Consider the following 144,179-nt stretch of genomic DNA (forward strand, 5'->3'; position numbering starts at 1 on the left):
TTACAGTTGGACTGTATTTTACATTATGAGATAACTGAGACCTTGGGAACAAGAAAGGAAGGTTATGTCTTAAAAAGTGATGTGCTTGTGGGTCAAGTTGACAGGGGTGGAGTTGTGGTGGCTGGTTTTAACTGTCAACTTGACATAATCTAAAATCACGCAGGAAGAGAGCGCCAACAAGGGACTACCTAGATCAGGCTAGCCTGTAGGCATGTCTATGGAGACCTGTCTTAACGTGGGAAGATCCAGGCCACCAGGGGTGGCAGCGTTCTCTAATTTTAAGTCCTGATTTTTGTCAAGAGTAGAAAAAGCCAGCTGAGCATTAGGAATGCATGCACCAATTCATTCCTCTCTGCTCTGGGCTGAGGATGTGCTGTGGTTATCTACTTCAAGTTCCTTCCTTAATTTTCCTGCAATGATGGTTTATAACCTGGAAGTGTGACCCAAATGTGCCATTTCTCCCTTAAAGCTGCTTTCATCTGAGAATTTAATCACAGTGATGGAAATGAAGCTAAGACACCCAGGGTGTCCTTGAACTTGCTATCTAGCTAAGGAGGCTCTTGAACTTCTGATCCTCCTACCTCTCAATTGCTGGGATTACAGAAGTCTACCTTCATGCCCTACTTTACCCTCTCTTTTTAAATGCCCTGTGACCGAGGCAACAAAGGCAAACTATGATACGAGCCAGGAGAACTGTTAAATTGATCAAGGAGACCCAGGCCATTGTTGCATATGGAACTATTGTCCCTCGCCAGCCATGTTTCCGTAGGGAGGGCTCCGATAGCACTCATACAGGCTGTCTCTCACACCTGTTCCCTACTCCCTCCTACAGGAGGTGAGGCCTACGTTGAAATGCCTATTCTGCTCCCTGTCTTCGGGGAGCCACTTTCTGCCCTGTGTCTGACCAAACACATCAATGAGAATCACGTTCTTCTATTAGTGCAGTGTTTACTTATCTGTGTGACTCCGGTGCTGACCGTGAATAGGGATCGCTGTAGGGATACTTGAACCTTCCCGGTGGGAGCTGGCCTTCCATCTCTGACAGCACAAAGCAGACAGTCACCAGCCTCTGAGAGCAGGAGCATCTTCTCACTGTCACAGGTCACAGGCCCAGCAGCTAGCACTGTTGGAGCCCCCTGCTCTCAACACGTGTGCTCTGCAGCAGAGGCCTCAAGTGTGGCCAGCACCAGCTGCCATCCACTCTCCAGTACTAAGACTGAAGGGTGGGATGGGGAAATGGGAGGATTGTGTTTTATTTCCTGTTGATAACTACCGCCAGGCAGGCTTCTGACCAGAATTCCAAGATATGGGAGGGCACTTAGCCTGACAGTCTGGGAAGACCATCCAACTGATGGTTTATAGACAGAATTCTGAACCCAGAAGGTGCTTGTGTGAGGGAGACGGATTAACCTGGGGCTTCAAGTTCACAGACAAAAGATAAAAGATGATAACATTTCAGTGTTACTGTGCAAGCTAAATTAAAAGGCTCACGTAGGTATATTTTCACCATTTCTCAGTTATTAACACAAAAAATAGTCGCAATTGGTATTAATGTGCAGAGGAGGAAAATGATATTCATCAGGAAGTTCCTTTCTGGGCCTGGAACCTTCACTCACATATTCTTTAGACTGGAGATCAGCCTTCCCATGGCACCAGCAGCCTGCTCTCCATGTTGATAAGGCAGCTTCAAAACCCTGACCTGATATTATGGCCTTAAGCCTCACCTGCAACCATGGCCTACAACCTTGGCCTGAGAACCATGGCCTGCAACCATGCACTACAGCCTTGGCCTGGAACTATGGCTTAGAGCTCTGTTCTAAGAACCATGGCCTAGAACCATAGCTTGTTCTCATGTCCTAGAATCGCAGCCTGGAACTATGGTCTACAACCGTGACATGGAACCATGGCCTAACTACCAGAGCCCGGAACCACAGAAAAGGAGTGGACACTTGACTTCTTCCTTTCCCTTTATCCCTAATGGGAAAAAACTTAGAAGTTACCACTCACCCACCTCCAACTTCTTCCACTGTATCCCTGCCAAGAAAGAAAGAAACTAACTAAAACTTACGTAAAATTTGTTTATATCAGGACTCGGAAGATGACTCAATGGCTAAAATGCCTGCTATGCAGGCATAAGACCTGAGTTCATACTCCCAGCAGCCACGAAAAAGTGATGGCCGTGGCAGAGAGTATCTGCAATTCACAGGGTGGGGTAGCAGAGACAGAGAAGATCATGGGGCATGCTGGCGAGCCAATCTAGCCCCAAAAGGCAAGCTCTAGGTTCAATGAGTAAACTGTCTAAAAAAATTAAGGTAGGGAAGAGACTGAGACAGCCATCTTGACGTCAATATCTGACTTCCACATGTACCTGGACAAGTATACACACACACACACACACACACACACACACACACACACACACACACATACACACATATACACACACACCCACACGCACACACACACTCACACGGGCACACCGTTGTCAACCTCTGACAGCTTGCTAGTCAAGACACTTTACAAGATGACTCCACAACCTCTGACTCACACCCCCTCCCTATCTTATTCTCTACCTCCGGAGCCCACGTGGAGAGGCAGCCTTGGCTCACAGCCAGCCTCCTCTGCCAACTCTGAGGTGGAAATGCTTAGTCTGGAGATGGGTTGAGGGTCCCTGAAGCAGGCTGACACTCTTTGCTGAGCCGTGTCTAATGCTGAGCAGGCTGTGACCAACAGCCCCCCACGGCACGTGCTGTTTGCCTGGGTGCTGCAGGAGGCAGGCTTCCCACTAAGTAGGAAAGGGCTCAGAAGTAAACTAGCTGCTTCTGTCTTTGCCTGGGCCCCGCAGCTCTGAACAGGCAGGGGTGTTCCTCACGTCTTCATCTGTAGACGAACTGGGCTCAGGTCAGTGTGCACACAGAATCTCAGGGGCACGCACCTGGGAACGTTCCAGAGCCTCTAATAGCTAAACCTCCTGGTTCAGCTGTGCATGTAGCTTACTACCGTCACGAGATGTGCCAAGGCTGGGTGAGTAGTTGACAGATGTGGTCTTACTCACACGATGACCCTTGCATTGGCTCTTAGGTCAGCGTGAAGCTGATCAGTGTGGAAGTTGGGGCGCAACATGCATTCGTTTTGCCTCTGACCCTGGGAGATCCAGGTAAATGGCTTAAGCAGTTTTAAATGGTTGCCTCGTAGAAGACCATCACAGAAATCTACAACTAGTCAAAACTGCAGAGGAAAGCTGACAGAGACACACACACACACTGGATAACGTCTGTAGCACAACCCATGCACCTAAGGCGCAGGGAATGCGGAGGAAGAGAGAAAGATGTCCAGAATGTCTGCTGTGAGATACTGTCTTCTGCATACTACCGGGATGCTCACCTATGACGTCTCAACAACATGGCTGCCGAACAGTGACCATACCAGTGGGCATGCCAGCATGGACGGGGAAAATCTTACAAGACTCCACCGGCAGGTGAACAGCTGCGGGGGATTAGTGGCTGAGAGAGGGAGAATCAGTCTTCTCCAGCACCTGGCCCCAGTAGGTTATCTAATCCCAAGCAGCCAGCCTTAAACACAGGGGCATAAGAACAACACTAAATGGATATAGCAGGGTGTGTGTGTGTGCGTGTGTGTGTGTGCATGTGTGTGTGCGTGTGTGTGTGCAACTAAAGAATACAAGGTCAGGAAGAGGGGATGGGGCAAAGACATGAGAAGAGTAAGGAGAGTGGATATAGTGGAAATGAAGTAAATACTGTACTCATGAAATTCTAAAAAAAACCAACAAATTAAATACAATAAATGTAAAAGCCAGTCTCATAGGAACAGTTGGAAGAGGCAAGAAGACAACACAATGTTTAGTATCCCTTCCTTTGCTCTGGTAAAATGCTCTAACCAAATGCAGCTTATGGCGTAAAGGTCTTGTCTTACCCTTTCAGGACACAGTCCACAGCTCAGGCCAGGAACTCAAGGCAGGAACCTGAAGCTGGGGTCCTTGTTACTTAACGCATTGTTAGCTCCAACCAGGGAATGCATTCATAACCAGTTAGTGCAGCAGAAACCTTGGAAGAGGCTGCCTCCTGGCTTACTTCCTGCCAGGCTGAGCTAGCTTTCTTACACAGCCTAGGACCTCCTGCCCAGGGAGTGGTGCCGCCCACAGTGGGCTGGGCCCTCCTTCATCAATTAACTGCTGTGGAATGTTCTGTATGGCAAATGTGTTGCTAATTAGTTAATAAATAAAACACTGATTGGCCATTGGCTAGGCAGGAAGTGTAGGCGGGACAAGGAGGAGAATAAAGCTGGGAAGTGGAAGGCTGAGTCAGAGAGACACTGCCAGCCGCCACGATGAGAAACAGCATGTGAAGATGCCGGTAAGCCACGAGCCATGTGGCAAGGTATAGATTTATAAAAATGGATTAATTTAAGCTGAAAGAACAGTTAGCAAGAAGCCTGCCATGGCCATACAGTTTGAAACCAATACAAGTCTCTGTGTTTACTTGGTCGGGTCTGACGGCTGTGGGACTGGCAGGTGAGAGAGATTTGCCCTGACTGTGGGCCAGGCAGGAAAACTCTAGCTACAATTAACCATCAAGACAATCTCTCTTGGACATGCCCACAGGCTAATCTGAACTGGGCAATCCTTCAATGTAGACTCTCTCCTCAAGTGACTCTAGATGTGTCAAGCTGACAGTGTAACTGGAATAGGAGTTGGAGAGATGCCTTAGGGGTTAAGAGCACTCCCTGCTCTTACAGAGGGCTGGGGTTCAGCTCCTAGCACTCACATGGCAGCTAACACCTGTCTCTTGTTTCAGGGAATTGAAAACCCTCTTCTAGCCTCCACAGGCGTGGCACACATGCAATGCACACACATATGTGCAAACATTCATATGCATCAAATAAAAATAAATACATTTTAAAGAACTAACTAGGACACATGGGTTGTGCCTGGTCCACGGGTGGCTCCTTCCGTGCTAACTCTAATTCCTGTCAGCGTCACTGCTGCCGTAGCCTTGACCCGGATCCACATGCTGCTTTTCCGTCCCATGTCTAGGTGTCTGTGACATGGGTGGCATCGTAGCACACTTTTAATGTAGCCTAGAGCCTCGTGCATGCTAGGCCAGTGTCCTCTCACCAGGATGCACGTCCAGTTGACAGAAACAACTCAAGGGAGGATTGACTGGGCCTCATGGCTTCAGTCCCAGGGGGGAGGAAGGAGTGGCCAGGAAAGTGGCTCCATTACAACGACAGCCTGCAATGGATCTCCTTCCATGGCAGCCAGAAGAAGCAGAGAATGGAATCAAAACCCTCAATGCCCGTGACCCACGTCTGCCAGCCAGCCACCCCTTATATTCTATAGTAGTTATCTAACCTGGTATTTACAAAATGTATGGGACACCCGCGTTTCCCTGGTATGCATCATTTCCCCAGCTGGCAGGCCTCTGCCTCCTCGGATACAGCGCCTGCCCTCTGAGGGCAGCTGTTTGAGATCTAGCTCTCAAGGGCTGGTGAGCCAGCTGTCACCTATTCAGAGGGAAACAAGACAGCAAAGCATGCCATCCGGGACCTTCCAATATGCAAGGGTCTCTGACTAGAGATGGTGGTGTGGTGTGGTGTGGCAGGGCGTGATAGAGTCAGGGTCAAGTCTTGACTGAGATCTGGGGACTGCACCCAGTACAAAGTCCCAAAGATCATTGATGACACGCATTGCCAGCAGGAGGGGTTCATGCAAGGGACACATCGAGGGAGAGACGGACACAATGAGGGGAGAAGGGGCAGGTCAGAGCCCTGGAGAAGCCTTGGAGTCCACGTAGCACAGACCCAGACCTTGACCTTTACCACTCGCTCAAGATGATTGAGCCTTATGTGTGCTAGAGAACCAGCACTACCATGTTATCTCAAAATGACCCAGCTGCTCAGGCTAGTCCTTGGGCTCACAAAAACCCAAGTGGGCAGAGGATGGGATTGGGGGCTGTGAGGGATCTAACTAAAAACATCTGTTAGGGTTGAATCTAATGGCCATGGCTTGTTTTTATTATTTCGCTCACAATGCAGTCTTGAAAGGAGGAATTGAGTGATTATCCAAATGAATTTGTACATTATACAAAGAATGTAGGTGTGCCCCAGTTCTGCGCTGCAAAATCAAATCACTCATCTTCCCCTCAAGAACCATGTGGTCGCCCCCCAGCAGCCAGGGCCGATGCTCTGCTGTCTTTAGTCCTAAGGAGATGCAGGCCATCTGTGGCCTTTCCCAAGCTGCTGCAGGATGATTGATGTCTGGACTCCTCTCAATCCCAGTAATGAGGGGCCTCTGAAGCTTCGGTAATCATATCCTACTGAGTTCACAGACTGTTGCCAAAATATCCCCAGCGCAGGGGTTTGGCAGGCGCACTGAATCATGGCGAAGGGATTACAAAGTGCAAACCGAGTCCTGAAACTGCTAAGACGTGAAACAGCTTAGACGATGGGGCCAATTTTAAAACTGACTCAGGCTCAGAAGGGGCCTGGGCCCGCTGCTCCCAGCAGGTGGCTTGAGTGACAGCCCTATACCCCTCACCTTGGTCCAGGCGGGCAGCATCTGTGAAGACAATGAATGATGTCCAGGGAAACTGGTGCTTGATCACAGAAAATAGAGTGTGTGGGAAGGAGAGCTGGGAAGGTCACCCCAAGAATGAGGATTCCCAAAGTGAAGTTTTCAGAGGATTCCAGAGTGTTTAAGTCAGAACCCAAGTCTAGACGGGGAGTCTTCAGAATGAAGAGCCAAGTGGTAAGCTCAGAAGCTGGGCCTTGGGGCTTTGTGTGTGTGTGTGTGTGTGTGTGTGTATTTGTGGGGGGGTGCACACGCGTCTATGTGTGTGCACAAAGAGGTCAGAGTTAGAAGTAGCCTCAGGCGTCAGTCCTCAAGTACCTTCCACAGCTTTTTTGAGACAAGGTCTCTTGTTGGCCTAGAACCTCACAAAGCAGGCTAGGCTAGCTGGCCAGAGCTCCAGGGTCCTGCATATCTCTGGCTGTCATCTTGCCATAGATGGGATTGTAGGAGTGGGCCACCACACCTGACATTTTACATAGCTTCTAGTGATCAATCTCGGGTCCTCATGCTTACAAGGCAAGTGCTTTAGCATGACCATCTGCTTGGCCCTCCCTTGATACTTTGGAACAGGATCCTGCAGCTGCCCATGACTGATTTACCAAGGATGAGAAAATCTGGCTTAACAAGGGCTTGTTCATCACTCAACAAACATTTTATGAACATGACAATAATCTGGGGGACCAGTGGCCAGTGCAGAACTGGAATTACTCAGTGATAATCTCATCCGAAGAGGCTGAAGGGACAGTCATGGAGGCTCCAGGGTGAAACCTTTGCTCTTTCTGCTGTAGAATTGGATGAAGATGAGAAAGAGTGGGCTCTTGGGAGACAAGAGGTCCATGCTGCTTGTGTGTGTAACACTCTATCTGTATTACTCCCATCTGCTTAAGTTCTGGGACAATGACTATAACACAAATCCATAAGCTTCAGCTCAGATTTCTGCTGGCAACCGTTCATCAGTAAAGAAGTGCAACCCGAGACCCCTGCCATTCTGGATCGCCATGAGAGGCCAAGCTCATTTTATTACATACATTCTGCATCTAAGAACTAGTAACTTCATATTGTAAACATTAAGCATTACAGAGTTAAAATTCAAGGCCACATCATATCGTTGATTGTCTCCTTTTTTGTGTGTGGTGTGTCTTTGGCTGGCCGAGGTCAACTCGTAGTGTATAAATGCATAAGTTATATAATTATTATATAAAAAGAAAAAACCCATTGACTTGTAGACTTCGTTCTGACGAACGCACAGCGTTCGCGACTCATTAAGGAAAACTGGAGCCCACCTACCCACAATGCCTGCTTGGTCTCTCTGACTGTAGCGGCCACACAGGTCGCTTCTCGACTGCTCCCATGAAGGACAAAGCCTCCACCAAATGCAGAGGTCCTGAACTTTTTTTGAATATTAGACAATTCCAGTTACGACTTTCTTTTCACAGAGATGTATTTTTGGTTTTGAATACTACTGCTCCCAGTCCTCCATAAAACTGTGAACTTTCTTTCAACACCGACAGCATCAAACATCACGATTCATGCTCTTTGGTCCCAAGATGTCCTACATTCAGCTTTGATGGCTTGAATGATTGCCTTCTATTCCTCTCCTCCTCTTTATCCTCCTCTTCTCCCTCCTCTTCTCTTTCTCCTCCACTCCTTCCCACAACCCCTCCTCCTCTACTTCCACCTCTCTCACTTTTTTCTATAATCACATACTCACACACCAGACACGTGCCCTGCCCACCACGTGGCTCACAGTTCCCATAATACTGAAAAGGAGATGAGACTTTGGGTCATCTTCACAGTTTGACAGACCTGGTATCTCTCTATCAAATGGAAAGAATCTGACTTCATCCCAAACAGCAAATGCCAGCCAAGAAAATCCACAGTGTGGTTTGTGGAGGGGCTGCCATCTCTCTTGTCTTACCTCATTTTGATATGTTTCTGTTTCTAAACACAGGTAGTTTCCCTTCAAATGACATTCTAAATGGTATGTTAGGCCAAGACTGTGTGACTGTTATCTCTAGTGCTTTCACTGAATCCTGGTTGGTACAAGCAAGGTCCCATACTCTACACTTTGTACACTACTTAAGGCCACTTTCTTTGGCAGTGTGTCCTTACCATGTCATGCTTTTCTACATACAATGTCTTTGACAAGGGGGGACCACAGGTTATACGTCCATGTACATTATATTTTGAGCTTCCTCTATTTCTGTAGTAATACTTGGGTGACGCCCACCCTCCCCTGTGAGTCTTTGGTTTCCGGCTTCCTTCCCCAGCTCTGGTCAACCTTTTCCATTCCTCATGAGGCACTTCCGATGTGTGTTCTCTGAGTTTGTGGTGACTGCTAGGTGATTGTACACTGTTGGGAAAGGCCTCCCTCTGGTCTCTAGTAGTAAGTACCCAGGTGAGACGGCATATGGCTGGCCGGGAGCCTAGTGTTCGGGTAAATGCCCCCAGTCGGTGAATTCCAGTATGGGTTTGGGGCCGCGAAGAAACTAGACGATGTGACTGGGAGGGCTGGAGGGTGCGGAGCCACAAAGTTCATCTTCTGGGGGTGGGCGTGATAGGAGCCCATGTACGGGAGGTCAGAGGGGTATTTGTACAGGGATGACTCGGGAGGGTGGGGCTGCAGGGCCTGCGCGATCCCGTGGAAGTCAAACTTGTAGGCATAGCGCTTCCCGTGCACTTTGGTCATGATGTTCTTGTCGTAGTAGTAGCGGAGGGCGCGGCTGAGTTTATCATAGTTCATATTGGGCTTGCTCTTCCGCTCCCCCCAGCGCCGCGCCACCTCATCAGGGTCTGTCATCTTGAATTCCCCGTTGGTCCCTTCCCAGGTGATGCAGTTGGAGTTCGAGCTGTCAGACAGGAGTTCTAGCAGGAACTGCCACAGCTGGATCTGGCCACTACCTAATGACAGGAGGGACACAAAGCCGGTGAGAGCCAAGCACAGCAGTCACTCCTCAGTGCAGACTTCCTGGACCAGTCCCCAAACCCCACCCCAGATCTCTGCTCCTGGGCTGATGGTGCTTTTGTCTCTTGGCTGCTCGCCTCTCCAGAGAGCAAACCTTGGCTAGACAGGAGCTGGTCCACACCCACATATTCCAGGTCACATTGATGAGGGGGAACTACAGGACATCCTAATTCTGCTTGCTGCTTGTGACCCTTGGCTCCTTAGGGACCACACGGCACATGAAGGCTCAAGGAGGCTGGAAGCTGCTTCAGCTTTTCTACTGCCCAACGCTGCTTCCTCCCGAGAATGAACCGTGAAGGAACTATTCCTGGAGTGTCCTCATTTCTGTCTCCACTTCTAAGAAACTTGTCCTTGAATGACAGTCCCTGATCACTCTCAGGATGGCCTCATAGACCCAAGTTCTCCACACAAAAAGGAGAACACACACAGGGCAAAGTTCAGGGAGGTTCCTTTCACTTCAGACATCTTTCAAAGAGCAACCAGGTCACACCGGTTTTGGAGGAATGAATGTGCTACTTTTTCCCCCCGTTTTTGTGAGGCAGAAAAGGCTACCGATGGCAATAATAGCCCAACACCATTTATATTGGCTGGGTCAAGTGAAATAACAAAAGCCAGGTTTAGGAAATGAACATCTACAAGTTCATGGAAAATCAAACAGAGAACGGAAGTAAGCCCTGTTATTTCTAACGTAACATCTGGCTGGTGCTCAGACCAATTCTGCCAGAACTTTCCCCAGCACAGAATTAACCCACCCAAAATGAGGAAGTTTTGAGAAAGAGCCGGCTCTGTTTCAAACCAGATCACCCATTTCCAGTCCCGGGGCAGAGAGGCTGGCTCAAAGAACTCAGAGTGTGTGTGTGTGTGTGTGTGTGTGTGCGCGCGCTTATACGTATGGGTGTTTGTGGGTGTGGATATGTGTGCATATATAAATATATATATATATATGTAGAGGTAAGAAAAAGACATTTGGTGATGTTGTCTCAGTGTTTTAAGACAGGCTTTCTTGTTAGCTCGGAGTTTACCCCTTAGCCTTGGCTGCCTGGCCAATGAGTCCCAAAGATCCACTTACCCACACCACTAGGATTATCAATGTTCACAACCACACTGAGGTTTTTGGTTTTTTGGTTTTCTTTCTTTCCTTCTGTCTATCTTTCTTCCTTTTTTTCTTTCACACAGGTTCTGGAGATCAAACTCAGTTCCTCATGTCTCCAGTGCAGGCACTTGGCTGACTGAACCCTCCCTGGCCCTCAGCACTTTCAGAGAACAACCTAAGCAAATCACTCTAGCCACCATGTTACACTGCGCCAGGGGATCTCTGGATGTGTAAAGGGACCCAGTATGTCCTGAACAAGGTTTGCCCTCCCACTTCCCTCCATGGTTGGGCCATTCTGCTTTATCCCTTGGCTATCCACTTCTCCAGAGGGCAACCCTTGCTGGATAAGAGCATAGCTATGCCCAGACAGTCCAGGCCAGACTGACAGTCCTGGTCTGTCTCCTGTTCATGCTCCATAGCTGCTTAGTGAAAGTTATGTCGAGTACTAAGAGAAACAAAGTTAACTAGCACAGATTTGAGTTTTAAAAGTGAGTGGGAGGCAGATATTTCTTCCCAGACTCCAGGGCAGCACACTGCCTTGGGCTCATTACCAGAAATATTATCTTTTATGATACGATAAGTAATGTGAATAGATGTGATCAATGATTATAGTAACTTGGACAATCATCCGTTCAGGGAATTGATGGGATGTAAAATTCAATGATGAATTCGCTTTCTCTGAACCCTTCCCACTAGCCCCCCTCTACACACTGTCTAATCCTTGTCTCTATGTAGGCTCCATGGAAATGGGGGGTCTGTGGATCCACCCAGCGATGCAACAGTATCGTGAGAAAGGTCAGCCTCCTTTCACTATATTCTGGAAAGGGTTGTTTTCAGTCAAGCGACACATTTGAAATGTATTAACAGCTTGTAGCTTGTCGGAATGGAAGCCTGTGCTGTTTTTGGAGCTACACATACAAACTGTTCTCAATCAAGGGCTGTTGCCTCCAACATCTCATTAATATGCATTGAAAAATATAAAAGATGGAACGAGAGAACCATATGGTTTTAGTATATATATTGTAACCAAAGGATTAAAACTTGAAAAAAAGAATTCCATGGATGACCTGGGAATAGGAGAAGCTGTGAGTTTTGGGTTTAACAGTCTAACATATGCCTCACTCTAAACATGGACAGTTGCTGGAAAATAAATATTTAGTGTCAGCTTCCTCCCATAGGGAGAGAGCCACTCTACAGATTTCATACAAATACACAGACCAAATAACACTTGGTATCTGTTCAAACACTGGCATCATCTTTGGGAATGTGTCCCTCACCCACTTCCCTTATGAGCATGTGTAGGAGGGAAGCAGTAGGGGAAAATCGTCTGTCTCCCTCGCTTCTGAAGAACCAGAAAACATGCAAGCTCCACATGCATGGCTGGAAGCTCAAAGCTCAGAGGACAAATGAGCTCACATCGCCCTAGGCTGTTCACTTCACTTATTAGATAGAAAGACAAAGGGCTCAGGACTGACCGAGCCTGCCAAGCCTTCCCACTGGCCTCCAAACCTGAAGAAGAAACTAGCTGTAAAAAACCAACAAACGCTTAAGTAAACACTATTAACAGAAGCAGTCCATCAATCCCTAAATCACTTAGGCCACACATGTTCTCACTGAGCAAGAGTTCTCAAGGATACGATGGGGGTCGGGGTACTGAGAAATCATCACTGGGTAAATTAAGTGACCTACTGTCAGCCAAAAATTCTAAAGTAATTTATTAAATTGCTATTATTGCTCTTACTGTGATGGTCATCATGTGATGAGGTGCAGTAGAATATAGAGTAGGACTCTGACAAGAAGTGTAATGAGGGTTCAGGGAGTCTAAATGTGGCTTGGGTCACTCACCGGCCAAACCAATGAGGAAAAACAAGATTGTTGCTGGGGAGAGAGCTCAGCACTTGCCACACAAATGTGAGGACTGCAATTCAGATGCCCAGAGCCCATGTAAATACCAGGTAGGGACAGTCTCCCGTCTGTAATTCCAGCATCCTTCTCACTGTCGGGCTGGAGGCAGCCAAAAGCAGTTGACGACTCAGGACCACCACCCAGGCCAAGCTTGGAATGGGGCCATTCTCAGAGTTTGACTTCATCCTGAAGTTCACTGGGAGCTAGGCACTACTGTAAATGCTCATGTGTGACGGTGTGTTTAATCCCGGCAACATCATGTTTAGCCTACAGGAAAGCTAAGACAACACAGGTGCACACAGACGGACTGACCTTCATGCCCAGCGTCAGCAGAGGTCCAACTTCTTGGTCCTACATAGATCAGAACTCTCTAGCCCAGTATCCACACACACCTCCACAGCCTCCTGGTCCTTCCTAGGCTGTCTTCCCTTGGGCCTACAAATGGTTGGGCACTCGCCTGAAAGTAACAGATGCCTACTTCTAACAACTGACAAAACTTTTCTGAGATGGCTCTGACCCTTTACAAGGCGTTGAGTGTATCTTCATACCCACTACTTCAGAATGCCAGGACGGACCTCAAGAAAAGTTCCTCCACGGAAAAGAACTTGGACTCCATCATAGGTACTCAGTGCTCAGCAGTTCTGATGGAATGTAAAGGGGCTGGTGGCTCATCACTGATTCATGAGGTGGGGATGCCAGGACACACCTTTCTCAGCAGGAGAAATAGTATTCTAAGCACACATCAAATGCATATTTGGAATGGAGATATTGGAACGTCCACACACTGACATCACCTTGTGCATTCATATGCATGACAAGGCTTTGAGAGGGGACTCAGCCGTTGAAAGAATGGGCTGCTCCTCTAGCATCCTGAGGTATCTTTACTAGATAAGTGTGTTTCTTGGAGAGAGAAAATAGTTGGTTCTTGTTTCTTAATTCAGTCCATTAATCAGCATCCTTTAGATGCACTGAGATCATCTACATTTAAGAAAAACATATTAAGGGGTTTGTTATTTCCTATAAATGTGTTAGCTGGTGTTTTATTTCTGCTGAATTATTGCATTTCTTTTCCTGACACCATATTGGTTTTGAAGGTTTAATGAGAAGTGTGAAATTCAAAAAATTATCTCTGTACATAGGCATTGTTTTTAATTTTTAAAATCAAATTTGGGTGGAGAAGGAGTGTTGAGGATTGAACCCGAGGCTTCCCAGATAATAGGTAAGTGTTCTACATTTGAGCTACACATCCAGACACATATCCTCAGCCTTCTTTTAACATTTTATTTTGAGACAGTATCTCACTAAATTGTTCAGGCTGGCCTTGAACTTGTGACTCTCCTGACTCAGCTTTCCTAGTAGCTAAAAGTCACCGACTTCTGAGGATTAATTTATCAGAGAATAGAGATACTCAAACAAGAAGCATTTTACTAAACAAAAGATGGGGACATTCTGGGGTCAAGGGCCACATGAATCAACTGGCTCAGAGCCTGGGGGTGTATGACAGGAAGTCTCCTTCCTTGAAAACTAATTGAGTCTCTTGACTACCAATCAAAGGCTGGATTCTGTCATCGCCCAGGTCCTACAGGAATGGTCTCAGCATAGGAAATGTGGTCCTTGACACTGGACACCAGGACCATGGACCTGTGATGCCTCAGGATGTTGCTCCTAGGCCCAGGGTGTGCTTCCATCTCCTGGCTCTGACTTGGCATCCTTGCCTACAGCATCCCAGGATGCAGCTCACAGGAGGAGAAGGGGGCACCCTGAAAGCAGGCACTTAGCTTAGGAACAAATGACTCCCTTTGGCTCCATTTTCTAAACAAGCTGAGCAGTCCCTTTGCACGGGGACAAGGACATGATGGGCATGAGCAGGAGGATGGAATGGTCTTGCCTAATGCAGCTTGCCACTGTCCTCCTCCTCCTTCCTCTTCTTGCTCTAATGCCTTGTCTGCCTCCCCTTTCTTCCTCCCCCCCCCTCTGCTTTCTCTCCCTCATCCTCATTCTCCAAACCTTGACAGCTGTACACCTAAATCAAAGTGTTTCCTTTCTTACCCACAGCTCACGTTTTCAAAGCTTCCCTCCTCCCCTCAAGCTCATCTTCCAGAAGTGTTGGGGGAAAGAAAACAAAAATCAGCCTTTAGAGACACTCGGTTCCAGACTGAGCCTCCTTCCTGTTTGGTTGTGACCCAGGGGAAGCTCTTTGACCTCAAAGGGCCTCTGGCTCCTCTTCTACAGGATGGAGATAACAATGCTGTGGGCCATAGAAAGCCTGGAGGGGAACCACAGGTATAAACACGCCCTGTGAGGCAGCCACCATGTGGAGTGGGAGCTTAGTTATCACCACCTCCAAACACAGCCATGCAAAACCTTCATGTGTGTATACATGTGCATTCATGTGAATGAGTGCAGGTGCACACAGCCAGATGTACGTGTGGAAGTGGGAGAATAACCCTGGGTGTCTGTCTTGCCTTCCACCTTGTTTGAGGCATCTGTGGTTCACAGCTGTGTATGCCAAGCTGTCCCCGTGAGCTCCTGGGGATTCTCTGGTTTCAGCCTCCCCTCTTGCAACAGGGGGACTAGAAACACAGGATTCATACACATCTGACTTTTTATGTGGTGCTGGGGATTCCCCACTGCACAGGAAGCACCTTGCCCACTGGATGGTCTCCCCAGCCGCACAGCTACTATGGTCGTTAGAATAGCTATGAGACAGTTCCAAGGCTGAAGGGGACAAGGAGGGACTGCTTGGAAGCCCTGGCCACTCCGTGGTTGGCCACAGAATAGACAACGGCTGTGACTCCATGGGCTAGAGATCACTGGGTCTACCTGTGCCCACCTCTCCACTGGGTGACAGATCCCTGGAGCCAACTGTATCTTGTCATCTCAGGGATGAACCAGTAAGCACATAAGGTGCTGGGCACCATGCTGTTTAGCCCTGGGCTAAAACAAAGAAGAAAACAGCCCCTTCTGTTTGCAGAGATGCTTCGAACATATGTACGGAATTAATCAGCATTAATCAAAATTTCATGGCAGACTCCGTCGTTCAATCATGATGGTATTTCAGGTTCTCCGAGAATGGACTCTCTTGTGGGGATGTGTGCAAGGATGGCATCTGAATTTTTGTGTTTTCCAACCCCTGTTTGGCTTAAGGTTCATGAAACAGAAATCCCAGCCTGCATTTGCAGTGTGGCTGTGACATCTTGACACCGAATTTACAGCTGAGAATATGAAGCAGATGCCATGGAACCCTGGAGTTCGTGGCAGCACAGCTGGTTCTGATCTGAATACAAACAAACAGAACAAGCTCGTTGGCACCAAAATGTGAGGACAGGTGATGGGTCTCCGCCAGGTATCATGAGGAGTCCGTTTTCCTCCTGCGTCTGAGTTCAGAAATACATCCTCACAGTTGACCATAATTGGAGTCTGATGGTTGTAAGATTATCTTTTTAAAAATACTGGTTATTGGATCTGGTTTGTGACAGGTTGAATTATGTCCCCTAAAATTCATATATTGAAATCCGAGTTTCAGTAGCTCTGAAAGTGACCTGTTTTTTAGAGACAAGGGTTTTACAGAGGTTATCAAACAGACTAAGGACACTGAAGAGGCCCATACTCCAGCATGCTGGGGTCCTTATTCCAGAATGACTGGTATCTTTTAAAAAAAGAAATGTCCCAGACTGAGGAGATGTCTCTGAGTCTGATCTTCAGAACCTAGATTTTTAAAAGCCAAGCTACAGCACATGATGAGACAGAGACAGATCGATTCTTGGGGCTCACTGAACAGCTGGTCTAGCCTACCTACAGAATCCCAGGCCAGTGAGAGCGCCCGTCTTAAAAAACAGATAGATGGTGTGATATTGTCTGAATTGTTACCCTAACCCTCAAGGTTATCCTCTAGCTTCCATATACATGTACAATCACACCCACATGGGCACACAGACACAGACACACACAGTCACATACATACTCACAGACACACACACACACACACACACACACACACACACACACACACACACACACACATGGGGTGGGGTATGGACAGAGAAGCATAGAGAGGAAAGACAATTAAATGAAACACAGGAAGATGATGCCATCCAAGCTAGGGTGAAAGGCCCAGAGCGAATTCTTTCCTCATAACTCAGAAGCTCCCAGCCACCAGCCTCAGATTTCCAGCCTTCAGAGTTATGTCAATGCACTGATGTTATTGAGCCAACACAGACTGTGTTACTTTGTTGCCACAACCCTAGAGAAACATTATAAGTTCAATTAGGTTATAAATTTCCTTGCTGAAGCTAAAACCTTAATTTATAACTGATCCATTTTTTTTTTCAATAAAGGCAAATAAAATAGTTCAGTGAGATGAGACGTGAAAACCAAGTTTCTCAGTTGGAGAAGTTTCTCACCAGTACAAGTTCTCCTTCGGAAATTGTCCCAATTCTAAAGTAACTGTAGAGCAGATCACAAGTGGCAACTCACCTGGATTAGCAAGGCGGCTGCTGGTGGGTCCCAAAATCTGGTAAGGATCTATGAGAGAAGAAAACAAGTCAGATCTGGGAAAGGGGCAGGGGTCTGGTACGATGCAACTTCCGGCTGACAGAACTGTGTGGAGAGGTGAGGATGCTCCCTGCCCCCCATTTTCCTGCTTCTACCTCCTACATGAGGTGAGGTCTCACACCAGACCTCAGGGGAGCACCACAGTTGTAGGAAAGCTTGGGGTCCCAGATCCCCACCACCAACCCATAGCCCTCACTATGCCAGGATCTAAGTGGGGCAGTGCTGAGCCTGGGGCCACACGGGCCAGGTTGTTCAAGGTCAGCATTCCACTGCATTTCCACCTCGACAGACACAGATGCCGTGATACAACCATGGGATGTCAAAGCAACGGAACCCACAGGTCCCAAGGGCACAGCCTCCAGCAACGAGAACAGTTTGCTCACGTTCACCTCACAGGCCTTAGAGATGGTTTAGTAAAATCCTTCCAACTGAGACCTCATCTTACATATGTGACAGTTATGAAGTTCATTTTAAAGAGGACACACTTTAAAGACCCCCAGCTAAGCCTGTAACCTTTTTTTAGGGCTCCCAAGATGGCTTCTGAAACACACCTAACTGAGGACGCTGATCTTCAGTTTTGGGCACTGTGGAAGGAGATGGCTGAGCAGCTGAAAAAACAAACAAACAAACAAACAAAAAAAAAAAACAAGGACAAAAAAAGACAATTAGCCACAGCTCAGATTGGGCTGCATGTCTTTGATGTTTTTCACTTTATAATCAATTAATTGTCAGCATGGTAATCTTATTCTACAACAAGAAGCATTTGTGGTAAGAAACTGCCCCCTCTAATGACATTAAATATAAACATTCTAAAATGTTTCTCATGATTTAAACGATCTACTGTAGCCATTACTTCTAAACATAATGAAGAGAAACTTGAGCTGGCTTACAAAAGAGAATGAAATTAACTATGGTGTAAAATAAAGTGCCAGAGAAGAAGTGGAGCCGCGCGGAGTCCCGTGAGAGGAAGCAGCAGTTAGCTCGCCAGCGTGTAAACAAACCCCATTTGTCCCCAGTGAGAGTCACTGTTCCATTCACTTCTCAAACAAAAAGAGCTGCGCTTAAAGAGTTTTGTCGCCAACGGAAGGACCCCTCTGCATGTTGCAAAGATCACAGATCAACCACTGAAATGATAACTGACCCTGGCCATAGTCACCCCTGCCCTGTGACACAGCTCAAGGCAGTGGGGGCTGAGCCTGTACCTTTGGACTGGGGGGCAGGGTGGCCATGGCCGGTCCAGGCTGTTCTCCTGGGAGGCTCATAAGGTAAATCTGCAAAAAAGAGATAAATGGACTAAAGAAAAACACAGCCTTTTTTTTTTTAAATAACAGATTTGTTTCTTAGAATAAATACTGACATAATATAAAAAAAATCAATGTAGGTTTTACCTATACATTGCACTTTGCATATTTTATATAGTTGTATGTATATTTTATTGATCTAAATAAAACTCTCATTTTCATTTAGCTGAAAACTATCATTGGTAGATTCTTCTAGACTTTGCTTGTGTGTGTGTTATATATGTATTATATATGGGCAGGTGCACATGCATGTGGAGGCTAGAGAGGCCAACCTTGGATATTGTCCTCCAGTGCCATTCACATCGCTTTTTTGTTTGTTTTTCAGCTTTTGTCATTGGGGCATTGGGGCTCACTGATTTAGCTGCAAAGGCACATGTCACCAGGTGCAGATCTCTACATGGAAACTGGGATCAAACTCAGGCCCCCCAAAGCAAGCACCTGACAGCTGAGTCAGCTCCCAGGCCCCTCCTGCTCACTCTCCTAAAGCCTCTTCCTATGATCAGAAATCGAGATCATAGGACCTCTTTCACAGGCAGACTTACCACAAGACTGGTCAGAATTTATACTTTCATCATCTTCAGAACTCAGAGCCCACACCTGATAGGAATCCATCAGTTCTTGCCTGGGATCACCCCAAATCTACCCAGCAACATTCACGCTCCTGCTGTCTGCCCTCTACTTGGGAATGAGAGCTGCTTTCTTAACCTCCTGTGAGCCGCTCCCTAGGCTCCCTCCACTTCCCCTTGACAATCTTACCCACTGGTATTGTCAGTCTTAATCGGCTTAGTTGTTTTTCAAAAGGACCCTCTTTCTTGCTTCCTACGAGAATTTAGTATCTCTCTAAAATGAATTGCATGAAACAAATTCAGGACTGAAAGGATTGTCCTACAACACATCGATCAATGATGACATAAATACGCACCAATTATTTTTATTTATACATAATGTTACTTGTGCCACGGACGGCCATTACCCACTGCATTTGCAAATTTAGTAACTACATTTCTGCGTTCTCAGCGGAGGTTCTGTCACTGAGGCTCTTGTCACACCAAGCTTTTAGGTCATTTCAGTTTTCTTTCAGAAATATATCCCACAATCATTATTTTCCTCCCTCTTATTAACCATGTATACAGGGAAGCTACTTCTACATGTAATTAGATTACACAACTGTCTCAAAACTGCAATCTAGGTGTGGTGGTTCAGGCCTGTGAGTCCAGCACCTGGGAAGTAGAGGCAAGAAAATCAGCTCAGAGTCCTCATCAGTTGCACAGACTATTTGAGGCCAGCCTCGGTTACATGCCCTGCTACCTCAAAACAAACTAGATCTATGTGTGAAGGCTTGTGTCTGTAATCCTGGCACTTGAAAGGCTGAGGCAGGAGGATTGCTGTAAGTTCAAGACCAGTCTGGGCTCCAGGGTAAGATGCTCTCTTGGAACAAAAGCAAAACTTTAAATGAATTTTAAAACAAAACTCCCTTGGTTGGTGGGTCTTGGTTCAATGTCAAGTGCCACTCTAGAGCACCTGAAAGCCATGGCCACGTACTCCGGCAGGCTTGCTGCTGCCACACAACAGGGGATGGCCACGGAGAATTCTCACTTGGAGGAAGGAGTGGCGCAATTATTTTGGGTCTCTCTTTAAGTAAATCATTTACGCTTACTCAAAACTGGCAATCTGGTGGATCAGCTTTCAAAGACCCCCACCACGCTGCCGGGTGTGTGCCCCTTCCTATGTTCACATCCCGAAGAGAACGACGTGAAACCCAACACAGAAAGGCCTTAATTCAATCAGTCTGTTTGGCTGCCCCCATCGCAACTGGTGTGGTCTGTGAAATTCTACCCTCCTGGGCTTCGGAGAGTCAGACGGTTTTCCGTTTTAAAACCCCACTATTGCTCATTCTCTCGGGGCACTTTTGCATTCTGGGACCTTCAGTTTTTCTAGAGTCGGGATGGCATGTGGGAATGAAATCTGTAACTGCAATCAATTTACAACTAAATTCCGTCTTACATCTCTGGAAACATTTTGAAAATATAGTCACAACCTGTTTAGGTTTTCTTTCTAAAATGAAAAAAATAAAGGCAGGATGTGGGGGCAAAATTCAGTGAGATGGCCGAGTAGGCAAAGGGGCTTCCTTCTAAGCCTTGTTACCTGGCATGGACCCCCAGAATCTGCAGGGTAGAAGGAGAGAGTCAACTCAGCTAAGCTGTCCCCTGGTTTCCACGTGGCATGTGTACACCCCCACCCACACCTCAAAATAAATAAAACGTAGTAATATTTATTTTTTAAAAGCTGGTTAACCAGAGTTTTATGACAGAAATCATTCTAGGAAGAAAGTCAGTAAGTGGGATATCCCACCTACTTCAGAGGCAGACAGATCCACCAACAAAGGCCGATTTACCAAATAAAAATGGTGGTATCACAGAAGTGTGTTCCATGGGTCATCAACCAAAGACACACTTGAGGCTTAGGAACGCAGACTCTAACCCTGGACTTACAGAGTAAAGCCAGAAGCCCGCTCAGGTCCCAGACCACTCACACGCGTGCTGAAGTGTGCAAAAGCCAGCTCCAGAGAATTTCCGCTCTAAGAGTTCCTCTAAAATTCTCCATTCTCAAAGATAATGACTTCAGGAATGCTAGCCAGACTATGCAGATCTAACCACAACTGTTGAACAGTCTGGTATGGAAGGTTCTAAAGGGGCCCATGGGAGCTGAGCTAGAAGAAGGCAGGTGAAGTACCCGAGAGCCCCAAGTTTCTCAACTACACCCAGAAAAGCACTGGTTGTGAAGTGTGGCTGGAAAAAGAACACTAACCACCACACTAGAACTAATATTTGGAAGCTCTTTATTCATAAAATCCTTTGAAAGATGAATAGCCATGTCCCACCCTCCCCTGGAAATAACAACCACCAGGCTGAGTTTAATTTTCAGCCAAGTATTTGAGATGTTTGCATGGACAAGTGATTAACATGTTCGCAAACACACTGCCCTGGTAGATACGCGGGTCTTGTTTTCTTTCATGAGAGTCTCTGCCAATATTTCCTTATCAGCCACTGGTCACACGCTGTGACTCTAAGCCCCCTCCTGTGGCAGATGACCTCGGGAAATGCTGACCTTGGAAATTTCTGGGGATGAGGAACGATCAGGATGGCGGCAGAGCCAGCATCACATATGTCTACCCCTGACTGCTTAGAAGACCACTACCCATGAGCCTTTGCTGCCCAGCCTGATAGAAGAGCATAGGCTTCTAAATATACATAAATAATATACATAAATAATAATATATGTATATTATTTTACATTTAAATTTGGTGAGCAGCCTAATGCCCATTCCCCCCCCCCCCCCCAAGTTGTCTTTTCAAAGTAATTAGCTCACACATTTGTGCACAGGAAGTCACTTTCTGGCATTCACTCTGCTCTTATAGCTGTTGAAAATGATTGGCAAGCCTGAACCTTATTAAAGCAATCTCATGGGCAGCTTTGGATGGCTATTAAAACATGGTATATGCCATGATCCATATGAAAACAACAACATTGGAGATACAAAGTGGGGGAGGCTTGTCTGGCTGTGCAGACCCCCACGCAGAGCAGCTTGTGTGTTTTGGGGGAGCTGAGATCAGTTCCTAATTCTGAATGAGGTCCTTTCTACCACATTCTTCCTAAGACATCAGAGGATCATTCCAGCATCCTGCCTCCCTCCCCAGTGAGGGGTAAGTTCTACTAAGCTGCATTCTCCATTGGCTCAGATCACTGGAGGGGGCTTGTCAGCTCCTGTGACCTCCACAGAGTCACTTTGCATTTTAAAGGACCAGGACTTGGCTCTCCAGAACATTCTCCCTCATTCTGCAGAATCTACACCAGGGCCTGTAAGAAGTTTCTGGTGATCCCCTGGAGGAAGGAAGGAGATGGGAAGGAATGGATGGGTCTCCTCTCACGCATTTGAAGCTAATGAGGAAAACATGGCAGTAAGTCGGAGAGAGTTACTGCCTAGAACCAATCTGCAAAGCTCTGGAAAACAGGAATTTTTAGATTCAGCCTTCGGGTAATTAACCTGCACTATCTTCTTCATCCAGATCTTCCTAAATTCTTCTTCACCCCTGTATCAACACCTAGAGACCATGTTTGTGGATGATACTCATGTGCTTTTAACTATGCTTACAAGTCTCTGTGGCTGTATAAGAACTTGGGACAAGCAAAGAATGCAATGAGCCAACTGCTAAGGGCCAAGGTTTACAGAGCACCCAACTGAGGGGTACAGCTGTGGGCTCACCTAGCTCAGTCATGCTCAGCAGCAACTCATTTCAGAGCTTCATGGAGGAATCCCCCCAGAGGTACCAGCTTCAAAGTCACACTCCACACAAAGCTGTGTGTGGCAGTTACACACTCCAATTACTTTTGGTGACACCCTGGGTGTGTATCATACTATTGAGCTATCATGGTGATGGAGGAGGAAAGGAACAGCCTGCCTGATGTCTTCCATGTAATAGGCCAGATTTCCCATGACCAGCTCATGAAAGGACAGGCTAGGTAGCATGTCATAAGGTCACACGGCCCAATGAGATTCTGTGGCTGGCGCCTGTCTCTGACTTTGACATTTTAAACTGAGACCTCAAGGGTCTGTGGCTTCAAAAGAAACAGACTCGGGGGAGGAAAATGGTTTGTACAGAGGAGCTGGGGAGAAGGGTTTTGGGTGATTGTAACAAAAGAATGGTCACCAAATCACAGAACACACAAGATGTGCCAGCATCCTGGTAGGGGACCAATCCAGGTGCTCATTCAACAAAGATGAGGGGAAGAAGCTGTGGTCTTAATGTAGAAGTGTGGAGAGCAAAGCCACAAGCATGGAAGAGATGGCTACAGCACAGAGGCGGGAGGTGAACGGAGCCCACGGGTCGTGCACGGCCTGTGGGTGCACAGCTCTCAGATGAATAAACCTTTGCAGAAGTGTGGTCATAAAAAAAGATGGAAGGGAGGGAGGAGGGAAGGAGGGAGGGAGGAAGGAGGGAGGGAGGAAGGAGGGAGCAGGGAGGAAGGAGGGAGCAGGGAGGAAGGAGGGAGGGAGGGAGGAAGGAAGGAGGGAGGGAAGGGGGAAGGAGGGAGGGAAGGAAGGAAAGAAGGCAGGAAGGCAGGGAGGGAGGGAGGAAGGAGGGAGGGAGGGAGGGAGGAAGGAGGGAGGGAGCAGGGAGGAAGGAGGGAGCAGGGAGGAAGGAAGGAGGGAGGGAAGGGGGAAGGAGGGAGGGAAGGGAGAAGGAGGGAGGGAGGGAGGGAGGGAAGGAGGGAGGGAGGGTGGGTAGGTAGACTGGGGGTGGTAACTCAGAAGTAGGTGACTGGAGGCAGAGGGAAAGGCGATCAAGTGGGGAGGAAGCATTTGGCAGCAGGATTCAGAGGACAGGGTGTGGATGGAGGCATCCTGCAAAAAGGATGAGAATGCCATCTCATCTGATCTCGTGAAACACAGAAGTCCTGTGGTTTTTCTGGCTTTGGTGATCTGTTTTGATTTTTTCTTGCAGGGACCCTGGTGAAACGGCTCTAGTGTAGAGAAGGTGGAAGAGAGTCTAAATGGACAGGTGAAGTGGAAGAGAGTCTAAATGGACTAGTTACCGAAGCCTGGCTTGCTCTGAGGTGCCTACCAGCATCTGTCCCTCACACTGAATTAGAGAAATGAAGTGGGTATGGACACACAAAGGACAGGAACGTGGGTCTTTGCCACCAGACTCTCAAGAAGCCCCCGCCCCACCCTGGAGAGGTCCTCCCTGCTTGCTGGGTGTGTGCTTTTCTTCACAGGCCACTTCCGTCTGCTCTGTTTGAAACCCCCCTGCTGCCACCTATTGCACCCCTTTGGATTTTTTAATTGGTTCAGAAAATGAACCCAGACAGTCACCCCACCACCCTACAAGCGAAGTTGCGACAGGGCCCCTTGTCCTGTCTCGCCTACCAGCTTACCACAGCGGCTCACAAACCCTGGCCTTGAAATCCAGCCAGCAGCATTCCTGAGGTGACTTTAAACAAACATAGTTTTTAAATTGGCTAATTAATCTTAAAGGCCAAATGTTCTGTGGGGAGCTTTTACTTATTTTTAGCTATGGGTAGAAGCATTTTTGAAAGAGCCCCGGAATCATTCACGTCCATTCACACCCTCCCTTGTGTGTCCGTCCCACAAGATGCACTTGTAGGTAGCAAGGTCAGAAAGTCCCGGAGCCAGGGAAAGGGCACGCCTCTGCCCTTCATTCTCAAAGCTCTTGGTGGTACTCTTCGGGGCCATCTGAGTTAACTGCAGACACTGGGTCTGTTCCATTACTTTACTGACCTCCAACATGACAGGGGACTTTAGCTGGGCATTTTCACGTAGTTTCTAGGAACAAAGAAGTAAGCTTTCTCTCTCAAGCCAGAGAAGCTACAGGATGTGGTCAAGGGTATGAAAGCGCTCCAGGAAGTGTCCCTGTCACCACCATTCAGCCAGTCCCCAGCCCTAGTTTGTCTTCCTCCCTCAAAAGAAAGAGCTTCCGAGCCTGGGGACCAGGTCAGCTAGACTCATGCAGGCTGGACGTGCAAAGAGTCATGGAGAGGCAGCCTGGGCGGAGGAAGACATGTATGCTGGACCAAGGCAGGAGTATGGGAAATCCACTGTGCTTTCTGGAACTAGGATCCCCTCAGTGTTCACGACAGCATGAGGAATTCTAACACACAGGGTAGTCATGGCCCCCACGAGGGGGTGGTGTTTAAGAGTGACAGATCCCTAGTTCACATTGTCCTCTCCTCCCTGCCCAGTTCCCTGAAGGCCTCCTGGTTGTGTTCACACGGGTCTGACTCCTTCCACTCCCAGGCCTCCAGACTCCAGCACCTCTGTTGCCTGCTCTAGTGCTTAATCTGATAAAGTCTTGGCTCTCTCTGGCTCCAGGTAACACCACTGAATTATCTTCTAGAACTTTGTGCTAAACCTTCCTACCAGCTTACTGCAACTCCCCATTGCCAGACCCGGACAAGGCTCTCAACCACCCACAAACCTAGTGGAATGTGCAAGCGAGCATTCTGAAGAGAGACAGTGCTTAGAGTCTGGTTCAGCTTTCCTTTCCCAGAGGCTAACTCTGTGACTGGCATTAGATAAATGTTTATTTTTACATGAATGATATGTAAATTAATTACCTAATTAAATCATCAGAAAAGACATAAAGTATGACTCTGATGTAAATATTAGATGCTGGATGCTTCCCCTCTGAGAAATGGGGGGTAAGAATCAGTCGCTACTGATTTTGGAGTTGCTCTCCCCTCAGAAGGGACAGACAGATCGTACATCAATCCTTCCCTTAACTTGATGGTACAAGGGGCTCCTATCTTAGGCGCTGGCCCAAATATTCAAAGCTACTACGTAAGGCCCTTATCTGTTTCTGACTCCACGGCTTGCTCCCCTCTACTGCGGTCTCTGAATGCAGCAATCCAACTGCATTTTGGTTGCACATCAACAGGGACAGGGAAAAGATTGACTGCAAGGCACTGCATTTCAGGTCCAAGTCATGCTCCTGGGTCATGGGCTGCGGTCCTGGGTCTAAACTGGACATCTGGGAGTCTCTCAATGAAGGAATCCCGCGGGGGTGTGTTAGCGTACCTGGCCTAGTTGTAATTCTTTGCGTAGCTTCGGGATATACTGAAGTATTTGGGAATATAAAAGCTGCACCCCCTGCAGACAAAAGGAAAGACACAGTGTGAAGGTCCTTTGTGGTGACTGTTCACCTGAACATCTGTGCTAACCGACCTCACCTGGAATGTTAGGAGAGGCCTTGCAATGTCAGTAGAGTTCTGGGTAAAGAGAAGCCCTGGGTCAGACTCTTGGATCCTGAATGTGAACACGAGTCTCCCCTGTGCTTTGTTTATTATTGTTTTTGTAAGCTTCTTGATGGATCCCCGCTGTGTCCCACCAGCGATCTTATTTTATTAAGATCTATTCATGGCATGGCTATTTACTTACTACTAATCGTATATGAGTCACAAAATATCTTAACAGATCTTGGAAAGCAGATCTCGGAAACATTTATACATATTTTTCCTAACACTCTATGGCTTGTATTCAGAATTAATCCATATCTCTATTCAAATACATGGTTCTCCTTATTTTCCTCAATCACTGGTCATCTCCCCAGATGAGGAAATTTCCCCTTCGGCATTAGGTCCTTTGGAAACTTCATGATCCTTGTCTTTGCATCGCCTCTCTGTGTAGCGACAGTAAAACTACGAACTCTGAACTTTTGTGGAACATTTAGTCACTGTTTAGAATTTAGAATTTCTAAATGAACATGATGTGAGAATCCCCATGTAGCTCAGAGAAGGGGATGGCTCTTTGCTAATTTTGGCCACAAGGTCATTAGCAGGTTGATATGTGTGATGCATGCAGACTGAGAAGGAACAGGTTAAAGAGCTTCACGTGACGTCAAAAGCATCCTGTTGGGACGCCGAAGACTAAGGCAAACCAGTTGTTTATTATAAATAAAGAACTGAGGCTCAGTTCATATGAGATTGGACACTTTAAAACAAAAGGAGAGTATTTTGTAAGCTGCTGTCTTGCTCAGCTGGGGAGACCCGTGGTCGGGCTGGCCGGCTTTCTTACGAGGAGTCAGAGCTTTCCCGGCACTTGCTGCTGTCCGCCCTAGCTGGGCCCTGGAGGACATGGTAGGGAGTGGTCCTAGGCTAACCCAGTAGGTGAGCAGCAAGTGGCCATGTATCCACCAGCGACACCACCAGGAGGGGAAGATCTGTCTATGGAACACGAGTAACACATTTATCCACAGAGAACCCCAAGCAAACTGAGAGCAGGAGGGGAGGTTAGGCACAATCAAGGGCCTTGGTTAAGCCCTGCTAGACTCAGGCATGCCACAGACACACACGAAGAACCTGGAGTCAGAGACAGGAAGGAAGGTGCTGGATTTTAGGGGTCGGTTTTGTATTCTCTGAAGTGGTGGCAGAGTTTCCCTGGGAATAAAGGTTTGAAAAGAGCAGGAAATATTCCTTCCATGGCCCTGTGCAAACATACAAATCTGTGCAGAAGATTAAGTCAAGGCAAGTCCAATAGCCCAAAACTGTCTGAGAAACACCAAGGAGTCTTAGGAAACACTGCTTTAGGAATGGCAATGGAGAACAACAGACCCGTGGGGTTGGGGGGAACTGTATACCAGGGAGCTTTTCATCTCCACAGGCGACAGGACTGGTGGATGGACTGGGACTAACAGTGGGACATGTTGGGGGATTTGTACAATTGGTCCAAAAACACAACAAAACAAAACACAACAAAAACAAAAACCCTCTCATGGCTACGGAGGTTGTGGTGGAAATGACAGGAAGTGATACCCAACAGCCTCACCGTCCTTCACCTCTGCATCTGCCTTCTAACCTCCAACCTCTAACCTCTAACCTGTGCATTTCATTTGAAAGCATGCATCTAGAGACCTATGCTTGTCCTGGGGAGGGAAAGGCTAGCATTACCTGTGTTTCTAGCATGCATTAACCGTGGAGAGTTTTGTAAAGCCTTATCCACGTCATCGGAAGTCAAATGTGGAAGGGGAGCTACAAAACAAAACAGAGTCAACGTTGAGACGGAAAGACAGAGAATGACCTTTCTCAAAAACAAACGGAGTCCAAAGGAAAAGAAAGGACAACATACCTCCCTACCCTCACCTAGGGGTGCTGGAACTATCTAAACCCCTGACACTGGTGAACGAGGTAAATATGAAAAGGGATGACTTCATACAGGAGAGAAGGGCCCCTAGGGAGTCACCCCACCCGCCTGTATTTGGGATCCTTTTGGACCATGCTCAGAGCTGCCATCACTCCAGCATGCAGCAATCTTCTGACTTATGCCTATCCTGACCAATAAGCCACCTACTCTATCAACAGTGTGTTCAGGTTGGATGGGGGAGGGGCTTCACACGGCTCTCACGAAGATAACTCCCCACACTCCCGTCCAGGAGGAGTCTTTCCTGCCTTCTAGTCTGGAACGTCATAGAAAATACTGAGTGTGCGACCACTTCTCTACAACATTCCATTTTCCTGGCCTTGGGAACACAGGAGGAGGGAGAACGCTGCTACCTTGCCCACAGCAGAGACTGTGGTGTTCGTCTACATCACGAAGCTCTAAGCTCTATTATGGGGTCCTCTCAGGTCGGACATGGGCATTGAGTGAGAGCAAGGGGATGCTGGGGACCACCCCGTCCGAACCTACTAAAGTTGGGTCTGTAACCATGGCAACAAGTATGGCTACTGAGGGCGGGCAGCTTACTCTCTCTGAGGTAGTGGAGATGTGAGAGAAGGATGTCTGCATTGTAGCTTGGAGTGAGCCTCTGGAAGTCATCTTTTGTCATCTTGCACAGCTCCTTCCCGTCAATATTCTGAAATAATAAGACGTCCACGTCCAGAAGGCCGTATTCTTTCACCGCCCATTCCAACCACTGTCGGACATGGTCTGTGCTCCATAGAGTAGGATCTAAAAGGGAATAAAGACAGACTCAGTCATTCCTGAAGGCAAAGCTCCAAGCAGAGGGCACCCCAGTGGAATCGCACATCCGCCACAGCCTTAGAGCAGCCTCCCTCCCTCACAGCTCCAGAAGCACAGGCCTGTGGCCAAGCTCAGTAGGTCACAGCAAGAGAAACAGTATCTTGGGGAGTGACAAAAGAGAGCCCCATCCACAGATCTCCATTCTCAAAGTGAAGCATCCTCCAAGTTGATGAGAACTTGATCTGCCGCTGCTGTGGCTCAGACAGTTTCCTGTAGATATCTGAGTTCATTTTAAGTTATTTTCACTTTATTTATTCATTTAAAAATATACAAGACTAAAAGGCATCCCTTGAAAAACTACTGGTGTGTTTATATAAAAGATAGAGTTATGAAACATCATCAAGAGAGTGCTTATTACAGGTTACAAAAAATATAAATAGGACTGGGGAGATGGCTCAGTCTAGAAAGTGTCTGCTGTGCAAGTATGAAGAACTGAGTTCAATTCCCAGAACCTACTTAAGAAAAAAGGTGGGTGTGGTGGCATTCACTTGAAAGCCCAGAGTAGGGGAAGCAAAGACAGTGAGCCCTGGGGCTCACTGGTGAGTCAGCCTAACATATTTGATGAGTTCCAGAAGTCCTCTGGCCTCCACATACATCCCCACATATACACACACATAGACACTCAAGAATAAAATAATAACACTATTTGTGCAAACTACTAACCAGGGATTTGAAATAAAGTATAGGTGACTCAAAACCCTCTTGGAGGTAATGTGGCTCCAATGTCCGTGGGTTTTCTCAGGGAGTGGAAATGGGGACTAGAGATGAAGAGGAAGAATGAAAGTGAGGCATGGGATGGGGGATAGAAATGGAGGAGGCAGATGAAGAACGGAGATGGAAGGTGTAGATGGAGGATGGAGATGAGGGATGAAGATGAGGATGGAGATGAGGGATGGAGATGGGAGGTGTAGATGGAGGATGGAGATGAGGGATGAAGATGAGGATGGAGATGAGGGATGGAGATGGGAGGTGTAGATGGAGGATGGAGATGGAGGATGGAGATGAGGGATGAAGATGAGGGATGGAGATGGGAGGTGTAGATGGAGGATGGAGATGGAGGATGGAGATGAGGGATGAAGATGAGGGATGGAGATGGGAGGTGTAGATGAGGATGGAGATGAGGGATGGAGATGGGAGGTGTAGATGAGGATGGAGATGAGGGATGGAAATGGAAGTTGGGGTCAGATGGAGGAGAACCATGAGCACCTTGGTAAGGTCACGCTTTACAATGTGGAATTTCAGAGTCATAAGGAATTTCTGAGGCGTGGAAAGGTATCTTTAGTTACAGCAAGCACAGAGAACTCAGTGATGGAAACGGAAGACTCTCTTGGGAGTCAGAGCATGCGTGTTTGGGCTCTGGCTTCCCCTCTTAGCGGGTGTAAACACTGCCTTCTCTGGAATTAGTCTTATTTTCCTATGGCTAATTAAATGAACTGTTGGGGGGGCGGTTTGAAAAGTCGGTGAGATAATGTGTGTGAAAACACTCGGCCAACAGTAACAAACTCGAGCAAGGAAAGCGCCCACACAGAGGGTTTGCATAGTCAACGCTGCTAAAATGAAATAATCAATTTAATTTCCAGGGCTGCCTCTTCCTGTGTACACAAAAGCTTGATTTATCTCTTATTTTAAGAGCCTCTTGGAGGTGCTGCTGTTGAATGAATCATAAGCCAACGAAGATAAGAAACTGTGTGTTCATCCTCCTCCTGGGAAGCTAGACTGTTTTGGAAACAGCCATGTCGTGTCATTATGGTTCCAAGGACAGCAAAAGAGCAAGGACCCACGTCACTGGGAAGGGCCAGAGCTCCCCGGCCTTTCCTGTATCTTGAATCACATGATCAACAGTCTATAGGTTTATGAACTCTATTTCAACCAACTGGATCTTAAAACGTATAAGCACACCATCATATAGAGTTGCTGATTATGTTATTTTTAAGTCCTATGTGTGGAAGAGACACATGTGAGCAAGGCGGGGAAAAGTCATAAAGACTTTCTGTGTCTGGTGTGATGACACTGGCTGCCAAGACTGACAACCTGAGTTTGATCCCCAGGACCCACGTGGTGATGGGAGAGAAGTGACTCATCCAAGTTCTCCTCTGACACTCCCACACTAGCTGTGGAGCACCCCATCTGCCTACACAATAAATGAATTCACATGCAAAAAGGAAAAGAAAAAGAAAATCTTTCTTCTAGTTCCATGAAACAAGATTCTGATCCAGTTAAGTTCATCAGCTGCCAGGAAAATATTAATAGATATTGACTGAAATTAGGAAAAAGACTACTGTGTTGTCAATGGCAGACTGTGCCATCGTGAAACACAACCCCTGGCATGGGCAAACACTTCCAGTTCAAAAGCCCTTCTGGAGAATAAGATTAAACATGATCAGAATTGATGAAGACTTATCAAGGAGAAATACTGTGCCTTCGCAACAGAAAAGTCACTCTTGCTTATGAAAAATGTGGAATATACAATAAAATAAAAAGTGCTCCCAAGCCATAACAAAGGCCCAGCGTAAGGTCTTTGTTAACAAAAACAGACCTGGGGCAAGTGAGCCTATCTGTACCTAAGAGGAGCCTAGGAAAACAGGACTAAACATTCGGCCTCCTGGTGAGGGCAGAGTCCATTTATAAAGCAGGCCCAGGTGAGAGCGGGAATTTCAGAAGTGCTCAATACCACAAACTGAAATTTGACCCCAAGAGAAGGACTTCCTCAAAGCTGTTTTTGAAACTTTCAAATTTATAATTGATGGCGTGTGGTTTATTTTAATCTATCCTCCTGGCACTACACGTTTTTAATTTTATTGCAGTTTGGCAAGAGAGTAAGTTCTATTACAACACTGACTTTTAACACTCTGGTTTGTTAGCCTTTGAGACGGCAGAGACCAAGGTAACATTGGTAAATGTCCCTTTGCGTACCTAAAAGCACATGTTACCTGTTACATGCAGAGCTCTGGAACGAACACACACACACACACACACACACACATACACACAATTTTGTCATTGACTTACAAATTACTGAGAAAGGTAAATCAAACTCATGCACTGAAATGGATTTGTCGGTTTCCCTCATCGCCATTTATTTATTTTGAGGCTATTTTACTAGGTACATATGTTTATCATCATTATGCCTTTCCTGTGAATTCAATATCATATAATAAACCTCCGTCATCCCCAATAAGGCTCTCTGTCTAAAATCTTATTTGTTTTATTTTAATTTTTCCCAGATTCTTATTAGTTTTTGATTAATATGTCTCATTCCAGCCGATTACTATCAATCATTTCAGTGTGTGTGTAAATGTATTTATAAATACACACAATTGCTTTGGGTGAGTTATTTCATTACTCCCTCTAGATTTTACACTTCCTGTTGCTTTGCTAGCTTTTTTCACCTCCGTCCCAGGCTCTAATTTTACTCCTTATTATTTTATGTGTATAGGTGTCCCTCTCTACATATTATGCACTACATGTGTGCAGTGCCAGTGGACGCCAGAAGAGGGCATCAGGCTCCCTGGAATTAAGAGCTACAGCAGCTGTGAGTCGCCATCTGGTGCTGGGAACGGAACTTAGGTCTTCTGCAAGAACAGCCAGTGCTCTTGGCCACTGCGAGCCATTGTTTAAACCTAAAACTGATCTATTTATGTTCATTCCCTCTCCTACTGCTTTGGCCATTTCCACGCTATTTCTCTTATTTAAAATAAATGTAAAGTTTTATTATCAAGGTTCTCTTTTTTTCTCAAGTAACAAAAGGAACATAGAAAGCTTCTTCTCCAATCCCTTCTCCTACATGATAACATTGCCATTCCACCTGTTCCTATGCCCCATCTAGGAGACTATGATGGTTATTGACACAGCCTAGAATGACCTGGGAAGAGATTCCCAATGAAGGATTGTCTATGTTGGGGTGGCCCATGAGTGTATCAATGAGAAATTGTATTAATTAAGTTGATTGATTTGGGAAGTCCCAGCCCGCTTCGGGCAGTACCATTCCCAAGGCAGGGATTCCTGAACAGCATACAAGTAGAGAAACGGTGTTGAGCATAAGCAAGCAAATAAGCATGCTACATGTGTGTATTTCTCTCTGCTCCCGACTGTGGATGTGATATGATAGCCATCTCGAGCTCCTGCCACTGTGACCCAGGGGGACCACGGAGGACCGTGATAAGAAATAAACCCTCACTGGGCGGTGGTGGCACACGCCTTTAATCCCAGCACTTGGGAGGCAGAGGCAGACGGATCTCTGTAAGTTCGAGCCCAGCCTGGTCTATAGAGCGAGTTCCAGGAAAGGCGCAAAGCTACACAGAGAAACCCTGTCTCGAAAAACCAAAAAAAAAAGAAAAGAAATAAACCCTCTCTCTCTTAAGTTACTTTTGCTGCCAGCAGCATAAGTGAAACCAAGAAGAGACTACATTTGTTACTTTGTACCCATCTTTCTTTAGAGTTATACTTAACCAACTTCTGCTTAAGGTCCATTTTTAAAACTTATTTTCCTGAAGAGAGGAACAGTTAGCAATAGACTCTCACTTTTGCTTGGAAATCTAATTCCACCCTCAATTAATATAGTAAATTTGACTAATTCTGTAGCTTCCTGTATATTCTCACAATGATTCTCTTCTTCACTTAGAATCCCTTGGAAAAGGTCATTGCAGAATCTCATCAATTCAGCAGACTCCACTGTGTCATCACCCAGCTCTTCTTGGGTGTTTTTAATTTGGGTCATACGGGATTAAGAGCTGTGTGGGAGTCACACAACCCTGGGCTAGAATTCTGACTTTTCCACAGCACTGGCCCGAGCATCCAGGGCAACTAACTCCCCTGGCATCATGATTTTGCTTCCTCAGGGGAGTGAGAACAGTGACCACTCCCTGCATCCTATCTTGGCAGGGCCTCACCATTTCCAGAAACGCTGTGTCCGAGTGCTTGACAATCATGTGTACACAGTAGGTGTCAGCTGTCATCATCTTATTTTGTAAAATTTCAGGCTTACATATAACCCCATGCAATTTCCTCAACCACCATCCAGCTACTAATTTCACAGATAAAGTGAACAGTGACTTCAGGGTTTCAGTTCTCATTTGTGTGGTGGTTTAGTCGGTGGGGTTGGCATAGCAGGAGTCCACACAGAAACATGACATAATGGACAAGGCCGCCAGGAGAGCGTGGTGGGGGGGACAAAGAAAGATGAGGACTGAGTATAGGATTTGTTTTTTAACCAATGGGTTCTTTGCAGACCTGGGCTTTGGCTCTGGCCCCACTCAGCTGTACAGGTGACTCTGGGACAGTGCCTTCATCTCTCTGAGTATTTGCTTTCTCATGTTTAAAGGGAGACATTGAACTGTGACTTCCAATCCCCATGCAACTCTCATGATCCTCTGATTCCCGCTTAATGAGTAACAATTACCGTCAGCCCGACAACTCGCCTTTACTGTCCCTACCTGCAGCTCTGGTGATTAGGGCGCCTTGGGCACCTTGTACAACTTACAATCCAGTCACACATAAATAACAAATGTCGGTGTGATGAAAATGTGTTGTGCTGTCAGAACCGCCCCCCCCTCGGGGGTGGGGGGATATGGGCAGGGTGAGATTCCAGTCCTAGTCACCCTTCTGGTCCCTGGTCCAGCTCAGCAACATCATTTTCAGGGATGGTCATGTCAGTCCCTTATCACTCTGAGAACTCCAAACCCTGTCACATGAAGCCACCGAAGAGTCCCCAGTAATCTGCTGCTGCCTCCCCCAGGCCGACTCCAGTGTTACTCACTCAGCCTTTCACAACGCCAGGCTGCCAAAAGCCTGGGTCATAACTGTGCAGCGTCTCCAAGGACACTGCTTTGAGGCATCTGTGCTGAAAGAAGCGCTGCCTCTCCTATAAAACAACGTTTTGTTTTCCCAAATTGCACTTTTTATCTTGGCTACCAGGAAGCTAAAAGCTACACTAGAGGCTTAACTACAGCATCTTGGCCAAACCTGTCACCAGCATGAATTCATCCTTCCTTCACGTGCTTTTAGCTTTCCATGTGTATTTTTAACTGCACTGCATTGAATCTGAATTTTAATTTGATCAGTAGTTTGGGTCATACTTCCGTGGCCAATAGTTTACAGCTCATAAAGCATCTCCGATCTATTTTAGAATGAAATGTCTTTGTCTCTATTTATATAAGTATATACATGCCTTGTGGAATGTAGAGTGAAACAAAAGTGTGATAAGAAACGATTGGTTAGATGTCATAAGAGAAGCAATTTGCTAGAGAATTATTAAGCATGTAGACGGGAGCACTGAAAAGAGGTCTGGAAGGATAAGCAGAGTTTGTCAGCAAGGGAAGGAAGAGGGTACCACAGCTGCACAAACAGCACAGGACAGGCACTGAGGCTGAAGAGGCAGGGTATGCACAGCAGTATGCCTGGGGGCTGGGGGACAGCCGAGGAAGAGAGAAGAAGCTGAGGGAAACAGAGGAGGCTGAGGAAAAAGGGATCATGATAGCTGGAAGTGGAACTTCCATGACCTGTCTTTTATAATGCCCCCCTTTGCTCCGATATTCTAGAACACTCAGCAGTCATTAATTTGAGCTCTCATACATTCTCCTGTCACCCACCTGAGTGGGCAGAGCAACCTCAGTGCTCTTTGACTGTCTCCTAAGAGCCTAGTATCTGAGCAACGGATGCTCAGTGGACACTTCCTGGGTGATTCAACACGGAAGGGCTGGGTAAGATGCAATGCCAGGGCTTTCCACCATGAGTGTTTGGAGACGGAGAAGAAAGAACAGCCTCATAGGCGCCTTTGTCCACGGTGATGGAACACAGGAAAAGCTTAGAGAATGCAGAGCGAGGGAAGATGTGGGTGTGGCCACTCAGTCTCTGAGATACTGATATCAAAGGGTTTGAACCGATTGTTTTAAAAGCCAAAACTAAAATGTTGGAAAAAAAAAAAAAAGAGTTGTTTGAAGAGCTCAACATTTTAGCACCTATTTTAGGGAATAAACAAAAAGAAAAATCTTTCAAAAATGCTATAAACTGCTAAAACCAGAGGTCTTATTGCAATTGTTCAGCATTTCGCAACATTTAAGAATGTCATGAAGACTGTGACCTTGCCCTCCTCTGTAGCTGCACACTCCATTAGCACATCTTGGTATACAGCACCAATAATGAAATAGCAGCCTCGATTCCACGCACTTCTGAGAATCACAAAGGCATGTCGGCCGGTCGTGGTACACGCCTTTAATCCCAGTACCTGGGAGGCAGAGGCGAGTGGATCTCTGTGAGTTCAAGGCCAGCCTGGTCCACAGAGTGAGTTCCAGGACAGTCAGGGCTACACAGAGAAACCCTGTCTCAAAAAACAAAACAAACACAAACAAACAAACAAAGAAGAATCACAGAGGCACACCATCACACAGAGGACACTGTCCTTGACGGCAGACTCTCGGCTCCGTATGTAGTGGGAATTCACTGTTTCGACACACTGGCCTGTGGCCACAGCCTTGGAAACACCGGGAAATCAGACTTCTGAGTTAAACCTACTAGATTTGGGCTGTTGTTAGGAACCGAGAACAGGAGACAGCGCTGTTTGGGGACTTGGTGCCATCTGTCACAGCGGAAATCTGAGCTGACACAAAATGGAGCTGAGGAATGATCTTTTCCCAGACTACAGACACAGAACAATCATTCTGGGTTTCAGTCAACACATTACCTGAGCTGTTCAGCACTTCATTACAAAGTGGGCTTTGGTTTGATGATTTTGCCTGTGCAGGTGTTCCGAGCAGGCTTAAAACAGGTGAGGCTAAGCTAGTATGTCTACTAGAGGAGTGTAGTAAATGTATTTGTTACAAACAGTATCTCAATAATGAACTCATTGCTATGCAATCTCATAGCTAGTACAGGAATGCACACATGTTCATGTTTACACGGATACCATGTGTACCACACATGTCTCCTTTGATGTTAAATTCTCCATTTTGTCCACACACCTCATTCCTTGACTCTAAAGTTGAGTCCATCCTGCTTTTGAATATGTCTGTACATAGGATATTTCTTCAATTCATTTTGCCACAAGAAGCAGTGTAAATATACCTGATCATGGTATATCCATCACGAACATGCCTATGGTTACCCCTCATGAGTATTTTCTGAGCTTCTTAGCTCCTGAGTGGGTCTCAAGGTCAAAATTAATGGAATAACTTTTCAAAATGAACTCTAACTCTAACAGTTCTAGAGTGCAGAGTTGCCAAGCCCTGCATTTGAACTCAGTCTCTGTCTCTGTCTCCCTCTCTGTCTCTCCCTCTCTCCCTCTCCCTCTCTGTCTCTCTCTGTCTCTCTCTGTCTCTCTCTCTCATCTCTCTGATATGAATGTCAGCATGTAGTGATGGAAAGATCAAATGCTTGAAAGTAGTTAAGGCTTCAGTTCACATTGTTGGGTACCAGGCACTGCATCTAACCAGCAGGAGTTCCAGGAGCCAGTCAGACTCGGGTCTGGTGATTTCAATGTGTAGAGCTCTCCTCACCCCAAAGGTGTCTGAATGAGATGTCTAGAAATCCTGTGCTGCTGCTAAAGGGATAGATAGAATAGCTGCTGTGTGTGTGTGTGTGTGTGTGTGTGTGTGTGTGTGTGTGTGTGTGTGTTCATCTGTGGACATGTGAACACACATACCTGGAACTTGACCAATAACTGAAAAATTCACAACTTGCAAAATCATCCACAGCTCACTCTCTTACCAACACCATTAACTGAATAACTGCCTACATTGGCATGAAGCAACCCAAAAAGGGGACAGCTGAAAGAAAGCTTCCTTCAGAATGAAGAAACAGCCCTCTACCCAATGCCAACTGGAGCCCATCTGCAGAAGCCTCCTTTGGTCTGTCCAGCCAGCACTGAACAAGTGCCTATGAATAAGACCCGCTGACACTCTGACTTGACCAGACTGATTCTTCACCTCATTTCCCCATGTGGAACGACCAAAGACTGGCCTCACTAGAAAAGACTTTGATAACATTAAAGCACCCCGATGATATCTCAGAAATACAAGATGGCCCAACGCAGCACCACCCGTCATGATTCTACAAGACAAGATGGATGTTTCAGGCAGGCCTCTGCTCAGCTTGGTCCTCTATCTTACTTGATTAAGACTTTGTTTGCCCCAGATGAAGAAATGAAGTTTTAAGGAGGAAGGCAAAGAGGCAGGTGGGCTAGGGTGGGCTCCCCTTGGGTTTCTACTTCCTCCTATTCACATCCGGCCATGCCCCCCTTGTCCTTCTATCCACATTCTCAGTCTCCGGTGTAGCCGGCACACATAAAGAACAGAGTCCATGAGAACTGCCCCCATGCGAAGGCACATTGGCAAGCAAGGTGACTTCGGAGCATGCAGCTCAGTGGATGCTGAGTAAAGCCAAATGGATGGTCTGAGTATATGCCACCCATCTTCAAACAAATATCTGGAGGAGTTCTGGCCCATGGGACCGCCACCGCTATGTCCCCTGACAGTCTTACTACAGGCCTAAAGGAGGACCCCGGTGGTGGCCTGATAACAGAGTCATCTTTCTGGTCTGCTGGAAGTCTTGTCGTGACATACCTGAAGGGACCCCCCACTTTGGTGACACATTTCGTAGGCCTGTATTTGCATGAGTCTCTGCATGCTGAACTCCCCTGCTTGGAAGATGACAGAGCAAGGGGGGGACATGACACCACGGGGGGTTTGGTCCTGCTTACTGCTGCTCTTCACAGAGATGCGCTGAGCTGGACACTCGAGCCGGGGACCGTGGAGCTGACGCAAGCTTTGCCACGCATACCCTTGACCACTCCGACAAGGAGTGTGCCAGCAGCTAGACCTCCTTTGTCCTACCTGTCCTTGGTTAACACCCAGAGTGCTGACATGTGCCAGGCAGTACGGCTGGCCCTGGAGAAGGTGCTCACGTCCTCGTGAGAGAGGACGATAAGGATGAAGGAAGGAGACAGACTGGGGCTGAGGGACAGGGGTGAAGCAGAGAGCAGCCCCAGGCAGGAATGCTGGGCCTATCGTCCCTGACAGAGATGTGTGGAAGACAGAGATGGCCATCTTTCCTGGAAGGAATTGTTGGTTAACCAGAGCGAAACTCCAAGGCCTCTGACCTGCAGGGACGATCACTCTGCGCTCGTTTGTGGTCATGTTGGGGGGTGGCATGTGCTTCTCCTCCATGTAGCTGCCGTAGCTCATCCCCACAGTATCAGGGCTGCCCACCATCTTCCCACCTTTGCTCACACTGCATTCATCGGGCGAGTTCCTGTGGGAGGAGAAGACAAATCCTTCTGTTAGTAGGGTACACAAGGAGCAGGGCTCGGGACTTGTGATGTATGGAGGCGTCCAGTGAGAGGCGATGTGGGAAAGACTGTGAAAGCATTAAAAAAGTCAGAATATTGTGGTGCCCTGAATTCACATGTTGAAGCTATAAACCCCATGTGGTGGTATAGAGATGTCACCAGATTTAGCCCAGGGCATGAGGATAGAGCCAGTAACAAAAGGATGAGGGCAAGGTGAGGAACTGGGGGGTCGGCTCAGTGGGTAAATCATCTATGCAAACATAAAGATCTGAGTTGGATCCCCAGTACCTACTCAAAAGCCCGGCATGGGGAATGTACACCCACGGTCCTGGTGTTGCCCAGACAGTCTAGCCCATCGGTGAGCTTCATGCTTCAGGAAGACACTTTGTCTCAAATACTAAGGTGGAAAGTGACTGAGAAACACACCAGACTCTGAACTCTGACCTCCGCTGGCACACACATGAGTGTGCATACCTGCACACACATGCACACACACACATGTACGAGACCAACAAATATGAAGAAAGCAGAAAAGAACCTCCCCCCCGACCCGGCCCCTCACTGCTCCACTCCCTCCACGTGAGGATGCAGCCACCTCTAACCCATGGAGAAAGCCCTGGGGTTAGAGGACACCTTGACCTTGGCTGCCCCATCTGCAGAACCATGAGTGAAGTGTGCCTGTTGCCACGGCTCGGCAGCCTGCATTGCAGTCTGAGACCACGCTGGAGCCCACGTTCGGGAGAAACAGAACACGCAAGTGGGAAGCCAAGCTGCTGTCTGGCTTCTGTTTTGCTAGGCAGCTCCTTCTGAAACTGTCATGTCCAGACTCCCTCTGCGACACCTGGCTGGGAACACTCACGGGGAACAGAGAGCTGGTGTACACTCTTGCCCAGTGACAGGAAGCAGGGCCAGCAGGACAGACAGACACTGGGGCCCGGGCTGCTCAGCAATGCTCTCCTGGGGTGATGCTTCTTCTGAAACCTCAGTGAAAATCCCTTCTTGGATTCCCATCCCTGTGCCAAACCCAGGATCTGGAGTGCTGAGGACGCGTGGTGATGGGGGCCGAGGCACAGCCAGGAAGCTAGAGAAGGTGGGGACTGAGGTGAGGGAGGTGGTTGAAGAGGAGAGCCCAGCGGCCTGGGAGAACTCAGGAAGTGACCTGAAAATGGCACTGTGTTTGAGATGAGTTGTTCCCCACTGACCCTGGGAACAGGCCACAGGAACCATTAGTAAGGCAGTCATTGTCTTTGCAAAGAGACAAACATGCCTTTCTAGGAAAAAAAAAAAGTGTGTGTGTGTGTGTGTGTGTGTGTGTGTGTGTGTGTGTGTGTGTGTGTGTGTAAGTAAGTGATGTTTGAGAGCCATCAGAATCAGGCCTCATAGGTAAACATCAAGTAAGAAAACCAGTTTAGGGGCTGGAAAGACAGCTCAGCAGTTAAGGGCACTTGCTGCTCTTGCAGAGAATCCAAGTTCAGTTCCCAGCACCCACATGGTAGCTCCCAACCATCTGCAACTCCCACTTCAGGAGATCCAAAGCCCTCCTCTGACTGCTAAAGGCATCAGGCATGCACAGGCAAACGTGCATGCAAAACACACATACACATAAAATAAAATACATATTTTCTAAAAAAGAAGAAGAAATTCACTTTCATCAGAGAATGAAGAACAAATGGCTGTCTCCTCAGATGTGAGCCCACAGATGATGGCTAGCCCACAGATGGATAACCCTGGATCACCAGAGCAGTGGTATCTCTACATTCTGGCTACATTAACCAAAGTAGAATTTTGGAAGCATCTCTGAAACTCTACCCAGCACATGGATTCGCTGTGGTTTGGTTTCCATTTTCCGTATTCCTAGAAATCTTAGACACCCCAAGGACTCTTTAGATTTTTAATCTAGTGTTGAAATTCCGCCTCTACAGGGCTTTGTTTGTCTCCTCTGAGGCTTTCCAGCTTCAGCTTTGCAGGTAACCTGTAGAGCCACAAAACTTCAGGCTGGCCATGGACTTGACCTTCGAATCTGAGAAGGGCAAAAGCACCTAAGGCGGGTGTGCAGGGCTACTTTATGAGCAGGACAGAACTGAAATGGAGTAGTGAAATCCATTCCTCACCCAGAGGCCTTGGCGGAACTGTGGACAGGAATGCCTGGCTGAGGACCCGGTGCCCAGGAAGAGTTTACACAGTATCCAGGGCTTCGAAATAGATATTTCTCCTCAGCCTCACTTGCCAATGCATCCAGAACCACAGAGGAGCTCAGAGCTGGCACCAAGGAGATGGCACCAAGCTCTCTGAGCAGGTAACGCCAGCGTGACACCCCGAGGTCCTCGCAAGGCCTGGGAACACACAGCCTGTCTTGTAGAATACGCACAGCTGTACTGATACAAAGGCAATTTAAGAATAACAACTGTCCACGTTCCCACGGAGCAGGGCCTGTGTATTTCCAGTGCTGTCTACACATGCATGATTTCTGCTTGATGCTATAATATTTTCCTGGCTTCAAATGTTTATCTCTATGAGACTCATCCTAATACCAAACCCCACAGTATCTTTGCTTGAGACAGAGTTTCCTAATCCTTTGGAAAAATCCATCAACCTCGTGCGGTGTGAATGTTCTGGTGTATTTGTCTCAAAGATACTTGGGAGAGAGAAGTTAAGCATTTGGAGGAAAGTTTTTTGACAGTAGATGGTACCCAGGGCATGAAAGCAACATCAGAAATGACTGTAAAGTTCAAATCACTTGCTCATTCATTTAGGCAACTTATAGAGCACCTACTGTATACCAGGCACTGGCAGTTCTTTCTTATCCAGCAAAGGAATTAATCACCTGAACATCAAGGGCCCGAAAGATGTGGCATCTGGGGTTTAACCACCTCTTTGTCCATCATCACCTGAGTGTGTGCGAGTGTGTGTGTGTATGTGTGTGTGTGTGTGTGTGTGTGTGTGTGTGTGTGTGTGTGTGTATGTGTAGACCTATGAATGCCGTTGTGAGCATAAGGAGGCCAGAGCACAGCCGTGGGTGTTGGTCCTCACCTTCTTCCTTATTAATTGAGATAGGGTCTCCTATTGTCTACCACTGAGTATATCAAGCTAGCTGGCCCTGAAGTTTCTTCGGAGTCTCGTATCTGATCGCCCCACATTGCTTTACAAATACTAGAACACAAACACACACACATACACACACACACACACACCCTTGACCCTCACTTAATCCCTGACAGTTTAATTTTCCTAGCTGAGGACATGAGCTCCATACATGAATTTTTAGAGCTTTTCTATGAAATGAAGGAAACTCCCCCCCTCACCAAATCTGGATATAATGGGTTGCCATGTTGCATTTTGCCAGTGTGTGTGCCAAAAACTATATATAACTATTTAAAATACAGCCAAAGCCAGAGAGAGTAGATGTTGAAACATGAGGATTAGGAGTTTGGGGCCAGCCTGGGCTATGTAGTGAGACTCGGTCTCTAAACAAGCAAGCACACAAAGACAACGTAGGCAGCCTTTAGCAAAGTTTACTCTGTGTTCATTTCATAAGCTCAGGCATAATTCATGTTAGTGAGTTTCTAATCTCATCCTTCACCATAGAAAAGACCAAAAGGAAACCAGTAGACCCATCTTCAAAACTTCTGTCTCTAGAATAATAGATAAAATACATGATGTTTTATCCTATTCTATTTAGTTATTAAAAGAAGAAGAAAGGATGGAGCCATGATTCTGAACATTATAACTTTTTCAATAACTAAAGAAACCCTTTAACTCTGGAGGAAAGGCGCATCTTGCATGGTCCAGCGCCCGAAGCAGCTTCTCAACAAACACTAAGGAGCTGGAGCTGCTCTGTTCTCACCCCCATCTTGTCTGTGGTAATCCCTTAGGACCCATCACAGGAAGGCCCGGCACTGACGTGTGTGGGGCCCTGCCTAGTGGGAACCCGTCCTCAAAACAGCTCAACAGACGCCACCTACATCTTACAGAGGTGGAGAGCACACAAAAGATTAGGCTGGGTGGAGAGGTGGCTGAGTGGTTAAGAACACTGGCTGCTCTTCTATAGGACCTGGGTTCAATTCCCAACGTACACACGGCTTCTCACAACCATCTGTAACTCCAGTCCTGGGGGATCTGACGTCCACTAGCTTCCTTGGACACTGGACACACAAGCAGTGCACAGGCATGCACACAGCGCAAAACATCTACACACACAAAATAAGAAGGGGGTGGGGTGGGATAGAGATGCCCTGTCGAGACAAGTTAGAACGCAAGGTAGCCTGAACTCACCACCACACCTGCACAGAGTGAAGGGAAGAGGCTCTACTTTGAAAGACAAAAAACAAAACAAAACAAAACAAAAAACCTTAATTTGAGGTAGACAAGGACTTCTTGGGTCACATGCTGTTGTAGTTTAAAGTCTGCAGTGCAGCCCTGGCATGCTGTCCTAGCTGGAGATCTAGTCACTCCCTGGAACAGCCCATGTACAACAGACACACATAAGAACCAGGGCCAGCAGAAAGGAAATCTTTTTCAAAGTCATCAATTCAAGTATTGCTTTATTTAAGAAAAAGAAATCTTATCATACCAGAAACAGGCAAGTGTTCCTTTAAACACAGAAACTGTATTCCTTTAAACTCATAGAAACTGGAGAGATGGCTCAGAGGTTAGAAACACTGGCTGTACTTCCAGAGGACCCCAGCTCAGTTTTCAGCACCCACATCAAGCAGATCATAGCCACGTGTAAGTCCAGTCCCAGGGGGTGTGACACCCTCCTCTGACCTCCACGGGCGCCCACACACACATGGCATACACTTATACAGACACACATACATGTAAATTAAAAAAATATATATCTCGAAGAACAAAGTCTCACGTTCTCCAACTGAGCTTATCCTGTCCCCAAGTGCCGAGGGACCGTCGTAGTAAAGCAGCAGTGTTACAGATAAAGCATAGAAAGATAGGATGACTTGCCCAAAGCTACATGACCAGTCCGAGAAGAGCTGGCATTTAAACTCTGGTATCCAAGGTCCTGAATTCAAGCTCTTTCCCAGCGTACACTACAATTTCACTGGTACATCCACACAAGCAAGATGTGGTTGGATGGACTCTCAAAAGACTCCTTTCCTTCAGTACTGAATATTTTCCAAAGAATCTCCTCCTCAGAGTGGAGCTGGCTGGTAAGGACACGTGTTTTGTGGACTGAGTCGGGGGCACCCACATGGGAGGAAGGCAGAGCTTCTGAGAGAGTTCTGAAGAAGGCAGTGCCTGTGTGGACATACATATGATCCTGAAGTCTGGTTGAGTCACCAGACTCTGCAGTTGAAGGTCACATGCCATTCTCTAGAAGTTTCAGGAGGTGCCCTGCAGGGTGCATGCTTCACAGAGATGATGGATGGACATACGTAAGCACGAAAGAAAGGCAGAGCCGAAAGTTTCAGGCCAAGAGAGTTGAGTGGGAATGAACCCGACTCAGGTCATTGGCCCGTGAAGAGACGGTCAAGGACCAGGACAGACAACGGGCTGCTGGGAAGGCCACTGACCAGATTTTTAAGACCGAGTGGCGTACAGCCCAAGAAGAAAGTCTCTTTCAGTAGTTTCCATACATACTCCCCCGCCCCTTTTTTTAAAAGAAGAAGTAATAACCCTGGAAAAATCTACTGAGAAATATAAAATGAGGTCTTTTGAAAGTCTTCAAAAAAACAAAATAAACTTGGCATCTGCAATCTATTTTCTCACATGGTGTCTGCTTACAGCCAGGCAGATTCCATCATGGAATAAGCCCGCAGTAAACGGCAGAGCTGTGGCCATTAGCCTGGCAAGTGCAGCCGCTGTCCACGCTGCGTTACCTGTCACCACCCTTGTGAGTGTGAATGGCCCTCATTTATCCAGGAATGTCACCCGGTACAAACCCGAGCTCTCCAGTCACCTTCAGCCTGGGGTTCACCCTCCCTTAAGAACAGCTGGAGGGGGCACTGGGTCCTGTACAAGGTCAGCCAAGGTGGAACTTGGGAAACTTGAGGCATCTTTTTGTGTGTGATGGTAGAGCCGACCTGCCCAATCTGTCAAATACCTGGCTGTCCTTCAAGACCTGTCCTTCACCTAGCTCGCTCTCACTCCCCCGCACAGAAAGGTGACCCTCTACAGCTTTATTCTTTGTCCTACCCTGGGACATTCCTAGCTGTGCTTTCAAATGTCCTTGCTGCTATGACAGGGTTCTCCTTCCCAGAGACAAAGCCAAGTAGTCAGGTCCAACCTGCCTTTGTCCTTGAGCCACAGGGATAAGGGTGCACTCCCCAGCAAGCAGGGGCTGGGCACCCTGCCTTACTCCCCCACCCACAAATGTGCATGGAGCCTTCTACAGCAGGCATTGCCTCAGGTGACATCAGTGTCCCTGTCCTCAGGGGGCCACACCAGAGTGGCTAAGGCACCTTCACTTTACATCCCATAATGACCACATGCTAGGGCTGGGGTGCTAGCTCAGTCAGTAAAGTTCCTGCCTTACAAGGATGAGGATGTGAGCTCAATCCTCAGAGCCAAGTGAAAAATCAGCACAAGAGAGGTGGAGACAAGGGATCCCAGAGCTCACCGGTCAGCCAGCCTAGCTTCCTGGGTTCCTCCAGGCCAGAGAGAGACCCTGTCTCAGCTAACAAAACAAGGTGAGTGGTGCCTGAGGAATGATGGCCAAGGTTATCCTCTGGCTTCCACATGCATTTACACACAGGGGTACACACACACACATGCACAAACACACACATGCACACACACACACACAAACATACACACACAGAAACACACACACATATGCGCACACACACAAACACATACACACAAAGACACACACACACAAACACACACACACACACGCACACACACAGAAACACACACACATGTACACAAACACAAACACATACACACACATGCACACACAAACACATACACATACAAACACACACACAAACACACACACACAAATGCACACACAAATGTACACACACACACACACACACACACACGTTAATAAAGATTCATGGAGCTGTCCTAAGAGACAAGGATCGTTTCCATGAGTGGACCACCCCCACCCCACACAGGGCTGGCTTAGAGACGAGTTCTCCAGGCCTGGGTCCCACTGGAGTATAACTCAATCGAACCTCCTCCCCAAAGACCCTGCCTAGTGTTAATCAGCCAAACCACCCAACCCAGGTTTCACAGTGTGAATGGAAGCACAACTCCCCACAAAAGGTATTTTTAGGACCCCAGACAAGGAGCGGATTGTCTGGCCAGCTCCGGGGTAATTGGTGGGTCTGTTTTATTTCTGAATCAGACGCAGTGGAAAAGCTGCTTCAGACCCCACGGCCCAGGCAGCAGGTGGGGCTCGGCATGATTCATGTGCAACTCCAGGCTCAAACTGAAACCATGCATGTTTGTCTTCACAGCTGCCTGTTATTTTTACTCTGGCTAAATATTCTCTTACACCTGGAATCTCTGCCTCTTCCCAGCAACCCTGTCCCTCCCCCTTTCCGAAGCAGTCGAAGGCAAAATTAATTAAACGTTAACTCGACAACAGTTAGTTCTTTGTCTCCCAAAAGGGGCTTGACATTTCCCCAAGAAGTTTAATTATTTAAATACATGCTTCTATTTATAGCCAAAAATGACTATCAGCAAGACAGTACCTCATTTGGGTCTTGAAAACTAGAGGGAAATTCAAAATTTGTGGAGGGATTGCTATTTGGGATTAGAATATTCTATAGAATATGATGTCTATAGTTCCACAGTGGAGATCAGATACAACATCTCAGCTACGTGTGAGTTTCTTTAGCTTTATCTGAAATACATTTTTCAGAGAGAAATCACTGAGTCATCATTCTGGGGCTGTGACGGGTTATGTGTATGTGATGCATGTATTGTGTGTGTATGTGTGTATTCATGTGTATGTGTGTGGTGTATGGAGTGTGTATGCATGTGTTTGATACTGTGTGTACATGTGTGTTGTATGTATTGTGTGTGTATTCATGTATATGTGTGTGTTGTATGTAGTGTGTATGTGTGTATTCATGTGTATGTGTGTGGTGTATGTAGTGTGTATGTGTGTATTCATGTGTATGTGTGTGGTGTATGTAGTGTGTATGTGTTTGATACTGTGTAATACATGTGTGTGCATGCCTGAGGAAGCCAGAGGTTGATGTCAGACGTCACTCCTCAGTCTATTCCCAGCTTGTTTTTTAAGACAGGGTCTCTCACTGGGACTGACAGCTTACCAATTAGTCTAGGCTAGCTTGCCAAGGAGACCCAGGGGGGTCTACCGGTCTCTGTCCCGACCTGAGGGTAAGATTAGAGGTGAGGTGCTACGCTACCACACCCAGCTTTCACATGGACGCTAGGATCCAAACTCAGGTCCTCACAGAAAACACGTTACTGGGCTACTTCCCCGTCCCCAAGCTTTGGATTTTTATGTTTTAAAACATGTAAATTCTGATAAACTGAAATGACTTTACTTTCAAGACAGAAAATGCCAAAGCAAAGGCCCTTCCCCCCAGCAGCAGCCCTTCAGCAACCCTAGGCGGGGATCGCAGCCCTGTGTCTCTTCGGTTACAAAATAGTCTGCATGTTTGGCCCCCAAGGGAGTAAAGACGGCAGGACCCTGAGGAGAAGGAGGAAGGGAGTGAGACAGCAAACAGCAGCGCCTGCCTCCGTGCCCCTTCCTCACCTTGCCCTCTGTACACCCATGTCTCACTTTTGCAGCACGGTGAGATAACCTTCACCAAGACATGGGGTCCACACAAGTAAAAGGAGCCATTGCCAACAGGCCTCTCTGTGGCAGGTGTGGGTGGGTCCCCACGGGATTCTGATGTAGGAACCCAACGTGATGGAGTTGGGTGGATTCTGGGAGGATGCTGGGACCCAAGAATGGAGTCTTCCCCTCAGGATAGGGTTGGTGTCTTTATATAAGACAACTCCAGGCCTGGGGGAATGGCTCAATGGATAAAACGCTTGTCACGCAAGAGTTCAGATACCCAGCACCCACATAAGAGCCAAGTGGGTGTGGCCGCCTACCTATAATCCCAGAGCTTGTGGGGCAGAGACAAGGGATCCCCGGGTTAACTAGATAGCTAGACAGACGAGCTAGTAGAAAACTTCCAGGTTCAGTGAGACACCCAGCCTTCGCGGTAAGTTATCTGATCAACCTCTGGTGCTCACAGACTGCAAACAGGCATCCAGCAGCAGAGAGATGGAGAGAGAGAGACGCAGAGAGAGAGAGAGAGAGATGAGAGAGAAAGAGAAGAGACAGAGACAGCAAGAGAAACAGAAGGACACAGAGACAGAAAGAGACAGAGACATAGAGATAGAGAAACAGAGACAGATGGAGATACAGAGAGACGGGCAGAGACAGAGACAGAGAGACAGACAAAGACAGAGACAGAGAGAGAACAAAGAGTTTGTTCCTCAGTCATGCAAGGGTGCAGCAGGAAGCTACCCTCAGTGAACAGGAAACAGGTGCTCACCAGACACCAAATCCACCAGTTCCCTGGTGCTGAGTTTCTCGGTCTCTCGAAATATGAGGAATACACTTCTGTTGTTTATAAGCTACCCAGTCTTGGGTATTTTTCTCATAGAAACCCAAGCTGACTAAGACACTCACCATGACTGTTAGGAAAAACCACTCATTTGAGAGTCTCCAAGGTCTGTGCCAGCCACAGCCTGGAGGGCAGCTGAGCTTAATTAGGAGGTAACTTGCTTGCCAATTCAAGTCAGAGCCCCAAGGCAGAAAGGAGCAAATGCAATTAGTCCAGGGAATGTCACTGACCCCCAAATAATGCCTAAGGCTCCCCAAGTACAAGGAAACATATGTATCGCAAACCCAAGCGAGAAAAAAAAGTGGGAAAAGAAGCCTGTGAACTGCTTCAAATATTTAACACGAGTTAGCTGCACATAGAGAGCTCTTGCCATTAAAAACCTGTGTTAGGAATTGTTTGTAGCAAGGCACCATTTCTAACACAGTGACACATAGAAACTGTGAAGAGTGAGCCCCTGAAACACAACTTTTAAAGTTTTATTTCTAGGGCAGTGGATATTCACCGAGGGCCGCTGTAAAGGGTCCACCGTTAAGACTTCGAGGTGCAGTTCCCACGGGAGATACAAAGGTGAAGGGAGGTGAAACAGCGGCGCTGACCAGCTCAAGTGCAGACATGAGACCACAGAGAGCGAAGGGGGCACACACCACCGCGTTACCATTCCCCGCACAAGACCTTGCTGTCCCTGCCAGCAAAGAGAATGTCCAGCTATGTGGGGAGTCCAGAGGGAATGAAAACGGACGTGGGACTGAGGACAAAATGCCGATGGCGGGTGGGCTAGAGCTGGCGATATAACCTTCAGAAATTCCAAGAACTTCAGTAGGAAAAAAAACCAAAACAGATGAGTCTAACTATAATTTCGCCATCTTGTAGTCTCACTAAGGAAACTGGATATCCTCTATGGTAAAATACTCTAAACAGTAACTGCCTTACAGAAATGTTGGCCAATGGTGGCTTTCTCCAGCTCTCTCTCCTGGCCCCTAGAGCAGATCTCACCCTTACCTCAATCATCACAGGGTCCTAGGCATTCTCTGTGTTTAGATTACCTGTTGCTGATCTCTGGAGACATTTTTGTTGTTGCTGTTTTTTTGAGACAGGGTTTCTCTGTGTAGTTTGGTCCCTGTCCTGGATCTCGCTCTGTAGACCAGGCTGGCCTCAAACTCACAGAGATCCACCTGGCTCTGCCTCCCAGTGCTGGGATTAAAGGTGTGCGCCACCACCCCCGGCCTGGAGATATTTTTTTTTTTGTCTTGTTAATCACTCATTTGAGGCCTGGTCTTATATAGACCAGGTGACTCTCAAACACTCCACGTAGCTAAGGCTGACCTTGAACTCCTAATCCGCCTGCCGCTGCCTTGAGAGTCCTGGGATTATAGGTGGGAACCACCTTGCCTATCTTACGCAAATCTGGGTGTGACACCCAGGGCTGTGAATGAGAGACAAGCACACTACCAACTAAACCATCCCCCTTGGGGGGATGAGCGACATCCCCCTTGACAGACTGTATGTCCCTGCAGCCCCATCTTTACGGCAGTGAGCAGAAACAATATTGCTGAAGATGCTACCACCTGCTGCTGGGGAGTCTGGGTCTCCTTCACACACGGTGAGCAGGCGGAGTCAGGCCATTGCTGGAGGGGGTGGTGCCTGCTATCCTGTGACACCAACATCCCTCGGCCTCCATTGCCCCAAACTTAGGGAATCCTCATTACACACACACACACACACACACACACACACACACACACACACACACAGTGTCTTTCAGACATTGCCAGCCTCCACCTGTAGGCAAAACTCCCTTGGGCTGGGACCCATTGGTGGGCTGCGTGAAGGTTTACAGAACCAACGGAGGCAAGAGAGCCCATCATTTTACCTGGTCTTTGTAGGAGCCGAGTCACAGAGTGAAAGCTGTCACTGAAAAGCAGCCTGGGCTGTGAGTCCAAGGTGCTTTCCAGCTCTGGTTTGCCCACCGAGTGCTTGATTTATAACCTCTACCCTGTCCCTGACTCCTTCCTTCCTCACACTGTTCACCCCAGAGCAGGGCACTTAGCTCCATTCCCAGAGAATGCACATCCCGCAACGCCTCTCCTTGCCCCTGTCACTCTGCTGCTCTGCAGAGCCCCAGGACAACACACCCCAGTGCCTTGTTGAGCACCCAGCCCTCAGCCTCAGCCCCGGAGCCAGCAAGACCCACGGAGTCTGAGGAAACTCGCAGCCCTCCTTCACTGGCAAGCTTGCTCTGCAGTAAAGCCAAGGTCCTTCACAGGGACCTCTGCAAACCCACCTCCGGTCCCTCCCCCTGGTCACTACACGTCAAGTGGACAGGCTCCTTGTGGTTTCAGGCTAATCCCAGGGCCTTCGCAGGGCACCCCCTTACTAGGATGCTCTTCCACTGTTTGACCAAGAGATCTCCTCCTTCTCTGCTGTTGGGTGTGTAATCAGATGTCACTTTCTAAGGTGACTCTGTTGGGCCACCTTGTCTGGAACTGCCTTCCTCTTCTCCCAGCTCGTTGTGTATTTTAACGAGTCAGCGGATCAAATGGCTGCCTCCCTCCCTTACACACCCAACAGCCAAGGCTCTTATCGCTCCAGCCTTAGAATACTGACTGTACATAGCAGGTGCTTCACGAACCCAGTGGAATGAATTGACTGTAAATAACCATCATGTCTGAGATCAAAGGGCCAATCAAGTGGCCCACGGCCCTTTCTATGACCTTCCTCACGCTCCACGGGGCACACTCTTAAAGTGGTTCATCACCGGGCAGGAGATGCAGCTCAGTTGGTAGCACAGTTGCCTGTCATGCGTGAGGTGCTCAGTTCAGTTCCCAGCACTACATAAATCAGGTCTGGTGGTACTTTCCTGTAATCCCAGCCATTTTGAAGGTGGAGGCAGAGGGATCAAGAGTTCAAGGTGATCCCTAGCTACGCTGCCTCACGCGTAAGGCGCGTCTTCAGATACATGAGACCCTGTACCACAGTTTAAAAAAGAAAACTCTAAGATACATCTTGCTATCTGACCACAGGCTGGAGTGAGGCAGGTCCCACATGATTTCCCAGGCTACACCAAGAGCCAAGGCCCAGGGAACTCCATCTCTTACCTCCCAGACCCCACCAGGCACAGGATCCTCATGGAGAGTTAAGAGAGATGTGTGGATGGGTGGACAGACCTCCGAAGCACAGCTCCCTCTGTCTGCCGCTCACTGGCTCAGATAATGGGCTGTTTCTCTCCTCCCTCGGTGGCGCCCCAAAGTGGTGCTTCTCAGTCACCAGGACACCCTGCAGTGTTCCTCACAGTCATGCAGATTTAGCCCACATCTCTTCAGACTCCAGAGCCTGAGGATCTGCGCAGACTTGTCCCCAGGTCCTGGCTCAGGACCTCAGTTTGAGAAGCACCACCCCAGGGAGACCCTCATCTGACAGAATCAATGAGTTCTTGGCTCCAAGAAGTTTGGGGACAGGCCTGGGAGGCCAGTTTATGACATGCCAGTAGCTGTGGGACCACAGGCAGGCCACTAAGAATTGCCATTAAGGAAATGTGGTATCTATACACATGGAATATTTTTCAGCCATAAAAAGAGCAAACTTATCTAGTTCACAGATAAAGAAGAGAAGAGTCTCAGAAAGACGAATTTCATGGTTTTTGTCATTTATGATTCTTAACAGATTTTTTTTTTACTGATACATAAAATCACATATGAATACAGGACATGAAAGTGTAAGTACCACTGTCTAGATTGAAAGAGTGGGGAGCGCCAAGCAAAGAGATGAGGCGGTCTCTGAGGTATGTGTTCAATGTATGGTACGGATTTCTATGGATATTTAAAATAAAAGAAGAATTGCCATTGTGAGCGGCCAGCAAAGGCACTACTACCCAAGGCAGCTGTTTGAACCGGCTGCCTGGGCCAGGGAGCACAGGGCTGGGAGACAGCCTGCTGGGCAGAGCCCCTCCACCTGGCAGGGGAGGCAGTTGGTATGGCCACGCCTTCGGGAACACTAGCTCTGGCCCTTGTGGCCAGCCTACAGTGAGCCACGGATATCCCACTGCAAATGGAGGTGTGGGAGGCTGGCAGCTGGGAGAGGCTGGTGCCCCTGGGGACCCTTTGTGTACAGCGCTGGTGGCTGGTTTCAGCTTTGTACCCTGCCAGCCTCCGATTGTGGGAACCCCAGGGTATTTCCTGTGAGGGAGGTCTGAGTGGAAAAGGGGAGAGACAAGATTACCACCGAACCCTGAAGCTGGGAGGTGACAATGGCCAGTGTCTACAGGACAACTTGAAATTAGCTTCTGTCTGCAAGAATCCTGCATGGCCCAGCCAGACCCACAAGGACTTCCCTGGTGTCTCCTGCAGTGGCGGAGGCGGCGGCAGTGGCTGCTCCCTCCTCTCTGCTGTCCCTTCCTTATGTTTTATAAAAACAAACTGAATGGCAACAATGCTCACCCTGCCCCTTGGGTTTTATTTCAGGAGCTTGTAAGCACGGTGGGCCTGAGGCTCAGCAGTATTCCACCACTGCGCTGTCCCACTCTCCTTTCTCCTTCCCTCCCACTCCCTTGTCCCTCCCCTCTCCCCTCCCTCCTCTTCCTCCTCTGCCCCGTGGGGAGAGAGGTGGCCTGGCTCTGGCCAGCACAAGGCTGTACAATGCACTTGTCTCATGAAGCCATGTAAAGAGCAGCAGAGCCCATGCAGGTCCTAGGCCGGATGCCACAGCCAGAGCCCAGGGTCTGAACTTGGCTTCCAAAGGCATATCACTTCAGGAAGACCTATCCATGCAAGCCCAGGTCAGAGGCAGTCAGGAGAAGCCACTGGCCTGGGGACAAGGAGATGGGCCAAGTCTTTGGCAGACCTGAAGGGAATCAACACAGCCCATCACGAGTCTCCTCCCGTCACTTGACCACAGGTGAGCCATGCCCAGCCCTAGGCTTCTAAGTACTGAGGTCCTCAGTCGAGGAAGGACGTCCCCAACCCCTGCCTCCACCACAGCACTTCTCAGTGTAGTGGCAAGATCCCACACTCTCAGTACTTACAAGCCAGAAGCAGGAAGATCCCGAGTTCAAAGCCAGCTTGGGTTATATAGTGGGACTCTGCCTCAAAAAAAAAAAAAAAAACTACAAACAAAAAGCAAGCAAGCAAACAAATAAACACCCCTGGGGATAAAAGCCAGACACACAGCGGTGGCCACCTTCTCAGAGTGCGGGCCAGCTCCACCCCACCCACCTCCCCAGGCTGCCCCAGTGGCCATGATGCTAACAGCTCCTTGGAAGCTCCATGATTGACACCTGTGCTAACACCACACTAGCAGCTGACGCAATGGTTTCCAGCACTTATGAAACACAACACTTTAAACATATTTAGCACTGAGACATACGTGTAACAAAGAGACCCTCTCATGGCTGCAGGGTGAAAAGCGTTCTGGGTGTTGAGCCCAGCACTGCTGGTTGCCAGCGAAACTCTGAGTCTTTCTAAGCTACATGTCTGGGCTAGCCAGCCAACAGCCTGCTCAGCCGTTTCCTCATCCATCAGATGGGAACAGGCCTTCCTCCTAGTGCTGATTAGAGGATCAATGACCTACTAGAGATAAAGGGACTTGGTGTTCGCGAAACACAAGGAAATGGGAACTGTTCTTAGGACCTTGTGTATAATGGAGATCATAGGGGATTTAAAAGAAATCATCCTATCTTTGTCCCTGGGTTTTACATTCATTCCCCTAGGTATATATAGCATAACATAATGGAAATTAATGCTACCCACCTTTGTCTGTCTGTCTGTCTCTCTCTCTCTCTTTCAGGGTGAGGGTGTCACAATACATATTAAGGAATTCCTACAGCTTTTTTGAGACCGGTCTTCTTGTAGTTTGACACTGTTTATACGTCAGGCTAGCTGGCCCTCCCGCTTCCCGCCAGTCCCCCGTGTCTGCCTCCCATCTTGTTGCAAGGGTACTGCTATTACAGACGTATGCTACTATCCCTAGCTTTGTGTGGGTGCAGGGGATTTGAACTCAAGTACTCATGCTCATGTGGCAAATACACCATCCACTGAGCAATCTCCCTATCCCTCTTGCTACCTTTCAAACTTCTGGGTAATGAAATGCTTTGGACTGCTAGGGAAGGTTTCATAAAACATTCTGAGTGCCAGCCACATTTCCTTGACAAAATTCAAGAAGCAGCATCTATGTGAGACTTGAGACACTTAAGCTGAGATAAAAGCATCCTGTGCTAAAGTATGTGAAAAGGGACGGCAACAGCGGGGACAGCAGGCCAAGGCTGAGTGTGCATCCATGGCAGACCCACTGGACAGATGCTATGCTGGCTGGCTACTAGCTGATACTGTGTCTCCATAGAAACACAAGACAGCAGCCTTCCAGGCAATAAAACCCCAGAAATGAACTCCGCCATATGTGACCAAGCCCGCTCCCTCCCTCCCAGCCCTCACACCTGGGACACAGAATTGAGCAGCGGGTTTTCAAAGGCAGTTCTTGGTAAATGCACTACTACTGGTTTTGCAGCCTCTGTCCTCAGCCCAAACCACTGGAGAGTACGTTTTCCTAGAAGTGCCCTGTGTTTCCAGTTAGTGGCCTCACTCTCTGGGAGTCCTTGAAGCAGAGCAAAGAAGCTACACCACACCACGTCTCGGCAGACAGGAAGAATCAAGGTTTGGAAGAGGAAAGGCCAGCGTTGCTTACCTGGAACCATTCACCTGGCTGGGGTTGCATTCCATCTTGATGGTGACCCTGGCGGGGGGTTGAGATAGCCAGTCCTGCTGAGGGACTCGGGGACTCATCTTGGATGTCTGGCCATAGTCACTGGAAGAGGATGCAGTCATCTCTGTCTTAGCCAGGTGTGGCGTTCCGTAGGCACACTCAAATAGTGACTGGTCCTCACTCACAACTGATAAGGCCTCCTGGATGATGAAGAAACAGAAAAGGAGATTCAGGACATCCCAACGGACATGGTGTCTCAGAGCCATTTCCAACATTTGGGGGACCACATTTTATATGGTTTCAAAGGCCTGCCTTTCTACTTTCTACTGAAGAATGCGAAAACAAGGTACCTCTGTTTCCTTCACTGCACACTCTGGAAGTTGGAGCTGCCCAGCCTAGAAGTGCTTAGCTGCAGGTCTCAAGCACCCTAGCCTGGACTGTGCAGGGGCAGACAGTGCCCACTTTCATCTCAACACGGGGAAGTTGAATTTCAAAGGTCTTAGAAGACATCCAATTGCATCTGTCATTATTTGACAAATGCAATCTATAATTCAGGCAGACAGGTCGCAGAATGGTCGTGAAGATTAGAAAAAGAACTGTGAAGGCTGACACCTAGGCATCTGGTGGAACCCCCGTGCCCCAGGAGACTCCGAGAGAGAGGTCCTCCCAAGAGTGAAGGGACACGCAACACCAAAGGACAGCCAGACAAAGACGCGGCTTTTTCCACTCTGTGTTATTAGCCGAATAGGGTTTCAAACAACGCTTCCATGATGGTGAACATCTGGATGGTAAATGAAGCAAAAAAATAAAAAGCTGTGAATTACCCAGATGCCTCCAAATACCGGGATGTTTGAAAGACCTGGATCAGTAAAGAGCTAGCTCACACTTGCTTACTCTCTGTCCTCTGATACTTTCATTCTTTTTGTGAGAAAAAAATAGAAACTTGTCCCAATGGGGACATTTTTCTGGGCTTCAGCAAGGGGTGAGCCGATGGGTGTGTTTAGAGTCTATGAGCAAATCAGCGAAGGCAGATCTGACTTGGAAATTTCAGCTGCTTGAACAATACGTTGTATAGCTACTACATGCAGCAATTAAGAAACAATCTGATTTTCTAGAACAAGAGAAAAGTCCCTCCTTGAGACAACTCATCAACTCATAACTATGTCTGTTTCCATCCCTAGGTCTGCTCAGCATGGTTATCAACTAATGAGGAGGCCACCAGCCCTGTGTGTGTGTGTGTGTGTGTGTGTGTGTGTGTGTGTGTGTGTGTGTGCACTCACATCTGTGCATACACATGTAGAGGTCATGTTGATGGAAGGTATCTTTCTAAATTGTTCTTCATCTTATTTTTTGAGGCAGGAACTCTTCCTGAACCTTGAGCTAGTCAGCTTTATTTCCTAGTGAGTGAGCACCCTGAGTGCCCCTGTCTCTGCCTCCCAATGCAGGGATTACAAGTGCGTGGTGCACGCCATCATTCCTGGGTTTTACGTGGGTGCTGGGAACCTAATTCAGGTCTTCATATGTCTATGAAAAGCACTTTGGCTGCTTATCCATCTCCCCAGCCCTGGATAATTTTTTAAAAATTGAACTTGAGACCCAGCGAGGAGGTGGGGGAAAAGCTCAAGAAACTTTCTCATCGTGACCCAGAACCATTAGAGCTGAGCTAACTGTGAATGAGCTGGCCAAGGCAAGCCAGGGAGTTTGCAAAGGTGAAAACCTGTGTCACCATCTGTTCCACTGGGAACTACACTCACACCGGCACTCTGTTCCCATTCCTCAGGTTGACCTTAAAGTGAGTCAAACTGCTCACCAGCAGCAGCAGAGGTTTTCACAGCACCTGTTGAAGATGAAGTCCTCCACCACCACCACCCCCGCCCCCCGACATACCACAACCACAACTTTTCATGAAGCAACCCCCCTGCACTCTTGCCCCTTCCAAGTGCATTTTACCACCCCCATCTCATTCCCCCGAGGACCAAGCTTCTCTCTCTTTCCCAGAGAAAAGAAGCCTTTGGTTGATTGTGCTGAGTCAATGCATAAGAAGCAGGTGAAGGAACTCTCTGCCCACCTCTCAATGGAGTAGCAGGTATCTGTGCATCCATAAAGCCCAGCCTTGGCTTCAGCCTGCGACAGCTCTGCCACACTTAAGGAAAGAGTGTGGCTGGAGTTTGAACAGGAACTGAACCATGGGTTGTGTCCACCACAGAGCCAGAGGCAGGCACAAGGCGGGGTGGGCATCTGAACCATGCAACACACTCATGTCCACACAGGTCATGAAGTGGCAGTCCCAGAAAATGGGGTTATCAGTGGCATCCTGAATGTCAGAGAGTGTGAATCATACAGCAATCTTTCCTGGTCTCATTGGATGTGTGAGTTAAGGACTTTAATCTCAGAGTTGTGGGGGTCTAATAGGTCCCCCAAAGTCCAGTAAAGTCCAACAGACCTACTAAAGCTGGGGTATTATACCTCCAACTTATTTTTCTGGGCAGGTCCCCCTTCCTATGGCCTCAGAATAGAAGACAGGGCTGGCGGCTGCTCCTGCTCCTGGTCGGGCATGAGGACTCAAGCAAGGCTTGTGGAGAATAACACACTGTGTAATGTTAGCTTTGGCTCTTTGATGAGAAGACACACGAATAAATACGTGATTTATTATCAGAAACTGGCAAAAACAGGTTACACAGAGGGGCTGACAAATTGTGAGGTTGTGTTTTAAAAATTAGAAGTCTTGAAGAGCAACAAAAACATAGTAACTTAAAAATCTTATTCTCAGGATAAAGTAAGATATTCTTGTAAACAAAGCCATCGGGGAAATAAATGTGGAGCAGGGTTGGTGGGGGAGGACTGAAATATCCCAGCTAAAATGAGGCCTAAATGTGTGTGTGCTTGGGAAGGAATCTTCTCACATCTGGCAAAGTATAATTTCACACATGGTTTTCTAAAGAAAGAAATCAAAGTTAATTGAGATCGATTTAAGTGGGGAAAGCCTTAAAATTCTAGCGATAAGAAGGGCACACGTCCTTTCTTCCCCTCGGAACATTCTTCTCAAAGTCAGAGCTGCATGAAAATGAGGAAGGCGGTGTAATCCAGACACTCACCGGTTGTGGTTGCTTTGTTCACGAGACAGAAAAGATTCTAAAAGGACTGACTGGAGCTTTGGGATAAATGCTTCAAAACAGGTAAAATATGGACTCTATCCTAAACAGAAGTCCAAAAGTGCCCCCAAAATAACACTCACACACACACACACACACACACACACACACACACACACACACACACACACACTCTTACATGCACACATCATACACACAGACACCCATGTGTACACCACACACACACACTCCACTGGGTGATAAAGAAAGCTGAGGGGGTAGGTTCTGAGGCCCGTGTCACTGAACTTAGCTGCTGGATGAAAAGCCAGCCTCAGATGCAAACATTACTTTGTTCCCAGTTCAACTGCCTGCACACACAGGCCTCCCCATTCCCATTTCAAGTCAGAATGATAAAAACAAAGCCCCAAGCACCCAGCAACCTCTCTGCCTGCAGTCCTAGCACTTCAAGAGAAGGAGGGCACCGAGCTTGATGGGACAAACTCCAGAAAGGAGAACTGAGTGGGACCCAGGAGCACGGGAGGTCCCTAGCCTCCAGCCCTGGGGAGAATTTCTGATCTTGGCTTGTCCCTGCTTCCTGGCTGCCCTCCTCTGTAGCTGGCCATCTTGCCTGCCACTGCCCTGCCTGCCTACCTGCCCAGAGGTCTGTCTGTAGAAGCCTAAGATAATATGGCTACAGTTATTTCTCTACAACCTTCAGCCCAGGGCCTGGGAGAGGCTGGGGTTGCTTTTTAACTCAAAATTCAAAACCAGTCAAAATCTGGCAGAAATGTGGCCTAATAATTTAATATTCCCGCCTCTGCATTGCTATAAAAAGGCCCGCACTTTAGATCAGTGTGTGCCAGTGTGCGGGGGTGTTCGCTCTGTTGCTCCAGGAAAGTTGGGGTAGTCTGATGTGGCTAGTGGCTGCCTCCCAAGGCCATTTTTTATGACCTTAAAAGAAGCACATAAATTCTAACTAAACTGCCCCCAGGGGGAAAAAAAAAAGGTCCTGCTGTGCTGACATACCAGTGTTTATTTCTCATTTGAGTACTGACAATATCAGCAGCAGGACCATCTTCATCCTGGTCCTGATCCTGTGATAGCAATCAAGGAACAGATTATGTTTTATACTGAAGTATCAAAATGAGTATATATGTTCAAGAAACTGAATCTGGATACTAAAAATCTTCCAAAATAGTTCCATTAAAAAAACATAAATGAGCTGGGCGGTGGTGGCGCACGCCTTTAATCCCAGCACTCGGGAGGCAGAGCCAGGCGGATCTCTGTGAGTTCGAGGCCAGCCTGGACTACCAAGTGAGTTCCAGGAAAGGCGCAAAGCTACACAGAGAAACCCTGTCTTGAAAAAACCAAAAAAAAAAAAAAAAAAAACCAAAAAAAAAAAAAAAAAAAAAACATAAATGAGAACTTGACACTTCCCATGTTTACTGACATTTCCAGTAAAAGACTTCAGGGTGATGTGGAGAGAGAGTGGGTAAAACGCTCCCTGTGCAAGGATGAAGGAAGACCTGTGTGTGGATCCTCAAAACCCACGGAAAAAGCCAGGTGTGGAGGCACACATCCATCACCCCAGCGCTGGGCATGTGGAGATACGAGCATCCCTGGGGCTCGCTAACGAGTGATGCAATTAAAGAAGACTCTACACTGACCTCTGACCTCCACATGCCACACACACACACACACACACACACACACACACACAGAGAGAGAGAGACAGAGAGACAGAGAGACAGAGAGAGACAGACAGATAGACAGACAGACAGACACACAGACAGATTTCATGAACCCCAATGCTGTTAGACTCATTTCACTGAAAGCTGGACAGTCAGGGTCTCAGCCCCAATTTGTTTCTGATTTGTGATCCTCGCGGCCCATGAAAATACTCCATTGTTCATGCAGAGAATTCACCACATTTAAGTTTCCTTGAGACTCTGGGAATGATGAAGTGCTGACAGGCAGAAAATCTCACAGAATAATCAGCTCTCTGTCATGGGAGTGCAGAGGGCAGTGGGGAAATGACCATCCATGCTTTCTGAACACGAGAAGACAGCCAGCAGATTCCAAAATCAGCGTCCTCAAGGATTATGGGAAATCATGATTTGATAATTAAGCCCACCTAGCCCAGGCAGCCATCAATCCTCAGGAAGCAAGTCTCACCCTCACCCATTGCCGCCTGCCTGTCCAAGCTCTCATCCCATAATATTCCAATACAGTCTATTCCTTAAACTCCTCTCACACAAACTAAGCTGCCTCCTCCTGCCACTGCCAGTGAACGATCATCATTTGACCATGTTCACAGACACCTGATCCATCAATGAATAAAATAAAAGCTGCATTACTGCACACCATGCATGCAATAGACACTTGAATCCTATGCTCTTGACTTTAAGTTGCATCACTTTTCACAGTTTACCAGCTCTGAAAGCTGGCTGTATCTTAGAACCATTGGCATGTCCAAGGCTTCTACCAGCATTGCTTCTGTTCAGATGGAATGCGAAATAGCATTGTGTTTAATCACAGGTGACATCTTTGAGTTATGGGACATAATCACTCCATGTTTACAATAGTCCCATAAGCTCAGCTATCACTCTTGCACACAGATAGAAATGAGGTTTTGGAAATAGATATAGCATTCACTGTGAGGGTGATGTAGAAGCTGGGCCTGCGCATATATGGTGGACTTATTCCCCAGGGCTGAGCACTAGTCATCAGAAACAAGCAGGTGAGTGGACGGCAGTACATGGCAGAGCCTTAAATGCACTACGTTAACATCTTTTAAGTCTATTTACTTATTTGTGGGTGAATGTGTGTGCTCCCTTGCACAAAACATACGTGTGGGTCAAAGCAGAACTTGTAGAATCTAGCCTTCTCTTCCTGCCGTGTGAGAGCCTGGGATGGGGCTTAGGTTGTCAGTCTTGGTGGCAAACACCTTTACCCACTGAGACATCTCACCAGCCCGCATGCCCTGTCTTGAAGATAAGAAATAGAACCACCTAGAAAGAGAAAGGCTGGGAGAGAGCCGAGAGTAAAGAAGAACAAGGGAATGCTTGCCTAGAATCCAGCAGGCTGGAATGAGTACAGGGTGAGGGGAGTGAGAGTAAATACCGGATGAGGGGAGTGAGGAGAGTCTCTTGGGGTCCCCTAGTTCACAGCACTCACAACAACAGGTCCTGAAGTATTACTCATTTCTTAAGTATGAGTTTAGGTCAAGAAACCTGCTCTTTTCTGGGCTAATCTGATTATTCAGATCCAAAGAACATGCTGTGTCACACACTGGGCCACAGTCATTGCGATGGATGTCTGCCTTCCGTTAATAACACATGGAAAATGAGGGCAGGTGGGGACAGCATTGATAACGTTGTAGGAGCCAGTGGGAGAATGTTAGTGGGTGTCCGCGCACCTAACGACACCGTGGACCCACCTATTAGGCTGCCAACAGCCCTATTATTTATGTCTTCTTTCTTTCCAAGCACATACAGCAGATGCTTTTGGAAAATTTAACAAAACAGACGACACACTTGCAGATAGCCCCGCGGTGGCCAACAGCAGCAAGACTCTAGGCCTGTAGGGAATGTCATTTTCATTGTGGAGGTGTGTGTCCGTGTGCATGTATGTGTGCTTGCACATGTATGTGTGTGCACATGGAGGCCAGAGGTCATGCTTCAAGTACTATCCTTGTTTAGTTCGGCGGGCTTTTCTTTCCTTTGAGCTAGGGTCTCTCACTGGCCTGGGACTTGCCACAAAGACTAAGCTGACAACACAGCAAATGCCAGGGATCTGCCCATCTCTGCCTCCCCAGCACTGGGGTTTAAGGTCTTGTCATCAGACCCAGCTTTTTTTTTTTTTTTTTTTTTTTTTTTACACACAGTGAACCTTTGACTATCAATGCATCTTGTAAGATGGAAGATGCTGGTGAGGCTGGGCATGGTCCTCTGTGTCCCCCGTGATGTTGTTTCTTCTCTTCTTGCCTCTTCAGAGAAGAGTCATGTGTTGAACACAGCATCTTGCTTTGTGTTCACGTTTTTCTAATTTAACAAGTTGCTATTTTAGTCCTCAAAATATATAGATATATATATAAACTTGGATTAACCTCAAAGGGAAAATGTATGTAGGCAAACTAAGTCCATCTAAAGAGTGTTTTCTTCCAATATGGCATTGCTTCAGTATCCAACAATTTACAACTTGTAATACTGACCCAGTGCTAAGGGAATGAGACCCAGAACTGCTACAGAAACACACACACACACACACACACACACACACACACACACACACACACACACACACACGAGGGCTTACACAGCAATATACACATATGCATGAATGAATATATATATATATATATATATATATATATATATATATATATATATATATATAGGTGCATATATTAGCAAATAAACATAAGGCAATACACTGCTGTGTTATCTTCATTAATAGACCAGGCATTCCTTCAGATGGCCACTAAGTAAGATGTCAGTTACCTCACTGATACAGAGTCTGAATTCTTCTCTTCTCACTGCCACTGACTCCTTCCTCATCCTAGAAGGTGTTTTCCATTGTCTGCCTATGTGTCTTTGGAGAAGAACCAGATAAGATCCTTCCTTTTGGAGGCCCAAGGCCAGTTCTATCTTGTTTTGTAAGCAATGGATTTCAATTCACATTTGACCAAGGTCTCTTGTCATAGACCTGTAATCCTAGCAATGGGGAAACTGAGGCAGGAGAACAGTGAATTTTAAGTCTCTAGGCTGGGCAACATAAAAAGATCTTAAATAAACAAATAAGTAAACAAGTCTCTAGCCTGGGCTACATAAAAACATCTTAAATAAATAAAGTAAACAAACTAGCATAACTAAATAAATAAAACATAAGCATTTTCAGCCACCAACACCGCCACCTTCCACCCACAAATGTGCTTCAAACAGTTTCCTGATGTTACCCACTGGCTGATGCTCATTTTAACCATATAACGAAGTTAGGGCACGGTATTAAGCCCCATGGCCATGCTGTCAGTGGGGTTCAAACACATTTGTCATGGCCAGAGTAGGGGAAATGTGCTTCTTGAGATGAGTGAGTGTGGAGTTTGGGAATGGCATTATGCCTTCTCGTATTATCACAAAGTACATGAATGTGCAACATTGCTCTAACCTCATCTAGGCTTAGGCTAAGAAATCTAAACTGTACAAGCCTATGAGGAAAATCAGGCTTTAGAGAAAACAAACTTTTCCAAAGCAAGGAGAGAAAGCACCAATCAGGAAGCAGAGAGTCTAAAAATGTGAAAAACTGGAACTTTGCAGAAACCTGTGAAGGATGTTCCCCACAATACAAAAGAGACTCCAGTGGATCTGGAGAAATTAAGAAACTCAACCAATATAATGTTGAAGTCATCTCTTTTTGTTTGGTTGGTGGCATACGGGGTGCCCTCAAATATTTGGGGACTAGAAGGAGCCAGGGATACCCGCTTGGCAAATGTCAGTTAGTCCCTTGAAGGATAGGTAGGAGGGCTCACACACATTTAACCTGATTATCCAATGCACAATTTCTATGTCTTACAAATCAATTATAAATAAGGCTAGTAAAAAATATATACAAATGCATTTTCATAAAGAAAAAAAGAAGTGTTGTTTGTGGGAAAATGGATTCAATTGATGATGATTATATTAAGTGAATGAAGTCAGTGTAAGAAAGACAGATACCGCCAGGCAGTGGTGGCGCATGCCTTTAATCCCAGCACTTGGGAGGCAGAGGCAGGTGGATCTTTGTGAGTTCAAGCCCAGCCTGGTCTACAGAGTGAGATCCAGGAAAGGCGCAAAGCTACACAGAGAAACTCTGTCTTGAAAAGCAAAAAAAAAAAAAAAAAAAAAAAGGAAGAAAGAAAGATACCTTATGTTTTCTCTCAGTTGTGGTTCTAGATTTCACATGCATAGATAAAAAGGTAGATGTGTGTGTGTGTGTGTGTGTGTGTGTGTATGTGTGTGTGTGTGTGTGTAATATGACATGAAAGTAGAAACGAACAGGAGATGAAGGAGCCTAATGGGAGGGGTGAGTAAAGGAAGGGCTTGGGGTGTCCTGAGCAACACCCTAAATATACAATACATATGGATACAAAAAGTTTAAAAGTAAAAAAAAAAAACAATAAAAATAAATAAACTACTCTTTCTTTAAAAACTGCCGGGCGGTGGTGGCGCACGCCTTTAATCTCAGCACTCGGGAGGCAGAGCCAGGCGGATCTCTGTGAGTTCGAGGCCAGCCTGGTCTCCAAAGCGAGTTCCAGGAAAGGCGCAAAGCTACACAGAGAAACCCTGTCTCGAAAAACCAAAAAAAAAAAAAAAAAAAAACTAATGTGTTTGATATTAGTAAGTTTTTTCCTCCCTGCCCACTCCCCTTGCCCAACAAATGAGTGTGAAGAATTGCGGCTTGTTGCTCCTCTGTCCAGACTCTTCTCAGCCAATTCTTTTTGTTCTTGTTTTTCTAATCACTGTCAACAGATCACACAGAGAACAGCCACACAGGCATCTCTACTTTTATCTGGTTTCTAGCAATCCACTTTACATGAAAAGACGGTGCCTAGTTTTTATTCTGTGTGGAGACAGAATCTCATACAGTCTTGGCAGAAGGAGAATGACCTTCCACTCCAATCCTCCTGCCTCCGCCTCTCATGCGTTAGGATTACAGGCATGCCTCACCATGACCATTTCTTTATTAACTACCTGAGAATTTCACACATGCTTATAATGGGTTTTGATCAAATCCCCCTCTCCAGTCCTCCCCCATCGCCTTATGACTTCTCCTTTCCAAAACTACGTGCTCTGTTTTCAAACCCACTGAGCCTCCTCAGCACTGCCTTGCCGTGTTGGGGTGTGAGACCATCTACTGGAGCACTGCACGGCTTGAGGGCCACATCCCTACCGTAAACCAACTCTCCCCAGAGCTTCCGGCATGCAGGCAGGCACTCTTCCGACGGACGGAGCTGCCTCCCTAGCCCCTTCGTTTGGTTTCTTTTGCTTTTAGTTTTTAATAGCTGAACTTAGGAGATCTCTGGAGAAGCAGCAGGAAATAGGAGATGGCTTTACAGAACAAAGAAGTCCTGGTCCCGAGTGAGGAAAGGACACCCCAGTTTACAGCTAGGTCTGCCCCTACTCTCTGTCAGTTCTCAAATCCCTCCTGCTCCATGTTTGAGCTAGCTGGTTCGAAACACAGCCTGGGAAAGTAGCCTCTTGCTATAAGGCATCCTCCAGGAGTTACTAGCACATGCCAATTCACCGATGCCAATTCTCAGCTTTGTCTTTTCTGGGCCTCACTTCCTCAACCACAAAGGTAGTGCAGATCACAGCTACCGGGCTCTCAGTAGGTCAATACGCCACTGCGTGTAAAAATGTTATAAGCCTGAGTATGTGCAAATTATAATCATGCTTGAGAAAGTTGACAACGCTGACTCAAAGTCCTCAATAGCTGGAAGCAGAATGATCCATCTCTAGACATATTATTCTAATAAGCTGGATACCAGGAAGATGACACAACCCTCTGTATGCGATTAGTCACTTCTCCTTAGGAAGTCCCGAATTTTAAATCATCTGTCTGTCTAAGGAGGGAAGCAAGGAATACAGGACCTTTACTCTCTATGAGAGCACAGTGGTCACCTGAGCCCCATGTGGCTTAGCTGTGTTAGTCCCTAGTCCCGTTCTCTCGTGGGTTTTCAATTATAATCCCACACTGATATGGATTCAACAGAAGCTTGGTCCAGAAGGAAGGGAGCCTGGTATGCTCCTGGCATGTCTGATCTTCTCTAAAACAAGCAAAGGCCAGGGGTGTGGCTCAGTGGTACAGCACTAAGGGTTCCACCCCCAACACCATGAAAGAGAAAGGAAAAACCAACACATCTAGATCAGCACATGGCATGCAAATGATGCTCCTCAAACTCCTGAGATGGGTGACTCATGATGCCTTGTGTATGGTTTTGGGGTGTGTGTGTGTGTGTGCGCATGTGACACTCATATGCGAGTACACACGTGTGTGGTATAGTGTGTGTCTTCCATACACACGAATGTGTGAGAGCAGGCTCCTGTGCACATGATGCAGAAGCCAGAGCAGAGCTTTAGGTGTCTCCCTCTCACTTCCCACCGTACTGCTCTGAGATAGGGCCTCTCGCTGAACTGGAAGCTCGCTGCTTCAGCTCGACTACCTGGCCAGAGAGCTCGTGGGAACTGCCTGACTCTGTCCCTTAAGGCTGGAGTTACATGCAGCCATGCCCCATTTTTTATGTGGGTGCTGAGGATTCAAATTCAGCACTCCTGCTTATGGAGCAAGCACTCTTATTCACTGAGCCATCTGCCCCACCTCATCCCTACAGGATGCTTTTAACTTTTCCTAAAATGTCTTGGGGTTTCCAATAGCAGCACAGTAGTATCGTGATTGTGGCCTGGGAAGAAGTCCATGACCCCATCCCACCCTTCGGATCCTTGAGGCTTGCAGAGTCTGATGAGTGAGGTTATGAGAGGCATGAAAATACCCCCAGGCCAGCAGGCTGAGCCTTCTGCACCCATCTGCTGCTACAGCAGTCCTTCTTGGAGGAGGGAATGGGTCAGCATTCCTCTGGTCTTCAGAGAAAGTCCATAAAAACCAGGCAGCCTCCACAGAAACCACATATGCTAAAAATATAACACATTACACATCTGGAACGGGTCTCCTCCATGAATCTCTGACACATGGATTCATTGTTTTCCACAGAATTCCAAGAATTTTATTCATGAGAAAATTCTGGCACAATGGAGAACCTTGGCAAGTGGGAGGTGGAAGCGGCAGATGCCCTGGCCTCCTCCCACACTTCTGTCTCCAGCTCAGCTCACGTCCATCGGGTGTCCATCTCACACCTTCAAACAGCCAGTCTAAAATTTTCCATAAGAGGCCGGTTTACAAGAGCCTTGGGGCTTTAGAGAATGGATGTAGCTTCCTGACATGGAGGTCACCGCGGACTTGACGTGCAGGTGTCGGGAGGGTCACACCAGGAAGAGCCACAATCACAGGACACGAGGCAGAGACTTGGTCTTCTCATTGAGGGCTTTGGTGCACCAGTGTTTGTTAGGCCCTGTCTCATGCCCCCCACCCCCAAACCTGTTTATTAACTGGCAGCGTTCTCTTCCTGCCCCATGGAGCAGACACAGTCTCCTTCTCCATGTCTGAATACATATGGGGTAGGATACACATTTATTGCAGATGAAATGGTTAAAAAGTTTCTGCAAATTTGGGTTAGAAGATAGCATTGGGGTCTCAGGTGCTGCCCCCAGATTTTAATTTCCTACGTCTCTATAGATAGCTCTGAGCTAATAGCAGGAAGCCAGCTCGTGGACTGTGGTGAGAACTCAGTGGGGGAAGCGCTCGCTACAGAGAGTGAGGACCTGGGTTCGATCGCAGCACTCACTATGCAGCTAGGCGTGGTCGTGTATGCTTCAAGCCCCAACATCTAGGGTATGAGGACAAGAGAGGCCATGGACTCACTTGGCCAACCAGTCTAGCTGAAATGGTGTCTCTGGGTTCACTGAAATGCACTGTCTCAGAAGCTGTGGAGAATACTTGAAGAAGAGACCACCAATATTGACCTCTGAACTCCACACATGTACAAACAGGGAAGCATTCCCACAAATGTGCGCATGCGTGTGCACACACACACACACACACACACACACACACACAACCTACATACACACAATTTTTTTTTAACTGCAGAAATAAGTTAGGCTTGTGCCCTAGAGAGCCGACTCTGTGTCTTCAAGTGTGGCTGCAACCCTGCTGCCTGTGTGCGGACACTAGCTGTTTTATGTGTAAAATTCGTCATTTATAATGAACATGGTTCTAATGAAAAGGCATTCAGAAACTGGGGTGCTAGCAGAAGAGCCTACAGGTATAGTTGCTACTGTTTTCACAAGGTTCAAGCCCCCCCACCTTTTTTAATCACTTTCCTCCAATGTTTAGAGCCACAGGCCACACACAGTATAAGGCAGACACAAATGGAAACCTTTCTTTTCTTCAGACTGACACCCACCGTGGAAGCAGCACTGATCTCCACTGTGAGGGTCCAGTCCCTACCAAGCTGGCATTTCCTCTGGGTGAATGGTGTCGCCTCCCTCTCCGGGGCCAGCGGGCTAAGCCTGTACTTTGCAGAAGATTTTCCAGCACATAAATCTTCCCTGGGTGCTGCAGAGGAAGGGGACCAGGCAGCCAGGGTGTCAAGCCCTTTGTGCAGGCTCCAGGCCGGCTCATTCTTTTCCCATGACGTAGTCTGAGGGGCGGGGTGCACCTTGTTGATGTTATACTTTTAACGCCCCCAACAAAGGGGTTGCCAGCAGGCTGGGTTTTTATAATTCTGGGAGCACTGACATCAGCCCCCCACCCTGTATACAGCTGAATTATAAATCCTAACCACTCACACATCCATCACACTCAACAGGGGGTCTCCAGCATCTGGCTGCAAGCCCCTCTGTACATAGATTTCCTTTGGAAGTCCCAAAGGCTCTTTAAAAACTTGAAGATCCATTCACATCCAGACTATGCTGACCTCCATACTAACTAGGAGGCTTGACCTCTCCATGTAGCCTGCACAGGAATCTCAGGACTACACCCTTATGGGGTACCTCATCACTTCCTGCAGGAGGAGAGTCACAGATGTCTCTACCTAGTCACCTTTTTCTGGGGAACAGGAAGTTTCTAGGGTGCACAGCTGCCGTGAGCTCCCATGCAGACCCTGAGCCTCATGGCGGTATCTGCTGATGGAGACGGGAGTAGGTGAGGTGAAGAGCGGTTGCCTGTAGCCTGAGAGGCGACCTCCCTTCTGAGCAAAGAGGGCTTTCAAACTGGCCCATTCATCCAACCTGCACAACTAACCTTGTGCATGCATGGCCAGGTAACTACATCAAAGAACAGAAGGGAAGAGAAGTCACACTTCCCTTCTCCCAGTGCAGCTAACTTGATTATCTACGTATTTGCAAACACAGACTCACTCTAAAATGATTGGGAAAAGCTTGGAAGGTGTAAAGAACTGCACCCTTGGAAACCAGGGAGCCATCCAGGCCACTGTCAGCTCTTAATGACTGAGCTTCTGACCTGAAGGAAACAAGAATGAACCAGGATCAACACGGACCCCCTCACAAGGTCCCATTATGCCGTGCCTGCAAAGGCAGGCTGCCATAGGCCCTGGAGTTTTATTAACTAATGTGACATTGCACCAGTATCCTCCTAACTACACTGCTCTTCCACAGAATTTACCCAAGCTGCATTTATCCAGTGAAAATGTGCAATATTTATCTAAGATGGAGCAATGTTCACTTCCTCTCCACTCAAGCCTACGTCTCCAACATTCCTAGTTGGCTTTCAAGCCAAAGACTGTAAGTTTATGGGTCTGAGTGTCAGGGGATGGGCAGTAGCTGGCCTTACAGGGACAAGCCTTCAGCCAGACAGTACTCCAGGTCTATTACCCACAAAGTTAATGAACAGCAAACTAATAATATTTAAGACAAAATCCCAAATCGGTACTGAAGTATACATTTTCTTTACTGAAAATGTAGTTTTACTTTCTTTACTGAAAATGTAGTCTTTTTTTCTTTGTTGGAAATGTACAGTCTTTTTTTCTTTACTGAAAACACACAGTCTTATCTTGACTTTTATCCCCCAAACAATATAGTATAAGGAGGATTCACACAACATTAACGCTGCACTACTGAGTGTGAAGAACTGACTACAGGAAGCCGTGCATGGGTTCTATGCGCAGAATGAGCTATTTCATCTAAGAGAGAGGCTTTTGCACCTGAGTTTTGACAGATCTCGAAGCACCTCCACCCTCAGATAACCAGGGATGGCTGTATTAAATGGCTTAGAACTCTTTAATGAATCTTCAGCTCCTGCTCCTTCTTCTAACCTAGCAGTCTGGTTCTGCCACCCTTGCACCAAGATGAGCAGTGAGCTGAGGACAGCAGCAGCCTTGGATCCACAGTCCCTGCTGCTCCTTGATCTGCTGCTCCTTGATTAGCCCCTCCGGAGGAGCAGCAGAGCAGCGAGCTGGTCCGGCCACTCCCCTGTGCTGACTCTCTCGGGCTCCCCTGGGCCCTCTCAGACAGTCTTCCCTCTCACTCCCCTACCCTCCTCTTTCTCTCCTTCAGCACTCCCCCGGGTCACTTCCCTCAGTGGACACCACTTCCTCATGCCACCCTCTCTGTACCCTTCCTGTGGCCTCAGCCATCACCCCTGACCCCCCACAGACAGTTTTATTTCAAGGGTGACACTGTTCGGGAAGGACCGCACTTGCATGATGGGATTTTCCTCACTTGCTGGCTTTTATCCAGTTTCTTTCCCTGGGTGACCCAAGTCCCTAGAGTGTAACTGGAGAACAAGAGACTTGCAGGAGTCGGGGAGCACTCAGCCAGGGTAGGGTCTTCAGATGCAAACTTTCCTCCTGTCACTACTTTTCAGATGGTGCCACAAGGACTCCTCAGCTATGTTCCTCAGGACAACACGAGAGGGTTGGGCACCGCTAGGGTGTCTTCTGAAGACCAACTGGACGACGCACATCTTCCCACACAACGGAACAAGCACCTCTGCTCCTGCGACCCCGATGACCTACGTAATTAGGACTTCTATACCAACACAGTCTTTTGTGTCACCTGAAGGACGGGTCACTCCATAGACAATGGATGGGGTCAAGTTCAAAACAACTTCATTCAAAAAAGTTAGAATTCTGCCTCCTAGTAGGGTCATTTCTAGTTACACATTGTACTGAAAAGAATATTTACATGTTCAACATTTACAAATTCAACAAGTGTGCACTAAACCTTTATACTCTAGAAGCTCCAAGATGCTTCTCATTATCTACCAAGTAAACGTTCACCCCTACCTGCACCCCATCAGCCAACAATTTACAGAGAAAATCAGAACCTTGTTAGGTTCTTGAGCAAGAGGCAGCACCCAGGACCTTGGTAGGTATTCAGAATCCCACCCCAGCCCAGAGCTCCTGAGTCAGGCAGATCACACGCATGTTGGACTGGGTGAGAACTGGGTCAGAACGTGGTGAGCAGGAGCAGGAAGGAAGCGGGAGACTCAGGTGGGGAGGAGGAGATGGCATTTCTCAGCCGAGCTATCAGGGAGTCCTCAGGTGAGGCCAGAGCACATGTGGAGGGACGGAGGGAGGGAGTGACCTGCAGCCCTGGCAACAGCTGAGCAGCCAGAGGCAGGCACTGGGAATGGGGGTGGAGAACTTGGAGCAGGAAAAGCAAGAACCCAGGGAGATGGGAGCATGCATGAAGGAGTAGATGTGGTGTCCGCCAGGACGAGGCAGAGACCCGGTGTTGGAGAGGGAAAGCAGACAAGAGACCCTCTAGCTGCCTTGGCCAAAAGCCAGAGACTATCTCCTTTGAGACGGATTAATATCTTCCACATCATAAGGACTCCACACAGAAAGCTCTATCTTTTAAGTTTTATTATTTTCAAACGAAATAAGATCAGAACACACGTGGTGTGTCTGCCATGTGCACACCAAAAGCCATGCCTAATAAAATGTTACCGCCATCCCTAGCCCACATGTTACCTCCATCTGTCCTCTCACACAGGACCTTCGGGAACTTTTATCCCGAGAGCCTACGACTATTTTTCAAAGACTTCGCAAACACAGAAACCAGTGCGCGGTGACTACCCTCACCTATCCCTTAAGAAAAGCCATCGGGGCACCTAAGGTGGATCCCCTGCCTCACATCACTGCCAACTGTGGGACAGTACAATGGAAGAACAGGTCCTGGAGGGCAAAAAAGAAGTCAGACCCAATGACCCCTCCGTCCTCATGTGCACACACAGACATGGGTTCTCGGGCTTGAGCAACCGTGCAAATCGCCAGCTATTTCCTGTTTAAACAAAAGAACCAACGTGTCTGAGGACAGGGCTTTTAGAACCCTTTGCCGCTGTTCCAGTCTCTGGAGAATTCTAGTTCTCAGAGCGTCCATAGAGTCTGGTCGTTCCTCATTCAGGAAGGAAAGCTCCTCTTCTGCCCTCAAGATTTTCTTCAAGGTGGCAGGCTGGGTCTCATAGACTGCTTTGAACCCAGTCTCAGTGGTGGGCAGTCTGGGCATGCATGTTCATCTGCGGTGCTTACAGGCACAGTGTCACTGGCTGAGTGGCTGGAGAGACATACCTCCTTGCCTCAGAGCTCTAGAGGCTGAAGTTTAAGGCCAAGGTGTCAGCTGGACTGATTCCTCTTTATGCCCCTCCTCTTGGCTGTCCTAGGGCCGTCTTCTTCCCATGACTTCACATCTCTCCCCTCTGCACATGCCTGTCTCTGGGTCTAAATGGCCTTTTCATTAAGACTGCATCCACAGTGGAATAGAAACCACCCTAAAGAGCTCATTTGAATTTGATGACCTCTGTATAGACTTTTCCAAAAAGGTCACATTCTGAGGTATTGAGGGTCAGGACATATGACCATGGAGACACAGTTCAACCATGACAGTCAACAGTCCTCCTCAAGGAGGACAGAGAATGTATAACCCTCGGTTCATTGCTGGGTGTCTCTGAACAGCGTAATGCTAGGTACCACATTACAGCCATCCAAGCATGGTCCAGGAGCACCCTGGGGTTCCCGGGGCCCTCCAGGGACTGTGCAGCTGTTTTCTGACACATGTTTGCCTTTCCTGTTCCTATCCTCTCACAGCTGCAAGTCAAGGACATTAGCCAGAGGCTACACATTGCTGCCAAGCAAAACGGACCAGGTAAACCCCTGTAAACACACGGGAACCCATGACACTTTCGGTTGAGCATTCAAGAGGCTTGTCTATCAGATAACTAATACACTTTTCTCCCTAAACATTTATTAAATAAAGCTATTTCTTCTTAGACACCTACTGTTTGTGCTAACATATAGGTTTCTCACTCTCACTTGTAAGTGAATTTGTAAGTAGATGTTTCAAATTCCCTGGCTCCCTAGCTAATTCTGCGAGTGTTCATAGATGTCACTGACATAAATAACTATGCTTTATACCTCTGACTTTTAGGAGCATAAAAGGACCCTAAGACCAAAAGTTTGAGACCCACAATTTAGATGGTTAATCATGGCTGAGACAGTTTATACTGCCTAAAGTGACCCATGGTTACAGCAATAAAATGTAGTAGTTTGCTCCTCCACTGAGCTTACTACTCAGCTACTCACTTTGGTAGCTGAGTTATAGGAAATGGGAAGCATGGGGGGGGGTGACTCGGTGTGTTCCATTAAATCTATGACTTCATGACTTAAAATATAACTGAGGGAGTGGAGAAAAGTGCTGATTCCCACTCTCTAAAACCCAGTAGACAGGATCTACTGCAAATGTAGGTGAGGGTGTCCACCCTCTACCGTCTTCTCGACAATCCTCATCAATGTGGGACTGCTGTGGCACAAAGGAGGTGGCTGTGCCAAGAAGACCATAAACCAGGAACTGGAAAGAAAATTCAGTTGGTAAAGTCCTTGCCTTGTAAACACTTAAGTTCCACCCCCAGAGCCCATGTTAAAAAAAAAAAGAAGAAAAGAAATGAAATGAAATGAAAAAGCTGCATGTGAAAGCTGGGTGTAGCGGTACAGAGAGCTAGGTACTGATTCCCATAAGCCACCAAGTCCTCCAGTGATTTCTTTGGTTTATGATACTGATCTATTTCATTAGAGGGTGACCCAACTCTCTGTCCTCCGAAATGTAAAGCCACAGCAGGGAGGAAGCCTCCCACAGCGGCAGCACGGCAGCACGTAAGCTCATAAACAACCCGAAAAGCAGGAGCTCTCCCCAGGAATGATGACTCTACCGCATCACCCTCTAATTTTCTGAATCTGGCCTGGGTGGCCCAACAGGTTCTTGGAAGAGCCACCCATCGTAGGTGGCTGGAGATGATTGCTCTGGCAGTTATTTGACTGGAGCAATAAAGATAGCTTCCAATAACCACAAGAGGAAAGCAGATTTGGGAAAGGAAGCCCCACATCATGTCGGCCTATTGTCAAACCTTCCTACGCTCTGGACTCAAGAACTGGCGGGTGTGTGCAGGCTCATGGTCAACGCCGGCAACGCTGCCATTCAACTCGTGAGTTGTAGACACGCCCAAAGGTGTGTCTCACTAACGCCCTGGGCATTTGTTTTGTTTGTTTGTGGTTTTTATTGTTTGTTTGTTTGTTTTTCGAGACAAGGTTTCTCTGTGTAGCTTTGGAGCCTGTCCTGGATCTCACTCTGTAGACCAGGCTGGCCTCGACCTCACAGAGATCTGCCTGCCTCCGCCTCCTGAGTGTTGAGATTAAAGGCGTGCGCCGCCACTGCCCAGGTATTTCTTAAAACAATCGAAATCAGCCATCACGCCAACGGCAGCAGGTGACAGCACTCTCCTAAAGTTTGCTGGCTCCAGGACCTAACGGGCCCTTAGAATGTGGGCAGCCGTTTGTCAGAATTAGAGCATGACTTCTGGTGTCACTCTCTCCCTGCAGGTGATCTGAACGGAGTGAGAAGGACACCTTTATCTCTTTGATCCCATCAACATTTTAGGACTGCTGATTCCTGTAGCTCAGTCTATCATTTCCCGGCTGATAGAACAAAGCGAGGAACACAGTTACGTGTGCAACAGACAACGTTCACGGTGATGCGGCAAGTTCTTTCGTTTTGTTCTACAGCTAACGTTTAGGAGCTGGTGGTTAAGGTGAGACTGTGAAGACAACTCTGAGTTCCACAGCTCGGGGAGACAGCCCGGGGAAGGAACGTGCTTGCTGGACAAGTGTGAGGGTCTGAGGTCAATACCCAGGACCCACGTAAAAAAGTCGGGTGTGGTGACCCATGCCGGGGAAACAGACAAGCACACAAACAAACATCAGTGGTCCCTGCCGTTCGTAAAGCACCTTAAGAATTTCCAGCTCTTTGCATGGGAGTTTGATAGACACACGGTCTCATAACCATCGTGCACGTGTGCAGGGCGCTAATGCTGGGAACACCCTGATTTCTTAGGGAATGAAGATGTACAACTGGCCATAACTAACTGAGCTCTGCATTCCCCTAGAGTACTGTACTGTTTTATTCTATTCCCCTTCTTTCTTCTAAGGCAATACTGATTCATAGCAAACATATTTTGTGACGTCCTAAGTTATTTTTCATTTTTATTTTCAAATGAAGTGTTGTGATCTGAACATACAGGCAGCTCGTAAGCAGGACTTGCTGTCGCTCAGGTCATAAAGCCTGAATTGTATGGGCTGACTGCTGATGGTAAGGACATGATGGTAGAGAATGAATGATAGTATCCCTGTTCCCTCCTGTGCACAGCTCACGGAGTGTGCTTACATGCACAGCCCCATTTCATTCCAATAACATCTTCACACAGTGAATATTCACACTTGTTGGTTTTCTACACCCTTTTCATAAGGAATCCGTCTATTTAATTGTGTTACTTGTGTTGCATGGGCATGCCTCTTGTTTGGGCAAGACAATTCACACCCCCATGGTTTTGGTATCTGACCTGGGCCACTTTCTACTGCTCATCAATTTCTATTCTATTTATTTTTATAAGAGTTTATGAAAATTGCTATAAATTATAGGGACAATGCAAAAATAATTCACATTTTGACTCTAAGTAAGAAACAAACCAAAAAGGGCTAAAATGGAAGAAGTTTTGTGCACTTTTTCATAAGATTGACCATGAGCCAGAAGAGGGCTGGGGAAGGCCCAGGTGACTGAGTGTTCTGTGTCTTCCTGTAGAATTTGAAGCTGAGTTCCTCTGAGCCTCCCTCCCCTAAGTAGGTACCATGACATTGTCTCCCTGGTTTATGCATGCCTTACTGCTTCGTCTCCCAAAGAGGCTGTGGTGAATGACACATCCACGTTAGAGATGGTATCAGAGCAGATTCATTCACAAGCAGGCTCAATGAGATGACAGGGGTCAGTGATGAAAAGGGACAAACAGTCCAATCGCTTGATTTAAACATTAAAATAACGAAATTCAAAGAAGCTCTTTAAAAAAAATAAGGGCTTCTAGGCTGGGGGATGCTCAGTGGGATGCTCAGATGTGCGCTACATGAACATGAGAACCTGGGTGGGTTTGATACCCAGAACTCACACACAAAAGGCAGGCATCTTGGAGATCTCATGTCATCCTAGTGCTGAACAGGCAAAGGTAGGATCCCACTGTCTCAGCTGCGCCAGCCCAGCCTGCCAAGCTCTTAGGCCAGCACCTAGAGACTGAAAACAAAGGCTGTCTTCTGAACTATCCATGCAGAGAGAGAGGGAGAGAGAGAGAGAGAGAGAGAGAGGGAGAGGGAGAGGGAGAGAGAGGACACCACATGACTGACTGATTCTTAAATGCCTCTTCTCTCCCAAACAGGAGGGTGTAAAGAACAATGGTGTCCAAGTTGTGTTGCCACACTGAGGGGTGATGGATAGGGTGTTCTGAGAATGAGAAGACAATGTGGAAACATCCTCTGAGGTTGGTGTCCATCCTCATGACCGCCTCCATCCTTCCTGTTGAGAGGACAGCGCCTACCTCAATCATCAGAAAACAATCATGTGCAAAAATGGTTGTTGGGCCAAACTCTCCCCTCTTTCTGAGAGGTTTCCAAGTACCAGCAGCACTGAAGTATGTAAGCAGCCTTTTCCACTTTCCCACGGACACCTGCCCCACACGCTCCTACTGGCACCAAACCTAACCACAAACAGACGACAGAATGACTCAGTGGGCTCTCAGAGCGGGTGCCAGCACTGGGTACAGTGGCTGGAATCATCATCGTGTACAGCAACCCCAGTTCTCGCATGTGGGCGTCCTGAGAGTCAAGAGGGAAAGGAAAGAAAAGTGATCAGTTTGCAAAAACCATTTGCAAACCACAGCCGGAGTTGGGAAGGGTCGAGCTGGCAATGTGGCTCAGCTCCTCTGGTCTGTGGCCTCAGCAGAAGCAGCTGCACAGGACCCAGCCATGTGCTTTGACCTCTGGCCTGCAGACTCAGTTCACCTCCTGTACATTCAGGGGACATCTTGTCCAACTTTCCTGTTTTTCTACTCCAAGGAGCCCCTGAAGGACCTGAAGGAAATGCATCTGGCAGCCGTGTGCTCACACTTGCCTGAGTCTGGCAGTCTGTGTCCACACAGTCTTGCTTTACATATTGTCTTTGCACCTTTGCGAAGCTCTGGGGCGGACCTCGACTCCCTGCTACGGCTAGTGCATCCCAGAATCTGCACCCCATCCCTTCCTACTGCCTTCTAAGCAGGAATAGCACCTTCCCATCATGCAAAGCAGTCTACAGTGGTGGGGTCTCCACTTACCATGACATCATGATCTTTTTACTTTATGACAGCGCAATGCAGTCTGTGGAAACCATGCTTGGAACTGTGAACTTTTAACCTCTTTCAGTCAAGCATCGCGAAATGGCGACCTCTCTCAAGACACTGGGCAGCAGCCATGAGCCCAGCCCCAAGACAACAAGAACAAACAGCAGGCCCTTTGCAGGGTGCTGCTAAGCCATGCCCTGTGGCGGGTTAGGTAAAGGCCGCACATGTTCAACCTGCATTTGCAAATTAGGCCACATTTATCAGTAGAGTGCTCTACCATAAGCAGAGGATCATAGCTACTCAAAGAGTAATAACAGACGTGCTCAAAAACAAGTAAATCCAAATCTTAGAAACATCTCAAAAGGACACAGGTGTTCCTGGAGGCTAATGCTGAGCAGTAAAGTAAATCAAGACAGTTCTAGGTTATGACACAAAGGATCAAATAAATATATCCGAATGTCTATAGTGATTAAATTCACAACAGAATTAAATAAAATCAGTCAGGGTAAGCGACACTTCTGTATGTATTTTGTTTATGTGGGATGTTCCTGTGTGTGTATATGGGAGAGTGTTCATGTATATGTAGAAAGTGTTTGTGTGTGTGTGTGTGTGTGTGTGTGTGTGTGTGTGTGTGTGTATGTAGGAAGTATTCATGTGTGTGTGTGTGTATGTGTAGGGAGTGTTTGTGTGTGTGTATGTAGAAAGTATTCGTGTGTGTGTGTGTGTGTGTGTGTGTATACTTAGGGAGTATTCATGTGTTTGTGTGTGTGTGTGTGTGTGTAGGGAGTGTTTGTGTGTGTGTGTGTGTGTGTATACTTAGGGAGTATTCATGTGTTTGTGTGTGTGTGTGTAGGGAGTGTTTGTGTGTGTGTGTGTGTGTGTGTATGTAGGAAGTATTCATGTGTGTGGTGTGTGTGTGTATGTGTAGGGAGTGTTTGTGTGTGTGTATACTTAGGGAGTATTCGTGTGTGTGTGTGTGTGTGTGTGTGTGTGTGTACACAGGGAGTATTCATGTGTTTGTGTGAAAGTCAGAATCTCACTGTGTGTGTATGTGTAGGGAGTGTTTGTGTGTGTGTGTGTGTGTGTGTATGTAGGAAGTATTCGTGTGTGTGTGTGTAGGGAGTGTTTGTGTGTGTGTGTGTGTGTATGTAGGAAGTATTCGTGTGTGTGTGTGTGTATGTGTAGGGAGTGTTTGTATGTGTGTATGTAGAAAGTATTCGTGTGTGTGTGTGTGTGTGTGTGTGTGTGTACACAGGGAGTATTCATGTGTTTGTGTGAAAGTCAGAATCTCACTGTGTGTGTCCTCCTCAATCTCTTCTCCATTTTATTTTTTCAGACAGGCTCTCCTTGGCCTGCACTCCCTGACTGCACTGGCCGACCACCCAGCCCCAGGAATCTTCCTGTATTCATCTCCCTAGTGTTGGGAACACAGGTTTGCACCACCACACCTGGCTTTTTAGGTCCTAGAGATGTGAACTCAGTCCTCACATTTGTGCTGCAAGCACTTTACCAACAGAGCATCTCCTCGGCCCCAGGGAGCGCTCTTCGTTAGAAAAAAAATTCAAAATAGTCAGTGCAAAGGAATGAGGGGAAAGGTACGTCGCCACCACACACAAGAGCTATTGAGTAGCCCTGAGATCGGCAGGGCAGCATTAAAGAGACAAACCACTGGTTTGTCTACAAATTCTTTTATAACTTCCTTGCCAAAGATAGAATTTAAACCTCTTCCCTAAAAGTGGCACATGGTGCTTCAACCAAGCCATCCAGGTGAACACACCCACTGGTCCCAGACTGGCATCTTGACCCTCTGATAGGACACAAGGTGGACACACCCCCTCTGAGACACTCTTCCTATGAACCTGTAACTCCTGTCCAGAGATGGCAAAGCCCCAAGGAGGCACTGTGCGACACACCTATGCAGGAATCAGAGAGACCAGGGAGACGGCAAGAGAAAGGACAGCGGTTAAAAACTGGACCAAGTCTGCCATCTACTTAGAAAGTGGCCACTGCCACCACTCTGCAGCCAGGACCCTGGCCCTTGCTACTAAGAAGGTTCTTATAGGTCTAGAGAAAGGGCACGCTGTCTCAGGCCCCGGGAACCCCTCCTCTTCCTAAAGGGAAACATCAGCCTCCATTCAGTGAATTCAACTTCACGTTCGATGTCCTAATTTGGCAATGCAAATTTGGATTTGCCACAGACCTGCAGAATGAGCTTTGAGCTTCCCACTGTGTGGCCTCTGTTAACTCCAGCTCCAGTGGACAGATCCATATGTGTGTCAGCCCGTGGCCTTTGCAGCTGCCTGCCACCTGTAACTCCTGGCCCTGCTGAGGCTTCTCTATCCTGTATCTTCAGGCTCTGGTTTGCTCTCTGAGGCCCTTCCCTGCTCAGTCAGGCTGCCTGCTCTGCATATTGAACACCTGCCTAGAAATGTGCTTGGAGAGAGGTCTCCACAGCTCAGAACAGTCAGAGCCTCTGTCCTTCTGAAGGATGAGTTCCCAGAGATACACACTCTAATCCCATCTTTCCACTCCTCAGCCTCAGTAGAGAGGCATTCTCCATTTCAGGAGAGCTTTGGAGTGGAAGCTAAGCAGCACATTCGGTTTTGCTTTTCTAGGAACGTGTGTGTGTGTGTGTGTGTGTGTGTGTGTGTGTGTGTGTGTGTGTGTGTGTGTACACATTTGGTTTTGCTTTTCTGGGAATGAGTGAGCATGTGTGTGTGTGTATACATTTGATTTTGTTTTTCTGGGAGTGATCGAGCGTGTGTGTGTGTGTGTGTGTGTGTGTGTGTGTGTGTGTGCGCGCGTGCGCACGCGTGCAGAGGGCAGAGCTTAGCTCTGGGAGGCATCCTTCAGGAGCTGTCCACCTTTTGTTTGCTTTTGAGCCAGCATCTTTCACCAACCTGGAACTCCCCAGTTAGGCTAGTTCAGCCAGCCCCACGAATCCTCCTGTGACTGACAAGCCAGAACTGGGATTACAAACCCTGGGACTGAACTCATGTCCTTGTGCCTGCAAGTGGGGAACAAGCCCTGGGTTCCAGTGGAGTCTACTCAGCCAGTTTTACAAGCAAACATGCCGTAGAGAGAGGGGAAGAGATTTACAGTCCAGATACGTGGCACTGTTGAGCTAACGTCTATTAGGCCCTTTGGGGATCCATTCTGAGGCTTGGAGAGCTTCATTCTAAGGAATCAGATCCTGGCATCTCTCTACCATTCAGGTGAGAGCATGAGCAGAAAACATATTCCTGGGCTGGGCTGTATTGATGGAATATGTACAGCCACACCTGACTACATCCAGGCACCAGGGGCCAGAAGGTATACAGCAGGAGTACATGGCAGGGGTACACAGAAGCCACCCAAAGTTGGCACACAGCCACACAATTGTTGCTTCTCCACTTTCCAAACTATTTTGGCGAAATAACTTAAAAATTATAAGAAGAATTTCTTGATTTTCACAGAGAGTTTCTTGTATACCTACCCTAGCTCTACGTGTGTTGGAATCTTAACAAAACCAGGGTCCCATGAGCAAGACCAAAAAATAGTACTGGTTTAGGATTATTAACCAGGACTCAGGAGACTTAGCTCCCTAGCCCAGGGCAGCCCCTGTCTGTGAAAACAAAGTTTTGTTGCAAAATAGCCATATCTGTGATGTCCTCTGTCACCATGACAAAGGAGAGTAGATTCAAAGGCGTCTACAGGACGTGCAATGTAGGGAGCACACCAATTCTGGACAACGCCTGCTCAGGTCACCTTGAACCCTGGGCCTGACAACTCCAGGAAGCTGCAGATTGACCTCAGCTTCTAAATCAAGTAAGAAGGGGACGGCTACCACCCAGACCTCCAAAGTCCCCAGAGAAGTACAACCACAGCGAGGTCACTGTGCTGGGCGGAGTCACAGAAGTCCTGCAGGTGGCCTGCGACGCGACGTGCCGCAGCCATGGCCCTTTGTCTCCTTCGGTTTGCCACTGTTTCTGTTTTCTCTGTATGATCGATCACCCATGCAGTTCTAGACAGCTGTTCTCGGTTTTGAAGAGACCATTATTAGGCACACAGCGGACAGTGTGAGGGAGTGCTGATTCAAACCTAATCCTGTGCTGATGTGAGAGAGAGACCCAAATCTGGAACTCTCACACATGTGGGGAGTAATAACCAGGAGAAGAAAAAAACTTTTTTCAAAGACATGACTTAGGAGTGCTATAATTTCGTGAAACAGTTATACGTAATTGTATAATTTAGCTATCATCCTAAAGTTCGCTATGTTCTCTATCAAATTAGATGGGCTGGAACTTAAATAAGAATATATATTATACATATCTATATGTAACATATCTATAAATATGATATGGATATATATCTATGAATAAGATGTCTATACATATCGATAGTTATAGAGTTTTATATATACACACACACGTATGTATCGTGTGTGTGTGTGTGTGTGTGTGTGTGTGTGTGTGTGTGTGTGTGTGTGTGTGAAAGAGAGAGAGAGAAGAAGTTGGAATGAAAATGTCAACTGGTTTTTTTTCTGAGTGGTGATGAAAGGCTGGTTCAAAGTTTACTCACAAGGAAATACATCATGTAGGAGACCTTTACTTCCCAGAAACCGTAGTGCAGTCTGGGAGTGGCAATTCTGGCTGCCTTGTGAGTCACCCATGGAGTAACTGTAAGGGTGCGACATACTGGGATTTGACTCCACCAACAAAAATGATCACATCTAAGAACTTCCTGTGGGCTCTCTCCACTCACCCTCTCCAAAGTACTTCCGGTCTGTGGCTCCCCTGGAAGAACTCTCAGGAGGGAAATGGAGAATTTCTCCACAGAGAAGCCAAGAAGAAAGAGAAGGTGAGGAGACCCAAACACCCAGATGCCACCCACCCTGGTGAGTGCAGCACCAAGTGCCCTTATCTGCCCTTGGGCAGTGGCCTATCAGTGCATCCCTAGAGGGACCTGTCATCACAGCGCCGGGTGGCACAATGACTCAGTCCTCCCCGCTCCTCCTCACCTCCTCCCCACCTCCTCCCTGCTTCTTTCAATGAATACCACATGCCTTTGTGGGCTCACACATCTCCTTGAGCAGGGCTGAGGAGACGGCTCTATGGGAAGAAGCACTTGCTTGCCAAGCGTGGGGACCTGAGTTTGGTTCCCAGCACCCACATAAAGAGCTGGGCATGGCTATGTCACACTGGGCCTTACCAGCTGCCCGCCTAGCTCTGGGCTCACCTAGCCTTTCTCAAGTGACTAAAGCAGAGCATGATAAGGTAGGACCCTTGGTATACCTTTCCGGCCTTCATGTATGCACACACAGATACATACATGCATCACCCACACATATACACACATGCATACATGTGCATAGGCGCATACACACATGCATGCACACAGGCTCATATACACACACACACGATCTCCTCAAACCACATAATACTGGTGTGACACACAAAGTACTCCCCTGACGATGTCACTGAAAATGTCTCTTGGCTGAATAGGAATCCATTACATTTTGTTCAGAAAAGAAAAAAGGATGGATAGGCCAAGCAAGCGTGCAGACAGCATAGGGCCTTTGTAACAGTTGGCAGCTCACTGAGATAGTGTGCGCACCCTGTGGAGGAATGCACACCCACATGGCAACGTTTTAAAGTAGGAGCCACATCAACACCCATTTTATTTAATTTATTTATTTATTTTAATTTTTTAAATTTTTTTTGGTTTTTCGAGACAAGGTCCCTCTGTGTAGCTTTGTACCTTTCCTGGATCTCGCTCTGTAGATCAGGCTGGCCTAGAACTCACAGATATCCTCCTGCCTCTGCCTCTTGTGTGCTGGGATTAAAGGCGTGAGCCACCACCGCCCGGCAACATCCATTTTAAAGACAAAGAAATGGAGGCTCAGCCATCTAAGATGCCTGGCGCTGCTCGGCAAAGCCAGGATTCTAGCACAGCTGCTGGGCTCCAATGCCCGACTGAGCGTAGTAACCACTGAAGACAGGTCAGTGAGAAACCCAACTGAACGAACTGCAAAGCCACAGCACAGCACAGGAAGCCCGAGACCTCGAACACCACCCAGCCCAGAGCCAAGCGGATCCAGGACATGAGAGTGTAACCTGAACGACTGAAATTTCCTCTACATTCTTCACCTGAGCCCCCTGTCAAAGGCACCTCCTCCATTGAACAGGTTCCCCACACCTTGGGTGTACTCCTCGATATGGAGAGGGTTCTGGTGTTTAACATCATATGCGACCACAACCAAAGCAGGGGGCCCTTTTATCAGGGCGCTGGGCCCTTCTGCTTCCTCTGTGACCCAGGTGAATAAGGGGAACATTGTCTTTAGACCCCCAAGACTGCTCCTGCCCCAGGGCTTTGGCACTTGCTGTCTGCCAACCTACCCTGGCCACCTTGATTGCGCCAAGCCCCTAAGCCCCATCCTCCGGCTCTGTCCCAAAGCCTCCTGGTGTATTGCATCTCAGTATGTCTGGGCTCTGTGTGTGTGCAATACTTCCCACCCCCACTGCTGCCTTCTCCATCTCCACTGGACCGGGGGCCTGACCCTCCACCTGCATAGCCTCAGCTGGTGGAGGTAGGGAACACCACTGCTGAATAAGCCAATGAGTCGATTCCCACACATCATACCCCAGAGCCAACTGCCATGTTCCTGGAAGAACTTCTTGAAACAACCTAAACAAATGAAGAGACGTATTCTCAAGTAAAGAGAACTCAGCCTGCTCTTCTCAGGCCAACATGCCATCACCACGTATCGAAGTCTCTGAGATTAAACACAAACCTAGGTGTGCATGGAATTCCCTGAAGGAGCCACCTAATAGGTACACAGCACACAGTGGGTTGCCCAGAGTCATGATCCCTGAAGGCTACTTATTCTGAGCTATAGCTCCCATTCACAACAATGGCACACAGTATGATGTGCAAGCCTCTCCCTGCCTGGGTGGGGAACCTCAGCTATGAAACTGATCACAGTATGACTGAAAACCTTCAAACCAATAACACCCAAAGTGTGGTTCCATGTCCCAGGACAGGATCCCCCTGCAAGGGAAGGGGCTGTAATCACCTCAGAAATTTGTCACCGACACATAGACACAAATGCTCCAATTGTCCCTGCTGTTTATGAGCCTTGGCCTTCACAGCAGGGCTGAAATGTGTTCTCCTAAAGATGTCCACGAGATAGGACATCGCTCTGCATTGTTTCTGTGCATACCAGTACTTCTGTCCCAGAGCGATCCACCCTCCTTTTAACGGCTGATGACAGCTCCAATGGCTGGGCAGAAATCAGTTGAAGGAAAGGGAAGTCTTGTCGGAAATGAGATTAATCTTGTAACGAGTGTTCAGCCCTGATAACCCATCTGGGCAGAGAGCTGCTTAAACTGGAGAGCAATTAACCTTCACCCGGCAAGTTCTGTCCAACCGCTATAAATATTAAAGAGACAGAACCCTTCCCCACTCGGCGTAGACTAAACAACCAGATTTGAATTCCACGTCAACGGCCCCTTCACAGATGTGCACCAACGACCAAGTTCAGGAAAAAAGTAGACAACAGTGGATGGAGCCCTGATGATCTGTCCTCGGGTTCAGTAAGTTGAGGTCATGAGCATAAAACCCCACTGAGGTGTTTTGAAGTCAAATCCCCAAGAGAGCAGGGCATAGCTGTTTTAGGGCCATGTCTACCACTGGAAGGAACTGGAGACTTTCTCTTTCCCTCTGTCTATCAGTAGAAATTCATGCAATGGTCTTACTCTACGTTCCTGCCTATGGACCACAGAAGCATTTGCAGAAGCCCTGTCGCTGGTGGTCCCAGAAGACAGAGTAGCTGTTCCTTTTCATCTCTGAGAAGTTACTGGCTTCCCAAACAGCAAACCTGTGATCTCATTGTTATCAGCACACACTGTAAGGATGGAGCTAACCAAAGGGCCCCTGTAAAGCACCAAAAGGTTAAGGCATCTGCTGGGAAAGCTGGCAGCTAAAAATAACCTCTGCAAGCCCAGAGCAGGATCTGCAGACATTTATCTTATCATCCAGGCGGTAGCTTTCTTTGGTATTTGCTTATATCGAGCCTCTGGGTTGTGCCTATGCATGTATGCACAGGATGCTAGTTAAACAGGTAGACCGGATGATGCTCATGGCTGGTCACAAATGGATATAGGGTGCCTCCTGCCATACCCAGTATTTAGACAATAAAAAGAACAAGACATATAAAAGTACATGTGCAAAACCATACAGGGGGGCGGTGATCCATGTGACTAGCTTGTCTGAGGAGGACCACAACTTATATCTTAATTTTAAAATAAAGGAAATCTGAAAGCATTCATTGAGCATGCAGTAAGAAAATTTATCTACCCCCAGGGTTTTAGCCTATCTCGACCATCTTACTGTCCTAACATGGCTCTTAAAACAGCCCATGAGCTCTTATCTCCACTTTGAACCCAATGGGTAAGCCCTGGCCCCTGAGGCCTCTCGGACATGGACATGTTTGCACACAGCCAAACACATTTCCATGGTTACCTCACTCATGTTTTGGGTATAGGCCAGTCCAACACTAGGATCTGAATATAGCATGGCACAGACGTCAGTCACACAGAGAAGTATCACTGTAGACTGAGAAAAAGCACCCTGGAAACAGGGGCTTGCTCTGCAAACTTACAATTATGTGCTTAACGGTACACAAAAAGAGACGAAGCCCCGACCATCCGTCCATTTAGAAGCTTTGAAAGATCTTAATTCCAAATCCCAGGGACCTGCCTTAGCCCTGTATTCGCCACTAAATCACAAGTGTAAAAAGGATTCCACTTGTGTGATTCCACCTCACCCATCACTCTGTGTGCCCCTTGGTGCCACAGCCGCATGTGAGCTGGACACATTTTCATCCCTGATCTTGTGCACATGAACAAGGCAAGAGCATACAGACAATGTGACCCGTGACACAAGTCCACAACCTCTTTCTTCCTCTCTGTTTCTTTCTTCCCTCCCTCCCTCCCTCCCTCTCTCCCCCTCTTTCTTTCTTTCTTTGGTTTTTCTAGACAGGAGTTCTCTTTGTAGCCTTAGTTGTCCTGAAACTTGCTCTGTAGACCAGGCTTGAACTCACAGAGATCTGCTTGCCTCTGCTTCCTGAGTGCTGGATTAAAGGCATGCACTACCACCGCCCAGCCCAGCCCGGCCCACAACCTGTTTCTTAATCTTACAGAATCCTCATTATTAGTGGCAAGATGAGGTTTTGAACCCAGAAACTAAGCTACTTCTGATGACATAGCACCTGAGTATCACAGGCAGTTCCCATCTCTAGAATGAAATCTTCACATGTGTGACTCCTTAGCAGATATCAAAGATACAGAAGCAAGAACAAAGAGATGATGCCTGACAATTAGCATGTGGGCCTATTTTTATGAATTCAGTCTTTGGACAGAGGACACTACAACCACATTTTCATAAGAGGTGACTAGCACGCTCATCTACCCTGGTAGGCGGGGCAAAGAGAAGAAGGATGACTGGCGGCTGGGGCAGCAAACCCGGGTGCGCCTATGGAGCCTTGAGTCTGCCTTGCACTTCTCTTGTCTTTACTAAGTCAACTGATAAGAGAAACCGCAGCATCCCACTGGGTATCTTCTGAAACTGAACCAGCTGCCGGGTGAACGCTTCACCCTACAGTGATTTCACTTTGATTATCACACAGGATTTAACACTGTGGCGGTGGCCGGGCACACTACCACATTTCATTTTCTTTTCCTAATAAAATGAATTATACTCCTACCTTCTAGAATGCTGTTTACACAGAAGTGGTTGCTATGAAGTCATGAAGGTAAGACCCCTGGCATTCTTGCTACACCTGATAGGGACCTCAGTGACCCAAGTCTCTTCCAACAACAGACTGTGCAGCTAGGCCTCCATGACCTCCATTACCTCTTTCTTATTTATGGTGGTCGAACAAATCCTGCGTTTGTAGGTGTTCCTACAAATCCACGTCCACCTGGGATCTCAAAGTACAGCCTCTTCAGAGGTTGGGACTTGCCAGTGTAATGAATGGCTGCAATGAGGTCACACTACTTTAAACTTGGTTCTAGACTCTGTGAGAGCAGAGGCAGAACAGTACACAGACAGGAGTCAGTGAACAGAATGAAGGGGACCACAAGCATCCCGAGCAGGCAATCGAAGCCAGAGAAGAGGCATGGGGTCTGATCCCCCTTAGAACCTCCGTGAGAAGCCTGTCCTGCCAGGGCAACTGGGACACCTATCCTCCCTAAATGGGAGAATAGAAGCGTGAGGTTTGAAAGTCAGTGGGGTGGGATTTGTCACAGTTGCCGGTGGGGGGGGGGGAAGGGGGGGATTGATATCCTAATGCGGCAGTTGTTTATAACAACAACAAAACATGTTTCCAGTTTAGGGTATCACACGACCTGACATTTGCCTTATAGTCTTAGTCAAACTTCCCTCAGTGCTGGGTTTACACCAAGAGTTGAGTTCCTCCCTGGTTACAGTAACCAGGGAGCCATGACTCCTCAGAAGAATGCATATTTTTCTTTGTGGACTATTTCATGTCAACTCCTGTGCCTGACCACGCCTTTGCTTCTCTGCTTAGGAGACTCTACCCTTGTACTAGTGGAGACTCTACCCTTGTACTAGTGGAGACTCTACCCTTGTACTAGTGGAGACTCTACCCTTGTACTAGTGGAGACTCTACCCTTGTACTAGTGGAGACTCTACCCTTGTACTAGGGGAGGATGCATCCAGTTCACGTCCCAGTGGGCATCACCACTCTGTAGGGAACAAATGGCACAAGCATCTTTAGATTTCTGAAATCTGTATTTGTTAATATGTTATGATCTATGTTAAGATCTATGTTAAGATCTCCCATGCTCGTGGATCAGTTGGATTAACAGAGTTAAAATGGCCATTTTACCAAAAGCAATCTACAGAGTCAAGGCAACTCCCATCAAAATTCTAAATCAATTCTTTGTAGACCTTGAAAGAACAGTACTCAATTTCATATGGAGAAAAAAAAAAACTCAGATAGCTAAAACTATCATGTACAATAAAAGAACTGCCAGTGGCATCACCATCCCTGATATAAGCTCTATTACAGAGCTATAGTCATAAAAATATCATGGTATTGATGTAAAAATAGACAGGTGGATCAATGGAATTGATAAAGTAAATAAATCCACACACCTATGGACACTTGAGTTTCAACAAAGTGGAGAGAAAGGAGAAAAGAAAGCATCTCCAACAAATGGTGCTGACATAACTGGATGTCAGCATGCAGAAGATTGCAAATAATCCACATCTATCACCTTATACAAAACTCAAGTCCAAGTGGATCAAAGACCTCAACATAAATTCAGCTACACTGAACCTGATAGAAGAGAAAGTGGGGAACAGCTTTGAACACATTGGCACAGGAGACAACTTCCTGAATTGAACACCAGTAGCACAGACACTAAGATCAACAATTAATAAACGGGACTGCATGAAACTGAAAAGCTTCTGTAAGGCAAAGGACACTGTCAACAGGATACATGGGACAAAACAACAGCCTACAGAGTGGGAAACCAACCCCATGTCTGATGGGGTTGATCTCCAAAATACATAAAGAACTCAAGAAACTAGACATCAAAAAAAAAATCCAATTTAAAAACCGAGTACTGACCTAAACAGAGAATTCTCTACAGAAGAATTTCAAACACCTAAAGAAATGTTCATCACCCTTAGCTATCAGGAAAATGCAAAGCAAAACAACTCAGATTCCATCTTACACCTGTCAGAATGGCTAAGATCAAAAACACTGATGACAGCTTATGTTGGAGAGGATGTGAAGCAAGGGGAACACTCCTCTATTGCTGGTGGGAGTGCAAACTTGTACAGCCACTTTGGAAATCAGTATGGAAGTTTCTCAGAAAATTGGAGATCAATCTACCTCCAGACCTAGGGATACTACTCTTGGGCATATACCCAATGGATGCTCAATCATACCACAAGGACACTTGCTCAACTATGTTACTCAGCTGTTAAAAATCATGACATCAGGAAAGGAAAATGGATGGAACTAGAAAAAAATCATCCTGAGTGAGGTAATCAAGACCCAGAAAGGCATACATGGTATGCACTCACTCATAATTGGATATTAGCTGTAAAGGATAACCATGCTACAGTCCACAGACCTAGAGAGGCTAGGTAATAAGGAGGGTCCAAGGGGAGTGGGGAATGCATGTATCTCCCTGGGAAGGGGAAATAGAAGCCTCCTGGTTGGACAGGGGGCAGGTGGGCATGGGATCTTGAGGGGTCAGATCGTGGGGTGAGAAGAGGGAGACAGTGCTGAGAAAGATGACTGGAAAGGGGGCCTTTACAGAGTCAGGTAGAGCCTGATGCAAGGTTAACTTCCACAAGTCTACAAGGATGGCCCTAGCTAGGACCCATGGCAGCAGAGAATGCATAGCCTGAGCTGGCCATCCCCTGTGGTCAGATTGGTCACTACCCCAGGTCGAAGGAGCTTCATCCAATGACTGATGGAAGCAGATTCAGAGACCCAAGGACAGACATTGGGGCCTGCTTGGGGAATCCTGATGAGGAGAGGGAGGAGAGGGAGGAGAGGGAGGAGAGGGAGGAGAGGGAGGAGAGGGAGGAAGGGTTGTAGGAAACAGGGGGGTCAGGAAAACCCACAGAAACTGCTAGCCTAGCTCATGGGAACTCACAGAGTCTACAAGAGAGCATGCATGGGACTGACCTATGCCCTCTGCATATATGTAACAGTTTCGTAGCTGGGTCTATTTGTGGGACTCCTGGCAATGGGAGCAGGGCTGTCCCTAGTGCTTTGACTGGCTCTAGGAAGCCTAATCCTCATGCTGAGTTGCCTTGCCCAGCATGAACACAGGGAAGGTGCTTGGTCTTATGGCAGCTTGATGTGCCATGCTTTGCTGAGGCCTATGGGAGGCCTGCCTCTTTCTTACAGAGGAGGGGTGGGAGGGGGGAGTGGAAGCAGAAGAGGGAGGGGAGGCTGCTGCAGCTGGAATGTAAAAGAAATAGATTAATTAATTTAAAAAACTATTTTAAAAGTTAAAATGAAACAACAAAAGGAAGTTAAAATATAATTTCCTTAGTATGTTTTCCAACCAATAATTGCAAGCAAATTACTCCATGATTATCCCATGCATACCTATTCCTCCAGCAAAGCCCTGCTTCTCTTTTAATTATCCAAGAACAATTAAGTGTACAGATCCAAAATGTAATTAGTTCAGAACACAATGGGCTCTCAGGGACCAGTCAAGTTTCTTCCAACATTTTGATTCCCGAATAAAAGTCATTTCCTCTCCTTTGATTCCTTACAAACTAGAACCTGTTTTAGCTAGTTTCACGTCCAGGAAGACTTCGTATGCACTGGATCATCCCTTCCTCATGCTTTCATTCCTTCAGTAGACATCTACAGACAGATCTTTCCACATGCTAGGTGGATAACCAAGAGATGAATTCCTTAATGATCAACTGGAGAATGTCCATAAAGATAAAAATAAAAACAACTTAATCGGATCCACTGCCCCAACGGTGCAGCCACCGGCTGCTGTCCTCTCCTATGTAAGCCCTACCTGCTCACACAGACAATACTGACTGACACAGGGATTCCAAAACAGACATGGAAGTGGCGGGGGGGGGGGGGGGGGACTTGTTGGAAAGGAGGAGTTCGTGGGAGCTGGAAAAGAGTAAGAGAATAGGAGGGTATGGTCAAAGTACCTTAGAGATGCAAGAGATTATGAAAGAATGAACACGCTTTAAAAACCTTACCTTTCAGGGAGACTAGGAAGAGAGTCCATGAGACCTGTCTGTAACTTTTTTCTGAAAACTACATGTAAATATACTATTTTCTAAGCAAAAATATTTAGCCAGGATCACAGAATACCTCATTTCATGGAAGATGATATTTTTACCATTTTCTTCATCCATTTTTATTATTTTTATTTACGTGTATAGGTGTGTCTGTGTCTGATTCTGTATGAATGTGTGTCACATGTGTGCAGGAGGCCATGGACAAGTAGAAGAAAGTGTCTCAGTGTTGCATCCCTTGGAGCTGGAGTCACAGGTACCCGATGCTTTCCCAGAGGACCCGATGCTTTCCCAGGTCCTCTGGGAAAGCAGCAATCACCCTTAAGAGCTGAATGATTTCCCAAAAATCCGATTCCATCATTTTCTACAGAGCAATTTAAGCCATAAGATTTACCAAATTAAATAATATACTTGCACATTTTGACATTCCAGTAAGCAATTTTAAATTTAATAAACTGGTCATTCTCTGTTATTGAAATTAACCTCCATTAAAAAGTAGATTATTCTGTAGTTGAATACAGAAACTGATGTACTAATATAGATCTTACATCACATCTGTTGTAGAAATAATATAAAAACTACAGTGGTGTCACCTGCCAGATTCCAACTGGTGGAGAAACTTGTTCTGTGGACCAGGGAATGGAGACCAGCACCAGGGATTAAGAGGTTAAATGACAGAGTCCTTGAAACTTTAAAGGAGTGACTACAGCCACGGAAGAAGTGAAAAGTTTCCACCACTACACACTTGGTGCAACTTCTCATTAATTCACACCCAAGACACAGTTAAAGGACTACAGCCAACACACTGACGGACATGCCAAGGACCCAACGCAGACCCCAAGTGAACAGTGGGAGGTGCTGTCATTCACTCAAAGCAAATGTCACGGAAGGAAGTGCCGCCGCCCAGAGCCGCTCAGAAGTGGCCTTTCTGCTTGGAATTTTCCAGCAGAGGAGTCTCCATCCACAGCCTGGAGGAGACTGTATACACTCACCAGCAGGAGAGGCCCTATCTACAGCCCAGAGGAGACTGCATACACTCACCAAAGAAGTACCCTGAGCACTCAAAACCCCGCCAGGCTCTGCGTGGTCCTATGATTAGGCTACCAGCAAAAACATGCACAAAGAACCTTGAAAAGGTATTTCCTTTTCCCCAAAGAAGACCTAAAAATGGCCAACAGGGAAAAAGAAAGATTTCAGTCTAACTAATGTTTGTGGAAATAAAAACCACAGCTACAATGAGGTGTCATTTTACACCTGTTACGATGCCTCCTACCAAAAGACAAGAGGTAGTGAGGGCAGGGTGCTGGTGGTGGGGGTTCTCAAGTATATGACCACCATATGCTCCACCAGTCCCTGTATATACATCCAAGGGAATCAGTCCACACCCAATGAAGATACCCACAAGCCTCCAGTCACTGCAGCATTGTTCCCTTAAACACGACATGGAAACAGCCTTGGTGGGGGAACAAAGGAAAAACCTGTGCCATGTACAGATGCTACGCATCTTTGAAAAGTGACATTCTGGGCTGGGCAAGTGTTTCAGTCCACAGAATGCTGGCCGGTGTTGATGAAGCCCTGGGTTCAACGCTCAGTGTTGTGGAAACCACACACGGCATCACAGAGCTCAAATCTTAGGACCTGAGATGCAAGGAGGAGGGTCAGAAGTTGGAGGTCATCACTAGCTACATAGATAATTCCAGGCTAGCTTGAGCTACATGAAACTTACCAAAAAGGGGCGCATGCTCGCACGTGTGTGTGTGTGTGTGTGTGTGTGTGTGTGTGTGTGTGTGTGTGTGACTTTCTATCACTTGTCCACATGTGGAGGAATCTTGAGGACAATATGCTAAGCACAGCAGGGTAGTTACAGAAGGAAACGCACTGGATGATCTTGCTTACAGGTAGAATCTACAACTGTTAAGTGCACAGACATCAAACCGAAGATAAAACAGGACCACGGGTCCAGAAGGAAATGGCAGGATGAAGGCCAAAGGAAGAAGCATCCGGAATGCAGGATGATGGCGTCTAGAGAGCATGAACTACACAGGGTTGCACTTGCTGACATGGTGTTGGACTTCGGGACTTTGCTCACTCTAAACTGGGGTACTCTTGCCCCTTGACATACACACTGGGTAACCACAGGAGACAGTAGACATACCAACTTGCTTGAATACAGTAGCTTTATCAATATCTAACGTGTGCAAAAACTCACGTCATATACCTACACACAAACAACCAAAAGTTAAAGTAAACAGCAAGTCATCATTTAAGCCATTTTTGAAGAAAGGTATGGATTTTTTTTTTCTGAGACAGGATTTCTCTGTGTAGTTTTGGTGCCTGTCCTGGATCTTGCTCTGTAGACCAGGCTGGCCTCAAACTCACTGAGATCCGCCTGGCTCTGCCTCCTGAGTGCTGGGATTAAAGGCGTGCACCACCACCTCCCGGCAAGTGTGGATTTTTTGAAGGGGGGGAAAACCACATTAAAATTGTGTATCCACTCAGAAAAGGAACTAAAATGTTTTTGATTTGACACAATGTGGGGAAAAAAAAAAGAACAGATTCTTTATGATCATTTTGTCACCATTAGTTATCTTCTTACGGTCAATCTACATGCTCATTCACACAATTACCATTGGAGCCGTTATTCATCGGACAGACATTTACCTGGGATGCACCTCTCACCAGGAATCAGCCCAATGACGTCACATAATACTGAAGGCTCAGAGCACTGAGCTTTCATAGTCCTTACTTGAGAGTTTCTGAATATGACCGATGTGACACAGATTTGTGTGTGTGTGTGTGTGTGTGTGTGTGTGTGTGTGTGTGTGAAAGAGAGACTGCTGACTGAAGAACTGAATTCAGGGTACTTTTGAGCAAGTGCTCTACCACTGAGCTACATCCCTAGCCCTCTTTCTACTTTGTAACTATTTTGACATAGGGTCAAAGTTGCCCAGGCTGTCCTTGAACTCACACTGTAGTCCAAGCAGGTCGTTGAGCTTGCAATCCTCCTGCCTCAGTCTCCTGAAAAGCTATGATTAGAGTCAGGAACCAGAAGGCCTCTCTCTTGTAGTTTTAATCATAGAAGCGGCCCATCCATGATAATTCAATAAGTGCCTGCTCACTTCCTCTCAAGAAGGTTCCAACACTGGGAACTGGAGAAAACAGCATCTTTTTTAACTCTGGGGCTGCTCCAGACACTGGCTGTCTCTCCTTGTAGAACTGCACCACCTCTCCACTGCCCGGCAGAGAACACATCCGGGGACTAAGGCTGGGGAAGAGCAGATGCTTTTCTCATGCCCATCTTGATTTTTCTTTGGCTGTGGTTTCCTGGGATTTTAAAGATGGAGCTGAGTTCAACGGCTCGATGGTGGGTCTTTGCTTGAGTCACAGACGTGATTGCGTCTCTCACGTCTCACAATCTGGCCCCTTTCTTTAAACAAAAACTCTAAATGTCCAAAGTTCACTGGGTTCAAACACAAACGTGAGAATTAATTACAATCCGGAAAGATCATTTATTTACTTCAGAAGAGCAAATATCATGTAAGTTTAAAAAATAATAATAAAGCTGTGTATGATGAAGCATAATCCAAATGGTTTGAAGAAAGCAGAAAGATCCCACATTCAAGGCTAGCCTGAGCTACACAGTGAGACCCTGTCTCAACATCAAAAAGGGGGCGCTGAAAAGCTGGCTGTGGGTGAGAAAGCATGCCCCGCCCCTGCAGAGGACCCATGATCAGTCCTAACTCCCTAATGAGATGGTTTGTGACTGCCTGTAACTCTAGCTCCCAGGGATTGAGACCTCTGGCCTCTGCAGGCGCCTGCATTCATGTACACACACACACTTTTTTAAAATAATAAAAATAAATATTTAAAAAAAATAATTTTGAAAGTTTCAAAACACAGAAGCTAGGGTGAGTACCCACAGAGCTCACCCTTGCACACCGGGGCACCCTGCTTGCTGTTCAGTGTTCACGCACACATCAAGCTTTCAAAACAGTCACAGGACTGCACATAGCTCAGTTGACAGAGAGCTTGCCTCCCATGCACTAGGTCCTGGAATCAATCCCCAACCCTGGAAAACAAACAAACAAACAAACAAAAACCAGGAAGACAAAAGAAAAAACGCAACATGGGCTTCTATTCTAAAGGAGCCTATGAAAAAGGAAGTGAGTAGTAAATCAATATTTTTAAAACGAGTTTCATTTCCAAATGTTATACCTGCAAATATGAAGAACAAAAACCCTATAATATCAGAAAAGAATCAAGTGCCAGCAGACCCCTGACAATGTGATATAAGGCGTTTTAAATTTTCTTTTCTGAATTTTAATTTTCTTTTTTTTTTTTTTTTTTCTTGGAGCTGAGGACTGAACCCAGGGCCTTGGCTTGCTAGGCCAGCATTCTACCACTGAGCTAAATCCCCAACCCCGAATTTTAATTTTCTCAGCTTCTATGTAGTTGTTTTGAAATGGAAAAAAAAAAAGGAAGAAATTTTTTTTTTAATCACTGTTGACATTTCATTGATATTTTTCAATAGCTCTTTTGAGCCTGCATCAGTCCAGGCAAGGTCAACAAACCAAGACCCAAATCCCTCCTCAATAGTGTGGGTGGTCTTCTGAAGGGACCCCAAAAGGTAAGACTCTCCATCGGCCCCAGAATCACACAGCCACCATTCATGGTGTCCTACCAACGCCCAGACCCTTCGCAAGCCTGCAGAGGTGGCCTCTGGGGAATCATGCTGGGAGAGAGCTGGTGCGGTTTCACTATCAGGCAACAAAGTAGCAGATGCCCTCTCAGCAGATTGCAGACAAAGAGGCTGTCTTCACTCACACGGGACACACACTGAGGTTCTAGGCTTAGAGGTCTCCAACAAGATTAGCAAACAGGTTTAAAGAGGGGCGGGGTGGTGGTGGTGTGGAATCTCTCTTGGGGTCATCTCATTCTAATTCTTCACTTCAAACACAAAATACATATGTACATTGAGTGGCTGTGCAGATAAAAATCACTAGGGGATATCAACATGCTGGTAAGCACCCACTTGCAACCCTGGGTCAGTAGTCATCTACCCACATCTAACACCTTTCCCAGTCAGGTCTAGTCTCTGTTTCCACTGAGGCAGCCACCATCTCTTACGGACCCTGTGTCCACAGGGCCAGAGGGCCACCCTGGTGTCCTTCTCACGGCACTGAAAAGCTTGCCGGAGATGTTTGCCTTGTCTAAGGTCCAGCATTGGGGGTGGGAGTGGGGGCAGCAGTGAGGGGCTGCTCAGGGTGTGGTTATTTCTACCCTCTGCAGGAGGCTCGGTGGGGGCGGCAGGTTTCCCTGTTTTGAGCCTGTAAACACCATTCTTTGGGGCTTTGCCAGGGCTAGAGCTGAGGGCTCTCCCGTGCTATTTATTTTGTTTAGTTTATTGTTTGTTGACTTGATATATTTTTCCCCCTACAAAAGGGCCAGTTGCTAAGGACATATCCTGTAGATGGGTAATGGATGACTCTCTATTGTTCGGTGTTTGTGCTTTGTGGTTTTATTTGCTTTGCTTCAAAGGGCCTAAACAATGCGTTCCCTGGGATTTAATAACTGGCGTAAACTCACAGAGAACAAACTGTGAACTGAAAATTTTTGGATTCGAATCTGGAGATTTCTGCCTGACTAAAGAGAGCAAGCTCCACAATGGCTTTAAATGGAGCAATTCTAGAAGATGCCTTTCATCCTACCTCGGGGACAATGACTTGAATCTCTTTCCAGGACTCAAAAAGGCCGAGAGACCCACCTGCCCCCACCCAGGACACAGCACAGTCCTGTCTGTGTACGAGATAACACCAAGATAGGCAGACACAGAAGTCAGTAAAGCTTCGTATCTTCACCTGCTACAAAACACAGAATCCTCCCTTGAAAATCCGGAGGCCTCCATCCCACTAAGGAAGGAGCAGCGCATGGACAGGAAGCTTCCACAAGGAGCCCTTCCTGCGCCTGCGCCTCTGTTGGCCTGGCTATCAGGGCAGGAAGCGAGTGTAGGAAGTGTCTGTCTACAAGCCATTTATCCTCAAGGTGATTGCTGTAGCAGCATTTTACTGTTTACCAAAGCAGTAAACAGAGGGTCTAAAAAAAGATGTTTTCCATCACCAGAGAACAAGGCTTAAAAAAATGTATGTGTTCTTTTCTCATAACCACCATCTTAAAAAACGAGTTGCCATGGGCTTATGCTTCAGCAGCAAGCCAGCCATAGGGGCAGAGGCAGGGCTAGTGTCAGGCAGGCAACATCCTCTCAGGGGTATGGAGCAGCAAAGCAGATTTTATTTCTCTTTTAGAAGCTTCACAGTTCATGTTCTTTGAATAAAAATAGGCCAGGTCTACAAAAACCATCTGTGTTAATTCATGTCAGTGGAAAGAATAACTCCTAGAGTCAGATAACCCCGAAAGTCACTTGAATTTCACCTTCAACAATGTTTGAATTTTCTGGGGCTGCAAATATGGTCTTGGTTCTAAGCATCCACACAAAGATGAAGAGAAACTGTAGAAGTCAAAGCCATGCGTGTGGATGAGTTCTGCATGAGGCCAACTCTCCCGGGCAATCTCCTCTCTGCTTTTTAACACCGAGACTTTACAAAAGTGTTCTGTCCAAGTTCCCAGGATGAGGGCAATAAGCAGACCAGACCCAATAAGGACACTGGTCACCTGAACACTCAGGCGGGGGCCTCTCCTGCTCTATTGCTGATTTTTATGCTTTTCAATGCCCCTGCAGGGTTCACCCTGAGTGAGAGAGCTGCAAAAAGAGAGAAAGAAGAGAAAGGAGTGAAGGGGGAAGGAGGGAGGGAGGGAGGGAAGAAAAGAGGAGGAAGAGGAAGAGGGGGGTGTGGGTCAGGGAGAGGGAAAGAGAAGAGAGGCCTCCCTGAAAGAGTCGGGAAAATGCACCATCAGGCACTTCCCCCACACTGGGGCATGCCACCTCCAGCACACAGTGCTGTAACCAACTGGGAACTGGCTGTTTCTGTCAGAGCTTTTATCTCATGATATAGAGAAAATAGCTCCTTCGAGAAAAAGATCAAACAAGCCCCTCGAATATGGAAAATCGGGATTCACTGGTGGGCAATTTCATATTCCTTTGTTGTTGCTCATCTTAGATGGGACCCTGGCCTGGGTGGATGGAAATGTCCTCCCTCCACTGAGGATGGAAGGCCCCACGTGCTTTGCAGAGTTCTGCGCTCCTGTGCCCGGTCCATTTTATGGTAACGCAAGTGGGAATGATGGTTTTTCCAGGTGAAAAAGCCAGGAGAAACAGGGTATGACTTGTCGTGGACCAGGGAACAGAAGGGACAGGGTTTGAATCCTTGCTGGGAGTCTTCTGTCTAGGCATACAGACAGTCCCTGCTGTCCAGGTCTCATGAGGCACTGCTTTGTGAGTCCTAAGATCAACAGAGCCACCGAAACCCAAAGAGGATCAGCTCTGCATCCCAGCTTTGCTCTTCCCACCCCTAAAAAACAGGGAGGCCAACTTCCTGCTGAGGTCCCACTGTGCCAGGCTGAAGATCTGACCACCCTCTCCCAGGGAGTCCCCTCTCCCGTGGCCCTTCTGTGACTGCCATCTGTACCTGCCATCTCCTGCAGGAATGATAAAATCAATCCTTTCCCATGGACTCTATCACAACAATGGTACAAAGAAATAGAATACCAAGTGCCTCTGGCACGGACGACTGTGGGCTGTGGTGTCCTGGTCAGCCTTCATGTTCTTGAGGGCCACTGTACAAACACAGGACCTCCAAGGAGAGAGCCATGCAACGTGAAGCCACATGTTCTTAAAGCAATGTCTTAAGAAACCTGCCTCAAATTGAGACATGAACTCACCTTGTTGACACATTCTGACTATTGTTTCGATAGTTTCTTCTTCTGAAGCGACGCTCACATGAACGCGCTATCAAGTATGGCCGCACACTCATGCCCAGATGGACTGTATTAATCGGCCTTGCGGCTACTGACGGCAACAACAACGAGCATGAAGCTGGGAGGGAGGCGGGTGGGGGGCTGGGGGGGTAGGTGGAGGGAGGAAGCCGTATATGAATATGCTCAATAGACACTGTGTAAATACATGAAACTGTCAAAGAATAAACAGATTATTTAAAAAATAATGCCGAATGGGATGCCAAAAGGGCTGAGGTTACTTGAATCAATTGATTTGGGGATTCATGTGGAGGCATGAAGGGCTCTCTTCAGAGCTGAACCCATGATGGTATTTATTAAACAGGAGAAAGGGAAACGAAAAGGCCCTGTGTGTGATTTCATGACAGTAAAAGAAACGGTACATCGTAGATATGGATGCTTCAGAAGAAAGACTGTTTAGGGCTGGGGTGACAGACAGCTCAGTGCATACAGCACCCGCTATGTAAGCATGAGGACCCAAGTTCAGACCCCTGGCACTCCTGTAAACGTGGACCCCAGCAGTGGGGTGGTGAAGATAGACTTGGGGGCTCACTGGCCAGTCAGTAACTGAGGAAGACAGCTAACCTTGACCTCTGGTCGCCACACGCACACCCACACGGGTGCACGTAGACTCACACACACTCACGCATGCACACACACACAACCTGGAGCATCTCTGCTTGATGTCCCTATCGTACTTTCCAGAACTAAGCACGCATTGTTTTTAGCAAGTGTTTGAAGTAACAGCCCTGTTGATGTTATGGTTGGAGTCTGATGTGGCACACTTTAAAACATAAATAATTTTACTTGGCTTTCTTGGCGGTTCTCTTCCGAAACCCTCAGCACTTATCTGCACACAACAGCACGGCACCTGTTCCTCCCGGGGCCGAGTTCCACGAACACCCTGCCGAAAGACGCTGCAGGGCCTAGCGGAAAACTCTGACCCGAGTGTTCATTACTGACGCCCAAGACAGAGCACGGAAGTTGACACTTGGGCTCACTCGGGACATGTGAGCCAGTCACCAACCGACCTGAAATCGGGAACCTCTGCCCCTTGGATACTGCCAAATAAGGAAAGAATTCTTAGAGCAGAGTGGAGCTGAGTGGTAGGGCGCTTGCTTAGCATGAACAAAGCCCTGGGTTCCATCCCCAGGGCCTCAGGGAAAAACAATCCCACTTCGGATATATTCCTTTAAGTCAGGCATGGCGGTTCACACCTGCAATCCTCCCAGTGGAGAGGCTGCGGCAGGAGGATTGCCAAGAGTTCTAGGCTAGCCTGGGCTACAGAGTGAGACCATCTCAAAGACTCAGAAAGCAAAACAGCAACCCAAAACAATCCCTGTCATCAAGGCAACACAGAAGAGGCAACGTGTCACCCTCAGACTTCCAGCAGTTTAATGTGTAGCTGCCTTGTGTGACCGAACAGCTGCTGGTGGTAATTTTTTTTTTTTCACGTAAGAACAGATGGCAGAGTAGATAGCTATAAGAACTCTCATGACCCAGCGTCTTCATGTGTTTCACATCATTTAACACACCATTCTTCTCTGCAGAGAAACCTAGTGCTGGGGATACAGGAAACAGCCGTCATAAGGAGATCACCGGGACACTGAGAAAGGAGATCATCGATGGATCCACATCCTTCCCGAAGCTTCCACCCTCATCTGTGAACAAGCGCTCTGAGCATGAGACGACATGCCCGTTTATTTAGCACAAGGCCTGCCAGGCAGCTCTGGGGATGGTGTCAAACTGATTCACAAATCCAACATCCCAGAGCTATGTGCTTTAAAGCATTTTGTGTGCCTTTAAACACAAAGTCCATTTGACTCATCTCAGTGGGAGAGAGATCACTAAAGAAATACGACGTTCATAGAGAAACCCTGTCTCGAAAAACCAAAAAAAAAAAAAAAAAAAAAAAGAAATACGACGTTACAATGACTGCATTATTATCTCTTTTCTTCTTGGCGATCATAATTGAATTTTAGTTAAAACACTGTTCCAGTACTTGTCAACCCCTACAGTCTTCCAGCCGCTGCTGACAATGATGAAGACACAGGCACGTTCTAACCAAGAACAAGGCCCCGTGACTTCATAAGAACACAGATGCACACAAACAAAGGCGAGCCGTGGGCAGAAGGGGCCAGAAAGAGAAGGAGCAGTGCAGGACTAGAGAAAGCAGGCCGCACCCACCGCCAGCCTCCTTCAGGGACCATGTGAGACGGACGGACGGAAGGACGGACGCAGTAGGGAGTGCGCTGGATCAACCAGGAAGTAGAAGCCTGAACAAGAGGGAAACACGGGTCCGCAGATGACAACTGAGACAGGCTCACACAGAAAAGGGACAAGATGCTAAAACTAACACAAACTCAAAGCAAAATGAGAAAAGTGAGCTTCCCTTCTCCCTGACCAAATGACGTGGATTAGATCAAAATATTCGAGGGGCGGTAGCTGCTGCGTCACTCCCTGTAGGGGAAAGCGGGCAAGTGTCCGTGAAACCGACACAATGTTTCAATTTGACAAAGGTATTAAAGATATGCATACTCAAAAGTTTCTTTTCTAAGCAACAACACTCACAAAATGCTTTTTCTAGAAATCAGATAGGGCCTGCCCAGCCCCATATTTATGAAAACCTGAAGGAAGGCTATTTCTGTAGCAGGACACTGGTTGTAAAAAATGATAACATCGATTTTATATTTTAAAAAGCATAAAATGATGTTTATTAAAAACATGTAGTGACAGGGTGGTAAAATGTGTGTAAATTAGTATCAAGAGCAAAAAGCAGAACAGTTAGCTGTGTGGAGGAACAAACAGGCACACACAATCAGAAAGACCTTCCCAGAGGTCGGCAGGCACTGTGGCTTGCTGGGATGGAGAGAAACTAAATTGACTTTGGAACATCTTTGCACTTTCCTTATAGTGAAAATACCTTGCACTCTCCATCTGTAAATTGTACAAAGCCAAATTACGTTTTCCCCTAAAAGTTTATGGAAAAAATTGGGTAGTGGAGGATCCCAGGGTCCTTCTTTTTTTTGGGGGGGGGGTGTTTTCGAGACAAGGTTTCTTTGTGTAGATTTGTGCCTCTCCTGGAACTCACTTGGTAGCCCAGGCTGGCCTCGAACTCACAGAAATCCGCCTGCCTCTGCCTCCCGAGTGCTGGGATTAAAGGCGTGTGCCACCACCACCCGGCCCCAGGGTCCTTCTTTTTGTGCTAACAGACAAGAACAAGACACAATCCAGGCCTCCTGCTATCACCAAACACATGGTCTTGGGTCTCAGAACAGGTGAAGGCAGCAGGCTGACCACCGTCACCTGAGCAATGGACTCCTTGGGCACACCTGCTGCAACTGGATGCTATTCGGTGCTCCCACCTTCTCCCTAGCCCTGTATACGCGGTCACAGGCTTGGTGGCTACAATTATGAAAGCTGGAAGAGACCCCGCCATTCGCTCTGTGTCCATGAAACCACCCAGGCAGTGCCCATGGCGGTGGGCTTTACTCCTGAAGCTGGGTTATGGGAAACACAGAGCACCGAGTGGCATCAGAAAGCACGGCAGCTTGTCATGAAAGGGGACAATAACCTGAGTCCCGTGGCACCCGCCATTCACCGAGAGCCGGCTCACACCAGCATGAGGAAGGGTCACCACTGTGATGGAGAGAAAGCTGGGATCACACAGCTGAGCACCCAAATGCAAGTGTGTCTGTGGCCCCATAAAGTAACAGATGGCCTCTGGGGTGATCTGATAGTATCCCAGGGCAGGGCAGGAAGCAGAAGCCTCTGTAGCAAAGGGACAAGGCCCACCAGGGCAGTGTGAAACCACTCTGTCAAGACCATCTCTGCAAATTTCCTTTGCCAAGACGATATGTTTTGGAAACTCCCGTAGGCCTCCTCAGAGTCTCATGAGTACCAGTGGCTAAATCAGTGCCTCTCAGCTGAAGGAAACTCTTTCAGAAGTTCTGAAAGCACCAGTAACGCTCTCCTGAAGGCATCGTTTGTTTTTCAAAATTTATTTTATTTTGTATGTATGCTTTTTAAAGAAACATTGGTGAGAATGTATGAGTGTGCTTGGGAATATGCTTTTAAAAATCAGAGTCTGCTTTTTTTTCAGAAGCAAAACAAAAATAATGAGTTAAAAGGAGATACAGATGATGAAGAAATCATTTTGTTCTGGAACATTCTCAGAGTGTGGGAGTCCTGCAGTGTGTTCAATGGGGGGAGGGGGGGTTCTCCCAGAGATTCATCTGTTTTCGATTCTGCTCACCAGGGCCACCAGTCAGGGTGACGGGTGGACATAGGTGCACACACACAGACATACACACACAGGCATTCATGCATGTGCAGACGTAAGTGTGCAGTATCACAGAGGGTCTGAGAATAGCCTGGAGTGCACACAGTGAGTATCTTTGAGATGCTGTCTTTTCAATGCACTTAGGCCAGGGCAGAAGCAGGGGTGGGGGTTGGGGGCTGCTCTGGGATGTGGCCATTACCAAGCGAGAACAACAGCACTTGGCACCTGGAGTTTCCTCCACCTTCACAGAATCCCTGAGAAGGAGGCCTTGCCCGTTCCCCTGATGCCCAGAGGGAGGTGAGGAACACAGCTGCTTAGCCACCTCCATGAAAGCCTATGCAGAGAAGACCTTTCCCTCATCATCCCCAATGTCAGAGTGCCATCCATGGGCCTCCTCAGTAACTTTCCAACTATCCAGAGCCTGCTTGATAGCTGCTCACCTTGGGCCTCCTTAGGAAATTTCCATATCCTGTCTGACTCCTACTCTGGTTCCACTCAAGCTGCTGTTAGAACATGCTCCTTCCATGTATACTACACACACACACACACACACACACACACACACACACACACACACACACACACACTTGAGCAAAGACACGTGCATACACACACATGCAAAGACACATGCACACACTTGAAAGATTCAACTCTAGAATCAAGGCTTTCCCAGTCTCAAATTGTTCAGGGTTAGACTGTTTCTCTGTGGGAACCCTATTCAATCCCCCCCCCCAATATTTTTAAATGCAGTGTATGTGCAGATTGCAGGATTCCTTGGGCTACCCAAAAGGCAATGGGTATTGCAAACAAGGTCAGAAAAATCTTAGGAGGGCTGAATTAAACCCCTAACTGAAGGTTTACGTGAGGAATAGCGGCCTCCAGGGTCAATCATCCCTCAGTCTTGTAAGAAGCCCTCAGAGCCATCTTCCAAACGCTTGCACACAGAGATGTTGGCTCGTTTGCTAACATGTTTTTCTTAGAACCCCCAACCTGTTCCTGAAGCCTGTCAATGTGCAGAGAGAAATCTAAGTTCCTAAAATACCTTCACCTCTCCCCCACTCAAACACCACGTTCTCGAACTCAGACCCACAGAGCTGGGTAAGACTACCAGCAAGAGCCTCACAGGCTTCGGCAGAATGACTGAAGGGAAGGAATCCCAGGCTGGAGTGCTGTGCTTACTTCACAAGCACAGTTTACCTGTGAATGAAAGGACTCAATGGTTTACTGACTGAAACACCCAAAACTCCAAGCATATTTGCTATCAGAAAATACCCCTGTGGGGACTGTCTCAACTTGAGAGGGCATTTCCCTGTGCTGATCTGAGGCTCACACTAGTGTAATTAAAACTGCAGTCAACAGACTCAAGACCTTTTTTCCCCACTCCATAAACAAAGCCATAAAACTATCTCATTACTTTATCCAGGAAACCTCACAGAAAGCTGAACTTCAAAGAAGTCACCTGTCAAGAGAGACTGCTCTGACAGGGAGCCTTAAAGAATTCCCTGGAAGCCATTTCTGTCACAGGGAGACATACAATGTCATGTAACACAGAATTCAACCATGCACAGAGTCCTACACAATCACAAGCAACTGTCCCCAAATGTATACAAAAGATAAAAATTCATTCAGACTTCAAAAGCAACTTCTTCATAAACATGGATCTTAAACAAAACAGTGTAACACATTGGAGTGTTTGTCAAAATGTACTCCGCCTTCTACAAGGCCGCCTGCTCTCTCTGTGCCCTTTAAAGCATTGGTTTGGGGAGCGGGAAGGAGCCCGCATAAGCTTCTACTCAAGCTATTTAAGAGATTTACAAAGAATATTTGATTTAATTGTTCTGAAATATGGATAAGAATTAAAAATCTAAAGCAGAAAGCAAAAAACAGAATTTGGGGTTATAAAAGTCAAGTCATTTCTACTCATTTATCTGAAAGTAGGATGCATCAGACCCAATGTTAAAATTCCCCTCTAGGTCACACTATTACAGCGGGCCCTAATCCTTGAAGCCAGAGAAAGTAAACACTAAGATGACAGCCTTTGCTGTGAGCCTTACTTTATTATATTATATTACATTATATTAATTTTCAGTTTCTGAGAACTGAAAATTGGGTGGAACTCTGAAACACAGTTTACACGATACATAACGCGACGGATATTAAACCTAAGAGGGTTTTCTAACGCCTCATCTCAGTTGTGGGCAAAGCCCAAGTTTCATGAGTTTTCAAGCTCAGCAGAACTCTTAGTGGACAGACGGACACGTCTCATCTTTGTGACACAGAACTACAGACATAACAAATAACACACTCTTTGGCTTCCTTTATGTAGGCTGCTGACTTTCCTCATTCCTACAAATGTCACCAAAGCCTGGCGGCCTGGAATGTCGTTTAACAGACCCACCACCTCAGAGCACCAGTACTTCTACTGACATCTATTTCGGCTTCAGCTGTCTGTAGCAACCAGCCCACATTTAATTCTCAACCCGTGCAGATTTGTCTCCGTAGTAAACTCTACCAGCTGTCTTCCAGAAACATTTACAAGAAAACACATAGAACCAAACACAGCAGAGAATAGACCAACAGACCACAGCTTCACGGTCCCCACACACCACACATGACTAGGAAGAAAGCGTACAGCGCACAGAGGGACAGGTGCTTTATTTGGGATAGACACATACGCCAACACACTCAGTTACCACCATTTGAGTTCTGAGACGGCTCAGTCCTCTCAGCATGGAGGTCCCACAGTTCAAGTCAACATGTGTCCGTCCTGTTACCAACAGCCACCGAGCGCCTCCTCACTTCCACGGGACGGGCTGGCGCGGCTGGTGGTGGTGGTGAGGAGTCCCTGAAGCGCATCCATCCAAACCTTCGCCATTGACAAGCCCGTCTCTGGGACCCTGCCCTCCAACCTCTGCGACTGTCGCTTTGCCTCAGACCCACATCCAGACACCGTTAGGAACAGGTAAAGAATCTGAGAATTCAGAAGTGCTCCAAAAAGCCTTCACAAAAGTAATCCACGGCGCTCAACAGAGAATTTAGAAACCCCAATTTTTTTCTGAGTTTGAAGTTTTTAAGCCTTGCGGATGGTCGGAGTAGGAAAAAGGAAATTTACTAGGCAGCGCAAAGGAAATCTTGTTGTCCTCTATTGTGGTAGGGGGGGGTGTTGCCCAACCCTAACTTATCTGCCTTGATAAAGGAAGCCAAGAGCGAGAAGAGCAAGATTTTGTCAAATGTAGAGGAACCCTCTCCTTACCTTAATAGTGCTGGCCATAATGCAATCAAGTTTATTGATCGTTAATAAATGTTAATAATAATTATTGCTTCTCTCTGACCAGAAAGTAGTTTTGATGAGGTTGTTTGAGCGGATGAGATTGTGCTAAGTCTGGGAAATGAAGTCAGCCAATGGCAGGAAGAGGTTTCTATTGGTCCTGGCTGCCCAGCCCAAAGAAACAGGATATTTGGGAGTGGAGAGATAAGAGACCCTGAAAACAATGTTGTTTTTCTTGATGATATGCAGCCAGGAGATTTTTTTTTTAATTAAAAAAAAAAAAAGGCATCAATTGGCTGGGGCTGGGACTGTCACAGCAGGTGTGACCTGTGTGACTCTGGGTGACAGGCTGCACCAGACCAAAGCAGGATACAGATGTGATGGGCTCTGCATGGCCACACAGGGGAGATTAGAAGGCACCTCACAGCCTGGGTGCCAGCACCTCACAGCCCCCTCCTCCCCAGGAATGCCACCAGCCAGCTAGGACCTATTCCATGTTACTGCACGGTCATGTTTAGTAAGGACAATTTGCTGGCCGGCTATCAAAAAGCCTCTATCAATTCAATGTCTCCACAGAATATTCCAGAACTGCTTCAAGAATTCTCTTTCCAAACACAGGAAGGCATTATTATTTGCTCCCTGAGAAATAAAGAGTTGAAAATGCAGGTGTTGGAATCAAGGTAACCAAGAAAACTAAAGAAAAAAAAATAGACACATATCAAAATCTTATTTTCAAACACTATTTAAGGGGCTGGGAGATAGTTCAGTCAGTAAAGTGTTTCCTGTGCAAGCTTGAGGACCTGAGTTCCATCCCCAAGACCCATGGGAAGGAAGCTGGGTGCAGTGCTACGCACCTTCAATTCTAACATGGGGAATTGGAGACAAGGGATCCCTGTAGCTCACTGGCCAGCCAGTCTATGCCAATCAGCTGGTTCCAGACCAGCACCTGAGGAATAACGTCCAGGGCTGACTGTCGGCCTCCACATGCACACTCACCTGAGCAAACATATGTGCCTATATATAGGCATATACACTACATATGCTTACACACACACACACACACACACACACACACACACACACACACAAACTAGTTTCTACATTCTAGGACATATGCCTTGCTGATGGACACCCGTGCTGCTGACCACAGATTCCAACAGAACTCTGAGTTACCTGAGAAGTTCTTTGTAAGTGCATAAAACCCAAGCTGCAGGTTCAGGGCCACAGTTCTCCTTCCCCTGAAGGAGGTAGAGCTGACACAGGCCTGAACATTCCTTAGAGGGTTTCAGGCCTTTAATTACTCATTTTCAGGAAATTACTTGTTCTGTGGAAGAAACAAAAGTTTGCTTTGAATTGAACCACGTGAAAGTTGGGCCAGCAGAGAGCATGGTCTCACGGGGACCCAAGGAACACAATGGACCAGAACCTGAGTCACAGACAATTCTTGGTTACTGGGGTAGACAGGCAGTGAACTGAATTCATTCAGACTTTGGGCCAGCTCTGCCCAGATTCGACACACTAGCCCGTTTCTCTTGTTTGCTCCCTCGTCCCCCTCCATCCTTGTGTGAAAAGACACAAAAAGAAGGAGAAAGAAAAGATTAGGAGGAAGAAGAGGGGGATGGAGCCCAGTGGTCCGACACCGGCCTAGCATGTGCAGGAACTTTGGGCTCAAACTCCAACAGTGCAAAAAGACAGGGAGAGGGAAGGAGAGGGGAAGGGGAGAAGGAAAAGGAGGAGGAAGAGAAAAGGAGGTGGGACCAGGAGGAGGGAAGTAAAGGCAAGAAAGAAAAATATGTAAGAACACTAATTCCGGTATAATTCTAGTAAAAAGTCTTGGAGACTGATGGGTTCTCAGCACCTACATTTTGAGGGAACGTTGATTTCCGGCTCTTTTTATCTCTGAACAATGAGTAAGATGGCAGTCTGACTAAAACTGTGTTTCCCCTAAAATTCTCAAAGCTCTGAGCTGTTTCATCCCGGCAGCTTCCCACAAGTGCTGAGAAAAAGAAATAAACTAAGGATGCCGGGTGCTCTCCATGTCCCTGGGTGACTTTTTCCTCTCCTGTGAAGCAGCCCTCTGAAATGTCCACTGCTTCCTTCAGTAAGAGGGAAGGCCCAGCGTGTGGACCTACCGTGTGGGGGCTCTTAAAGGGCTGACCTCTTTGCAGTAAAATAACCATAGACGGTCTTGCCTCCTGGACCCACCGGGCGACAAGGCACGCGACTGTGTCCTGTGGCAGGGCAGCAGGATCCTCACGAGGTCTAACCGCCCCCACGGCCTGCCCAGGACACTATGGTGCTCGTCTAATCCAAGCCAAATTGTCACGAGAAAATTTTTTAACTTTGACTTTGAAATGATTTCAACCTTACAGGAAAAATCACAATACAGAGAGACCTCCTCACACACGTCAGTCTTCCATAATTTCCACCATTTGCCCACCTCTCCATTATTTGTGCACAATACATATACCCTTTATTAGTTGATAAAATACTATTTTATTAGAGACTGAATTCTTTGCTTGGACAATTGTAAAAGAAACCAGCCACTATAATTATTTGATCTAATTTCTAAAGATTCTACCTGTACCTCTCACTGGGCCTAATTTTGAACTTCAAAAAAATTTCTAAACAGTGATCAGACAGCATAATAATTTGGGGATCGGAGTTAAAAAACTTGCCTCATTTTAAACGGCAACTCCTTCTGTTTAAAAATCCCTCATTTCTAGTGACAAAATGCTTAGCTGATTTTTAACCTTCAAAGAGAGTAATTCTTGATGCCAAGAACAGCAAAACTGCCTTCAAGCTGGGTCATCCCAGAATATTGACTGCAAGGGCTTTTCCCATAAACATATTTGACTATTGGTAGCATAAAGAGCACCTATTATTAGAACACCCTGGTGCCACTTCCAAACCTTATCCTGGGAGTTGTTTGAGATGGGGGAAGCTTACTTCATCTGTCCCTGACCCTGTGTCTGAGCCCTCCTGTGGCCTCGGCTCCTAGCCACCCATCAGTTGCAGAACTGGCTGCCTTTCCCCCAAGATGTTACATTGAGGGACGCTATCGCCGGACAGTTCTAGTTAGAGAGCAATCTGACAGTTGCTGGGGGTCACCCCAACATATGTCTGGCAGGGCTAGGTCCCTTTTCTCCCTCCTTAAAACACAGGAACACTCTGTGGGACCAGTAGGTCCCACAGCAGTCACGGACAGCAAAACCTATGAACGGATGGTACAGTCTGTTTTTCAGTTCTCCACCACGAGTCAGGCCATCACTCACAAAGTCAGTTCCCTCTGATGACTGTGTTCACAGCTTGCTCCAAAGCAAAAAGGAAATCGTGTAAAACACAAAACTGCACAAACGCACCATCACAACAAAGAAACTCTATCATTTATTTGTCCCATGCCTCTGATTCTGTGATGGTCTTGGCCTTGTTACCTCATTAACTACGTGCAATATGTGGGTCAGCACGTCATAGAGCACTCTGGCTGAGGACAGCAGAGCTCTGCAAATGAAACACGACCACAGCAAAAGAATAACGGAACACCTTGTAACAGGGAGCCCAACAGCAGAATCATGGCCTCTGTATTCATCATCCCCGTCAGGCATCTATAAAATGGCATATCCATCATCATCAAAAATATGGCAGGAACGGGGTGGGGAGGTGGCTTGGTGGGTAACAGCACTGATGCTCAAGCGTGAGAACCTGAGTTCTGATCCCCAACACGCACATGAGAAGCAGGGCACGGCCTTGGCCACCTGTAAGTCAGCACTGAGGATTTGCTACAGCTCACAGAAAAACCGTTCTAGGTTCAAGGAGAGACTCTGTCTCAAGGGAATAAAGTACAGAACACTAGAAGAGGATTCCGCCACACATGTGTATAAGCACACACACAGATACTGTAGGAAAATTATGTAGTGTATGAATACTTACTGATATGGAAAAGTGCTGCCTGGTAAATTAAAAATCACCATGTAAAATTTTCACAGATGTATTTTGTTCTAAAGGGGAAGACGAAAACAGAGAGATTGGCAAGCTTGGCATCCCAACACCAACACAGAAAATCTTTGTTTGACTCCTTTTCCCATCTTCTTTCTTTCACTTACATCTTCAAAACCCTTGAAACGGGCATTGCTAAATGTTTATATTAAAGGTGGGTAAGTAACATGCAACTCACTGTTTTGCAGATACCTGAGGGATGCAAGCATGTCCTGTGTACAGACCACACATGCTTCTGGTTGTCAGACCCTTCGTGCATTCATATCAAAACATGAAACTTCGCTGGGGCTGGAGAGATGGTTCAGTAGCTGAGAGCACCTGCTGCTCCTGCAGAGGACCTGAGTTTGGTTCCCAACACCCACGTCAGGTGGCTCACAACTGCCTGTAACTCCAGCTCCAAGAACCTGACATCTCCTGGGCCTCCTTAGGCACCTGCATACATAACACACTCTCACATAGTACATACACGCGCACACACACACACACACACACACACACACACACACACACACACACCACGAGCATTTCTTTTTAAATGTCTATACACAAAAAAATCATTCTTTTTAAAAATTTAATTTTAGCAAAAAATCCAGAAGACACCTTTATGTGTTATGGTGGCCATCCATCCAACAGTTCATCCTGATGGCATTAGTGACACACATTTTCTCCCACCAGAAACTCCAGTCGGCACTACAAAGCCAGGATGATGGGGCTCTGACCCACCACTGATCTTGGCATTCAGGAAGCCCATGTCAAATCACACCACACACACACACACACACACACACACACACACACACGCACGCAAAAAAAACAACAACAGGCTTTTTAAGGACAAAACAAATGCTGTACATTGTTCCTCGGATGACACATGAATCTTAAAATGCATACTGTTTGGATTATTCACAAGAACCCTGCAAGAAGGATGTCCCAAGGATTTTTGCCAGGGACGTGCCTGAGATTAGAGATAAGAATCGGCCATCTGGAGCTGTCCCCACAATGGAAAACTCCACTGCGCTGTGGAACTTTCCCATCTACATCAGTGAGAGGGTTTGCCTGAGAACAGGGCGGGGTGTTAAGGTGCTGTCAGAATCAAGGTCTTGTCTCCCAGTCATCGCTGGCTGAAGACTCTTTCTATTTACAGTATGCGGCATGCTTAGGGTTTTTTTTTTTTTTACCTTGTTAGGCAAAGCCCTATGTGTGTGTGTGTGTGTGTGTGTGTGTGTGTGTGTGTGTGTGTGTGTGTGCACTGAGTGTATGTATGTGTGTGAATGTCCAAGTATTTGTGTGTACGTGTATGTATACATCTATGTGTGAGTGTAGAAATCTATGCATGTGTCTAAGTATATGTGTGTATTTATATGTGTGTATATGTGTTTGCCTGTGTGTTTATGTGTGCATGAGTATGTGCATGTGTGTGTGAGTGTCTATAAATGTGTCTATGTTTGTACTCACCATACCCTACAGCAGGTCATTAAGAAACAATCAAATTACCATGTAAGAAACTATTGCTTAACACTCTCTGAGTGGTTAATACAGTCTTCAGCCTCTCCGTCGATTTGAACTAATTTAAAGTGAGGAAATTGTTATCACATACTAAATCCTCAACTTTCAACACCCATGCTGCAATTTCCTTCACTGGTGAGGGGGGCATCGGTCCGGCTCTGTGGGTTCAAATGAAGCAACAATTCCCATAAGCATGACTTCCTCAGCATCCAGCATAGTCTCAAGTTTGTGCAAAACTCGCTTGTCCTCATCCCTGAATGCCTGGGATGTTAACACCATTTTCATGGACCCTAAATCTGTTCATGTATTACTCGTGCTTTTTAAAAAAGAAAAAGGCATAATTATGCTGACACAATTGTTTAGCTGAAAGCAACTTTTAAATTTCCTGATTGCATTACCATGTCTCGAACACAATGCACCTCAAGGTTCTTCGACATACAACTGAGTGCATATGGGCACAGATGTTACTTGGAGACATTGTTTTGCTACCGGTCAAACTGGAGGCTTGGTCTACCCAAAAGAAACACTGTCAGAGGGTACACAAAGGCATTCTGCCATACTGGTGGGGACTGTGACACAGCTCCACCCTCATCAGAATCAGTCTTCCATCACAGGACCGTCCTTGTCAGTACCCTTTGCCCTGCCCTGACATCATCTTAGGCTACTGAGACTTTGATTTTTATCACCATCAGCATCTTAGATGATAATTGAAAGTGTATTTGCCTTATCAGATGCCAGACATCATCATTTATAGATCTGTAATTACTTTGTAAACTGTTTTTTTTCGGGATCAAGGAAATGGCTTTGTGAGTAAAGGCACCGGCTCAGCAAGCCTGGCAGGCTGAGTCCCCAGAACCCAAGTAAAGGTGGGAAGAGAGAATCCAAAACACAAATTTGTCCCCTGACCTCCACAAGTACACGCACATGTCCCCAAACACTCCTCTATTCCTACCCCCATACACAAATAAATGAAAGTTTAAGAATTAAATTATCTTTATAACAAAAAGTAGAGACAATATCTTAAAGAATGGCAATGGGTGTCATAACACTGACACTCAGTCATGGAGATCTGTAGAGACATCTACGTCCAAGAGCTGCTCCTCCTGGTTGCTTTTCTAAGACTGAAACAGCCTGGCTTTATTTTGACATCACTTAACATGGTTCATTGTTTACTAATGTACTTCTATCACAGATGGAATTAGAAATGAAGCCAACACAAAAAAACTAATGGATTCATTGACATTTTCTCAAGTCTCACCGAGCGATCCACAGACTTAAGGAAACCAGAGGTCAGGTTTGGAGTCAAGGGCACAGAACAGTCAGAGTCGGTTCCACTGCAAATACTGCTGCACATCCCTAGGCTACACCCGACCTTTCTGGGTTGTGCCCTCCCCATTGTGTTACATCATCTCCCACAGCACAAAGGTAAAGTCTCACGATGCACTTGAAATCTACTTGGCCATTTCTCTTCCAGATGACCCAGGTGAAAATCTGTTACTGTGGCAGGGCCTCTTGGTGAAACTCGGGGCTTGGAGATAAACCTAGATTGGCTGGCTAAGTCTCAGGGGTCCTCCTGTCCCCTCCCACCCTACCACACAGGGTATGGACACTGCCATGGCTGGCTTTTAATGTAAATGCTGTGAACTGAAACTCAGGTCCCCATGAGACATCTTTACCCACTAAGCCATCTTCCCAGACCCTTTCTGATAGACCAGAAATGGGAATCTAAGAGAAAAGCCATGCTTTTCTCCCGTAGATAATAGTCTGCCTTCGTGTATAGTTGCAAAAGTAGATCCGCCTGGAGAGCTGCAGGAAACAGCCACCTACTGCCCCCAGAGAGAGGCACAGCTTGGTCCAAGCTCCCTAGAAGCGGGAGCCTCGGAGCAGGCGTCCCCTTGAACTGCTGGAATCTTTGACACTAGAGGGCACTACATGTCCCTCTAAAAGGCCAGAAGAGAGCAAACCAATATGCCTAGGGCTTGCCTTGAAATTCCTGGGATTGTTGTTATTATCCCACAAAGCTGTCTTGGTTTTATTCACCAACAAGAAAACCCAACATTCATAAAGTTTAAGAAAGAAAAATCTTGAATTGCACATCATTTATAGAACAAAAGGAAATAAATTTGAGCAGCAGGCACCCATGTCCATCTGCCTGCAACAGTCTGGACCCTGGGCCCTGTATGTCTTCTCTACAGCGCTGTGGGAAGTCTGAGCCCTGGATGAGTCTATTTCACAACAATGCAGATGTGGCCTTGATTAGAGCTGGACCAAATCCACAACGTATTACAGTGTCTGTTGCCTGTGCCTGAGACGCTCATCTTATCTCCAAACTCAGACAGTTCTTTGCACAGCTGAAAAATGCGAAAGAATAAGAATTATATCATAACATTTTCAGTGTAAAAGGAAGATGTAATTTGCTACATGTATTTTTTAAAAACGGCACTATGATCTTGTGGGTTATGCTTACAACATAGCCTCTATAAAATGCAATTACACACACACACACACACACACACACACACACACACACACACACACATATAATTAGAGAGAGTGAGTGAGTATAAGCATAATCCAGACATGGTGGTTCAGACCTATAACCCCAGCACTCAGGAAAATTATGAGTTTAAGGTCAGCCTTAGCTATATTGTAAGTTTGAGGTCAACCTAGGTTCCACGATATCCTGTTTCAGATTGTAAAACAAAACAAACAAAAAGTTTCATGAGCAACTAAATGTGGTAGTTTTCCTGAAAATAATGGTAATGTGCAATCCCACTGACTCTGAGATCAGCAAAATACTAAACGTATACATGAGGTCCTCGGCAGTGTCCTCCAAACCCAGAGTGACCTCTGCAGCTTACCCTGTCTTTCTTTGTGCTTAAAATAACTGGAGTATTTCTGTTTCTGTTTCTGCTTGGATTTATATACCAAGGGCTGGTGAGGTCAGTGGGTGAGGGCTGTTTGTCTGGCTCTAGGCTGTGGGTGGAATGAGTGTGGACAAGCTCTGACCAGCAGCTAAGAGGCCTGGGTGCAGGTCTCACTGTGTGTTTTCCACGCCACCAGCCAGCAGAGCCCAGGGATGCTTTCACTAGTCAGAGCGGGGTAGCTATAGGGTTCCATTCCCTCTTCTGTTACTGTTACAGGGAAACAGATATGGCTTGTGAGTATGAACAGCATCACAGGGTAGAGAAGACATGGTCACTGCCACTGAGTGTCATAGAAGAACTACAGCCAGCAAGAGGCAGCACCAGCAGCTCAGGATTCCCACAGCTTAGGCAGAGGCTGAGAAAAGAGAGCCCAGAGCTACCTTCCACCTCCACAGAGGAGGGTTGTACAGACATGCTGGAGAGATGGACCTTCAAGCCAGTCCCAGAACAAGAGCTGGAAACCGTGTCCCCATCCCAGAGGCTGTGGCTCAGCCCTTATATACTCAGTGACTCCAAACTATTATTTAGTTCACGCATGCCAGTTTTCTCGCGCATATCAATGGATGTATCTGCAGGTCTATTCAAAGCAGGAGTCTGCCACTGTGCCTCCCTCCCATCCCCCACTGAGTCTCAATGCTATACCCTGATAACTGTCAAAAAGCATGTCCTGAATGGATGAACTCGTGATTGACTCAAACATGCACAGAGATCTCAGGAGCATGAGGAAGGGCAATATGACAACCAGTGTCTAACTAGTCAGGACAGGCTGCTCAAGAACACGGGTTTGACAGGAGCGTGGGCCCCATGGTCTGGGTCAGAGGAAGGCTTGGCAAGGCCAGACACGCTTCACCCTTCAGATGCTGTGGCTCATTTGTGGCCAAGAACGGCTCTGGTTACTCTCCTCCCTCACTTCTGTACAGAGCTTGCCCAGTGCCTTTACCATTTGTCTGGCTTCAAGCTGAGCATACCCTATGCTAAGATTTTCACCAGAAAATAAGAGGACATCTGGAATTTAGTGGTGACTCACTCATACTCTTCCCTACACACACACACATACATACACACACACACACACACACACACACACACACACACACACACACCAGAAACAGAGAGGCCTCCTGCTCCATCACACCCAACACAACTTTCTTTTTCCTCTGAAGCATTCAATTGCAGATCTCCAGATGCCTGGTCACTCTGAGGGGGCTTTTTGAGCAACTGCTCTAAGCAAAGCATTTAGAAGTGAGAATTTTTTTTTATGGACTCTGTGAGGGCTTCCAATTCTCTATCACATGAGGTCCACTTCTCAGTGTCCAAACGACACTCAGCTGCAAGTAGACACACAGGATGCATGACATACACATGTACACAGCCCCCTACTTCTTCTGTTTTATGTGTACCATGATGAGCTTATGGTAGATTCATCTGGATTTCTATGGAAAATCATCACACCCATCATGCACTGCTTAGCATTTGCAACTTTTCCAAAGTAAGTTGCCCTAAATGCATGTTCAGCTGCAATGGTTTGGTATCAGGGCTGGTTTCACATGTCCAAGAGCATGGTGCACACATTGCCTTTCTAGGCACTTACCATATCACCACTGCAACTGCATTTCCTAAGATGGTCCAACACAACTGTCCACCCCCAACCATTCTGGGATCTGGCATTGATTCTGCTCCGTTAAATGGTGCGGGCCAGGTACCCAGCCCTCACATCTGGATTGGTTCATGTCTATGACAGAGGTTCAGTTACCAGTCTCCCAAAGCTACCTCTGTCTGTTTCCTTGGTAACAGCCATTCATTAACTCCATAGCTGGAAACATAGCAGGAACTTCCTCCATAGTAGGAAAAAGCTCAGTCCACATGGAGAGCTAAGGGTGGGTGCTGAATGACAGCGGACACCAGACCCCAGAGGTAAGCAAAGGCAGCTTCCGGAGAACTCCAGCCCCAATGCCACTTGACTGCGATCCTATGCAAGACAATGAGTGAGACTTCCTCTCCATCAGTCCCTGAAGAAGATAAACCGTGAAGTGATGGTTGGATCTCGAGTGATTTGCTGCAGTCAGAGGTGTTTAGAACATGAGACAATGTCTGGTTCCAAAGACACCTGCCAGGTTGTACAGCACAAGGAGCACTCCTATGGGATTACTGCCTGTGAATCTTTATTGGCCTTAGCTACATACTTAGCACTGGCCCAGGCTGTGAAGGTGCAGAAAGCAAGGAAAACTGTCCTTATACAAACAGGAAAGTTACCTCCCAGTCGGAGAGAAAATATGCCAAAATCATAGCAGCATTTTGAGTCAAGAGAAAGGAGACAGAAGCGACCATCATTAATTCTTTCCATCATCACTGATTATCACTAATACTTCCATCCACGGATGACACAGGTACCCCAGGGTTACAACCTTATTGTTCTCCGCCTTTGCCCAGTACCAGCAGACCTCCAGGGTCTGGGTTGTTGGCTGCTCATCCTCTAGAAACATCTCCTCCATTGACATCAGGTTACCTTGCCCATTGAAGAGCGGTAGGGAATCCTCAGGCTCTTTCCCATGATATCCACAGAGGCAGGGTGCGAAGGGAGCAGGCTGAGAAGGCATGATGATCCATTATGTGTGTTATTGCACAGAAGAACTCCACTGTGGAGCAAGGACATCGTAATCTCTGAAACACAAGGGACTGTCTTCCTCGCTTGCTTTCAAGTTTCCAGGGTGTTGTGGGGACTCCACTAGGCAACTGGACTGTAGTGAGAGGCATCTGGAGAAATCTAATGGTGGGTCTAGCTTTATTGTGGGCAAAGGTAGTATGTTCAGCTACATACAACAGACTCCTATTTTGTCAAACCTCAGTCCTGTATGTTCCTTCTTCACAGAAAACAAGAGACATGCAGCAATTGTGAGAAACAATCTATACAACCTGGAGGTTTCTTGAAAGGAGATAAATTGTCCTTTGTTTCTCTTGAGCAAGTTTGTCCAGCTGGCCTAAAACTCCTGAACTCAAGCAATCATCCTGCCTCAGACTCCTAAGCAGCCCTGACTATAGATGCACACTACCTCAGGGGCCCAGCTCAATGCTTCATGAACAAGTGCTATCCTTGTTTGGGAAGCAGAAGGCTCAGGTTCCAGAGGGCCAGGTAGGGTACCCAAATCTCACCTCCCAGGCTGAGCCAGGGTTTGAAATATTTGGATCCGTGTGACTCAAAGCTGCTCTCATGGGTACTGGAAAGCATTACTGTGCCTCACGTACCGCTCTCTTTTATGGAATGCTTGCACAGGAGAACTCTTGTTGTTTTATTATTTTCTTTAATAGCCAGAAAACGGGGAAGTTCACAAAGAAATTTTTCAACCGCCTTTAGTGACCCTTAACCTAGAAGGTTTTGCCTAATCTGTAAATTGGAGTTAAAAGTATTTCTATACCTTTGGAGTTGGGAGCCCTTTGTCCTTAAAAGAACGGAAAGACTATTAACAACAAGGCCAGGCATACACAGCACTCCTTTGTCGGTTAGTGCAAACCAAAACCAGATGTGGAGCACCGGCCGCTACCTTGGCGTGACCCAGGGAGGCTCAGGGCTAATCCAGCCATTCTTAATAACTCAAAACTGTCACCCTTAAACCAGACCATTTTTTTTTCTCACTTACAAATGCAAACAAGAACTGACAGCCCACACTGGAATCTGTTTCCCTCTGACCACATACAGAAAGATTCTGCCTGATAAGAGTGGCAATAAAGGCCCTTTCCAGGAAGCTCTACCACTGCCATCTGATTATGACGGCACATGGGTGATTATCACCTTTAATGAACCAAGATTTGGAAGAAGTTATACCGAAAATCAGACGCCCCTGTCACGACCTCTCCCCAGACAGTGTCCCTTGGATCGTCAGACTGTGTGTGAACATAAGAAAACACCAAGGTCTCCCCCTAAGGGCCTAATGACTCGAGGAATGTGTCTCTGGCAATAAAACTACTTAAATGTGCAATCATTTCCCTGGATTTCAATGGAATAAACACAAGAGAAAGAGAAAAACCAATGCATCTAGAGGTGGCTCAAGATCCCCCTAATGAAGAAATCAATTAGAGGCTGATTTTTAACATTTTATCATTATCACATCTATTTGCTAAAATAAAATCAAATGGAAGATTTCTCTACATACTGGATACTATATTTTACCTTAGACATATGTAAAATACAGATAGATAGACGGATAAACACTGGTTGTTTTTTTTTTCCCTTTTTAAAATTTTGTTACCAGTGTATGTATACGTGTGGGGGTCCGAAGACAACTCTGTAGACTCGGATCTTTCTTTCTACCTTTACATGAGTCCAGGGGATCGAACTCAGGGTTGCAAGCCTAAACGGCAAGCGCTCTTACCAGCTGAACCACCTCGCAAGTCCCTGATTGATTGGGTTTTAATGCCCACAAACACAGCAATTACACAGCCAGTCTACACACGGGACTTCCTATTCCTACACCGAGACTAGATGTGTTTGTGTGTTTGTGTGTGTGTGTGTGTGTGTGTGTGTGTGTGTGTGTGTGTGTGTGTGTGTGTATGTGTGTGTGTGTGTAATAGGTAAGACACAGCCATGTTATCCTAACTAGAGGTGTGTGTGGAGATAGCAGGTTATACTCAGCAGCTGTGTTATCCTAGTTCATCGGGTCAGGTGCGGGTAGTAAGCCTGCCATGGTTTCCTGTGTCTCACAGAACAACCGACTCTGATCCAAATTTGCCATAGTTCTTTCCAGTCCGTTGTGAGAGGTTCCACACTTTCAAGTTGACACAGCGTGTAAAACAGAAAAGAATAAACAGTGCAAACACTAAGCTTGTCCTCGGAACCACCACAGACTCCTCAGTCTCGCCACACTCAGCACTTGCACTGGGATCATTTTCTGTTGTGGGGACTCCGCAGTGCATGCCGGATGCTGCAGCTTCTTGGCTTCTACTTACGGGGACATCAGTCATACCTCTCTTGTTCACAGTTACAACAATCAATACTGTCTTTAGTTTTGCCAAGGGTCTCTGCAAAAGCAAAATTGTTTTGGTTGGTATCCACAGGCAGAGAGTGACTGGATTGAGACAGTTTAACAATATGATTGGTGAGGGGTTACAGAAGGGACGGATGTGGGGGTATTGGGGATGGGAGCAAGGGGTATGTATGTGTAGGGGTGAGGGAGTGGGGAGGCATGGGGATATGGGAGACACGAGGGTGTGGGGTTATGGATGTGGGGCATGTGTGTACGGAAAAAGAGGTGAGGGTGGAGGGTTGTGGGGGGAGTGGAAGTATGGGGTGTGGGGGTGGAGGGATGTGGGTGGGGGTGAGTACAGTTGTATGTGTGTGAGGAAGAATGAAGCAATGAGAATATTCTCTCTATACACATATACTTCCTCTTATGTGGGCGTGCGCGTATGTGCGCGCGCGCGCGCGCGCACGCACACACACACACACACACACACACACACACACACACACACACACACCTGCCTGCTGCCACATTTCCCTGCCATAACAGTGATGGACTCTTATCCCTCTGGAAACATAAACCCAAACAAATGCTTCCTATTATAAATGGCCTTGGCCGTGGTGTTCTATCACAGCAATAGAAAGAAGTAGCTAATGAACCATGAACTTCAACTATAGCCAGAATAACCCACTGTCCCTAAAGCTGCTTTTGTCATAATATTTTATCACAACATTAAGAGTAGTGAAATAATCTGGGCCCGAAATGCCAGGACCTGCATTCTCAGCTCTTCAGACAGGAGAGTTGCAAGTTCTAGACCAGCCAAGACAACTTAGTGAGAGCCTGCCTCAAAGTCAAAAGCAAAAACAGAGTTGGGAATATTGCTTAGGTCCTACATTCAGTCAACAGCGCTGCAAAACGAATGCATGAGAGAATGAGGCCACCCTAAGTGAACATTTCATCTCATGAGCTGTGTTAAGATTTAAAGTCTATCATGTGTGCATAGGCATGCTTAGGGAGACAATCTGGAAATACATACTGTGCTATAGAGGTTGGGATCAAGAGATGAATGCTGTCTTTTAAGTCAACTGTTTTGGGAGAACTGGAATATAATTGACAAGTCTTTGTCAATATAATTGGGAAAAGTTGGGGATAATTCATATTTTAAGAAAGTATGCTAAAATGCTAAGGAAATTAGATAACATATACAAACTATTACTAATCAGTGTGATGATGTATATTCTTGTACTGTATTTTTGTTCATTAACATATTCATTAAAATATAATCATTTAGACTTTATAGAGTACTAAATATATTAACAGAACTGGAGACTAATGTTTATTGAGATCTACCTTATTAAATATACTATTATAAAACAGCAAATTACTAAGTCATTACTAAGACTCATGAGGAAAATGAAACTTGAGCTGGGTATCAAAGAAAGAGGATCTGCTCAGACTCTAGGGGAAGTGTCAAAATCCATCAACAACATGAACTCAGAAACCTTGGGTAAAGAACTCAGCGCAACATGAAAGGCGCCAAGGAGCCCCAAGAGGGACTGCCCAGAGGGATATGCCCACATGAGGAAATGCTGACATCTACAGACAAATGTTTGCTGCCGGTTCAGGGGGAATTCAAAAGAAGAGACACACAGTAATACGCCGGAAGAATGTTGTGTGGCTGTAGCCAATGTTTGTGCTTTAACTCAAACAGGCTTGCTTCAAAAATACAGAAGACGGATAGGATGAAGCAGTGTGTGTCCAGAGGGCACGATGCAGCTGACCCCCACCCCAACCCCATCTGGGGTGAGCCTCAAACTCGAGAAGTTAGGAAAACACAAAGAAACAGGACAATAAAAAAATAAACCTATAGAAAATGAGTCTCTGGTAGAGAAGGCTAACAAAGCCAAATGTGGGCTGTAGAGATGTCGGGGGGTGAGGGGTGGAGGTGGGTAATCGCCCTTGCTATACAAGCATGAGAACGTGAGTTCAAATCTCCAGCACCCACCAAAAGGCCAGGTCTCAGTGCACACAGCTGTAACCCAGCACTGTGAGAGGTGGAGACAGGATTGCTGGGGCTTCCTGGCCACCAGCCCAGCTCCAGTGTAAATGAGAGACTGACTCAAAGGAATAAGGTTGGGAGCCATAAAGAAGGTCTTCTAATGTCCTCTTCTTGCCTCAGCATTCATATGCATGGACACACTCACCTGCAAATACACACACACACACACACACACACACACACATACACACACACACTCCCCAAATCTGGTTGTTTTAAAAAAATAATGTATAAACCACTGTTGGGTACAATTAATGAGTGAGGATGAAAATAACCCAAGTTGAAAATTAAAAGGGGTTATGACTGTAGTCCTGCGAGTATCAGAAAAATGGCAGCACATTTTACTCAGCCCTCTATCAACAAATGTAATAGTCTAAATAAAATCACATTTTCATTTTAGAGACAGTTTCTCATTTATTAGCCCAGGCTGACCTGAAACTCACAATCCTCCTTGGCCTCCCAAGAAGTAGAATTACAGGTGTTTACCACCACACTTGGCCTATATTTCTTAAAAAGTAAGATTTACTGACCTCCTGGAATTAAAAAGACACTAACCAGTTGGGGATTTAGCTCAGTGGTAGAGCACTTGGCTAGAAAGAGCAAGGACCTGGGTTCCATCCTCAGCTCTGGAAAAAAAAAAAAAAAGACACGAACCCTGACACATAGTCTCAGTCTCTCTCTCCCTCCCTCTCTCCCTCCCTCTCCCTCTCCCTCTCCCTCTCCCTCTCCCTCTCCCTCTCCCTCTCTCTCTCTCTCTCACACACACACACACACACAAACACATTTTAGATATCAGATATTTCTTAATTTGAATGCAACTCAATTTATCATTCTTCTTCTTTGTAGCCAGTGAATAGTCTATAAAATCCGAGCTTCTGAAACTCCTAAAAACACTGAATGATCTTAAGCTCTCTTAAAGAAATATGCCAACAAAAAAGAAGAAAACAAAAAGAAAAAGGGCATTCATTAGAAAATCCTAAAATCTGACTGAAAAATAATTGATACCAGACTCACCCAACTTTCCCAAATAACTAAAAAGGAAGTAAGTTTGATATAGAGACAGAGCGGTAATACTGTTACTATTTGGTTAAAAAGAAATTATAGGCCACCCTCACCGGTGAATGTAGGCATAAAAAACCCAAAGTCATAGAAAATCAAACCCAACACTATGTAAAGTAGAAAAACCTATTCTGTGACCAAGTTGGGTTTATCAAAGAATGAAAATCTGTCTGAATCAACGTATGATACATTGGAAAATAGACATCAGAAAGAAAATTCAAATAATTTTAAATAAAAGAAGTATAAGTAATAAAAATCAACTATCTATTTGTGATAAAAGAGAGATAGCTCAGCAGTTAAGAGCACGCACTACTCTTGAGAGGGACCTGGGTTCGGTTCCTAGCACCCAGGCTGGGCAACTGCCTATTAACTCCAGTTCCGGGGCATCTAATGGCCTGTTCTGGCCTCTGAGAGCAACTGCATTCATGTACATACACACCACCACTCAAATACATACATTCACGCGATTTAAAAATAAAAATAAATCTTTGAAAAAAGAAAAGCTTGACTTTTTAACATTGTATTTGTGTGTGTGTGTGTGTGTGTGTGTGTGTGTGTGTGTGTGTGTGTGTGTGCGTGCGCGCGCCAGCCCATGCATGGAGGTCAGAGGACAACTTTCAGGAGTTGATTCTCTCCTTCCATCTTTTTGAGAAAGGGTTTCTCTTACTGTTTCTGCTGCCTCAGGCTAGCTGACCTGGGTGTTTCCAGGCGACTCTCATGCCTGCCTCTCACCTGACTGCAGAAATTCTGGTCTTACAGATGTGCACCACTGTATCTGGCTTTTTAAATTTTTATGTGGACTCTGGGGATTGAAATCAGGTCATCAGGCTGGTGCAGCTAATGAGTTTCCCACTGTATCACCCCTTTGGAGTATAAAATCATGATGCCCATAAAATCCAGATATCTCAGGCTGGAAAGGTGGCTCACGGAGTAAGAAGGTCCTTGCCATGCAAGCCTGACAACCTGAGTTAATACCCGGGACTCATATAATGGGAGGAGAAAACAGATTCCCACAGCTTTCCCTCTGCTCTCAATATGCAGACAATAACTCACATGTAGTTGCCTTCTTTCCTCTCTCTCACACACACAATAAAATAATAATCACATAATAATAAATAATATGAAAGATAAATTTTGAAAGTTTAGGTATTCTCTGTGTAAATTTACAATCACCCTTCACATCAGCTGCAGCTCCCATTGTGTGGGGTCGTAATTGGTCTTACTGGTAACATCCACAAATAATAACGTTCCAAAATGGAGAGTTTTCCATTACAGGAAAACTGTCTGAATTTGAACCCAGGATAGCACAAGTAATTTTTCACCATATGTTCCCAGCAAATGATTGTGCTACCAGGGGAAAAAATTGCTTTGAGGATACAGGATAACCATGAGCTCCTTCAAATAGAAATTTTGGTAAAAAGTAGTTAATAAAATTAAAAGATATAAAATTCATACCTTTATTCAAATGCAAGAAAAGATTTATGTCTGAAGCAGCGGTTTCTACAAAATATGCATTTCCCCTTTTCATATCTATAAATTTATTAATAGGAGGTTTTGTCTTGATTTACTAACACAGGAAAAGATGGAATGTATCAGTACCAAAAGCAGACATATCATAAATTCAAGTCTACACACCACCCTATTCTTTCATTTACAGAATGACAAATGGTTGTGCAAAATCAAGCCAGTTAACGGGTTTAAGTTGTAAACTGGTTCTGCCATAACTGCTCTACTCGCCAGGTTTAAAACACTCCATTTTTAATTAACAATTGACAGCCTGACTGGTACGTGAAAATATCTCCTTTCGAGCAAGCAATTATCTACATACAGCTTCATGATGCAGTATGAAGCTTGAACTCAAAATAATTCCTGGTTATTTATCAAAGTTCAATACAGGTCCTGTCTCATAAATCAACTTCATACTGGACAAAAGCAAAAACACATTCTTGTTTATTTCATTATTTTTCACACCAGGCTTGATGACGGAGCTGTTAGTTTCCTGTGACTTGAAACCTGAACGATCTGCTGCATCAATCTAGTCAGACACTGAAGTGAGAGAAACAAACTCCATTAGCCAATGTCGGTGGGCCACAAAACTGCTGTTCCTTATAGACCGGGACAATTGACTCTCATGTGGCTCTCAAAACAAAATGTTTATAAAAAGAACCACTGGGGCTGGAGGAACAGCTCAACTGAGAGAATGCACTGCTCTGACAGAGGACCTGAGTGCATTCCGCAGGACCCTTGTCAAGCTGTTCACAGCTGTCTGTAACTATGGCCTCTGTGGGATCCATCGCATCTGGCCTCTGCAGGCCCCCACGCTCACGTGCACATATTCACACACAGACATGGCCAAAAATGTAAAAAGGGAAGAGTTTCCATACAAGGTCTTCATAGATGCCATTGAACCACACACCCCCTGGTTTCCTTCCTACGCCCTATAGTCTAGAGTCCTTAAAATTTTTGAGTTGGCCTGATCCAGTTGGGGGCTCCTCAGCCATTGGTTCATAAGTTCATGTGTTTCCATTCATTTGGCTATTTGTCCCTGTGCTTTTTCCAACCTTGGTCTCAACAATTCTCGCTCATGGGAATGGGGGGTGGGCTGGAGGGAAGGCGGGGGGGGGGGGGGGGGCTGGAGGGGGAATCCATAGCTAATATGTAAAATTAAATTAAATTATAACATAAAATAAAAAAAATATGAGCTGGGATGGCAGGAAAACCATGTCAAAAACAACGTGGATTCACACCTAAATTCCCACTTGTCTTCCACAGGGCTCCTTTCTGATCACTGGCATTAAATGAACTGTCACACAGTTGGTTATCTACAACAGACAAGCAATGTTTTGCATTTTCCCTGCACCCTTTGCTAGGACCAAGAAGGCAGTGGTGCTGTAGACATGTCATGTAAACCGTGAAACATCCTGAGTATCCATCACAAGAGCCCCCCAAAAACCACTGAAGAAAATGTCTACATAAAACATCTGTTCTCTACTTCACAGGAAGAAGGTTGCTAGAAGTCATTGTGCATTTGCCAGAAGTCACAGGAGGAGCCTGGTGAACAATAGACACTCCCAACCATAGGAAGCCCAGGACAGCTATGAACACAGCTCAACACAAAATTGTAAACTTACATAAAACACTGTGAGATGTGTGTGTGTGTGTGTGTGTGTGTGTGTGTGTGTGTGTGTGTCTGTGTGATATTTTTGTTGTCATTGTAATTTTATTGCATGGTTCTCTAGCATGAACTTTGTAGGTGACAGTGTCCTGTTGCAATGTCAAAATGCTGGACACCCCTGACTGTCACTTCCCATCACAAGGTGACAGCATAATTTATTTTCTGTTGCTGTGATACAACACCCTGACCAAATCCAACTTGGAGGGGAAAGGAATGACTGCCTCTTACACTTCCAGGGTACACTCCATCAACAAAGTCAAAGCAGTAACTCCACCAGGAACAAAAGACAAGGAAAAAGACTGCTTACAGGCCCACTCGCTGTCATTCTTGTACAATCCAGAGCTATTTGCCCATGGTGACACTGCCCACCATGGGTTGTGCCCTCCATATCAACCAACAATTAAGACAATTCCCCCACAGACATAGCCACGGGGCAATCCCTCACTGATACTCCTTCTACCAGGGAGACTCTTGGTTGTGTTCAGATGGCAAGGAAAAATAACCAAGGTGCCGTTCTCCCCACTGTACAGATGAAGAAACTGAGGCTTCCAGAGTCCAAGCCCTACGCTCAAAGTCAGAGTGAGAGGCAGAGCGGGAGTGGGAACCAGGGGGCCACTGACTGCTCAGCTTGAGCTGCTTCCCTGAGCACCCCAATAATCCCTCTGGTGCTCACCCTACTTTCCAGTATGATTTTCGGGCAGATGCTCGTCATCCATGGGGGGAACACTTCGACTCCCAGTCTGACTGGCTACTGGGCTCCCATGTTATTTCACAGCAGCAGAGCAGGCCGAGGTCTGGTTTCAAAAACGTAACTTTAAAGGAATTCCCAGGGAAGGTTCTGCAGAACTCAGCGATCACCACCAGGGCCCAAAGGCATCTCAGATACCTCCTTTCTCCTCAGGACCCTCAACCCCCTCAAGACACCCGCCCAAATGCCCCAGCTCTTTGCGGTACAGAATCCTCATGTCTGCAGTCAAGGCTGGACTTTCTTTAAGGGACATTTTGTTTTTGTAAACTTAGAATCAAAGTGGCAGAATTATAAAAATTAATCCAATTTTCTTTCATTTATTTTTTTAGTTCATACCTCTAAAAATTGTATTTTGGAAGGCGCCATTCAAACCCCATCATTTCTCAATCAAAGCTCTCTTTGGAAGCCTTGAGACCTGACCCAAGCTAGACCATGACTTCGCCAGCCACAAAGCCCCTGCCCACTGGGAAGGAAGATGGAATGCACTATTTGACTTGAATCTTGGTGTCAAAAATCAGGCTGGAATTGCCTTCATCAACTGCCAATACTATGAGTCTTTCTGGCTTGAATTTCTATAAACAGAGAATAAATTTAAATGTGACACAAAGTGGCAGCAACGAGCCGACCACTGGACGGGGAAAAGTGATACAACCACAGCTGGGAAGACAGTCAGCACACGTCTCTGCTGATGCTTTCAGATGAGGAGTCCTCAGAGCCACCCCGGAGCCAGACTCACCATTTCTGTCATTCACTGGGCCTCAGGTGTGTGCTCATCAGCAGTGGCTGAGGAGGGGGCCACTGACTTCTGCTCCCACACCAAGCAGTGTGTTTAAAATAAGCGAAAGCTTATATGAAACTGAAAAACTGGGAAGTCAGATTTTCCCTTTACGGAGGTAGACAGAATCCTCCAGCCTCTGTGGACAATGCCTCCTACAGAAAATGCAGATCAAGCAGCACACTGGTGAGACCAGCAAGCACAAACCAAGAATGCGTTCCACAGGGCTAAGGAGATAGCGCAGCCAGTGAAGAGCCAGCCCTGTGAGCCACAAGTCCCGGGTTCAATCCCCAAAAACCTTGGTTTAAAAAAAAAATTAAAATCCCAACACTAGTAGAGACAGCAGCAGATCAGATCCTTAGAGCTCAGCTTGCTGTCTGGCCAGCTTAATGAAATGAGCACATTCCAGGCCAGTGAGAGACCCTGTCTCAAGGAACATGATAAAGAGGAATGACATCCAGACTGGTCTTTGTCTTACACACATGTACATACACACACACATTGACACACACACACAAACACAAACACCAGAGCATACACAAACATACATACACACACTGACACACAAACATACACATACACACACACACACATACATACACACACAAACACTAGAACACATTGTACATTATGCACATGTATGAAAATACCATAAAGAAGCCTACCATTTAATATAATTAACACATGCTTTTAGAGGGATAAAAAGCATCCAGTAACAGTAACACTGCTTTTTGCATTAAGTGACTCCTGGAAGGAATGAGGCTTCACACAGAACAGACAGCTGCGGTCATTTCAAAGACCAGAATATTAACTGTAGAAACAAGAAGGGAAGCCTGCCGGGCAGTGGTGGCGCACGCCTTTAATCCCAGCACTCGGGAGGCAGAGCCAGGCGGATCTCTGTGAGTTCGAGGCCAGCCTGGACTACCAAGTGAGTTCCAGGAAAGGCGCAAAGCTACACAGAGAAACCCTGTCTCGAAAAACCAAAAAAAAAAAAAAAAAAAAAAAAGAAGGGAAGCCTAAGGGGGTGAGGAGAGATGACCCAAGTGGTTTCTGAGGCTCCTTCCTGCCGGTGTGGTATGAAGATGGCACCCCATGTCCTCCTGGAATCCCGCTACCACCTCTCTGGATTGGATCTCATGATCCACATCTCTGCCATGAGTTCCAGCCACATGCAAAGCCAAGTTCATGGCTCGTGGTTTTGCCTGCCCCTTACAGACTGATGCCGTCTGCAGCAGCGCTGCCCCTAGTCCAGCAGCCTCGCTGGCATCTCCTCTGGACTCCTACTGCTTCTCAACACAATAAGAGTAGAGCTCCCTCTGCCTCCAGCCTTCCCCGAGAGTTCCTTCTGCCCTCTTGGAAAGGAAAGCTGGTCTCAGCCACCAGTCACCCAACTCCCCACTACCAACCTATACCTAATACCTTACTGGCCTTACCTTCTAAATGCCATCACTTGACCTCAGCCATGTAGCTCTCTCCTGCAAGAGGAGAGGAACATTCATAGATGCAGGTAATCTACCCAGGATGCATGTCACCAATCTGCTGCAGTTGGCAAAGGGGAAGTGGGGGGGAGCAGGCTGAGATGGAGAGTCTCCTGGCCAGGCCTTGTACTCAGTCAACCTGTGCTGGACAGTTTATGTCAATTTGACACAAGCTAAAGTCTTCCAAAGAGAAGGAAACCTCAATTAAGAAGGAAAATGCCTCCATAAGATCCAGCTACAGGTAAGCCTGTAGTGCATTTTCTTAATTAATGATTAATGGGGGAGGGCTCAGCCTATGATGGGTAGAGCTACCTCTGGGCTACAGGTCCTGGGCTCTATAAGAAAGCAAGCTGAGCAAGCCACGAGGAGCAAGCTAGTAAGCAGAACCCCTCCATGGCTTCTGCATCAGCTCCTGCCTTCAGGTTCCTGTCCTGCTTGAGTTCCTCCCCTGACTTCCTTTGACGATAAACTGTGATATGAAAGTGAGAGCCAAATAAACCCTTTTCTCCCCAACTTGCTTTTGGTCATGGTATTTTGTCACTGCAACAGAAACCCTAACTAAGACACCATCTTAGATTGAGATCCAACTCTGTGGGAACTGCCCATGAGACAAACAATCCACTGAGGATCTGAGCAAAGCCACATGTTCACTTATTTCAGGACAATGAGGTAATAATACAGTGAGAATGCATATTCTGAACATAAAAATCACACTGTTTTTGGTATGTGGGGGAAGAGTAGCTGTAGGGTGGATGCAGATTCTGAGATACAGAATACAAGGAGATTCTTGGAGAAGAGGAGTAGGCAGTGTTCCGGTGTGGACCACTATAGAGGCTGTAGGGGTCCCTAAGAAGGAGTTCTTCTCCCCTTCTGGGGTGTGGCTGGACAATGGGGGACTAGAGGGCTGCCAGGAAGCAAACAGCCCACAAAGAATCCAAACTCCTTGAAAACAGAAATCCAGGGCCAGACTGCTTAGGGGAAAAAAGTCTGTCTCTGTCTCTGTCTCTGTCTCTGTCTCTGTCTCTGTCTCTGTCTCTCTCTCTCTCTCTCTCTCTCTCACACACACACACACACACACACACACACACACACACACACACCATTCTCATTTTTGCTAACTCTAGTAAGTCTATTTCTAGAATTGGATCTATATTAATTAGATGTTTCTAGAAACTACCTGAGGGAATCAGGACTGCAAACATGCACTAGAGTCCATGCCACATCATGATGGGAAGAGGTATTCAAGGCTCACAAACAGGGCAATGAGAAAGACCACAAATAAAGTTGACTTTAATCTTGGTGAAGTGAAATTTTTAACTTTCAAGAAATTTTATACATTTATATATGACTTATAAAATTTAATTAAATATAACGACTAAAATATCAACCGTGCATTCACTTTGCCATAAAAACATGTTCATTTTTAAAGTAAGAAAGATGAGACTCCATATGAAAACATGATTACAGGCGAGGGATGCAGCTCAGTGGTGGAGCTCACAGAGAGGACCTGTTCTCCCATTCTGGGGTGCGGCTGGAGCAAATAAACCATGGATGAACCTAAATCCTTGGAAACAGAAGCCAGAGTGCCTAGGAAAAATGTGAGCTCAGCTCTGTGCACCACAGAGGGAAGTGTTTTGTTCATGTGAGAGGCTCTGGATTCCTCCCTAGTTCTAAAAATCTTTTGTGTTTGCTTGCTAATTTTCTCTTTGAGACAGGGTCTCATAGAGCCTAGACTGGCCTGAAACTCACCACACAGACACTGAACTCCTCATCTTCCTGCCTCCTCATCTCAGTACTAAGATTATACTAGGGCTCCACCAAGCCTGCTGGGGCTCAAGTCCAAGATCTCATTCATGCTAGGCAAGCACTCTACCAACTGTGGTATATCCCCAGGCCCCCAGTTTGTGTGTGTGTGTGTGTGTGTGTGTGTGTGTGTGTGTGTGTGTGTGTGTGTGTGTGTGTGTAAGTATAAAATCAAGTAGCAAAAAGGGAAATTACACTACAAATCAACAAAAGTCCCTTAAGATTTTTTAGTAAAACATTAAGAGGATCTCAGCTTCAGAGTGAGGAAAATATGGTCACAGAAAACTGTTGCCATCTGCCAAGAATCCACCATTTCATAAGGAAACATTAAGCTGATTCCTGCCCTCGGACCCGAGGGTGACTTCCTTGAGGGCAGAGTCCGTGATGAGGAATGTCTCTGAGAATCCCACCATGCAATGGCCACAGGAGCTGCACACATGGCCTGCCCAATACTGGCTCTTGGTGAAATTCAAGGTCACAATACCAGGGCAGCTCTGTCAGAAGGTCCTTCCAGAATGGACGACAGACGAGAAAAAACACAGTCTTTGGAAGGCACCACTGTTCAAAGTGTGGCCTCTGTCAGTCGCAGGTATGGTGGTATTTTATTTGTACTGAAATGTGATTTTATTTGTATGTTAATAAATAAAGTTGCCTGGGGGTCAGAGCTAATAGCAAGCCATAGCAGAGCTGGGCGGTGGTGGCGCACGCCTTTAATCCCAGCACTTGGTAGACAGAACTAGGTAGATCTCTGTGTGGTCAAGGATACAGCCAGCATTGGAGACACATGCCTTTAATCTCAATACTAACCATAGAAGATCTGGAGGTCTGTACAAACAGGCAGTGACAAGGCGGTCAGGTGGTTGGGTTTACAACCAATGAGAAGGCAGAACAGAAAGTCTATATAAAGACAAACACTCAGGAAGTAGCTCTCTCTTGGCTGAAGAGGCTAGCTGCAGCAGGCGGGTAAGGCTCTTAGCTCCGATCTCTGGGCTTTCTTCTTTGCATTGGTTCTGTGTTTCTTATTTAATAAGACGGTTGGTTACATCTACACGCAGGGGCAATGCATGCTTGGGAATTGGGGCACACAGAGTGCCTGCCTATAGGTCAATACATGCTTGGGAATTGGGGCACACAGAGTGTCTGCCTATAGTCAGAACTCCTGAGGAAAACCCTCTTGGCAGGTGACTTCCTGCAGGTTTGAGGCATGGAGATGCCTGGTGGATACTGAGGAATAATTGGCTTGGCAACTCCTAAATGATTTCTGGAAACAACCGTTTCCAAGACAGGATACCATCAGCTGACAAACAGTATGGGCCACCTATGGGTGTTGACGCACTATGGCAGCTGAAAAGGGACCCACTGCACTTTCTGTACCTTCTCACTAATAGACCCCCCCTTCCCCTCACCCAGAGGGAGAGAAAGCTGGAAGTTTCCAGACAGGGTAAGATCTGTCAAGGACAGAAGGGTGGCTAACAATCCTGAGGGCCCTTGCCCTCAAAAGCTATGAGGTCAGTGGTTACTAATCCACCACCTCAGGGAATCTTTAATGTGACAAAGACAATGTGTGATTGTGTGGTGCTGTCCTCAGCACAGACTGCCAGACCTCCTTTCTAATGTGTGTATTCACATATATTAATTAGACATTATAATGGGCACATATCATTATGACATTTTCACACACATATACGCATTTCAATCACATCCACCCCACCTCTTGTTCTCTTCCATTCCAACTAACCCCTTCTTCGTCCTGGCCAGTCTCCCACTTTTGTTTCCAAATCATGTGTGTGTGTGTGTGTGTGTGTGTGTGTGTGTGTGTGTGTGTGTCAACAATAATTAAAGAAGAAGAGGTTATGAATTTGAGAGGGAGTAGGGGATACTGGAGGAGTACAGGGACAAAGGGGAGTTGAAATGATGTAAATACAGTACCAATTTATGAAATTCTCAAAAATGTTTAATTTTTTAAAAAGTGATACTGGCCATGGGAATAAGTTCATGGGAATAAATGTCCAGAATGGAGTCTTTTCAGAGAGTCCAGGCTGGCTTTGAACTTGCAGTCCTCTTGCCTCGGCCTCCTAAGTGCTGGGATTACAGGCCTAGGCAGGACTTTCTATAATTGCATTAGAGGCAGGGAATGGGATCTGGCTTCACTCCAACAAAGACAGTAGAGGAGACCGGGTCTCTGAACACATGGTGCTCACGGCTATGGCCGTCTGTAAAGGAAGTGCTTGCCCTCACACATCTGGCGACCACTGGTGCAGACTTTGTACCAGAAGAGGAGTAAGACACCATTATTCACAGTGGAAATAATCAGAAACAGCTCTAATAAAACAAGCAACAAGATTCCTTTGCTAGGTAAGCTACGCACGTGATACCAGCTCACATGTGGCCACGTGTCTTCCCAGGATAACCCCAACTTCCCTACCGGGATCATGAGGAAAGCCAAAATGATCACTTACGGCAAAGTCTAAATGCTCTCTGATATTTGAAATACGATTCTATGTAAATAGCACCTCCACCTTCCAGGTTTGCTCAAACCTACCTCAGCATGATTCCACTAGAACATACTCCTCCTCAATAGCAGAAAATTTGGTTTGCTTGAGACGGGGTTTCTTATAACCCAGGCTGGCCTTGAACTCACATGTATCCAAGGATGGCCTTGAATTCCTAACCCTCCAACATCCACTTTTCAAGTGCTGGAATTACAGGCACACGCCACAATGCCTGTTTCATGCACTGCCATGAATCGAACCTAGGACTTTGTGCATGCCCTACAAGCACTCTAGCAACTGAGCCATATCCCTAGCCCCAGAGAATCTTTAAATAAAGATTAAAAACTAACTCACTTTGGAAATGTAAGTTTTAATTGTGTAATAAATCTGAACTGGCTCTTCTGAGGAAATGGCTATTTTCTATGGGGAACCAGGACAAACAAGTCTCAAAGAGATTAAAAGTCGTGTTCTTGCGGTTTTCTTTAGAAATCCGCAAGTTTGAATTCAATTTAAAAAACCAAGGCACAGGGACAAAGCAGGAATGAGCAGAGATGGGGGAAATGTTTGTGCCATTCTACAGCCGAGAGACAGCAGGAAAGTGCATGTTTCCAATTACCAATGCTCCGAGAGAGACACGCAGACAGCACCCGGCATGCTAACCAGAGCCTGGGGAGTGCCCTGATAATTCAGTTCACCTCAAGAAGGAGCTTAGGTAAGGAAGAATTATTATTATCAGGTGACCTCTTTCTCGCTCTTCACACAAAGGCCGGTTGTACAGGTGTAAGGGCTCACACTTAGGACTTTCTCACAGCGTCCAGTAGGTCAGGAGTTGCCAGGCAATCTAAAACATGTCAGCTTCCCATTACTCACAGGCTAGGATGGACAAGCAGCGATAATCTGGTACAGGGAGGGTTCGACAAGATGGATGGTGATGAGAGTCAACGGTGCTAATTTCTGACTTCAAGTGAGCTTCAAAAGATATCTATACAGCCCCATTCACGTGTAACAATATAAATAACCAGAGATGGGGAGGTCGGGGGTCGGGGGAGAAATGGGTTTGAGGGATTCTCTCTCCAACTTGGGAAGGTGACATCTGATGCTGAGATTCAAGGTTACCTCATTAAAATGAAAGAAGTCTTTCACGCCTTGGATTAATTTGAACAAGCTTCCTTTGGATACGGATGACTCTTCCATGAGAAACACTAAAGGGGGGGCACATGTGATGGCCACAAGGTTTGAGGGGACATTTGTGGAACCAAAATGGGAGAAACACAAAGGTTTCGACTTAAAATTCCATGCCTGCACATGTTCACGGTGAGGAAGACTTTCACGGCCTCATCCTTCAGCACTGAGGTCCAGCTCCTTCCTGGAACCTTCCGATGCCCTTAACTCAAGAGACTGTGGGAGCTTCAGAACAAGCACCCTAGAGTTCCTGAGATGATTCACGTGTGAACTAGATTCAAGGAAAGATAATGAAGCCAAATCATAAAACTATGCCCACCGACAACCCATCAAGCCTCCAACGCTCTCCCAGACTTTAGCAGGACTCAGAGATGATGGATCCAAAATGAACCACTTGGGGCTGGGGAGATGCCCAGACTTTAAAGTTCCCCTTGTACATGTTCCGAGGTCCATCCCCAGCACCTACATAAAGCATGCAGGCACAGCAGCTCACACCTGTAATCCCAGTGCTGGGGAGACCAAGAGGAGCATCCTTCAGGCTGGCCAGCCATCTAGGCACAGTAGCCAAAGGGGCAAGTTCCAAGCTTGGTGAGACTCCCTATCATAAAAAATAAGGAAGGTAGAGAATGACCTAGGAAGACACATGATATCAACCTCACATATGCACGCACACACAGATGCACACATAAAACATAAACACATTAAAATAACGCACCGCGCTGAGATTCTAGATTTGTAAGAAATAGAATATACAACATAAAGGACTTACTTCAGGCCAGACATATTATTAAGAGTCCAGGAACAACCCTGAAGCAGAATCCTATCACCTATGTTTCTGAAAGCATTTCTAAGAAAGATGCACAAAAACCTGCCTCAGTAACTGGGACTCGAGTGAGCCTCCAGTCAGGGCAGGGGACCGTCCGACACTGGATACACAAGGGGGTCTTTCCCAGGACTCTGCAAAGTGCCTTGCTTCCATATGTGTATCCAAAGATGCCAGCCCATTTAGGAACACATCTCTTTTCATTTCAGCTTCTTTGTGTCAGACTTAAAGAAGCCTCACATAAAATGATCAAAGATGTTTTCGTGGTCCTTCCAAACCTACATCCCAGCAACGGTGCTTCAATGCCCTTCTGTGAATCCTCTGAAAATGAGAGTTTTGAAGATGTCTGGCAACGGAACGCTGTGCCTCACAGCTATAATATTTTTAAAAGGCATTCAGTTTAAATTAATATATTTGGCCAGACAACTGTATTAAAATTCTTGTTATTTTTTCTCTTATAATGGTAGCCTGTGGTATGACTAGTCTTCTTCAAAAAATCTGTGCAGTTATTGCTTCTCTCTTGCCTGGGGTCCGTCATGTGTTTTTCATTTGAGTAGGCTACGCTGCAATACCTCATTAAAGCGAACACTCGGCTAAACCAAAGTCTTCATACCGTGCCACAAAGGGCGTAAACGGACTCAGAAAGTTTCAGAGGCTCATAACTCACTGCAAAGCACTCTTGTACCAGCTGCTCAACTGATACCCAACTCTGCTGGGTGATGTCACAGCACCCAAGCTCTTAAAACAGCCAGCCTTTGGAAAGTCTATACGCGTTCTCATGCAATAAAGCAGTTACTGTGTAAATAGAGCCATTTTTCCACCTCAGTAAACAGTCCTCACCCCAACACACACACACACACACACACACACACACACACACACCGAGGTATGTACACATATAAACATACATACATATACATACACACAGAGGGGAGAGGGGAGGAAGTCGGGGAGCAGACACTCCAGCCACACTTGTACCACTGCCAGGGCTCCTAGCAACCCACTTGCGGACACAGCCCTCCCAGCCTGCCTCTTTCTTGCTGGACAGCTCCCTTCCCACAAGCCTGTCCTGCCTCCCTGCAGTCTCTGCAGCCAGCCCTGGGACTACTCACTAGGAGTGCCAGCCTCTCTGTGGGACAGCGAGCTCCTGACATGGAGGGAAAGGCCATTTCTAGTCTTTTTAAATTCTACAGTTTTCCTTTCAGAAAGTCTGAGAGAAGCTGTTGGGGATATTTCAAAGTTCCCATGGCCAGAGCACCTGACTCAGTTCCTCTTGAGTTCACACTAGGAAGCTTCTGACCTGCAGATACTGTCTGCTCTGAAGAGTGGGTTTTTTTTAAGGGTCATCAAAGGCCTGAGGATAAGGTTAGGGCGTAATCTGACAGGAAAGTATTTTGCCCTTGTCTCCACAAAGGTGGATACTACTTTTCAAAAGACAGAAAATAACGGTGCTGACAAGGATGTAGAGAAACTGCAGCGCTTGTGTACGGTTGTTGGCAATGTAAAACGGGGGCAGCCTCTGTGGACATCAGTATGTTGGCACCTCAAAGAAACTGAAGCCGGATGGATGACCCGGCCATTGGGAGGTGTTGCTGCTCTTGCAGAGGTCTGGAGTTCAGTTCCCTGCACTCATATTGGGTGGCCCACAACTGCCTAGAATTCCAGCTCCAGGGGATCTCCTGGTGATATCTCCTGACCTCTTCTGCCTCCTCAGGCACTCATATGCACATACACATAAGTAAAAATGTAAAAACAATAGCATCCAAGCTGGCAATTATACTTCACTGTATACTTCCAATTCACAGAAACAGAAAGTATGGTGGTAGGATCCAGGCTTGGGGACCGGCAGAATGGAGTCACAGAGTAGAGAGTTCTACTTTTATAAAGCTAAATTTAAAAGACTGCCTTGTCTACCACACCCAGAATTTATTTGAAATCTTACCCTTTTGTGTATTTTGTGGTTTTCAAAGCATGTTTACTCATTTATGTGGTGTATTTTTGATCACTGTCCTTGTCTTAGGCTATGTGTTGACCAGTCTAGAGAACCCAAAGATGAATCACAGGTGACCCTACACTTCCCAATCCTGCATGGACATCAGTACCAACAACATGATATGGAACGTGTTCACCAAGACAAGCTGATATTTCCTAGCTTTTCAATTCAATTGCAGTTTCAAATATGCTGTCATACTGACCACCAAACTCACTTGAATTCACTATCTCCCAGGACTGCTTATATACAGTCACCCCTTTTCTAAGGACACAAATGAAATACTACAGAATGCCACCTAGAAAGATGGATATTAAATTATTATTATTACACTATTAAATCTGTCTTCAATCAGTTAAAAATTGCTATTTCTCATCAACACAAAACTGTTAGCACTTTCCCATACTCATTCTCCCTGCTTAAGCCAGCTGTCTTTGGACACAGCCCTAGGCCACTGTATCGGAACGTAATTATTACAGAGGGCCACAAGCCACGGCCGCCTTCTCCACCCCTGGGATGGGGAGAGCTGGTGGTTCATAGACACTGAGAAGGAACATTTAGGAAAGTAGTCCACATGAAAATCGCTGGGGTTTTAAGAACAGCCAGTCTGTCTTCATTCCTTCCATCTCAGGATGGACCCCCATCTTCCCTAGAAGGTCAAGTGAAGCCTCCCAAGCACTGGCCCATTCAGTGTCCTCTAGCACTGTGTCCATTCTTGCTTAGAGAATATGTGCCCATGCCCATCACCACACTGGGAAACAAAGGATCATGCTCCTGAGGGTCTAAAATGTGAGACAGAGTTTGACACTCTGGATATTCCAATGCAATGGGGCACTTTCAGCCGTGGCATTCAAAGAGCAGGCGAGAACTATTTAAAGAATCCGTTTCATAGCCGGGCGGTGGTGGCGCACGCCTTTAATCCCAGCACTCGGGAGGCAGAGCCAGGCAGATCTCTGTGAGTTCGAGGCCAGCCTGGGCTACCAAGTGAGTTCCAGGAGAGGCGCAAAGCTACACAGAGAAACCCTGTCTCGAAAAACCAAAAAAAAAAAAAAAAAAAAAAAAAAAAGAATCCGTTTCTGCTCTAAGCACCACGTGGACTTGCTGAGATTATTTCAACCCTGGGTTTTCTTTCTTCAGGTCTTCGTTCCTTAAACCAGTAACAGGGCTGGCGGCATGTTGGAACACAATCCACGAATAAAGCTGTGGGAGGAGATTTCCCAGAGCTTGTGAGGAAACTCCAAGTAAACAGATAAGAATCTTGTAATCTCGTTCCTCCACAACGTGGATTTTGTTCTTGGAATATGCTTTCACGCCCTCCCTGGTGTAAACAGGAGTGGGTTTACTTCAGATTACCCAGCATCTAATATTATTATTTAGAGGATGTTTCCAAGGACAGGTTGTCCTTATGATGGTATCTGACTTGAACTAATGTGACCTTGCCATCATGACTGTATAAACCTAAACTCATGTGACCTTGACCTTGTGACTATATAAAACATGAACTAAGTAAATCTTGTTCACTTGACCTTGCTTCACCCTCAGGATGCCCTCGGAGCACAAACTGTCTAATGCCCTGAATAAATATGGCTGTTGCATGAGATTTTAGTTTGCCTCATTTTTAGGGCGCACTTTCCCACTCTCTGCCAAATAGAGCAGCTACGAGGGCAGGATTAAATAGAGGCCTTTAGTTCCGTGGAGAAAGATCTCAAGCTTTAGCATATGGGAAAACAGTGTAACAAAGCATTTCCTTAGACGGACCTTTGACCCTCCTCCTTCACTGCCAAGTGGCTTAGTAAGAAGTGAGTTTCCACCACTCACCCTGAGGGCCAGCGGGCATTGGTTGGCCACAGCTGCAGGTTTCTGGAGATGGGTCTGGATAGAGTTTGTCCCAGGCTATGTGACTGAGGCAGTGACCTGTTCTGTCAGCTTCCACAGTTCAGAGTCATCCAGTTTCACATCATGCCAACATACTCTGCTCTCTGCAAATGGCCGGGTGTAACTAATGCTGGCCTGGAGCCTGGAGCCTGGAGCCTGGAGCCTGGAGCCTGGAGCCTGCAGCTTATAGTGGTCACCTGGAAGCCAAGCCCTGCTGCTTACTACCATGTGACCAACTGCACAGCCGCCCAACACCTTGGTAACTCATTTTCTGTTCCTCAAAACCCCTTCCCAGGAACAAAGCCTGTCAGGATACCCAGGCAGCCACGTGTCTAAGCTTTCAATCAGTTTCTCATTTGTGGAATGGGAGAGAACAGTATTTCTTTGCTTCCACATCTGCTACGAGGGAGCCACACTTAGAGAATGTGGAGGCTCTCCAATATGCAATGTGTTACCATCCTCTGCTCCTATGTCCAGTGATCACCTGAGACCACAGGGGTCTCAAAAATACCAGTGTGGGTCTTCACGGTGCATATGGTGGCTACCAACCCATGTGGCCACCGACCACAGCAACGGTAAATAAAGGCTGAGATTTCTGTAACAAGGACAAAGCATATACCAACTTAGAAGACAGGACAAAGAAAAGGACTCACTAAGTTTTACACTGATTTCCTGTCAAAATCAGAAGGCAGCAGACTGGACAGGTAGAAAAGTGTTTAAGGGAAGAACTTGTGAATGTCTGGAATGAATTTCGCCTGTACCCTTTTCCTTTCACTCTGTAAACACAACTTCTATACTATGTAAACTCCTGGGGTGAAAGGGGGAGGGTCCCTGGATAAACTACTTGCTGGAAGCCTGGGGAAAAGGGTTCATAGTCCACCACAGGTAAAAACTGGGCTGCTGTGATGTCCTGTGTCCAATTCTAGAGCTCAGGAGGCAGAGGCAGGGATCCCAGAGCATGCTGGCTAGCCAGAAGACAAACCAGCAAGTAAGCTCCAGCTTCAGTGAGAGACCCTGCCACAGAAAATCAAGTCGGGGGTAACCAAGGAAGACACCCAGTGCAAACCTCTGTTCTCCACATACATGCCTCCACATGTGCATTCACACACACAAATGTGCACACATGTGCATGCATGCACACCTCACTCATATTGTTTCTGTGAGATGATAAAATTGAAGACATCAGCCACACTGATGAACAGAACTTCTGCGTGTATTTTCAAGCATGAGAAAAAAATCAAAAGAAATCAGTAAGTAGAGTTACAAAGCTGGAAATTAAAGACATTTAGGAATTACTATCAATTGTTACAGGGTCTCACTGTGGAACACTGACTAGCCTGGAACTCTGTGTAGATCAGGCTGGCCTCAAACTCACAGAAACCCACCTGCCTTTGACTCTCAAATGCTGGGATCACAGGTGTGCACTGCCTTATCTAGCCTTTTGTTTTTTTTTTTTTTTTTTTTTTTTTTTTTTTTGGTTTTTCGAGACAGGGTTTCTCTGTGTAGCTTTGCGCCTTTCCTGGGACTCACTTGGTAGTCCAGGCTGGCCTCGAACTCACAGAGATCCGCCTGGCTCTGCCTCCCCTTATCTAGCCTTTTGAAGGGGTACTTTAAGGGAACATCCCAGCCCTGAGAGCCACAGGCTGCCCGTGTTCCCCCTTCTGTCCTTTGTTAAAAGCTAATGAGTCCCATGCCTGTTCCCAAGTGATGAGAAAGAGTTTTCAGGACTCACCCCAAAGGCAGCACAGCACAGATGGCCAGGATGGCGGGCATGTGCTTTTCCACATTCACCGTCTTGAGGGAGGCACGGCTCTACTCCGTCTCAGCTCCAAGCCTTGGGTGAGAGATGGCACCCCAGCTGGGTGATGCCCTTAAACCTCATTGCAAAGTATTTGGTTTATTACTTGCATCTTTTTATGAAGGTGAAATTAGCCATTTATTTCTTTTTTTTTTTTTATTTTTGAGACAGGGTCTCACTATGTCACCCTGACTAACCTAAACTCTACGTAGAGCAGGCTAGCCTCAGAATCAAAGATCCGCCTACCTTTGTCTCACAAGGGCTGGAACTGAAGGTATACACCACTGCACCTGACTCATTTTATTTCATTTTAAAGTGACTTTTTATTTCTATTAATATGTATATATGTATATCATTTGACAGATAATAACTTATAGTCAGAAGGTTTCTCTGGTCCTGCCCGGCCCCATGGTCCTGCAGCTGCTCAGATCCAAGTAAACACACAGAGGCTTATATTATTTACAAATTGTATGGCCTATGGCAGGCTTCCTGCTAGCTAGCTCTTACAACTTAACCCATTTCTATTAATCTATGTCTTGCCACGTGGCTGTGGCTTACAGGTACTTTCACATCTCGCTTCTCCTGGTGGTGCTGGCGGTGTCTCTCCTGCCTCTGCCTTTCTCTCTCTCTCTCTCTCTCTCTCTCTCTCTCTCTCTCTCTCTCTCTTCTCCTTGGATTTCTCTCTTGCCTCTAAGTTTCCTTGCCATAGGCCAGAGCAGCTTATTTATTAACCAATGGGAACAACATAGATTCACAGCGTACAGAAAGACATCCCACAACAGTAACTACACATACTTATAGGGCACCGCGTAGCATTTCAATACATGTATGCAGTGTACAGTGATCAGACCAAGTTAACTAGTGTGTCAATGACCTCATCCACTGACCACGTCTTCATGCAGTTATCCATGTCCGGGTTAACAGCTCAGTGCCATTTCACCCATTTGCATCACAGTGCAACTACCATCTCCACCTTGTTCAGACATTTCTATCACCCTCAGAGGAAACCTGTACTCACGTCACAGGCTAATCTCCATCTTCCCTACCCTGTGTGTCGTCCAATTGGCCCAACCAAAAAAAAAAAAAAAAAAAAAACTAACAACCCCCCCCCACACACACACACGTGCACATGCACACACACGTGAGATGAGAGAACTATTTAGTCACTCTCAAAGGAGACAGGGAGACAATGGTAGGCACCTCACGTCCATCTCTACTCTCCCTGCTTTGTGAACTCTCTCCACACTTTGTCATCTCCAGCTAATCCTCCCTGGGAATCAATCTCTGCTAGCGGCTGTAAACACTCTCAGTGTGCTTTGGAATGTGCTCACCAGATGCCAACCATCTGCAGCTCCATGCTCTAAGGAAGAGACATGAATGGGGACAGTGGGGACTTACATGGCCAAGGAGGAAGATCCCTACCGAGAGGGGGCTAAGGTCAGTCTCCTCAGCAAGGCAACAGAGTTCACCAGAACTGCACGTGGGCTCCTGGCCCACAAAGAGCGCCACCTTCTTCCACTATACCTGAAGGCAATATGGCGGCTGTGGAAGGGCTGGGAGGGGACAGAGAGAGCAAGGCAAGGATAAGCGTGCATCCTTCAAATGTCACTGAATTTGACCATAACCCTAAGTGCGGAAAACACTGCTGTATATGCGCCCTGCCTTTATTTGTTTGTATGTGCGTGTGGTGTGTGGTCCTGTGGATTAAACCCGGGCGTAGCTCATGGCAAGCAAGCCCTCTATCACTGACTTACACCCTCAGCCCTCTTTTCACCTTTTTTTTCTTAGTCATGGTGTGATAGTTTGAATGTAATTGGCCCCCATAAGCTCACAGGGAGCGGCACTATTCGGAAGTGTGGCTTTGTTGGAGTAGGTGTGGCCTTGTTGCAGGAAATGTGTTACTGTGGAGGCTGGCTTTGAGGTCTCATATATGCTTAAGCTGTGCCCAGTGTCCCAGTTCACTTCCTGTTGCCTGTGGATCAAGATGTAGGACTCTTGGCTCCTTCTAAGGCACCATGTCTGCCTAGACACTGCCATGTTCAACCATGGACTAAATCTTTGAAATTGTAAGCCACCTCATTGAATGTTTCCCTTTATAAGAGTTGCCTTGGGGCTGGGGAGATGGCTCGGTGGCTAAGAGCACTGGCTACTCTTCCAGAGGTCCTGAGTTCAATTCCCAGCAACCACATGGCGGCTCACAACCATCTGTAATGAGATCTGGTGCCCTCCACTGGTCTGCTGGCATAACCCTATACATAATAAATACATAAATCTTAAAAAAAAAAAAAAAGAGTTGCCTTGGTCTCACAGAAATAGAACCTTGACTAAGACACATGGTCTCACTAAGTTGCCCAGGCTGGCTTAGAATTCACTCTATAACCTATGCCAGCCGTCAGCTTGCAATCCTCCTGCCTCA

The 144,179-nt window shown here is 46.7% G+C and overlaps 1 protein-coding gene across 7 annotated transcripts; it reads right to left on the minus strand.

Moving 5' to 3' along the window:
• Positions 1-7,570: 7,570 nt before the first annotated feature.
• Positions 7,571-107,225, minus strand: Erg (ETS transcription factor ERG). 7 transcript variants are annotated; one of them, XM_052741289.1, is made up of 10 exons: positions 107,108-107,225; positions 55,450-55,667; positions 39,032-39,183; positions 28,666-28,869; positions 27,873-27,953; positions 26,005-26,076; positions 18,309-18,377; positions 17,658-17,714; positions 17,029-17,076; positions 7,571-9,490 (listed from the first exon to the last, which is right to left on the minus strand). In XM_052741289.1, exons 1-10 carry the CDS (start codon positions 107,123-107,125, stop codon positions 8,970-8,972), a joined length of 1,440 nt encoding a protein of 479 aa, XP_052597249.1. In that variant the 5' UTR covers positions 107,126-107,225; the 3' UTR covers positions 7,571-8,969. The 7 variants fall into 7 exon arrangements, with proteins under 7 accessions (XP_052597249.1, XP_052597248.1, XP_052597247.1 ...); XM_052741288.1 differs by lacking the exon at positions 107,108-107,225 and adding an exon at positions 106,551-106,939; XM_052741287.1 differs by lacking the exon at positions 107,108-107,225 and adding an exon at positions 106,548-106,939.
• Between the last annotated feature and the right edge of the window lie 36,954 nt (positions 107,226-144,179).

Source organism: Peromyscus californicus, unplaced genomic scaffold (assembly GCF_007827085.1).
Source record: "Peromyscus californicus insignis strain IS unplaced genomic scaffold, ASM782708v3 Scaffold_16__1_contigs__length_79575227, whole genome shotgun sequence".
Taxonomy (NCBI): domain Eukaryota; kingdom Metazoa; phylum Chordata; class Mammalia; order Rodentia; family Cricetidae; genus Peromyscus; species Peromyscus californicus.

Bases quoted from the DNA above. Each gene is read 5' to 3' on its own strand.
- Erg (XM_052741286.1), bottom strand. From the start codon at position 106,586: ATGCTGAGAGGACTGAGCCGTCTCAGAACTCAAATGGTGGTAACTGAG. The intron at 55,668-106,529 runs GTATGTGTCTAT...TTCATCATCCAG, and splicing joins TGGTAACTGAGTGTGTTGGC to GAGGCCTTATCAGTTGTGAG. The intron at 39,184-55,449 runs GTAAGCAACGCT...CTCCTCCCACAG, and splicing joins AGCCAGGTGAATGGTTCCAG to GAACTCGCCCGATGAATGCA.